Source organism: Mustela putorius, unplaced genomic scaffold (genome assembly GCF_011764305.1).
Source record: "Mustela putorius furo isolate JIRA1106 unplaced genomic scaffold, ASM1176430v1.1 tig00000592_pilon_pilon_pilon, whole genome shotgun sequence".
Lineage (NCBI taxonomy): Eukaryota > Metazoa > Chordata > Mammalia > Carnivora > Mustelidae > Mustela > Mustela putorius.
The window spans coordinates 582355-724479 of record NW_025421426.1 but is presented as its reverse complement, the minus strand read 5'-3'; the positions used below and the strand labels follow the sequence as shown (position 1 = coordinate 724479).

Below are 142125 nucleotides of genomic sequence, written 5' to 3'. Positions count from 1 at the left end.
CAGCTAAATAAATAAAAATCATGTGTTCAAATAAAAAGGCCTAAAAGGACACCCACTAAAGAGTTGAGAGTCATCACATCTGCAGAGTAAAAAAGAGGAGATAAGAAAATCTGCACTTTCTGCTTTACATATTTGGGGTTTTTTTTAAGATTTTATTTATTTGAGATAGAGAAGAAGCAGGGAAGAGGATCAGAGGGAAAGGGAGAAGTAGACTCCCCATGGAGCAGGGAGCCCAACACAGGACTCAAACCCGGGACCCTGAGATCATGATCTGAGCTGAAGGCAGACACCCAACTGAGCCACCCAGGTGCCCCTGCTTTATTTATGTGGAGAGTATTTGAATATTTTGACAGGCATGTATATGGTATTGCTTCTTAATACAAAAAAAAAAAAAAAAGAAAGAAAGAAATATAAAGGAAATAGAATCAGCATCTCTGTCACTGGGGCTTCAGTGACTAAGGGCATTTGCAGCAAGTAATGTCCTGGACTGTCCTGCCTCCCTTAACTGGATTCTCTGAAAGGCTTCAATGTTGCTTGAGCATTTTTCTTTCTGAAGTGCTCAGCTTTAATAAAATTCTGAGTAGAAGAAGAACCATGAGTCACAATTACAGGAAGGTTTCAGAAGTATTATGTAAAAATTACCCAAGGCAGCTTGGCTAAAACTTACGCAAGCAGGAATGATTCACCCCAAGCAGTAATTGGGTGAGGAGGGGAGAGGAGTGGAAACCCTCATGGGTCACTGTGTTTACTATCATCCCAGTCTGCCCACATCCAGAATGCTGGGATAAGTCACTTCCTAATTAAAAAGGTTTACATTTGTCACCACAGTCAGGTTTGCTTCCAATAGTCAGGCACATAAGTCCCTTCCTGGATTCTCAGACGTTGAGGCCGCCATTTTGGAGAACGGTGTTCTCCTGCATTCAAGTATAGGGAAAAAACTACATCAAGCACAATTTTCTAAGGATAGTAGAAAATCCCAGTGGGTATCTGTTTGATGGCATTTGCCAAGAGAGTCATATTTATATCTTCTCAGTATTTTCAGTAAAATCACATCACATTAGACATCACCTGAAGCTGCTACTCCTTCTTTACAACTTTAACCAGACTCAACCACTTTTCTCGCCTGTCATTGTTTTTACCAGCTTTCTGAAGCTGAAGACAATCCTGTCTGCCCTAAGTCAAGATCCCTTTGAGCATTTCTGCACTGGCTATTCTATTTTACATTAAACCTGCCTTTCCCAAATTTTAGTTGTAGTTGTAGCACCTTCATGGTGATGACCAAATCAGCTTACAACAACCTGTCTTAAAATAGACTTAACATTTTAAAAAATATATCTTTTTAAACTTAAAGGAGTATTTTTAATGGAAAATGGATATCCCTTCCTAAAAGTGCAGAAACAGTACCACAGTCAGGATCTGCTGAGTTTTGTGGTAGAAACAAACAATCCCAAATTCTCAGTGTCATTACACATTAGAAACTCATTTCACGACTGACCCAAGCCCACCATCATCAGGCCACCCTCTCCAGTACTGAAGTTCTCTGTAGACCCCAGAAGTCCGGACTGCATTCACCAGACACCTGCCAAATCAGTATGTGAATCTACAGTCACTGACTGGACAGCTAAGCACTGGCTACTGAATGCTTTTCTATCTAAGTGCCAACCATGCCCTCAGCTCACATTTCATTGGCCAAAGCAGGTCACATGAACATGCCTGATTTTGAGAGGAATGCAATCCTGCTGTGTGTCCAGAAGTAGAGGAGACCAGACAGTGGTGAGTCATGAAAATGCCTGCCCATGTACATCATGAGAGGCCAGTAAATTCAAAAATAAATATAATAAGAATGAGCAATGTTATTAAATTCTAGCTTGATGCTGTTGCCTGCCAAAGGGAGAGGAGCCAGAGACAGAAAAGTGTAAAAGAAATACAAGCAGAAGAATCCCTCTCACATGCCATGGAGGATAGTAATTCCAAAAATAAATGCAATGAAAATGAACCAATAGTATTTTAAAGATTGAGATGATATATTCAAAGTGACTAATTCATTGCTTATGACTAAGGATTAATTCCATCACTCTATTATTATTTTTTTAAGATTTTATTTATTTACTTGAGAGAGAGAGAGAGTGATGGAGAGAGAGGGAATGAGCCAGGGGGAGAGGCAAAGGGAGAGCGAGAAGCAGGCTCTCCACTGAGCAGGGAGCCTGACATGGGGCTCGATCTCAGGACCCTGAGATCATGACCCAAGCAGAAAGCAGACACTTAACCAACTGAGCCACCCAGATGCCCCTAATTATTATTATTAGCTCCATTCAGAAAAGCATGACTCAGATGTTCACTGCAACAGTTAGGAAAACTGTCCAGCAACACTGGAAAAACTCATATACTATACAAAAAAATACAAATTACAAAAATGCAACAGTGAGATAATTGTTTTATAAAAATGTGTGCTTGACAATGGAGTACCACCCAGCCTTAAAAAAGTAAATACTTACTACCATTTGCAACAACATGGATGGACTTGGAGGACATCATGCTGAGTGAACTAAAATGGATGCAGAAAGACAAACTCTGCACGATCTCACTTATACGTGGCATCAAAAACTCACAGAGGCTGAGGGCAGACGGCCGGAGTTGGGGAGAAATGAGATATTCCTACAAGGGCACAAAGCTTCACTCACGTAGAAGGAGTAAGTTCTACAGATCTAACATACAGCCTGGCAGCGACAGCTGATGATATTGTATACCGTACTCTATGCTTGAGATCAGCTGGGAGCACATCTTAAGTGTTTTCAACCAAAACAAAGGGTGACTGTGAGGTGATGGGTGTATATTCGCCTGACGGCAGTAATTCCTTCACCATGTGTATGTCCAGGAAAACATCACATACTCTTTAAACATGAACAATATTTATTTTTAAAAACATAGAAATATATATATGAATAAGGAGTAGGAGGAAACTAGTCCTGTTTATGGAGTGTCTGTGTGCTGTCATTGCGTTAAGTGCTTTCAGCTTCGTTGGGTCATTTAATCCTCAGAATCATCACAAGATGGGCACCAGGGGGGCACAGTCAGTTAGGCATCCAGCTCTTGATTTCAGTTCAGGTCATGAAAACAGGGTCACAAGACTGAGCCCCGTGCTGGGTTCCGTGCTGGGTACGAGCCCATCTGAGATTCTCTCCCTCTCTCTCGGCCCCTCCCCACCGCCAACCTCTCTCTCTCTCTCTCTCTTTAAAAAAGAGAAGGGAAGAAGAGGGAAGGGGAGAGGAGGGGAAGAAAGAAAAGAATGACCACAAGCTAGGTACTACAAGCTCCAGATTACCAGTGAGGAGACTGGTCACAGAAAGACGAAAAACTACCCTGTGCTATACAGCTTGTTCCTGAAAGAACTGAGATCTCAACAGAAGTCTGATGCTCAAGCCTGGGCCCCAGAGGGTTCATTTTAATGTCCATCATTTTAATTGCTTGCCCTCCAAAAACTCATATAAGCAGAATGCATCGTAGCTCTTTATTTGCCATCCACTGATTTCAAATCCAAGTCCTCATTCTGCTGGGCCAGTAAGAAATTCAGCCCTAAGTATTCTTAGTGTTTCACTGAAACTACAGCCATTAACCGCCATCACCTATTCCTTTAGGACCATGCACAGGGGCTAGAAAATTTCCAGCACCAACCAACTGGGAAGCTGCCCAGAGTCTGGTTGTCTGTCCACTGTAGCTACAGCCAGGAAGACCGTCTGTGCCTTCAGCTTCACCTACTCTGCCTCTTCCACACCAAGTGCAGCGCCAGGCATCACTGGGATGCCCACTGCCCCTGCCTAGAACACACTCCCCCTTCACCCCCTCCAAGTAAAGATGGCCACCTCCTCTAAGACCGTGGGTGGGGGAAGGGTGTTCCAAAGAACAAGGCTTGGGATTCTGCTCAGGATCTCATTGAGAACAAAGGCTTCCCTTCTCCTGCCCCAGTCTCCGGAATTTCCTCTTAAATCTGGGTAAATCCTTTCATCTCCCATCAGCATTTCTCCTCTCCTCCAGCCCATTCTTTGGTGGGCTTCTGCCGGGAGCCACAAGTCACATGGCTTCAGGGCCCAGGAGAACGTGCAAATGAGTGAAGTCAGCACAGTCCATGGAAAGAAGGGGACTGCCCAGAGCACCCATCCAGAGCTGTCTTAGGAGAATTTTAGGATCCGAGTTGCCAGTTTCCTAGACATCTCAGAAATCCAGCTGCTTGGGTGAAACTGTCTGATCTTTAAAATGCTATACTAGAAATGCCTTTCAGGCTACCACTGGCCCTTATGAAGGTCTTTGTGATCCTTGGCTCACGTAGGCCCTGAGAAAAAAGAAATTGGGAAAGCAAAGTGTTCTTACGATTCCTGCTTCCTGCAGTACCAGAGCCCTCCCTCAAAGAAAGAAAACCTAAAATCTTCTCCCTACCTGATTGGAAAAACAGAAGAAAAACATTACAAATTTAATGTCTTAAAAAAAATTATCCTGCTGCATTTCCATTATTGTCTTATTTGTACAAGCTATAGAAATTCAAAGATCACTTTGTCTCCATAATCTAACACATGTTATTTATCCAGATTCTGTTTTGGCTACAAGTGATAAGAAAACAACTAGCTAAGACACAAAGAGATTTTATTGCTTGTATAACTAAAAAGGGTAGATGTGGCTTTGGGCTCCATTTTATAAATAATTCAGACACTGTCACAAAACCATCCATGGTTTCCCTCCATCTCAGTAAACTGGCTTCTCAGGCTACACACGGCTGCAAGACCGGGGTGGCCTGGAACTTGTTTCCAGGTTCAGATACAAATGAGAGGTTCTGCCCCAGGACTCCCTCCTGAGGCTCCTTGCATTCCGCGGGCTCTGATTCGCACGCCTGAACCAATCCCTAAGGCCAAGAGAGAAGGAGCTGGGGACGGACCTCACCCCAGGTCCTGCTCCGCCCAAGAGCTGCAGGCCCCCTACCCAGGCACACGGTGGAAGCTGGAGGAAGGCTTGCCAAAAGAGACTTGAAAAATGAACAAATGGGTGCTGGGAAGGCAGAGGATATGCGCCATCAGAGACCTAGAAAAGCCCGCACGCAGCAACCTGATCTGCACAGCAGCTGAAGAGAAAAGCTCAACAGTTTGGAAGCAGAACGACAAGCCCCCAGTCAGACAGTCTCCAGCTAATAATCTGCAGGGGCAGGTGCAAAATAAAAACACAAGGTGTCTTGTTCAAAAGGTAGAGGGGGAAATGCTGTTAAAGGTACTGAAGTAGAAAACTTTCCCTTTATTCTGTAGCCTCTCAACTGATCACGGTCTCTTCTTTTTTTTTTTTTTTCATTTTTAAATTATTTTTATTGACATATAATGTATTATTTGTCCCAGGGGTACAGGTCTGTGAATCGTCAGGCTTACACACTTCACAGCACTCCCCATAGCACATGCCCTCCCCAGTGTCCATATATGATCACAGTATCTTCTACTCGCTATGTAACATCCTAAGGAAAACCTAAATCTTACATGAAGAGCATGAATTTCACTGCTCCTCTTTCCTTTATGCAAATGTCAGTTTAAATGCAAATAGAAGCGTGTTGCACTTCTCTGCAGAACCATCAAAATTACACAATCTGTACTTGGCAGCTCACATGTACGCATGCATCTCATTCCGACCAGAACAGTCAAAGCATGGCACAAAGCTAGCTCACCTGTGTGTATCTCACTTTTTGAGACCTGTGCCTTCTACCAACACTGCCTACCTTCCACTGCCTGGAAGACTGGAAGGAAGAGGACCTCTGGACCGCCCCTGCCCTTCTCGTTCCTTCCGATGCACCACCCTCAGCAAAACGGCTGGCTGACACGGGGAAGCGAGAAAATAAACGATGGGGCCCTTGGTCGTGTTCTTCCAACAACACTGCCTTCTTCCTGCCTTTAAAGCAGGCTCTGGTTCAAACAAGACAATCAGCCTCCCGAGGCTACCCGTGTCCCTGTTTACTCTGTCGTGGATGTAAGGTGCTTACCTTGAACTCCCTTGGAGTTTTACTGACTCCTGGGCAGGGCGGGTCCACTGGAATTCTGTGCAAATGAGACAGACACAAGCTGCAGCACATACACACATCACACGTGTGTGTATGTACTCATGCCAAAACGTCCTTGACCCGTTGGACTTCATCTGCAAAACACAAGTTCAAAGACAAAATTGTGAAGAGTTTCAAGGTGGTGAGAGCAGGGCATTGAGCCAAGCGCAGGGCCCCCCTGAGAACACGACCTCAGGGGGACAACGGTCCATGAAGCTGGCCCTGACTTCAGGAGGCACGACAGCCCTCATGTTGACACAGACGTCCTCTGTGTCCCTGTGGATATTTCAACCCTCTCATCACCACCCAAAACAACAGACCCAAAGTCTAGTAGTTTAAAATAGGTTGGCCAACAGACAGGAAAATAAAAGCTCTATAAAAGCCAACGCTAAGCCCACAACATCACCTATTTGGGTAATTACATGTTGTTCTTCTCCCTAAGGCTGCTCTCACATTCACCTGCACTGAGACGGTACAGACCGAGCTGTGCCGCATGTTGTTTCTCGTGGGTAAATGTCCAGAAACAAATCAAGTGACTCTGTGTACCTTTGCTAAAGAAGTTTGGAAGGGAGACTGAGCCCATGAATCAAGGCCCCAGGAATCTATCACTGACAAGTCCTTCACAGAAGAAATGACTCATGCTGAGTGCCTTCGGAACAAATAAGCTTTTATTTATAAAGCACCTCTTGCTCAATGCCAGCAGCTGCTCTCAACATTTCACAAATTTATTAATCCCCAGCAAAATTCTAAAAGGTAAGAAACCATCATTATGCCCATCATATAGGCGGCCAAGCTAAAGCACCGAGAGATTTATTAGCACCCAGCAACACGGCTGGACCATCGTCAGGAGGCAGTTGTGGTGGTCGGAAAGTCCAAATTCTGAGACAATCGATTAGTCCTATACTTCCCGCCCAAAAGGAGTAAACCTTTCCTTAGCTGGTCTGAAACTGACAGACAGTACGTCTGCCCAACCGGCTGCCAGGGCTGACCACATCTCCAGGAAGCTGGGACCCAATCACCAGTGTACTGGAAAGCTGCCCACGTGGTTCCAGCGTGCTGCCACGGTTGAGACCCAGAGGGTTCTCTGTCCCACACTTCCTGGTATGGTGGTGAATGACTGGCCACCGTCAAGAGAAAGAGCCACCATTAGGGACCAACTTGCATTTTAATAGAACCTGCTCACCTCCACTTCTTTAAGAAAATATTTATTGCATCAAAATAGTTGGCCAGGGGGCACCTGGGTGGCTCAGTGGGTTAAGCCTCTGCCTTTAGCTCAGGTCATGATCTCAGAGTCCTGGGATCAAGCCCCACATCAGGCTCTCTGCTCAGTGGGGAACCTGCTTCCCCCCTCTCTCTGCCTGCCTCTCTGCCTACTTGTGATCTCTCTGTCAAATAAATAAATAAAATCTAAAAAAAAAAAAAAATAGCTGGACAAATCTGAGGGAAAATTCCAAACTCACATACACATTTTCAGAAGTGTCGATATTTCAGTTGTAAACTAGAATAATAGGTTATTCATTCTCAGTGGGGAAAAACTGAAAGCTTTTCCCCTAAGGTCGGGAGCATGACAGGAATGTCCACTCTCACCACTGTTGTTCAACACAGTACCTAGAAGTCCTGGCCTCAACAGTCAGACAACAAAAGTAAGAAGTAAGAGGCATCTGAAATGGCAAAGAAGTAGTCAAACACTCACTCTTCACAGATGAAATGATAGTCTATCTGGAAAACCTAAGAGACTGTACCCTAAAGTTGCTAGAACCCATACAGGAATTCAGCAAAGTGGCAGGATATCAAGTTAATGCACAGAAATCAGCTGCATTTCTATACACCAACAATGAGAAAGAAGAAAGAGAAATTAAGGAGTCCATCCCATTACAACTTCACCCAAAGCCATAAGATACCTAGGAATGAACTTAAACAAAGAAGCAAAGAATGTGTACAGAGAAAACTAGAGAACACTCATAAAATAAACTAGGAAGACACAAAAAAATGGAAAACATTCCATGCACATGGATTAGAAGAACAAATATTGTGAAAATGTCTATGCCGCCGAGAGCAATCTACACATTCAAAGCAATCCCTATCAAAATACCATCAACTTTTTCACAGAGCTGGAACAAATAATCCTAAAATTTGTATGGAACCAGAAAAGACCCTGAATGGCCAAAGGAATATTGAAAAAGAAAACCAGAACTGGTGGCATCACAATTCCAGACATCAAGCTCTATTACAAAGCTGTAATCATCAAGACAGTATGGCACTGGCACAAAAAAAGACACATAGATCAGTGGAACAGAATAAAGACCCCAGAAATGGACCCTCAATTCTATGGTCAACTGATCTTCAATAAAGCAGGAAAGAATGTCCAATGGAAAAAAGACAGTCTCTTCAACAAATGGTGTTGGGAAAATTGGAGAGCCACATGCAGAAGAATGAAACTGGACTAATTCCTTGCACCATACACAAAAATACTCAAAATCAATGAAAAACCTAAATGTGAGACACTAATCCAACAAAATCCTTTAGGAGAACACAGACAGCAACCTCTCTGACCTCAGCCGCAGCAACTTCTTGCTAGACACATCTCCAAAAGCAAGGAAAACAAAGGTAAAATGAACTATTGGGACTTCATCAGGATGAATAGCATTTGCACAGCAAAGGAAACAGTCAACAAAACCAAAAGACAACTGACAGAATGGGAGAAGATATTTGTAAATGTCTTATCAGATAAAGGGCTAATATCTAAAATCTATAAAGAACTTATCAAACTCAATGCCCAAAGAACAAAGAATCCATTCCAAAAATGGGCAGAAGACATAAACAGACATTTCTCCAAAGAAGGCATGAAAAAAGGTTCAGCATCACTCAGCATCAGAGAAATACACAAAACCACAACAAGATCCCACCTCACACCAACCAGAATAGCTAAAACTAACAAACCAGCAAACGACAGATGTTGGCCAGGATGAGGAGAAAGGGGAACCCTCCTACACTGTTGGTGGGAATGCAAGCTGGTGTAACCACTCTGGAAAACAGTATGAAGATTCCTCAAAGAGTTGAAAATACAGCTACCCTATGACCCAGAATTTGCACTACTGGTATCTACCCCAAAGACACAAATGTAGTGATGCAAAGAGACACCTGCATCCTGGCGTTCATAGCAACAATGCCCACTATAGCCTAACTATGGAAAGAGCCCAGATGTCCATCGACAGATGAATGGATAAAGAAAAAGCGGTGTATAGATATATAATGGAATACCACTCGGCCATCAGAAAAATGAAATCTTGCCATTTGCAATGATGTAGATGGAACCAGAGGGTGTTATGCTAAGCAAAGTAAGTCAATCAGAGAAAGACAGTTATCATATGATCTCACTCATAGGTGAAATTTAAGAAACAAAACAAAAAACGATAGGGGAAGGGAGAGAAAAATAAGACAAAATCAGAGAGGAAAACAAATCATAATAGACTCTTAATCATAGGAAACAAACTGAGGGTTACTGAAGGGGAAGTGGGGAAGGGAGTAGAAAGAGGGGGTAACTGGGTGATGGACATTGAGGAGGGCATTAGGTGTTACGTAAGACTGATGAATCACTGAACGCTACCTCTGAAACTATGTTAACTAACTGAATTTAATTTTTTTAAAAAAGGGGAAAAAAGACCCCCTAGTAATTAAACCTCAGAACCAGAATTCAAATGTGTATTTGTAAACTCCAAATAAATAAATAAATAATGAAGAAACAAGTTGTTAAATATGTTCTATCCTTTTAGCTTGATAAATAAGGCCACCCAACAACCAAACAGAAAGAAAACAGAACAGCCGTAATGCAACGGCTTGTCCACACAATTGCCGATGGAACAAATTTGAAATAAGTTTCCTTTTTCTGCCAAAGACCACAGTTTGCTCTGGAGCAGGAGTGGGGACAGAAAGACAGACTGCAGAGGACTTCCCCCTCCCTCCTGGCTTCCTCAGCTAATCACACTAGGGAGCCACAGACACTTCCTCTTTTCAGAGAGGACTTGCCAGGAGCCAAGGCTGGACATGTGGTTACTATCCCCAATTTGCACATGAGAAACAGAGGTTGATGAGCGTGAGGAACTCCCGGGATTCTGCGCCCATGGCACAGGGCCAGGATGTGAAATGAGCACTAACTCCAAAACCCATGTTTTTAACCTATTCATTACACGTTCAACCCTCCCATTGTCTAAATTACACCTCGCTTACGGGATCTCTGCAAAGCCAGACTACCTCGGCCAAGCTGCCCCAATCCCCCCACTGACAGTGCTCTCTCTCCCCAGCCCCAAACCCATGCTGTCTCTGATAACAGCCACACCAGGGTGTGAGCACCTCAGACACTCTGGGATCAGCCTCAACGAATGGTAAGGAAATCCAAGAAATCGATTTCCAGATTCTCAAAACTCATCTGTACCCTTTCTAAATCCAGTGTGAGCACATTCCTGGAGCCCAGAGGGGCTCCAAGCTCCCTGCTCACTCTCTCCCCGGTTCCATAATCGCCCTGTCCCACTCTACAGAAGCCCGCCTCTCCTTACCCCGAATCTCGCCACAGCACACTGACCCCAAGTCCAAACCCTCCCAGGGCCCCACACAAACGACCATCAGAAAAGGAAGTTAAGTGTTCATTCAGAAAACAAAGGATCCTAACATCGGGGACAGAGCCCTCCACCAGTTCAGTGGATTCTGAGTCTTTGCTTGCAACAATATTTCACGCAGGACTTAATTGAGTTGTCCACTCACAGATCATTAAAAATAAATTTTCTGACAAATCACCATGTGATTTTTGGCACATAACTCGAGTTTAAATAACTGAGCGACACTGCTGTAACAAAACTCCTATTTCCATCAATTTATTCATGTGTGAACAAGGTTTCTCCAAACTTACATCTATAAAAAAAAATGAAAAATGAGAACATAATTAATGTCGAATTCTGCGTCATTATGGTAGTGATTTCTTCCTTTTGAACAATCTTTTTAAAGAGCTCTGTTCATCTTATTAAGAGATGCAGTCCAATAAAATGTTACATTTTATCCTCAATAATTACTTCTCCCATTTTATAAGAATTTCTGTTATGTGGACCAATTATATTAACAATAACTAAATTGCAAATTCAATCCGGAAGAATTTTTTTAAGCGCAAAAGGCCTTATGGTTCAAGGAAGCCATGTTTTGGCTTCGAGGTATCTATATTTGTTTACAGAGAACCATGATTAAATGGTCAGTAAAAAAATTTTTTTTTAAGATTTTATTTATTTATTTGACAGACAGAAATCACAAGTAGGCAGAGAGGCAGGAAGTGGGGGGCAGAGCAGGCTCCCCGCGGAGCAGAGAGCCTGACACAGGGCTCGATCCCAGGACCCTGAGATCATGACCTGAGTTGAAGGCAGAGGCTTTAACCCACTGAGCCACCCAGGCGACCCATCAATAAAAGTTTTTAAAGCCCAAAAATATATGCCATTATGGGAATAATGGCATAGGTTAGAATAAAATTTTCTGTGGAAATTTTAAAAAAAGAAAGAAATTGTAAACTTGAGGAGAAAAATGGGACAATGTAAACCTATAGAAGAATTTTTTTTCATCAATAAAAGTTTTTAAAGCCCAAAAATATATGCCATTATGGGAATAATGGCATAGGTTAGAATAAAATTCTCTGTGAAAATTTTAAAAAAAGAAAGAAATTGTAAACTTGAGGAGAAAAAGGGGACAATGTAAACCTATAGAAGAATTTGTTTTCATCCATTCTTAAATGAACAATGGTGGTATCAACTTATTATGGTCTTTAGAGTCTACTGGATATAATTTCTTTAAATATGTAAACTTTCGGGGCGCCTGGGTGGCTCAGTGGTTTGGGCTGCTGCCTTCAGCTCAGGTCATGATCTCAGGGTCCTGGGATTGAGCCCCGCATCGGGCTCTCTGCTCCGCAGGAAGCCTGCTTCTCTCTCTCTCTCTCTCTCTCTCTCTCTCTCTGCCTGCCTCTCTGCCTACTTGTGATCTCTGTCTGTCAAATAAATAAATAAAATCTTTAATTAATAAATAAATAAATATGTAAACTTTCTTAATTCATATTATGCCAAAGGTAATATTCTTTGCCATTAAACTTACAAAGAAAAATCCGAATGTCAACCTCAAAATGTATAAAGAGAATTCATAGTGCTTCAGAATACTTTTAGCAGGGTATGCACATAAGAAAACTATCCAAGCCATTAGCCTGTGTCATTTGCCAATTCCCATCACTGTGAGACCTTGATTTCAACACTATTCTGCTGCTGTCCTGCTTGAATTCCCTCATGGCAGCCTTGTCTCCCCAACTCGACCTGAAGCAAAGAGCCACACACTTGTCTGTGTCTTCGGCCCCAGCATAGAATAAAGCTGAGCCCAGACTCCAACGGCTCCCCATCCAGCACCTTGTAACTCAAGAATGAAGACCGGAATCGAAATCTGCCTGCCAGCTATGGCGAATGCACTCCAGTCTCTCAAACAGGGTCAAGGCCATACACCTACTGGATCTATGTTACAGGATTTTTATGAGGCTCAGATAGAATAATCTTCCCTCCCAGTTTTGACTCCACAGTTTTTCTTTTCTTTCTTTTTTTTCTTTTAAAGATATTATTTATTTATTTAATAGAGACAGCAAGAGGGAACACAAGCAGGGGGAGTGGGAGAGGGAGAAGCAGGCTTCGCGCTGAGCAGGGAGCCCCATGCGGGGTTTGATCCCCGGACCCTGGGACCACAACCCGAGCTGAAGTTAGATGCTCAACAACTGAACCACCCAGGTGCCCCATTAACTCCATAACTTTTCAAGTATTGCCTTGCAGCCTGTTTGCATGCTCTGAACTCACAAACATCCACCCTAAATAAATAAAAATGCTCCCTACAAAACATAATCAATGTCCCTCACCACCACCACCCCAAACAAGTGAATTTATTCCATCTTTCTTGTCCAATGAGCCAAATGTGGCCTAAAATCCCTTCACAAAACCCGCAGCACTCTAAGTCACCACCAACTGATCCTCAAGGCCACTTCCTCTCATGTGTTTGATTACCGATTATCGGTTATTGTTGGCTGTACGGATCACTGAGCTTTTGAGGGCACCCCCTCCCGGGACCTCAGAGGCCCCACAGTGGAGCCCCGGGTGAGACTCACACTCACCGCTGCATGTGTCTGGAGAGCGGGGCAGGCACGTGGGGTGGAAGAACTACAGCTCAATGCCCACCTCCGAAAGACAGGCCAGGAAATGTCGCCTGGCTGCAGACACTCTGCCGTGGCTCTTCTCCATAAGGCAGACAAGAGAAGCAGAGGGACCCCATCAATAAAGCAGGGAAAGGATCTTGGCAATTGTTCTCATTCACCCAGAGAATGAAGAAGACACAACCAACTTGAGTCCCAGGAAGGCAAAGCCCCTATGGTTCTGAAACAGAGCCGCAAGGTCTTGGGCCTAAAAACCAAATCTGACCCATCTCAGTAGAATTCCATTTCTCTGTCCTGATGGTGAAGAACAAGGCCAAACTGTCTCTTCCCACGTGGTCTCACTATCTGCAAACATGCCCATCCACAGAGTCCAGAAGGACTTGCACACCAGGCTCTACTGGTGTGAGCTTGATGTGTTCGTTCTCATCAATACAGACGCCACAGGATGGAGGCACCTGGGTGGCTCAGTCGGTTAAGCAGCTGCCTTCAGCCTGGGTCGTGGTCCCAGGGTCTCCTGGGATCGAGTCCCATATCAGGCTCCCTGCTCAGCAGGTGCCTGCTCCTTCCTCTGCCTGCTGCTCCCCCTGCTTGTGCATGTGTGCACTCTTTCCCTCCCTCTCTCACAAATAAATAAATAAATAAATTTTTAATAAATGTAAAAAAAGAAGAAGCCACAGGATAAAGGGCAGTCAAGAGCCCTCCAGGATCACCCGGGAAGCTACCTGTCACTGTCAAGCAGAAGCAACATTGTTGGTGACACTGCAGCAAGTTTTCTCAGATGCTCAGACCACAAGCCTCCCAAGGCCACTGCCTTGGGGCATGGAAGACACCCAAGGGTTCCTCTGCTGGAGGGAACTGCTTCTCCAGGGCGGGCACTAACGTCAGTGCCCAACACAAAGCAGTGAGCTACCAACGAAACCCTAGTGGGGGACAGACAATAAACAAAAAAATAGAATAAAATATATTTTACATCCAATAGTAAGAAGAGACGAGAGGAGAAAGGTCTGAGTAGGGCCCATGTGCACTGCATTCCGAAACAGTGAGGTCGAGTCACCTCACCAAGAAGGTGACCCACGAGCTCAGGCCGGAAGGAAACAAGAAAAGCAGTCGTGCAGGGAGTGACCCAAGGAAGGGCAACCCAGGCAGGAGCGAGCAAGTGTGAAGGCCCCAGACTAAAACCTTTCCCGCGTACCCCGGTCACAAAACTTCACACGGCGTCCTCAGATGAGGCCAGCCTCCTTTCCAGGCCTCTAACGTGCTCGTTCATCGTTCCGCAGGAAGCTGTGGTGTCACCACTCCAACGGGAGGCGCCGGCTCGGCCTCAGAGAAACATACCTGCTGCTCCCTGCCCAAGCCTCTCCGCGGGCCTCCCAGCTGCTCACTCTGATGCCAAATTACGGTGTGGTGTTCTGAAGACATTACTAAATGGCAGCTAGACCTGCGGTAACAGCAACGCTCATCACTCAGCGGACAACCACATTAGCAGCGAAGACCCCATGCACACACGGTCTGACCACAACCACCACAGCACACCAGTGCCCTGGCTGAAAGCAGTCTTAAAACACCCGTTCAAGACTGTAAGACTCACTCTTCCAACGATTATGAAACAGGATATGAGTAGTTAACAAGGTGACAAATAAAAGATTAATATACAAAAGCCAGATCTGTTCTCAGAAGCAAAAACCTGCAAGTCAACCCAAATAACTGGCCACCAGGACAGTGAATGAGTCAACTAGGGTGTACTCGTGCAACGAGACAGCAGGTGATAGTAAGGTATGGGGGCGCCTGGGTGGCTCAGTGGGTTAAGCTTCTGTCTTTGGCTCAGGTCATGATCTCAAGGTCCTGGGATCGAGCCCCGCATCGGGCTCTCTGCTCAGCGGGGAGCCTGCTTCCCTCCCTCTCTCTTTCTCCCTCTCTCTGCCTGCCTCTCTGCATATCTGTGATCTCAGTCTGTCAAATAAATAAATAAAATCTTTAAAAAAAAAAAAAGTAAGGTATGTGTCCATTGCAGCAATAGGAAGTAATACACACAAAGCATGGCTCAGTGTCAACAAATGCATATCTAAAGTATGAGAGCTAGTACCACCTTGTTAATCTTCACAGACACCACAGTGCCTGTGTATCCGGAGCATAGTGGCAGCAAAAAAGAAGAAGGCAAAAGCCAAGTTCTCTATTTAGGACCAAGAATAGAGGGGGATAAATCAAGATAGACAAGAGGAAACTGAACACCTTCTCCATAGGAGACATTCTAAGCAGCGACTTACAGTGGAGAGACTCCTACCTCTTTGGAAAGACACTGGGGACTATCAGGATGACCAGAAGACAAATTCAGGCTTGGGATCTTTCTGCCTTGTTGGTACAGAAGGTATCCTCTCTGAAAGGGAAGCTCGTCAAAAAGATCACTAAGGGGCGCCTGGGTGGCTCAGTGGATTAAGGCCTCTGCTTTCGGCTCAGGTCATGGTCCCAAGGTCCTGGGATCAAAACCCCGCATCAGGCTCTCTGCTCAGCAGGGATCCTGCTTCCCTCTCTCTCTGCCTGCCTCTCTGCCTACTTGTGATCTCTGTCTGTCAAATAGATAAAATCTTTTAAAAAAATCATCTAGATTATTACTAATAACATTAGATACCTATAAAATGGGGAAAATAATGTCAATGACTTCACAAACTCACTGCGTAGATCAACTGAGATAAATGTTTGTGACTGGCTTAGCACAGCATCTGGCAGCCAGGACATCAATCAAAACAACTGCTTTACTTGGGTGGGTGTGACTCCCCAGTCCCAGCCGAGTACAACCTCCCACAGTCATAGAAAGGGGCAACATTCTCTTCCCCAAGGAGTTCTGCTAATTCTTTCATACAAATACAAAGACAGGAAAACGTATTTCCACTGGCGCTGGCTCACTATGAAAAAAAAAAAAAAAAAAAGATTCTTTTCTAATTAAGTGGCTGCAAGAGAGATGCTTCCTCTGAAACCTATTGCTTGCTCAGCCAATACTATATTCCAATGAGTGCAGCTGCACAGGAAAAGAAAAAATTAAAACACTGAAATGTCACAAAAGAAAGTTATGCCATTTATAAAGCAACAAGGCTTTGGGGGGAGAATTTTCATTAAAACTAAAGATAAGGAGCGTGCCTGGTTGGCTCAGTGGGTTGAGCCTCTGCCTTCAGCTCAGGTCATGATCTCAGGGTTCTGGGATTGAGTCCCACATCTGGCTCTCTGCCCAGCAGGGAACCTGTTTCCCTCTCTCTCTGCCTGCCTCTCTGCCTACCTGTCATCTCTCTGTCTCTGTCAAATAAATAAATGAAATCTTAAAAAAAAAAAAAACTAAACTAAAGATAAGGAATCATATCCATCAGGATCCAGGCATACTCAGGTTGGGTGATTTCAAGAAGTATTAATAAAAGGCCCACATGCAAAGGTTAGGAAAGTCACAAATGTTAGGAAATGCCCCAGCTCTACAGGGAATACACAGATACCCCTTGAAACCTCAAGGAACATGAGGAAAGAACAGTTACCACAACCTGAGGGAGAGCTCCATGTGGAGACAGCTGCCCAATGCCCACCTGGAACCATATTCTTTTTTTTTTTAATATTTTATTTATTTATTTGACAGAGAGAGATCACAAGTAGGCAGAGAGGCAGGCAGAGAGAGAGAGGGAGAAGCAGGCTCCCCACAAAGCAGAGAGCCCGATGTGGGACTGAGATCATGACCTGAGCCAAAGACAGAGGCTTAACCCACTGAGCCACCCAGGTGCCCCTGGAGCCACATTTTTGAGCCAAGGAATGCAGCCATCCCAAGTCAAACTTGCATGGAAGAGCCAGGGGAACAGGCATTCTGACCTCATTCCTCACTCTCATCCCTCCCTCCAGTTCTCTGCTGTGGATCCTCACTGGTTACACCCAACCTGAAACCAGAGGGGAAAGGAGCCATTGATGATAGAAAGCAAGGTGGAGATGGATGGAGGGGCATCTGGAAGGGCAAATAAAAAATACTGAACACAGACGCCGGTGTTCCTCGGTGCCTGCTCATCTCAATCCCAGCTGGCTCATCTTTCTATTTAACGGACTTCCTATTTGCTCATTTTCTCTGGCTGTTAACTCTGCCACTTGATGGGTAGAATCAAAACCCCAGGAGTTTAAGAGAAAATGCACAAGATTATATTCCCAAGGGTTGTTTTATTTGAGGGGGAAAACAGTGGACAACTGACCAAGGAAAGGAATAATAAGGTCAATTCTCATACATGCACTGGGTGAATACTATCTCCCTCTAAAACTAATGGTCCTAAAGTATGACAGGTCAGAAATATTTATAACCTAATTTAAGTGAAAAATGAGGACACCAAATAAGCCATATATGTAATGGTTCTGCCTGTGTAAAATTAAGCAGTCAATGTTTAGAAGAAAATATACCAAAATGTTAGCATTTTAGTGTTTCAGTGGTGGAACTTGGATATTTTTTCTGCTTCACTTTATTTCTGAAATGTCTCTTAAAAACATCTAGTACTTGCAAGAGAACAACAAGAAATACTAATGGAAAAAAGCAGCCATGGTGTGTTTGGGGGTGGTGAGGGGGTGCTGATGATTCATTCCGGCCCCTGAATTTTCCGATGAGTCTAGTCTAACCACGTAACTCGGAGAACGTCAGCTCCTGATGGCATGCTGTGAAAACACAAGCATAGCGGCCTTCCCTTTCCCCACCATCACTCTGGGCATTACTCCACCATCCACGACACAGCAGCCAGAGAAGCAGCAAGGGACGATTGTCTCCAGGCTTCCGTCCCTGTCTCCCTGTGCTTCCTCCTCCCCTATGTGAAAGCCACTACCAGCACAATGGATCCTCTCTCCTAGCATGAGCCCCAAACCCCCTCATAAAACATCCTTCCCCACTCAAGACATCTTCCCCTTCCACCCAACTAGATAAAATCTCATTTGTGTCCAAATGCCTAGCGCCCTCGTTCTGGCAGATGGTGAATGATAATTTCCTTCTCTTCTCTGCTTTTCTAAAATCAACAAACACTTGATTAAACAAACAAAATAATTTTCTTTGCAAATGCCAGCCTGCAAATGTTTCTTGGGTTATCTTTTTTTGTAATTCTTCCCTAGCTTGCCCCTGTAACATCCGCAGCACATTCTACTCCCACCCCCGCCCCTCCTTTTCTTGGTCATAATCCAGAGGTCAGCACCGGATTGAATTTGTTCAACAGTCATTAAGCAAAATGCACATGTGAAACCAAAGCGCTATTGGGAAACACAGCTGTTTCTATCGCTGAACGGAGGGCAGCTTTTATTAAAGTATGCAGCCAGAATGTGGTTCATAAATCGTTACGTGGATTACTTTAATCAGCTAATTTCAACAACCTAGAAGCTTGAGGTAATTTCACTGCATTGTGTAGAGTGGATTGAGCATTTAAGCTTTTGAAAGGACGGTGACTTGTTTTTTGAGCCCCAGACATTCCGTGGGTCAGAGGACATGTTGTTTGGGGACATTTCTACCTGTTCAGCCCTTTGGAGACCTTCTCTTACTCATGCTGGATTACTCCCTTGGGATGCAGCTTCACGATGGCCCTCTCTGCTGAGTTCCAACTGTGTCTCCTAATCACAAGAGCTTCACGTGTTCCAGAAAAGATAAAATAAAATAGCTTCCTGGTTAGACTCACCAGAATAATGGGACACAAGTTTGAGGAGGGGATGCTGATGCTGGAGCTTTTGGTGACAGGCCCGTTTCCAAAAAGGCTTTATTTCAAACATCAGATACAAGTAAGGGGGCCAGGCAATCTGACCAGTGAGAACTCCTCCGAGGCCAGTAGTAAGGAGTGCCCACCTGTGAGTCTGTCAAACACTTCTTTGGGCCGACGATGTGCTGCGTGCTACAGCAGGTATGAGGATGAGTAAGACCTGACACCAGACGCCTTCCAAGGGCTCAGTCTCCAAGGCACAGTGCTTGGCACTAAGTAGGCTCCCACTCACGTCTGGGTACTGAAACCCAAACAAGCCAGTGTGATAATACCGTGAAACAAACTAAAAAGATTTCAGGGGAAGCAGGCATTCCAGCTCTGTGACCCTGGGAAAGTTTCTTAGCCTCTCTGTTTCTATTTCACCTCCTGTAAAACAGGGATAATAATGGTGCCCACCTCACGGGGAATTAATGAGTTAAGGTTTTCACACTGCTTAAACCAGGGTCTGGCTCAGGTTTAATTTTTGTGCTCTATTTAATGAATGGCCTCCAAGTTATTCCCAAGTCTGGAAGCTGGTGGGGGGGGAGGGTGAACTGTAGATGTCCCAGGAGAAAACTGCAGAGGAACTGGCAAATGAAAAACAAAATCAAAAGCAAAATCCTTGTGTTCTCTGGCATTTGCAAAGAAATTTTTGCTTACTTAATCTTGACTTTTCTATTTACCTAATATTAACATTTGAAGCACAATTTGAAAATAAAGATTTATCACAGAATCTATAGATCAATTTAAAAAATAAGATACAAATATTAGGGGTACCTGGGTGGCTCAGTCGGTTAAGCTACTGCCTTTGGCTCAGGACATGATCCCAGGGTCCTGGGATGGGGTCCCACATCAGGCTCCTTGCTCAGCAGGGAGCCTGCTTCTCTCCCCGCCTCTGCCTGCCACTCTGTCCATTTGTGTGTGTGCGCGTGCACGCTCTCTCTCTCTCTCTCACAAATAAATAAATAAATAAAATCTTTTTTAAAAAAAGATACAAATATTAAACACCACTAATTTCCAGTTTCCAAGAGAATTATCTTCATTATTAAGGTAGCTCCCAGGAATTCTGATCACAATTAATATCAAATCATTAAATTTAATATCTATCTATATATATCTATATATCTATCTATATAGATATATATAGATATATGCGCACACTGGGGAGAAGCAGTTATTAGAGAGAAAGTCCACTGCTGTCTCTTTTCCTCATGCCGTACTGTTTTCCTTAATAACTGCCACAACTGTTATCACATAACCACTTGTGATATTTTTAGTGTTATCTTCCTGTGCCTCAATAGGCTACAAGTTCCATGAGGACAGGAGCAATGTCTGTCTTTATAACTTTCACATCTCTTTTATCTAACATGTTATGCTTGCCACATTATAGACATCCAGTGGATATTTCTTGGCTGGCTGGCTGGCTGGCCAGAGCTGGCTGGATAGATGGATGGATGGATGGATGGATGGATGGATGAATAAGTAGGTAAATGGATGGATGGATAGGTTGATGGATGGATGGATGGATGGATGGATGGATGAATAAGTAGGTAAATGGATGGATGGATAGGTTGATGGATGGATGGATGGATGGATGGACAGATGGACAGATGGATAGGTAGGTGGGTGGATGGATGGATGGATGAATGGACAGATGGATAGGTTGGTGGATGGGTGGATGGATGGGTACACGGATGGACAAAAGATGAACACTTCTCAGAATCAACATTTGTAGGTTTTACCCTTCAAATGGTTCGTGCACACAGCATGGTACAACAGTTTAACAGTTCTCAATGCATAAGGCAGATGCGCAAATGTGTCTTGATCAGCTGTGAGGTGGACCATAAGTAACAGCTCCAAAGTTTGTGACTGATTTCCAAGTTTTCCCAAGGTACAGCAGATGCAAGATTTTTCTTTCAAGAACATGTCCTCTCCTCACTTATATTCAAAAATGCTACCTCAAAAGGGGACAGGATGAATGATGTTATAGCCAGAGCCCCTAAAATAAAGCACAAATCCAGGCTCCCTTGTTTTTGTGATGTGGCAGAGGCCTTCATTCCCCACCAAATATCCCTGTGTTTTTTTTACATTTCCTACCCCCTTCAGTAGGTTGGAGCAATGTGACTAGTTCTGCCCAGTGATTGAAGATCAGAAGCGCCATGTGTCCCTTTGAAGCCGAAGCATGTAAGAGCTCCAGGGAGTGGAGCTCCACCACTGGGAAGACTCCCAGCGTGACTCATCGGCAGCTGTAAGAAGCCACCATCCACTCGTGTTGGACACACGCAGCCAGATAGAAGTCAACTTGGATGGTGTTAAGCCACTGAAATTTTGTAATTGCTTATTACCTCAACACAGCTTTGCCAATCCTGACCAGAATACGCCACCATCTGGTGACAGCCCTGGGAGAGGCTCGCGCAAGCGGCTGGCATCCCTCACATACCATAAGACGCAGAGAACGCTGAGTACCACTGGTCTGCTGTCAACTGTTCTGCCAAAAGTCTTGTGAGGTAGGAAAGGTTTCTTTCTGAACATTTTGTAGTTATGAAATCTGTTCTATGTGCCAAAAGTCACACAACAGATAGTGTACCGACCCTACAAATTTGACAAAATTTAACATTTTGCCGTATTAGCTTCAACTCTTTTCATTAGTGAAACTTCTATAAAATATTACAGTTACAGCTAATGCCCCATCCCATTCCCGTCCTGCCCCCTCCCCACCCCTGGAGATAACCGCAGACCTGTGTGTCACCTCTGAAGACGGCAGTTCTACACACAGCAATCTGATACTTGAGCTTTCCGTTTCACAAAGAAATGAGAAAACACTGTGTTTTTATGGTTTTCTTTTACAGGAATAGCTACTCTCCCTGTCTCCCCACCTTTTTTTCTTCTTTCTCATGGTTTGCAAAACTATTCTAAGATAAGGAATATGTGACCACTTTAAACACTGGCCTCTTACAGATATTTTATTAAGTCAGTTTCAAAATTCTTTGAGGAAAAGAATTCTAGTTTCTGCATTTGTTTCAGTTTCAGGTTTTAGTGAAACCTCTATTTAACTCTTAAATCCAACTGCTTGTGTTCTTATCCCCCCTCGACCTTCCACTGGGCTGGGTAACCATGACCAATTCTCCTAACCCTTCTGTGCTAATGCTCCCTTGTGTGGCACTCGAGGTCCAGATACGAAATAAAGGGCACACTCAAAAGACACCATTAAAGAGAAACCAACAAGTGTTGGGGAAAAAGCCATCATCAGCCTGGGCCATAAAGGGTGAGGGAAAGGAGTGGGGCCAGAATCTGGTGAGAACTGAATCGAGAGGACTGGACTACTTGCCAGGAGCTGGGGCTTCAGACAGGAAGCCCGGCCGGCCGCCCCCCGTAATATTATGCCTGACTTTCAATCTCCTGATGGCTCCCACTGGATAAACCTAACTGGAATCCAGAGGACAAAAGAGCACAGCTGAAGCAGCCCTACAGATCATCCTACCAAGGTAGTGCGGTATGGAGGATCCGGAGGGGCACGTACAGGAAATCGGCACGCCCCAACTGTCGAATTCGGATAATAACAGTACCTGGGTCCTAAAGCTATTCTACTACATAAAGAAATATATCAACAGTCGTTGGCTCAACATATTTGTATATGTCCCCGAAATACTAGTTTACTGCAGGAGTATTAATCCGTCCATAGAACGAGTTTGCCTCTGCAGCACTGAACAGGCACACTGAGGTTTTCAAAAACACTACAGAAGTAAATTCTTTCCGAAAGGCATCTTATCGTGGCCTAAGGGACGTGCATTTGTTTGTAAATCTATTGATTCATTTAGGTATCTGTAGCAAGGATTTTGCCAAAGAAGTCCTTTCAAAGCTGAATGTTTTCACCACATACACTCAAAAAGAAAATCTTCATTTTTTTATGAGATCTGTGCCTTGATGTAATATTCACTGCCTTGCTGGGGGGGAAAAAAAACTCTTACGGAATGGAAATGAAAATTTTCTTCAAAGAACCTGCTGTTCCAAATCTGCTGAAACTGATTTAATATTTGGTTCAATATTTGTCCCGATGCCTATTTAAAATCTGGTGAGAATTTTCAGGCTCGACCATGTGGCCTGAGGAAGACATTATGGGAGCTGTTCCAGGACAAAGATTCCTGTAGGCAGTTTCTCTAGATCCTCTCCCCTTGAAAGCAAAAGATGAGCTTTTGAAAGCCGAAACACCAACCAAAAGCTGGTACCTAGGTGGCTCAGTGGGTTAAGCCACTGCCTTCAGCTTCAGGTCATGGTCTCAGGGTCCATGGGCTCAGCGAGGAGCCTGCTTCTCCCTCTCTCTCTGCCTCTGCCCCTCTGCATACTTGTGAGCTCTCTGTCAAATAAATAAATAAAATCTTTTTTTTAAATGCAAAATATAAAATTGCTATCAACATAGTTGTAATTGGAAGGTTTCATTTCTTGTGATCAGTGATTTTGTACCAGGTACATCCAGGGATTTGTGTAGTTACAGAGCGTGAGCAAATTCATAACCATAAAGCCTGAAGCGCACAGCTTTACGAACCCTCTACTCGCCCCTGGGCAAGCCATCTCCATTCTCTGCACCTCAACTGGATTGGCAGCCAGACTGCCTACTTCCAATTGTAGTTCTGCCACTTTTTTTTAAAGATTTTATTTGTTTGCTTGTTTTTGAGAGAGAGAGGGAAAGAGTGCTAAGTGAGGGAGGGGCAGAGGGAGAGGGAGATTCCCAAACAGACTCCGCACTGAGGGGAGAGCCTGACAAAGGACTCGATCTCACAACCCTGGGATTACAACCTGAAACCAAGAGTCAAATGCTTAATGACAGAGCCACCCAGGCGCCCCTCTGCCACTTTTTAAATATATGATCTTTTTTTTAAAAAAAGATTTTATTTACTTATTTGACAGACAGAGATCATAAGTAGGCAGAGAGGCAGGTGAAGAGAGAGGAAGAAGCAGGGTCCCTGCTGAGCAGAGAGCCCGATGCAGGGCTCGATCCCACGACCCTGGGATCATGACCTGAGCCACCCAGGCGCCCCTAAAGAAATGATCTTAAGCCAATGATTTAAGCTTTCTAGACCTGTTTCCTCACGTATAAAATAGAAATAGTAACAGCACATCCTTCACAGTTGTGATGATTAAATAAGTTAATGAACACAAAACACTTAGCTCAGCACCTGGCATTCGTGTACTGAATAAGCGTTTGTTGGGCTCCTCAGTGTCCTGTGTCCTAGGTGTTATTTCAGGCACACAAATCTCTGCCTTCATCGCCCTTACATTCTACTTGGGGAAGACAGCCTATAAAAATAATAAACAGGCAACCTACAGAGCATGTCAGACAGTAATGGATGCTATAGAGGAAAAAAAACAAAAATAGCGCAAGATAGGAGGAACCCAAGCTTCCAGTAAGTGATGGGATTACGACTTTAACAAGATAACCAGATCTAACAAGATCACACGGAGGTAACATTTTAGCAAGGGGCTAAAGTTTTCATGGAGTGAGCTACAGGAATGCCTGGAGTGTTCCAGGAAAGGCAAACAGCCAGTGCAAAGGTCCTGAGGCAGGAGAATCCCCCAAACATTCAAGGAATAGCCAAAGGGTCCAAAGTAGTCAATAATCAATATATTTTCAAAGTAAAATCAGCAAGATTTGGTAATGTGGGATAAGAGAGAAAAAGGAGTTGGAACTGATTCTGAGATCTTTGTCTTGAGCAAGTAGAAGGATGGTGTTGCCCCTTCCTGGGTCAATAAGTCAACCAGCCTGTTCCTTTTTTATTGTTCATAATGAAAAATTCCAGGCATTGATCTGGACTCCCATATAATGCCAAAGCTGGTGTGTGCTGGTCCTCTTAAGAGGTTGGCAGTTAAACCGCACCCTGGATCCAGGACGGCCTTGAACACAAGGCCTGAGCTAAGAAGTCAGTCAACAGCAAGTACTGAGGACACTTCCAACTCAGCATTAATTTCTGGACAAAGCTGGCTATAACTAGGCTCAGCAAGATTGAACTGATCTGCCAAGTGTCCCAGAGCAAGCCAGAAGTGGGGCTGTCAGCTTGTCCAAACTCACCCTGCTTGCCGTGGATGAAGCTTTTCTCTCTCTCTAAAGCAGCAGTTCTTAACCTCCAGCAAACCCCGGACCACCCTGAGACCTGACAAAAGTGATGGATCCCCTCTCCTGAAAATGCACCTAGACATTCACAGCTGTGTAGACAGTTCTGGAAGCCCTCCCCTTAAAGCTCATCTGTAAACCAACTCAGGAGCCCTGGGCTATGAATTTTTGTGCCAGAAGCAAAATCTAAAACAACCAGGGTTGTAATAAGTAAATTACCCAGATACAAATTTTTTTCAATAGGTGATAGGTACATATGGAAAAAAAATACTAAAACGCATGAGTACAAAAGGGTATTGGGTGGTCTTCCTCCCACACCTGCATGGGAGCAGGTCAGTGCCCCATCCACTCACTCCTCCTTCTATAGACATGCAGAGATGGGGTGTGCCGGCATGTGGGGGTGCGAACCTCTTTCTTTTCATACAGAAAGAGCAGAGTATACACATCATTCTGTTTTCTTAGTTCTTCTCACTTCTCACTCAAGGTCATTCCTTCACAGAGTCTAGAAATACTGCACATTCTTTAACGTTCCCCTAATGCTCTCGCACTTCATAAGCTGGCTCTTACTGATGAATACTTAGGGTTTGTGTTTTTTTTTTTTTTTAATATCTACCAAAAAGAAAACACTGCATTGAACTTTCAACATCCCTATCTGTGCTCATTTGGAATATATCTATAGCAAAAGCTCCCAGAAGTGGAACTGCGCCTCCACAGAGTGTCCATGTGCTCTTAATAGATTTTTCCAAATTGCCCCCCAAAGGGATTCTACCAACTTACGCTCACCAACAAAATCACCAAGCATTCTAATAATGTTGCCATGTTTTTCATAGAACTGAAACTATTGATTTTTTTACTTTAAAAAAAAGAAATACATTGCATAAATGCTTCTTGGCTTCTCTTGACTAGCCCAAGTTCATTCTGCAAATTATACTCCCAAATAAAAACAGATACAGTCATCTAACCCAGAGACTCACATTCAGCTCAGGCTGAGAAGCAAAGACAGGTGCACAGCCAGCCTTCGGTTTGCTTGTTTGTTGATAACGGACTCTTTCTTAATTATTAATGAACAGACGTCCCATTATTAATAAGTAGAACTGACGCCTTATCGGAACTGCAATTCCAAAGGAACCTCCTATGAATGGTCCAGGACAGAGAGAGAAGTTTACAAAATCAAAATGGAATAAAAAGGGGGAAAAAAGAAAGGGAAGGGAAGGGGAAAATGTCAGGGCCAGAATCCATTCTCATTTCAATCAGTTCCAGCAAAGAACTACTGAATCATACTTCAACGCTGCTCCAACAATTGCTCATTAAGGCAAAGGGAAACAAGCCCGAGTCCTGCCGTTGTCCCTTCACGGGAGCAGAACATCCCGGGCTTTCATATTTGGACGCATGGCACCAAGTACATTTAAAAATGAACAAGAAATGTCATTAAAATAGATGGGGGAGTAAAGTAAATTTGAAACTGGACGTCTCATCCAAGGTTCTGCTGATGATTACGGGAGACTGAAGCTCACACTGGCTCCAGGAGGAAAAGAAAGAGTCCAGAGAGAGAGGGTTCCCATCCCTTCCTCTAAAGACCTCTGAAATGGCATCATTTCCGAAGGGGCCTTGTGATTCCCTGGCCCACTGCTATGATGCTCTCCTAACTCTCACCCTAGAGTGACTCCCCTAGGACCCCCTGCCCCGGCTGACCTCCCAGTGGGACACACACACAACTACCTTATTCAGTACCAGCTTAATCCTGGGGAAGTGTGTATCGCAGTCCCCAGCTGAGCAAATGCGGGCAGCTTCCTCTGCACCCTCTCCTCTCAACCTCCTGCCATTCGGGCTGCTCAGGCACTCACCTGTCTTCAGGACCCTCCAGGCCAGAGGCAGACAACCATTCCACACGTCCAAGTGCCCATGTGACCAACTCTCCCGTGCCCTCGCTCACCTTCTCCTCCCGCAGCATTTGAGGGCTGGGGAGGTGGGGGAGGTGAAGGCGGGCTACACGTGTAAAAGCCAGGCAAGCCCCAGCCAGAGAGGAGGGGCCGGTCACCCTCCAGGCAGCACATGGACCAGATGTTGTCCTTGCTCTGCCCCGTTCCCCTCGGGTACCCCCTTTCCTCTCTCTGGCCTGACATCTAAAGGCCCGACATGTGACTCTTTTCTCTGGCCCCTACAGCCTGCTTGGCCTGTGCAGGGCAGTTGGAAATGTTACAAGATTAACAGCCCCAGCGAACAGCCTTCCATCAACAACCAGTAGAAGCTGGTGGGTAAATCATATACCAGCCCCCTTAGCCGTTGAGTGGATAACTCTCAGGTACACTGTCTACACTGTTTCCCAGCGTGGCCCGCAGTGGCTTGATGCGTGGTATTCTCTTCCCTGGCCCCGCCTTCCCACTCCCCTACCAGTGTTTGCTGACATCACCTCTCAGATAAAACCACCTGCATTAGAACCTGCCTCGAGGTCACCTTCAGTATAAACTACGTCAGGAAGTCAAAACTTGCCCAGAAGTCCCAGCAGGACTCTGTTTCTATCCTGCTGGCCAAGCCTGTGTCCCATGGTCACCAGCTGCAAGGGAGTCTAAGAAGACTTCATGTTTTTTAGCTGGGCATATTGCATTGCAAACAAAACCAGCATTGTTCCTCTGTGTCTGGCTTATCTCCTTTAGCATAATGTCCTGGTTGATCTACGTTGTTAACAAAGGCAGAATTTCATTCTTTTTATGGCTGAATAATTTTCCATCATGTGTCATATTTTCTTTATTCATTCGTCCATCAATAGACATCTAGGTTGTTTCCATATCTTGGTTACTGTGGATAATGCTTCAGTGAACAAGGAAGCAGAGAGATCTCCTCAAGACACCAATTTCATTTCCTTTCCGTAAATACCAAGAAGTTGAATGGCTGGATCGTCTGGGAGTCCTAGTTTTAATTCTCTGAAGAACCTCCATGCTGTTTTCCATAACGACTGTGTCAATTTACATTCCCATCAACAATGCACCCAGGTTCCTTTTTTCCACAACTTTGTCAATATCTTCTTGGTATTGGTAACACCCGTCCCTAACAGGTGCATGTGATCTCTCATTGTGGTTTTGATTTGCACTTACTTGATGATGATGTGGTAATTTGCTACCCAGTAACAGAAAACTAATATATGCCTTTGAGAAGCAGGAGGGGTTTCCGGTTAGCTCTGTGAATCTCTGAGTTCCCATTTTGCTGAGGAGGATGGATTGCCTATTGATTAGGATGAGCCTGGGAGAAAGACAGTCTCCCTTGAGTTACTGAGCTCAACATGTAATGAACATGAGCTTCAAGGCAGCCCCCACAAACAGGATGAAAACTGACACTGGGGTCACACAGCTGGCAAGATGGCTCAAGAAAATTGTAAATTCACATATACTGCAAGGGCTAGACCATCCATATCCTGTACTGTCTTTTTTTTTTTTTAAGATTTTATTTATTTATTTGATAGAGAGAGAGATCACAAATAGGCAGAGAGAGAGATGAGGAGAAGCAGGCTCCCTGCTGAGCAGAGAGCCCTATTCGGGACTCAATCCCAGGCCCCTGGGATCATGACCTGAGCCGAAGGTAGAGGCTTAACCCACTAAGCCACGCAGGTGCCCCTCCTGTACTGTCTTTGGTTTGCTTTTAATTTACCCTAAGGCAAAATTCCTTACCATGCCCACTAACCCCAGCAAGACTTACTCCTGTCAACAGCCCTGGCTTGTTCCCCTCCAGTCCCCTCCTTATCAAAAACATTCTGGTCTCATCAGCCTTCTTTCAGTACCTGGAACATGTCTATCTCTTCCCAACCTCTGGGCCTTCCCGCCTTCTGTTCCCTCTACCAGAAATGTTCTTCTCTTGTCTCTTGCGTTGGGTGGTTCCTCCTTCAGATCCAGCAGAAAAGTCATTTCTTCCTGCATTGGAAGGCTTCCAAGAAGCAATCTCTAAATGCTCAACCCAAAGTTGGTACCTCCATACCTTATCCCTGCACACATTTTCTTCCATCTTAGCCAAGAACTTGGGCTTAGATCGTGTATTTGGTTGTTCACTTATTCACCCTCTATCTTCAGTACTAGAATGTATGCACCATGGGTGACTGGGAGCACGTCTGCCTGTTTGATCTCCACTTCCCCAGCATCTAGCAGAGTGCCAGCCCCAAGAAGGCACTCGATAAGCATAAAGGCAAGAAAGACTACTTCTCACCCAAGAGAGTGCTTCTCTGCCACGCCCCCCGCATAAGACCAGCAAAGTGTAGAGACTGCAGGACTGTCCTTTCTGAACCCCGGACACACTCCACCCAAGTCTTGGTGGTCACTTATCAAGATAGGACTATCTATTAGCCCCACTTTAGAGAGGAAAAAAGTGAAACACAAAGAGATTCAAGGGCACACAGCTTCTTAACAAGCAGAGCCAAGATTTGAGCCAGCTTCTGTCTGGCTCAAAAATCCACATCCCTCCTGCCGGTGTCCACGGCCTCCAGTCCTCGAGAGAAGGCTTCTGAACAATTCTTCACGTTCCGCATACACACAGCCTCCAGTCCGTGCCCAACCCAGGAAGAGAAGACAACAGTCAGAGAAATCTGGCTAAAATGAATGTGCAGAGGTAACAAAGCAACAGGCAGAGAATGTGCCCCCACTGGAGAAAGGGGTTCCCTGCAGACTGAGGACTCCATGCAGGCAGGGGTCTGGTCCTGTTCACTGCTGTGTCCTCAGAGCTAAGAACAGTGCCCAGAATATGAGGGACATTCAATCAGTATTGGTGCAAGAATTCAAATGTGAATATAAAAAATCAGGAGTTCACAGGTATATCATAGCAAGGGTCTCAACTTGGGTAGAATCCCAAACGTGGGTTTGCTAACCAAACTGGTTCGGGCTCATACTGGGGCTTCTCAACCTGGGCACCCCTGATCTGGGACTGGCTCATTCTTTGTTGGGGGGCCAGCTGTGTGCCCTGTGGGATGTTGGCAACATCCCTAGCCTTAACTCTTTTGATGCCAACACACCCTGCACGTTGTACCAACCACAAATGTGTCCAGGCAGTCTCCAAATGTTCCCTCTGAACTCAAAATCACTTTCCTAACTCTGTGAGAACCACTGAATTATATCTAACAGCCTAATCCTTATTGAAATGTGATTTAGCACAAAGCTGAAAAGCATGAAAAGTCTCAGGGACTTTCGCAGGAACAAGGACATAATTTGCCAGGACATTCTGCTTGCCTTCCTTTCCTGTACAAAATTGATCAACTCAGCTTCAGGAGAAATGTGGGGAGGAGTCAGGAAAATTCTGCAGGTCACCTTGAGACAATGCAAGGGCCGATGGGAGCCTGGGAGCCCAGGCCGTGCCCATTCCTGAAGCACTTGCCAAATTCAAGTTCCCGGCTATGTGGCTACAGTCCCATCTGGATTTCATCTGGAATGGGGCTTCACTGTCTTCTCTCAGCCTCGACTGGAGTATTTAACACTCAAAATGAGAGATTCTGGGACTGAAGGGGTCAGCCATACCATAAACCACAACAAAGACAATGGGGAAGGATACTTCCTTCATTAGAAATGCTGCTGAATTAAAGTAAAATAAAGGGGCACCTGGGTGGCTCAGTCGTTAAGTATCTGCCTTCAGCTTAGGTCATGATCCCAGGATCCTGGGATCCAGCCCCACAGTCCCCGCACTCTCAGAGCCTCTCCCATTCCCCTTCTTTTTTTTTTTTTTAATTTTATTTATTTATTTGACAGACAGAGATTACAAGTAGGCAGAGAGGCAGTCAGAGAGAGGAGGAAGCAGGCTCCCTGCTGAGCAGAGAGCCCGATGCACGGGGCTCGATCCCAGGACCCTGGATCATGACCTGAGCCGAAGGCAGAGGCTTTAACCCACTGAACCACCCAGGCGCCCCACCACTCCCCTTCTTGTATTCCCTCTCTCGCTGTCTTTCCCTTTCAAATAAATAAATAAATTCTTTAAAAATAAATAAAGTAAAATAAAAATGAAGGTTTCTCTTTTTTATCTTATTAACATATATTATTTGCTTCAGGGGTACAGAGAAGATCAAGGTTTCTCTTTTCGAGGCCTGTGATATTCTCCACGAACAAGTAATACAGAAGCCATGCATACATCAAAGAATTTTCTAAGTGCCACTGTGAAACCTCTTATACTTAGCATCTCATTCTCCCAAGCAGTTTCTTATCTGAACTGTTAAACAACACACGTGTCTGGCAGCTCTGATAGCAACTTCCTAATGAACGATAAAGAACAGGATCTGGTGAGGACACGGAGTCCAAAATAGAATTCCTCGCGTACCCTTTCTCCCCTCTTTCAAAGGTAAAGAGGAACAAACATGTGTTCATCCTAAATGTCAGGCCTTCTCCATCGGGGATGCTGACTCCACTTCCCAGCAAGACACCCGAAGAAAAAGCACTCACAGGAGAAAGAGGGTTCAAAGTGGAAGTCGTGGGGCCCTTTGCTTAAATGTGACTTAGACCTTACAGACCAGGGAGGCTGCAGGGGTCAGAGCGATCTAGAGGCTGACTTTTAAAGTAGGTCTCTAATGCATGGAGCATTTTCTTCTGAAGAAATTGTCAGGAGAATCTTGACCTCAATAAATTAAAAAAATAAAAGATTCAAGAGTAGAATTTTTCAGAGAAATGGAAGGTGTGGACATCTACCCCAGCCAACACTCAGCTGAGCAGTTACCACAAAACCTCAATACATCCTCTCAGTCTGTAGTTGTGGGGGCAGGGGTTAGGTTTTCTCCTTGACCTTTGGTTGTTCTGTGGACTCCAGCTGACTATGTTTGCATCTGGAGTTACTGAGTCCACTCCCCATCTCCCCCATTACTCTGGCTCAGGGCCCTGAAGCTGATCCTGGGGACCAGCTGGCCCAAGTGCCCCTTGGCTTGGCCAGTGGGAGGCAACAGCTAGAGATCAAAGGGCGGAGCAGGAGGAACAGAGCTGTCAGAGCACTTCTTCTCTGAGCTCACTCAGCCTGGGCTGTTTTGGAACTGTAGCTATATAATCACAATGTGCTGAGTCTATCTACATTTCTATCAGCCTGGTTGGGATCTGGGGTTGAGAAATGTGATCCCTGATATACATGTGCATTAAGTTCAAAACATCGCTAAAGAACACTCATATTTATTTTAACCTGGAAGTGGAAATTTACCTTGTTGGTTGCCTGAGAGACAAAATGCACAGCTTTATGCCATTTAAATGTTATTTTATCCCCAATGAGTTCCCTGGGCCTCACAGTTTCACAGGTTAGAAAGTCCCTTTCATTAGTAAATTCTTTACAAAATGAAAGGGATGGATTTCATTTATATCAATTCTTTGCTGTGCTTTCTATCCAATGCCAAATTAATTCCAGTCCCAGGTTTAATGGACCAGGTCCACGAGGTCACCACGACTTAATGTTTCATACCAAGCCTGAATACAATTGGGTACCAGCTTTGTGCTACACATGCTACGTTCACAGCCTCCAGTCCAGCCCAAACTCTTAAGGGAGGTTGCATTATCCTCAGTGAAGAAACTGAGGCTTAGAAAGAAGTGAAGTCACTTAGGAGAGCTAGAACTTGAGCCTGCGTCTTCACGGTCCCAAAACCTGAACTCTTTCCACTCTGGCGTGCGGCCTCTTACATTTTACCCGAGTTATCTGAGGTTTCAGTTTGGTAATGTCCTCATTTCGAGGCTGCCATCATTTTCCTGCCTCAAACTGCTCGGAGTTGCAGTGGACCATGAGCGAGCTTCCTGTCACCCCGCCTTGGGGTCTGCATGAAAAATGCTGTTCGTCATTTGGTTAGCTAAGGAACCTCAGGTAAAATTTGGGGGCAATGGGAACAAAGTGACCTGTGTCCTTCATCTGAGACAATGCCAGGCACATCTCCTGCAGCTAGGCACAACACATCTCTGTGTGTTAGTGCTCAGCGGTGCTGAGAGGAAGGCCATTCTTTGCAGAAAGGAGCTAAGAGATCAGGGTATCCAGAGTTACCTCTGGAGTGCCCACTCCAACATCTGCTCCTTTGGGCAACTCATGAACAGGGGACCTTGACAATTCACAAAAATAAAGCACACTGACAAACACAAGGATCAAAAAAGAAAAGGCGAGAAAGATTACTTCTTTCTTTAAATGGATATAATTTACATACTATAAAAGCCATCCTTTTATAAAGTGTACAATTCAGTAGGTTTGAGAATATTCACCAAGTTGTGCAAAGACATCAGTGCTACCTAATTCCAGAACATTCTCACTGCCCCAAAAGGAAACCCCATGCCCATTAGCAGTCACTCCTCACTGTCACCGTCCCCCACTCCTGGCAACGAGTAGTCTACTTTCTATTTCTGTACATTTCATAAAAATCGAATCATATGATATTTGGTCTTTTGTGTCTGGCTACTTTCACCTGCCAGAGTGCTTTCAAGAACCATCTAAGTTGTAACATGTGTCAGCAGTTAATTCCTTTTTCTGGCTGAATAGTTGTATGTATAGCACTTTTTTTTTTTATCCAGACATTAACTGATAAACATTCGGGTCAGTTCCATTTCTTACTATTATGAATAATGCCACCCAGAGCATTCACGTACAAGTTACCATGTGGACATATTTTCTTCAGTTCTCTTGGGTGCATAGCTAGGTGTGGAATTACTGGATCATAGGACAATGCCATGTTTAACTCTCTGAGGAACTGCCAAACTCTTTTCCACAGGGACTGCAGGATTTTACATTCCCTCCCAGTGTGCGTGGGGGTTCCAATTTCTCTACATCCTTGCCAACTCTGGTTGCTGCTCATCTTTCTTACTGTAGCCATCCTAGTAGATGTGACATGGTAACTACCTGTCATTTTGATTTTAATTCCCCCAAAGACCAATGGTGTTAAGCACCTTTTTATGTGCTTACTAGAGATTAGTACGTATTTCTTTGGAGATCTAGCTACTCAAATCTTTTCCTGTTTTCAAAATTAGGTTGTTTTCTTATGGTTAAGAGTACTTCACAGGGATGCCTGGCTGGCTGAGTAGGTTAAGCATCTGGCTTCAGCTCAGGTCATGATCGTAGAGTCCTGCAATCATGGGATTGAGCCTCGCATGGGGCTCCCCGCTCAGGGGAAAGTCTGCTTCTTCCTCTGCCCCTCAGACCATTCGTGCTCTCTCTAATAAATAAATAAAATCTTTTTTTTTTTAAAAAAAAGGGTACATTTGGATACAATCCCTTATTAGATATGTAATTTGTAAATATTTTCTCTCATTTTGTGTATTACCTTATTTTCTTGATGGTGTCCTGTGGAACACAGACGTTTTTAATTTTGATAAAATCGACTGAAGAACTGTATAGAATATGCCTCAAAATTTTCTTCCTAAAAGAGTATGACGATGGGTCCCAGAGGCATTAAGTCTCCAGCACCCGTAGACCACACTGGCACCCCTACTAGGACTGTGGACAATGATCTGAAGCTTCCGGGCCCATGCAGGGAACTGTCCACCACCGGGGTGCTGAAATCACCCTGACCCAGATGTGCATCGCACACCACAGCCTCTGCCAAAAAGCATGTCTGGAGGAAGACCTCAGAGGAGACTTGAAAGTAAGGGAAGGACTTACCACATGAACAAAAGAAAAAGAGCATTCCAGATGCAAACAGCATTTGCAAAAAATATAGAAGCAGAAGACAGAGTGGTACATTTAATTAGCCGGACCAAGAAGAAAGGTGGTGGTGGCTTGTATTGAAGTAGCAGCAGCACTAATGGGAAAAACTGAGCACCGAGAAGATGGTTGGAGACAAAGTCCATGACACCTGAGAAAGGACTGGATTGAGGAACCAGGTAATTGGCATTTACAGAGATGGAGAAAAGTAGAGGAAGACTAGTTTAAAACGGTAACATAAAACAGATTGGCACTGAGAAGTGGGGTAGCAAAACATCTTAAATTTTAACAAATAAAATTTAAGCAATTTAAATTCCAGAAGCTCATTTGTTTTCTTGTTTGTGGACTAGTGTTGTTTTAGGCCATTTGACTCTGCTCCCCGTAATGAGTAAAAACGCCTTCATTTGTTATCAATAGGTTAATTCTCTTTTTAAGATTTTATTTATTACTTTGAACCAGAGAGCATAAACAGGTGGAGGGGCAGGAGGAAGGGGAAAAGCAGACTCCCCACTGAGCCGGGGGCCTGACTCGGGGCTCGATACCAGGACCTGGGATCATGACCAGAGCCGAAGACAGATGCTTAACCGACTGACCCAACCAGGTGCCCCATATTTACTTGTTCATAGTCCCTCTTCCTGCTAAATGTTAGTGTCCTCAGAGCAGTATTTTGCCTTTCTTATTCACTGTGGTGTTGCCAGCACTGAACACGGTGTCTGACACCCAGTAAATATTCAGCGGATGGAAGAATGAATGAGCAAATTAATGGGTGACACCAAGGAGCCAACATTCCACACGTATTCCAGGCAAGAGGTAATCTTTTACACAGACAGTATCACTATCCAATCGGTAGTATCTGGGTTCATTTCTATCATTTCCCTGGGTACCATGGAGACCTCTAAGAAGCCACTGTTCTGAAGTAAAATTACAGCGGAAGATCAGCCAATTCAAAAGTATTCACTCTTCTATATAATAATTTGATGTGAACAGAAAAAGCAGGGAGATATCAGTCCTACCATCAGCACCTTTTTATTTTTCTAAGTTTATTTTTTTTTAAGATTTTATTTCTCTATTTGACAGAGAGATACAGTGAGAGAGGGAGCACAAGCAGGAGGATTGGGAGAGGGAGAAGCAGGCTTCCCATAGAGCAGGAAGCCCCATGGAAGCCCCATGCAGGTCTCAATCCCAGGACCCCAGGATCATGACCTGAGCCGAAGGCAGAGGCTTAATGACTAAGCCACCCAGGCACCCCTATTCTTTTCAGTTTTAAAAACTGAAGCATCTTGCCACCTTCTGCATCAGGTGGAGAGCTCCCCAGAGGAAGAGGCTCAGGAGGTAGGGGGCTACAAGACATGGCTGAGTGTCAGGAAGACAGTATTGTGTTTCCCGAAGTTCTGTGAGAGGTTCGAGCAAATTACTGAACTCAAGGCAGGGGGCTCATGGGAACCCCACTTTACGGCCACTTTGTCCGAAGGACCAGTGACAACCTGATACTTGTAACCAGCATCTGAAGAGGATGAGTCCTGTGGGACTGAGCCCTTAACCTGTGGCATCTGACACTCACTCCGGGTTGACAGTGTCCAAACTTAAATGAATTGTATGACATCCAGCTGGTATCTGGAGAACTGTTTCATGTGACAAAAAACCTACACATCTGATCACAGAAGCATTCTGTGTGAATGGCAAAGGGAAAAGGATTTTTTTTTCTCTTACAAAACCAACCCCAGGACAGCTGAGGCAGAAGCTCTGGGCATGGGGCCCAACTGTCTGTATTCTAACAAGCCCAAGAGGCAACATAGGTGCAAGTTCAAGCTTGAGACCATTGCTCACTTCCCCTGGAAGATCCCTGAAGTGTCCAACTCTCCTCCACAGCTCCCCCCTTGGCAGAATCATTCCACCTGAGCCCACAGCACCAATTTCCAACTAACAAACCCCAGTGCCCACCTCTATAGCTCTAAATAGTATGTTTATACCATTGTTTCCAGATTTAGACCATATATATTCCCTCCCCACCAAGAGAAGTTAGCTCAAAATTTCCCTCTCCTCCTAACATCTGGTATTTATAGCTTGAGTTTTTGGTCCCTCCATGACTCTAGAAATTCAGATGATATGCTCAACCCTCTATTCCTTATTCTACCAACTTTCCGCAGGATCTCCTGACCCCCTGCCTTGATAAGATGTTCATTAGATCCCATTCCCCTCTCCCCACTCCTCGTCCCTCCAACACATTTCACAGTGTCTTGTCAAAACACCTTCGCATTTATGTTTCTAAACAGTTCTGAGTTTCAGTTCCCCCTGTCCTCTAAACACAAAAGCGAAGTTTTTCATGCTTGGCTTGGGAATCAAGTCTAAATACTGAAAACCAAGAGATAGCACTTATATTATTATGGGATGAAGTGTGTAAAGAACGTGGCACAGTGTTCAGCATGTAGTAAGCCCTCCATCAAAAGTAGCTATTATTGTTATGACGAGGCAAATGCTGTTCAAGTGGTAGCCAGCCTCCAAGTGGTGTCCAGTGGTCCTCATCTCCCAGTATTCACACTTTCGTGTAATCCCAAAACGTATCACAATGAATAGCGTTGACCTATTTGACCAATAGGATATTGCAGATGTTAGTCTGCATGATTACCAAAGCTAGGTTATAAAGAGCACTGCAACTTCTGCCTTGTTCTCTTGGGATTATTTGGCCTGGGGAAAGCCAGCTGCTCCATGGAGAGGCCCAGGTGGAAAGGAACTGCCAACACTCAGTACCGACTGGCCTGCCATATCGGGGAGCCACTCTGGAAGTGAATCCTCCAGCCCCAATCAAACCTTCAGATGACAGTGGCCGTGGCTCCATGTTGACAGCAACCTCATGAAAAGTCTTGAGCCAGAACTACCCAGTCAAGTTGGCTCCAAATTTGTGACCTATGCAAACTGTAAACAGTATAAATGTTTACTATTGTTGTAAGCCCCTCCGTGTTGGGGTAAAGTGTCGTGCAGCAGTACATAACTACGGCAATTCACCAGCGCCAGCCATCCTGCTGGAGAGCTGTATTTCACAGGACATGGCTAGTTCCAAATGTCAGTATCCCAAGTCAGGTAAAGAGATGGGGCTCTCTCAACCAGAGGTAGTCCTGTTAGTCTGAGTAAACACCTGGTTTTAAGTATCTGCAAAATCTTCTCCTGATCCTAGTGGCAGAACCAAAGCCAAAGCCCTGTACATTCTAGGCTATCGGTCAGCATCTCAGTGAGACCTTTAAACTTGGACCTTTTAACAAAAGGAAAGGTTTTCAGAGCTCACTTTGCACCACATTGCCTGTTCCCTCCTTACCTCTTAACACACTGCAAAAAATCAACTAAGTGGCTTTTTAAAAGATTTATTTATTCGGCAGAGAGAGAGAGATCACAAGTAGGCAGAGAGGCACGCAGAGAGAAAGGGAGAAGCAGGTTCCCCTCTGAGCAGAGAGCCCAATGTGGAGCTCGATCTCAGGACCCTGAGATCATGACCTGCGCCGAAGGCAGAGGCTTAACCCACTGAGCCACCCAGGCACTCCTGAGTGGCTTTTTAAAACTACAGGTTTCAAGTTGCCATCTGCAGGGATTCTGAATCAGTGATTTTAGTCTGGACTCAAGAATCTGTTTTTTCAAGAAGCCATCCCCCAGGAGATCTCAAATGTGGTGAAGATGTGGAGAAAAGAGAACCCTTCTACACCACTGGTGAGAATGTAAATTGGTACAGCCATTATGGAAAAGACTATGGCACTTTCCCCCCAAAATTAAAAACTGAGCTACCATATGATCCAGCAATCCAACTCCTGGGTATACAGGCAAAGGAACTGAGATCGGTATCCCAAAGGGATACCTGCACTCCTACGTTCCCTGCAGCACTATTCACCACAGCCAAGATGTGGAAACAACCTAGTGTCCATAAACAGGTGAATGGATAAAGAAGATGTGGCGTTAGACAATGGAATACCATTCAGCCATAAGAAAGAAGGAAATCGGGGCTCCTTGGTGGCTCAGTGGCTTAAGCCTCTGCCATCGGGTCAGGTACTGATCTCAGGGTCCTGGGATTGAACTCCACATCTGGCTATCTGCTCAGCGGGACCCTGCTTCCCCCGCTCTGTCTGCCTGCCTCTCTGCCTACTTGTGATCTCTCTTTCCGCCAAATAAATAAATAAAATCTTTAAAAAAGAAAAGAAAGAAGGAAATCTGCCATTTGTAACATGAATGGACCTCCAAGGTCTTATGCTAAGTGAGATAAGTCAGACAGAGAAAGACAAATGCTGTATGACCTCATTTACATGTGGAATCTAAAAAAAAAAAAAAAAACTGACCTTGCAAAAATAGGAGTCGAATAGTGATCACTAGGGGTCAGGGAGTAGGCGAACTGGGCAGATGCTTAAAGGGACAAATTTACAACTAGCAGACACGTAAGTTCAGGAGACCTAATATACAACACAGGGATTACAGTCAACAACACTGCATTATAAACTTCTATGTTGCTGACAGACCAAATTTTAACCATTCTACACATACACACACACGCACACACACTGATAAATCTGGAACATGATAAAGATGTTACCTAATGCTACTATAGTGATCATATTGCATTATTTCAGCCTAACCAATATACTGTACACTTCAAACTGACCCAAGGTTATATGTCAATTACATCACAATTAAAAGAAAAAAAGCCGTCCTCCGACCCCCACCCAGGTGATCCTCATGTTGGCAGGCCCCAACCACACACAGAGAAAAGCTGCTCCACACAGTGTCTCCGCTCCCCCCACCGATTAGCTGAAGTGATTACAGCTTGTGAAATGGGAGTAACATTGAAAGTATTCAAGCATAAATGAGCCAGGCCTTCTCCAAGTCTGAAGCAGAGGACGGCAAGCTGAGCTCCATTATGTAAAACAGGTACAATCACAATCCTTTCTCGGCCTCATAAAAGATCCACCAGTGAATAACTCGGGGACGAACTCCCTGAAAGACTCAGGGGCTACTACTGCCTCCCAGAGACTTCTTCTCTTCCCCAGTTTTGCAAATCTGAGCAAATGACATCTGGTTCATTCTATCAGGTGTTCAGGACCAAGACTGTTTTTAATGGCTCTTTAAAGTCTCACAGACAATGCAGAGAAAACAACTTGGAAACCTTGAAAACCTTAAGGGTAAAACACGAGTCTGGTTCCTTCCCGCTGCCTCGCTTGGCTCCACTCAGGGACGCTGATTCAAAATACTCATTTCCTCTGCCTTGTCAATACCCTTGATTATTCGCCCCTGAAGTTATTAAAGCAGACTGATGAGCAGAAGCTGAAACTCTGCCGGTACCCAGACACACTGCAGTGGGTAACAAGATTAGGACTGTGAGCCTTACTGAGGCATAAAGATTCCATTTTTAAACAGAACCAAGAGATGATCTTGAACAAAGAAACCCGCAGACAGAAAAGTTGAAACTCCATACCCCAGAGGACAGCCCACAGAGAGGAGCGCCCTTTGGGAGCCGGCACTGTAATTGCTTTCCACACTAACATTCAATTAATATTTATGAACAGACCACGATTTACATGTGCGAGATGACCGCAAACAGCAAACCAAGGTTTGCTGGGCTTTATGGCAGGGTTTGCCAACGCGTGATTCCGGGGGCCCCACCTGGATCTCGGAAATATCTGGCTCAACCTCTGGACACCCACCTCTGGACGTGTGGGCTGATTCGTCTGCCTGCTTCCTTTTAATTCACTGACAACATTTTAAAATCAGGAGATTTGGGGGCACCTGGGTGGCTCAGTCAATGAAGCACCCGGCTCTTGATTTAGGCTCAGGTCAGGATCTCGGGGCACTGAGATGGAGCCTCACACGTCGGCCTCCACACTCAGCTAAGAGTCTGCTTGATTGTCTCTCTCTCCCTCTCCCCCGCACCTTCCCCTGCACACACTCACATGCTTTCTCTCAAATAATGTTTCAAGAATTAAAAAACAAAAAAAAAATCAGGAGATTTTACATTCTTTAGATGCAGATAGCGGGCCTGGGTCATTGGCATTTTCTGTGTAGCAATCATTTGTTGTCTCACGATTCTGTGGTTCAGCAATTTGGACTGGACTCAGCCAGATGGCTATGTGGGTCTGGGCTTGTTCCTGCATTTATAGTCCACTGGAGCTCAGGTGGGGGCTGGCTGGTCTAGGATAGCCCCGGCTGGGATGACTCACTCCATTCTACTTGGTCTCCTCCTCCAGGAGGCTAGCCCGGGTTTGCACACAAGGTGATCACGGGTTTTAGAAGCAACAGCAGAGTGTGCAAGGCCCCTTGAGGCTTGGACTCCAAATTCACACACCATCACTTCTGCTGCATTCTACTGGCCAAAGCATGTCACAGGCCAGCCAGATTCAAGGGGTGGAAATCCCCCTTCACCTCTGAATGGGAGGGGAAGAATCTGCGGTCACCTTTGCCATTGACTACACATCTTATCTTTCTGGTTTTTTCTTTAAGATTTCATTTATTTGAGAGAGAGAGAGACAGAGAGAGCACAAGCAGGGGAAGCGACAGGCAGAGGGAGAAGCAGGCGCCCCACTGAGTAGAAAGCCCGATGTGGGACTCAATCCCAGGACCCCGGGATCATGACCTGAGCTGAAGGCAAATGCTCACCCAAGTGAGCCACCCAGGCACCCCGAGAATGATCTGTTTTCATCTCAAAGACGCCCCAGCGGGGATTCTTCAGTGTGTCTCAACAGCCCCATCCTCCAACTCCAAAAGCTACCACTTTCCTCAGCGCAGAGTTTAAAAGCCGAGTCTCTCCCTGAGCAGCTTCACTGGACTGGACATTCAGGTCCCACGCCCAGTGTCCTTGAGCTGAAGGCAGATGCTTAACCAACTGAACCACCGAGGCTCCCCAGCCGCACCGCTCATCGTAAGATTCAGTACATGTGACCACCTTGGGCACACGATGTGCTGAAGCCACAGCTGGCCCCTTGGAGGGGTCTGGCAGGGCCCCTCCGCCCAAGCCTTGCCCCTGCTCACTCATTTACACACGGTTTGGCTGTGCCGATGTGGCAGGCTCCGCCATTCCTGATCCCAGAACGACACCACATTCCACAGATCCCAAAGACCCTCCCCAGCCATGAACACCGCTGCTGTGATCACTTTTCACGTCTCAGAAAACATCCCCTTGCGGTTCGTTGGGAACTGGGCTAGGCCTCTGGCAGTTTGAACAGTTTAACTCCAGCATGGATATCAGACCAAATCATACAATTTACATCAACAATATGAACGACAAAATTAAAAAAGAAGAGTTGAAGAGATCCCTGTATGCCCTGTTTTCTCAGTTTGGCCACGTTGTAGATATTGTAGCTTTGAAGACGATGAAGATGAGGGGGCAAGCCTTTGTTATTTTTAAGGAACTGGGCTCATCCACAAATGCCTTGAGACAGTTACAAGGATTTCCATTTTATGGTAAACCAATGCGAATCCAATATGCAAAAACAGATTCTGATATAATATCTAAAATGCGTGGCACTTTTGCTGACAAAGAAAAGAAGAAGGAAAAGAAAAAAGCAAAAACTGTGGAACAGACTGCAACCACTGCAAACAAAAAGCCTGGTCAGGGAGCACCAAATGCAGCAAATACCCAAGGAAATTCAACACCAAATCCTCAGGTCCCTGATTACCCTCCAAACTATATTTTATTCCTCAATAATTTACCAGAAGAGACTAATGAGATGATGTTATCCATGCTGTTTAATCAGTTTCCTGGCTTCAAGGAAGTACGTTTGGTACCTGGGAGGCATGACATTGCTTTTGTTGAATTTGAAAACGATGGACAGGCGGGAGCTGCCAGGGATGCTTTACAGGGATTTAAAATCACACCGTCCCACGCCATGAAGATCACCTATGCCAAGAAATAACATATTGGATAGTTGTCTTTAAAGGACTTGGTGTTATTTATAGTGTTTGTTTTGATAACATTTGGTCAGGCCATTTTTTAATAGTTGGAGTGAGGGGGGTGTGAAAGTGAAATTTTTGTGAATGATTTTAAAAAATACCTAGTCTTTGTTTAGCCTTAGTGAACTATGAAATATGAAGACCTCAATTTTGTATAATAAACTTCTATTTGTATTCTTTAAAAAAAAAAAAATAGAAAACATCCCCTCTCTCTTTATCCTGTTTCCTCCCCGCCCACCCCTGCGCCAATAAAGAACCCACCTGCTGCTGGGAGATCAATGAGGGGAAGGGGAACTAAAAAGGGGGAAAGACTTAGAGGGGGAAATGGCCTTGGAGCCAGAGCACCTGAATCCCCTCCAAGCTCTACCACTCCACGAATTCTTCTGTCCAAGCCTCAGGCTCTCTGCTGGAAAACTGTACCTGCTGTGTTCACATACTTCTCCATAAAGATATTATGTTAGTCCCTCTATTCATGTTGCATAAGTGTGGACCTATGGTGGTGTAACAAAAAATTTAGACACAAATCAAAAGTACAACAACCCAAAAAAGCACTCAGAGTGAGTGGTAAGGCTATTTCCATGTTCGGCTCTGAATTTAAGGCAGGCTTCCTACAAAAGGGAATTGAAGACTCAGCCTCGGAAGCGATTCTCTGAACGGGTTGTGGGACCCCGACTGCGAAGGGGGCGGACTTCAGCAGCTTTTCTTGCAAACCTGCCTTCTGGCAGGCGCCTAACCCCTGGGTGCTCGGAGCCTCGGGAGGACCTGCAGCGCCACCTGCTGGGCGAGGAGGCCTAGAACAGGGTTACCGGTGAGCACTATTGAAGGGAAATCCGCGACGACACCCCAGCCGCAAGCCCGCGGCCCCGGGGCCCCTGACGCACGTTCTGGAGGCCCAGCCCTGCAATTCCAACCACCTCAGGGCTCAGACCACCTTTCGTGCGCGAGCGCTCAGTCCTCAGCCCCCCAGCGCACCCTGGATGCGGCGGGGAAAGGGCTTCAATGAGCTCACGTCCTGCAGGAAGAAAGGAAGCCCTCCCCCCAACACCGACCCAGGTCAGGGAGGGCTTGGCAGCCCCAAATATCCCTTCCCTAACCTCCCTGAGCCTCAACTGCCTCATCTGCAAAATGGAAATGATAATACCAACCCCAGAGGTTGTTGATAGGTGCAAATGTGACCATCCCTAAGTACCCAGAGGCCGGCAGCAGAGTGTGCAGAAGTAGCAGCTATTAATGGGAGGCCTGAACCTCCTCATAACAACAATGATGAGTAGTAATCCCCTCCTCAAGCAGGAGCAAAATAGCCCGTACCGTGCATTTATTACCTACCAAGCTCTATTCCAAGAGCCTTACCTGCGTTGAAACAAGCATTTCCACGATGTTTACTATGTTCCATAATGTTTATTATCTTATTTTTTTTTAAGATTTTATTATTTGACAGAGCACAAATAGGGGGATCAGCAAACAGAGGAAGAGAGAGAAACAGGCTCCTCGACAAGCAGAGAGCCCGATGTGGGCTTGATCCCAAGACCCTGGGATCATGACCTAAGCTGAAGGCAGACACTTAATCAACTGAGCCACCCAGGTGCCCCCTATTATCTTTTCTTTTTTTTTTTTTTTTTAAGATTTTATTTATTTATTGGAGAGAGCATGACAGAGCACGAGCAGAGGGAAGGGGCTTAGGGAGAGGGAGAAGCAGACCCTCCACTGAACAGGGAGCCCCAATGCTCCATCCCAAGACCCTGGGATCATGACCTGAGCTGAAGGCAGAGGCTTAACTGACTGAGCCATCCAGGCGCCCCAACATTTATTACCTTAACTCAGAGATTAAGCAACTAACAGAGCTAAAATTCAAGTGCCAGCAGCCTTTGTCTGGAAGTATTAAAAATTTTCTTCCTACATAACTATTGGCAGGTCAAATTCCTCCCCACCGCCTACCCTTTTTCTTTTAATGTGTTAAAAAGTTGAAACTGGGGCACCTGGGTGGCTCAGTGGGTTAAGGCCTCTGCCTTCGGCTCAAGTCATGGTCCCAGGGGTCCCGGGATTGAGCCCCACATTGGGCTCTGTGCTCAGCGGGGAGCCTGCTTCCTCCTCTCTCTGTCTGCCTCTCTGCCTACTTGTGATCCCTGTCAAATAAATAAATAAAAATCTTAAAAAAAAAAAAAAGGAAACTAGGGGTGCCTGGTGGCTCTGTTAAGCATTAGCCTTTGGCTCAGGTCATGATCCCAGGGTCTGGGATTAGCCCCACACTGGGATCCCTGCTTGGTGGGGACCCTGCTTCTCCCTCTCACTCTTGCCTGCTGCTCTCGCTGCTTATGTTCCATCAAATAACTAAAATATTTTTTTTAAGGGGTAGGGGACTAAGCAAAGCAAACGACTTTAACCCCCACACCCCTCTAGGATGCTTTTGCTGCCTGCTGAGTTCCTCACTGGCATGGTGTGGCCCTAGGTATTTGTCCCCCATCTTACAGGAGAAAATGCTGAGGATGTATTAAGCTAATGACTTCACATCACTTGCTTGTCGTTCCCAGAAGCCAGCCTAGAACCCAGTGTTCCAGGCCACAATGACCAGGGTCAAAACCCAAGTAATGGTGCAGAAGCTTGAGGCCAACAGAGGAAGGCTAATGAGCAACACTTTCATAGTCCTGGGAGACAAATGAGAGAGAGGTGCGCGTGCACACGCATTCCCTGCTCATAGTACCCACATCACTTTATTTTTCATCTTTAAGACTGTTTTATTTATTTGAGAGACACAGAGAGAGAGAGCATGAGAGAGCACCAGCAGGGGGAGGGACAGAGGGAGAAGCAGACTCCCCACGGAGCAGGGTGCCCAGTGGGAGCCTCGAACCCAGGACTCAGGGATCATGACCTGAGCCTAACACGGGTAACGGACCCAGTCACCCAGGCATCCCCCAACATCACTTTAAAAGTTCCCTGCATGTCCACGTCTGAGAACCAGCCCAGCGCGGTTGCCCAGCCGAGCGCAAGTCTTGCCTCTGATGCCTCGCAGACCCTAGAACAGAACCTTTAGAGAGAGAGAATGTCGACTCACCCGCCAGGCCGGCTCTTCTCGACTCTTCCCCTCCAGCCAGCCGCCAGCCGCCCCTCCGGAGCTCGGGGTGAAGGGCGTGAAGTCCTGAAGCCATCCACGCTGGCTCCAACGCCGGGGTCCCCGCGGCACCCGAAACTGGCCTTGCACGGAGCGCAGAGACGGGAGCCAGGCAGGTCGCCGCGGGGGCAGGTGACAGTTTCGCAGCAGGGGAACCTGCGGGTGGGAGGCCTTGCCCTCCGTCCCCACCGCCAGAAGCTTAAAGTTTACCGAAAGGCCCCAGCCCAGCTGGGTCAGCGCCCGGGTGGGCTCAACCCCACCTCACTCCCTGAGGCCGCGACCTCGGACGGGGTTCCTGGCCCAGATCGGTGGGCGGGGCCACCTGGCAGCCCAGCCCCCAGAATCACGTGCTCTCCCCAGAATCACGTGCTCTCCGGTGACCTCGCAGCCAATCCCAGAGCCGCCTCTCCTTGCTCCACCCCCACGCTTCCCACGTGGCTCTCACGTCCTGCCACGTGGCCCTCACGTCCACCGGAGCCCAAGGCGCGTTCTCTGTCCTCCTCTTCCTCCCTCCCTCGAAAGTCTGCAGAATCTGCCCGCGGCTCGGCGCGTCTCCTCCGGGTTGTCTTGCCTCCTCCGGGTTGTCTCACTCCTGGGATGAAAGCCTGCAATGTTTAACCCCTTCATCTAGAATAAAACCCACTGCTCTGGCCAAATTCCCCACCCCCACCCCGGCAACCTTTTCCTGCCCGGCCATGCCCCCTCACTCCTTGTGCCCCCGGCCACTCGGGCCTCTGAATTGCCTGCCGCCAACACGCCAAGCTGACCTCTTCGGAAATGCGCCCCCGCCACCCCTCTGCTCCGCAGCCTCTTCCCACTGAAAGCTGAGGGGTGAGAGGAGCCGAGGGAGGCAGAGAGAGAGGAGTGGAATGGGAAGACTGATAGAACCCTATAGAGAACTACCAGTAATTATTGATATGATTTGTAGTAATAGCCATCACCAGGGCAAGCCTGCTCCAGGCCTGACTGTATTCTAAACGCTTTACACGCGTTAATACATTTACTCCTCACAGTAACCCCATCATGTGTCTGCTCTCACTCTCCCATCTCCTGGACGCAGAAACTGAGGCACAGGTGAAATCATTTCCCAGGGTCATATAGGAAGAGCTTGAACCTGGGCTTCACGCCAGACTTAACTCTCAGCCTCCACTCCAAGACCGTAAATGTCTGCCATGTGGGGAAAGGGGTATACCACTCCTCCAGGGCCACCGCAGGGAAGACAGTGCAGCCCTTTCAAGAAAGATGAAGCTGCTCTGGGTTTACTCACACGAATAGACGTCCTTGGTAGGACAGTCACTGAAAAAGCAGAAGGACACATTAGGGTCCCATTCGAGTCAAATAAGAGAACAGCTAGATACCATCATTCATGCATAGGAACCTGCCTGGAAGGACACAAAAGCACTAAGACTGGCTGAGGTTAGCAGAGCCTTCCCTGGTCTTCTTGCTGCCAGTTCAGGGCACATGGAACTCTTCAGTGACATCTGCCCAACGAGCCTATTTGAAGCCACCTTCCCCACCCCCCAATACTCCCCATTCTTCACCTGATTCCCACAAGGCATTTCCTGTTGCTGGACCCCATGGAGTATACTTACTGGTTTACTTGCCTGTCTGTATAAGGGTGAAAACAAACTGAAAAAAGTTAATTTTCCATGGTGCGAAAAGAGAAGAGACCCCCTTCCTTCTTAGATATTTCCTTTAGAAAACTTAAAAATCTCTTTTCTGCCCCTATGAGATGCATGCAAACCTTTTTAAAGGTGAAATAAGCTCTTGCCGGTTGTACAACCCAGAAATGGGTTTCTTAAGCACCTGAGAGCCATATCTTGGAAATGTAAACATGAAGAAAGATAGTATCCTGAACTCCTAGTCTAGCTGAGGGTCTCACTTAGGTGTAGCTCCCTGTTATAATTGCAAGCTTGTCGTAGAGACATGAGAAGTTTATTATTCCTTCAGATAAAAACAATTAGCAATCACAAATGGCCATCCCAATTACCAGTGGATTTAAGATGAAATACGTGTGACAAGTAGTGCTGTCCAGTCCCCTTACATGAGACCTAGTTATCATTTATCTTAAGATGTGGGTATAATGTGTTGCATCTGCTGAGCGACATAAAAGGGTGAGATTTCTTTCTGTCTTTGCACTCTATTTAGTGAATTGCCTGTGACATGCATCACATTCTGCCTTAATGTTTATTCAACAATAAAACTGCTCTCTCTTTTTGTGGAAAGGTTTTCTGGATTGGCAGGCGATTTTTTTTTTTTTTAAATTCTATTTCCCCAACATCTCTTCCCTACTAGAGCATAAGCTCCATGGGATTTTTTTGTCTTCCTAGTTCAGGTGTCCACAGCACCTTGAAAGGTCCAGCACTGAGCAGGTGTTCAAAATGTGTTTATTGAATGAATAAACAAATTAACCTGCCACCTTGTTTGAATTTGATTTCTTGAAATGAGCAAGTATTGTTATAATAAAAAAAATCCATTGAGCTTTTAAAATCACCACAATTGCCAAGAGAACAGGTGAGTTGCTGGTCTGCTTTATGGATATTGATTTTATGTCCTATGAGTCTTAGGCTTCTCAGATGTGAGTTGTAGTCTTTAAAGCAGGACTAGGAACTCCTCCAGACATTCTCATTAGCAATTGTTTCAGACATTATACAAGAAAAGAAACAAAAAACCTCAGACATCACAGTCCCAGTTAATCCAGAGCCTTCCTATGCACAGAGAATGATCTGTTTGTGGGGTTTTTAAAATTTATTTGTCAGAGGAAGAGAGAGAAAGAGGAGCAGCAGGCAAAGAGAGAAGCAGGCTCCCTGCTGAGCAATGAGCCAGATGTGGGACTCGATCCCAGGACCCTGGGATGATGACCTGAGTCAAAGGCAGACACTCAACCAACTGAGCCATCCAGGTATCCCAAGAATAATCTGTTTTTATCTCAAAGACGGAGGAGATTCTTCAATGCGTCTCAACAGCTCCATCCTCCAACTCCAAAAACTACCACTTATCTCAGGGTGGGGTTTAAAAGCAGCCTGTCTCCCTGAGCAGCTTCACCGAACTGGACATTCAGGTCCCATGCCTTGGGCCCTCCACCACCAGACCTTTATTGACATCAAGCTCACACCATTCACTGTCCTCTCTGAATGAATATGAGTGAATGAATGAACAGAAACACTAACGGTCCCCATGTGGACTATGATTGTCTTTCCAGAGGGCACAGTATGCTCCGGGCCCTGTGCCAAGCACCATATGTGCATCATTTCCCTGAATCTTCACAGCAACCCTGTGAGGTGGGCAGGTCCCTACCTGTATAACTATTCCCGGTTCGCAGAGAATAACTGATGTTCACAGATGTTGGGTGACTTGCTTAGTCTCATGGTTAGGACACAGGAAGGTGGTGGGACACCCCAGGCCATCTGACCCCAAAGCCCCAGGCCTTGGCTCCAAACCACAAAATGTCATTAGTTCCAAAGCACTGGGTCCATCTTCTACCTTATTTGTGGAAAAAAAGAAGAGAAAACCCAACCAGGCAGACACCCTGGGGAGGAGGATTCAGAATCCCCTTAACAGCTCACATTGTCGAGCTCCTGTCCCTGGCCAGGCTCTGGGGTGAGCCCTGGAAAGACCGATTCCATTCCAGCCTCACACCAGCACCAAGGGGAGTACTTTTCTGTCCCCGTTTCAAAGATGAGGACCGAATACACTGAGATATGAAGCGACTTCGCAAGGTGCCACAGTTAGTAACTGGCTGCCTCAGAATCAAATCCAGACCCATCTGCCCCCAGAGACCATGTTCTTAGCCATGATTCTTCCTCAAAGAGATGGAGAAAAGCAGAGAAGGGGACCCAAAGTCGGTCCAAGTGCAAACAGGGAGGGAGTTACCACGGGATGGGAGCCAGAAGGAGAAAGTGAGAGGCCACCACTACCATTGGTGACCTTTCTCCACACCAGTTTAAGGGTGGGAGGTGGGGGGGGAGGGGCATTTCCTAGGAATGGAGGAGCTTGAGGGCTTCTTCTGTGTTTGTCTTCTCAATGACTAGAGCCCTGACCTGTACTTTTTCTCTAGTCCCCTTCCTGCCTAACACAGCACCAAACACCAGTTTGCTGTTTGCTGAACAAATGAGTAAATGCTCAACTCCTTTTACAAGAAACTACATAGCTCAAGTTTTCATGGTTTCCAACTCAAAAGTTGTCTATAAGTGGGACCTGGGTGGCTTGGTCTGTTAAGCACCTGACCCTTGATCTCAGCTCAGTTCTTGAGCTCAGGGTCATGAGTTAAAGCCCCACTGTGGCCTCGACACCGGGCATGAAGCCTACTTTAAAAAAAACAAAAACAACAAAAAAAAAAAACTGGTCTGCAGAGTCATGTTTTCCCCTCCACCTTCCTCCTTCTTCCATTATCCCCCGCAAAGCCACTTGTGTTGAGATGAAGGGAAGGGGGCTGAGGAGTGAAGCCTCTGGGGCACTTACACCGCCAGCCCCCCCCCCCCCCGCCATGCACCCACGGGGTGAATTTTTATCCTCCTGGGAAGCCGCAGAAGCACTGTTGTTATTTCCGCATTACAGAAAAAAAACCTGAGCCTCAAGGAGGTTGCATACCTTCCTCCAGAACACATGGCTAATGGTCCAGGACCCACCTCTGACCTATTTGCCTCCAAAGACCCTGCCTCACAGGACAGGACAGGACAGGAATCCGCAGGCACGGCGTGATGGCCGCAAACCCCGCACACGTCATCAGTACCCAGTAAGTGCACAGTGAGTGAGCCGGTAAGTGAATGGATGAGATTGTTTCAAGGAGAGGGTTGCTAACAGGATCTGTTGCTGCAAGATCTTACAAATAATGGGTATTTTAAAAAGGGCTAGGAGACTTGGCCATTAAGTCTGAGTTATTTAAAAAAAAAAAAAAGAAATTCACCTATATATGTCCATTATAATCTATATTAGTCTATTTGGGCTCCCATAACAAAACACTACAGACTGGGAGACTGGAGACTTAAACCCCAGAAGTCTATGTCTCACAGTTCTGGAGGCTAGAAGGGTGTCAGCTCAGACAGGGTCTAGTGAAAGCCCCCCTCCCGGCTTGCTGATGGCCTTCTTGCTGTGGCCTCACACGGTAGACAGTGAGTGAGCTCGGGGTCTCTTCCACTTCTTATAAGGGCACTAATACTATCATGAGAGCCCATGCTGTAACCTAACCTAACCTAACCTAACCCTATTTACCTCCCAAAGTCCTCCTTTCCGAATACTATCATAGCAAAGTTTAATGCTCAAAACAGGAATCTGAAGAGGTGGGTTGGAGGGGGGACACAAGCATTCAGCCCATAACATCCGTTACTAGGAGTTTGGATTACATAAATCATGACACATCAACACTATAGGATACTCTGCAGCTTTTAAATAATATTCCACTATTGTGGTTTCAATAAGAAAGAAAACAGTGACATAAGAAGTAAAAAGAGTCATGTTATAATACAATTATACAGCATGACCTCATTCTTTTTTTTTTTTTTTTCAAACATATAATGTATTATTTGCCCCAGGGGTATAGGTCTGTGATTCATCAGTCTTACACAATTCACAGCACTCACCATAGCACAAACCCTCCCCAATGTGCATAATCCAGTCACCCCATCCGCCCTCCCCCACCCCCAGCAACCCTCAGTTTGTTTTGTGAGATAAGAGTCTCTTATGGCTTGTCTCCCTCCCAATACCATCTTATTTCATTTTCTCCCTCCATTCCTCCCACAACCTCCCCCTCTGGCCCCGAGCCCTGCCTCTCAAATTCCTCATATCAGAGAGATCAGATGATAATTGTCTTTCTCTGGTTGACTTATTTTGCTTAGCATAATACCCTCTAGTTCCATCCACATCATTGCAAATGATAAGATTTCGGGGTTTTATGGTTGCATAGTATTCCTGTGTGTGTGTGTGTGTATACATCTTCTTTATCCATTCACCTGTTGATGGACTTCTAGGTTCTTTCCATAGTTTGGCTATTGTGGACGTTGCTGCTATAAACATTCAGGGGCACATGCCCCCTTCAGATCATTACCTCTGTATCTTTAGGGTAAACACCCAGTAGTGCGATTGCTGGATCATAGGGTAGCTCTATTTTCAACTTTTTGAGGAACCTCCGTGCTGTTTTCCAGAGTGGTTGCACCAGCTTGCATTCCCACCAACAGTGTAGGAGGGCCCCTTCTCCGCATCCTCTCCAGCATCTGCAGCACGACCCCATTCTTTTCAATACCAGGGACAATGCATATTTAGCAACACCTGGATCCTGTGGTCCAGCCTGACCAGAGGGCAGGTGGAGCACTCAGATTTTGACAGCTGCTCCCAAGCTATGACAGGGAAAGAGGTGCACTCCTCAATACAAAGAGGGAGCTGAGTAGACAAAAAAAAGGAAGAACTACCAGCCATGTTTTCATCTCTTCAGTCCTTACTCCATTCCAGGCCCAGTTCTACAAGCCCTGAAGTGTGTCATCCCATTTAACCTTCACAGTGTCCTTTGAGATGGGTGTTCTTACTCCCACTTCCTACAAGGAAAGAAGCAGAGACTTCTTTGGAGTCACTTAGCAAAGGTTCATGGCAGAGCCAGGTTCTCAGCCAGGCCTGGACTGCACCAAAGCCATGAGGCTAACCACCAAATCCTAAAAAACAAGACCTTCCCTTCACTGTGTCACTCGCTGCCAGCACAGCAGCAGGCACACAGAGTCATCAGAATAATAAGTGCTGATTGGAAATGAACAGAGAGGGACACAAGAAATGATGGATGGGCTGGGGTGGTTGGTTTTGCCTTGGGAAAAAGGAGAGAAACAGATGGGAGGACTCCAGACAGGCCAAAAACATTTGGAACAGTCATTGCGTCATCTAAAAGAGAAAGAGAATGGGAATAAAAATGCTCTGGTCCACAGGAAGACTTGGGTATGATCGGAGAATATGCCTTGGGAGAAAACTCAGCAGTTGCTCCCAAACGCTGCCCACTCTGCATTTTAACACAGTTCCTCTGCCTGGGCTCAGGAATCTATCCCCCACATTACTATAGAAACAAGCCACATGAGTAATCACAGGCCCCAGACCCCAGAGTAGATTAATAACATGTTCCCTTAGAAACCAGGAAAAAGGGGTTCCTCTGATGGAAGGGAGGAAACTTTTTCCTTCAGCACCTCACCCCCTTCCTCCTCAACAGTGGACACACACACTCAAGTGATCCGCTTCCCACTTGTAAACATGCCCTCCCGTGTTACTCACTCTCCACCATACGTGCACACACAGCCCCCCTGTGGCACCATCTGTGAGTTACCACCTCACGTCCCAGCAGCCATTCCCTCTAGGTCTCTGCCAACAGAACCTCAACTGTGTTAGGAAGACAATGTGAGTACTGCTTTGCCAACTCAGCTTCCTTTTGCCAGATTCCCTTGCAACTAAGAGTGATCGTGTGACAGACAGAGTTCTAGCCAATGAGACAGAAGGGGCTTCTCATGGTAAGAGGTGGGGTGGGGGGTTCTAGAAAGGGTTTTTATTTGCTGTCCTACTGAATTTGGGCAAATTGACCCCATCCCTTTCCAGAACCTTCCTGGGAGAAAAGCCAAAGTTTCCTGGGAAGTCTGGGAAGTTGGGCTTCTGGATATGAATTCATTTCTGCGGATTGGATGCGCTTGCACAATATTTTGAAGGCAGAAACGGAGCAGAGGCATATTCCTGTGGTTTGAGCTCTTTGCTGCTGCTAAACAAGTTTGCAGAGATTGGGGGTTTTCTGCAACAGAATTCAGGTGCAGGTCGCCAGGCCATGGATGTGGACAAGCAGTTGTGGCAGAGACAGTAGCCTGACTGCCTTTACAGGGTCCAGTGACGTGTTTTGTGGGAGCTGGAAAGCAGTTCTGAACCCTGGATCAGAGCTGTGGCAGTGAGTTCTAGAGCACATTCATTCCACTGGCCAACTCCTGATGCCCACCTTCCGGTTGTGGCTGGCCAGTGTTGCTGTGTCCAGGCAGTCTTTCCTGGGGAAGAGCCTAGTGCCCACTCCTCTAGCTTTTCCAGTTATTTTCCAAGCACTAATTCCCTGTGTTAAATTATTTTCTGCCTAAAATAGCAAAGATCTAGAAACATTTAGAATCCTCTAGTTCCAACCAAAAAATGCTAAAGATGTTGGGCATGAAAAGTGTATGAAGATGCCTCAGGGAAGTCACCATTCCTTTGAAACTCAGTTCTTCTGTAGAATGGAGACCAAAGATTATTATTATCATTATCATCAGTTAATAGTTATTGAGTACTGTGGCCCATTGCATCTCTCAAAGATGGTCACAGCAGTATTTCCCATCCCAGAAGCCTTCCGCAGGTGACCTCGCCACTTGCCATCACGTCGGAGGAATCTAACCCCTCGCTCTTGAATCTCGGCTGTCCTCTGACTCTCTTGTAACCAAAAGAATGAAGCCGAGTCGACACCGCCAAAACTCCAAGGATATGGAAACGGCACGAATCTCCCGCCCGGCGAACTCTGCCTGGCGCTCGGGGTCCGGTCCCGCCCACTCTGCTCAAGGCTGGAGCTCCGGTGGGGCGGGGCGGGGAGGGGCCTGGGAGGAATCTCGGGGCTCGGCCCCGCCCACCCCGCGTGTGCCTGGGGCCCCGGAGGGGCGGGGTCTGGAGGGCTCGCTCCGTTCCGGCCCCGCCCACCCCGCGTGCCGTTCCGGAGGGGCGGGGCCGGTGGGCAGGGCCAGAGAGGGATCGCGCGGCTCCGGCCCCGCCCACGCCGCTCTGGGCTCCGGCTCCGGCGGGCCCCGCCCACCGGCGCTCGTTTCCCCTCCGGTTCGCTGCGGCCGCGGCAGCGCTTCGCCGCGCGCCATGGCGGGGCTGCTGGTGCTCCTGGGCCCCGCCGGCAGGGTGGGCGCCCGGGTTCGGCCTCGCGCTTCCTGGCTCCTGGGAGCCGCAGCCCCCTGCGCGCCGCGCCCCCTGTTGCTGCCGCTGCTCCGGCCCGGGCCCGATGCCCGGCTGCTGCGCGCGGTCGGCGGGGACTGCCGCGGCCGCCAGGTAAGCCTCCCCACCCCCATCCCAGCCCCCGGGCGCCCGGATCCTGCTCCATCTCCGCCAAAATAGAGCTTTAGTCGTCCAGCTCTCCGAGACCTAGACACCCCCACCCACTCCAGGGCTCCCGAGGCCCCAATCCCTACAAGCCAAGAAAACGATCTCCCAGTTGACAGCTGGAGAAACTGAGGCTCAGGGAGGTCTGGTTATCTGCCCAAGGTCACACAGTCTCTGGCAGAGCCCCAGGTTCCCAAAGCGTGGGCCGGCACCGTGGCAGTAGCCGAGAGAATTATACCTGGGGCCTGGACTTGCTCTCAGCGTGCTCACATGGCTGTTAGAGTTGTTTCCCCTTCGATCCTCCTCCACACGGAGCCGAGGAGACCGGCTCCGGGGGTGCTGCTGTCTTGAACACCCCCATCACTTGCTGCTACTCCCTCGTTATCTAAGCAAAAGAGCAGGCCTCCCTGCAGGGCTTCAGGCGAGACTCTGGCAAGAAACACAGTGTTCTGTCCTGTTTCATCGTGGTTACCTTCTTTATATGATACGTGAAACTGGTTTCCCTTCAGAAGGTAATCCGGACTTTCTTTAAAAAAAAAAAAAAAAAAAGATGTTTTTAAGTTTGTTTGCTTTTTTTTCTCTTGAAGTTTGTCTCCTTAAAGAAAAACAGTAAGTAGCGCAGTCTGGAGACACAGGACTGACCTGACGAGTTGGAACACGCAGAACCTGGCCTCCTGCAGTCCCTTTCTTTGCTTAAGAATGGGATCCCTGCGCCTGCACTCACTAGCCTGTGACCTCACCCCGCTGCAGGCTCTGAGCCTGTTTGCTGACCTTTCAGAGGGCTACAGATGTGGGCTTCCCAACTAGAGTTGGGGGACGATTCCATGAGCTGAAGCAGGCCTGAGCCCAGTGCCGGTGGAGCTTCCTGAATGAATGTTGCAGGGGGATTTGACTCACACCCTTAACATGCCTCCTGCCATCTGCTCCCCCTTCCAACGGCAGCAGATCTTGTCTCTAAACCCTGAGCCCTCCACACACATCTGGCTGCCTCCTGGCCATTCTTTATGGATCAGCCCCTCTGTCTCTTCCTCCAGAAAGCCTTTCCTGACCACCAGAGAGGCCCTGGGAGCCTCCACTGGCCTCCCTCAGCCCCCTGGGTGTGGATTCTCTCTGCAGTCTTCATCTGGAATGGTCTCCTAACTTGATTGTCTGTCCCACGAGCCACATCAGTTTTGCCCCCAGCACAGGCCCTGGCACTGGCAGGGGTGTGTGTGTGTGTGTGTGTGTGTGTGTGCGCGTGCGTGAACATGCGTATGTGCGGGCATGATATGTGCATATAGTAGTAACGAGTGTGGTCTCAGGCTCCCCATATTCCTGTCTATTCAATCATTCTGTGGCCTTGATCAGATTCCCCCACTTCTCTGTTTCTCAGTGTCCTCGTCTGTAAAATGGGATGTTAATAATTCACATTTCTTAGAGCATGAGTTGAAACCTGCCATCGGGGACATTCTAAATTAATGTTAGCTATTGATGTTACTGTGGCAATAAATGTATAAATCACAGGGCCCCACGAGCTGTGCTTGTTTCTCCTGCTATCTGGTAGATGGGAAGCATCCAAGTGGGGTCAGAACCTAACAGGATGTTAGGGCAAAAGATGCTCATTACTCAAAGTGTCATCTTCTTGAGAAAATACATCGCCCTTGGGGCCTGGGAGCAGGTGCAGGGATCTCCCCTGTCAGCTGCTCCCGGCTACCCACAGGCACCTTGTTTTTGGCCATTGGGAGGAGGGAGTGCAGCTAGGGTCTCCGAACATGCCAGGATTTTAATCAAGTACCTGAGAGACCTTCTCACGTCTGCCTTCAGTGGGGTCCCCACTCTAATCGGGAGGAAGGAGGTAAAGCCACTGGAGAATCCTGCCCCTTTCACTTAACCTGATTCGTGTCATGTCACCTCGCAGAGCAGCCCAGCCCGCCTACACCTACAGTACGGGAGGGAAATCTTGGGCAAACGATTGGCTCTCGTCGAGCCCCCGTGCCTTTTGTCAGTTCTTGCTCCTGTGCTGCCTTTTCAGGGATCCCCTCCTTGATGACCTTAAACTGGCCGCATCCCTCCCGACAGTCCGGCCAGTCTGCCTCCCCTCCGTTGTGTTTCTCCATTGCACTTGTCCTATCTAGCAGCCCTGATACTTTCCTTTTCTGTTTATTGTCGCTACCCTCCCCCACTAGCCTTAAGCCCCTTGAGGGTAGAGTTCTTTTTCATTCACTGTTCTCTCCCCCCAATTAGAGCAGCACCCCTCATAGAGCAATTATCCCTGACTAAGTGAGAAGCACAGCATAGTTGTTAAGAGCAAAAGCCTTGGACCCGGTAGGCTTCCATCCCACCCCTGACAGGTAATTCCTGTGTGACCCTCTGGAAGTTACTCAACCTCTCTGGGCTTCCAGGCTCCTCTTCTGCTCAGGGAGGATGATATAGTACCTATCTCACAAGGTTGTTGTGAGGATTATCTGAATTAATATTTTCAAAGTACTCAGAAGAGTGCTTGGTACAAAATAAATACAATGTAGTGTTGTGTTTAGTATTATTATAATTATAATTATTATTATTATTACTGAAAGAATGAAAACAGGTGGTACTCCAACCAATGTGAGCAACTCGTGAGCAACATCTTTGCTTTATTCTTCGAACGTTCCTGCCCCTTCTGATAGAGCCTTTTATACCTTAATAATAATTTGGCTTGGGGTTGGGGGGTGGCAATCGCACAGGCACACACAAGGATTTGTAAAGGCACTTTGGCTGAGTCCAGACACCAGGGGCATGTGTCATGTTACAGGCACCAGGGACAGTGCCTGACGACATAGCACAGGGACTTAGGGGGAGTATTTCACAAAGACGTGAATGTCTGAAAAGTTTCCATTCCTCGCAAGCCACCCCCTCAGAAATTCCCTTATTTTAGTTTCTTCAGCCTCCTCCAGGCTTAGGAAGAAAACGGACTGGTTCACAGTGCTTGAAGATACTTCCTTTTACCACAATAAAAGGAAGAAAATTGTCCCAAGATTTTTTTTTCAAGATTTTATTTATTTGACAGATGGAGATCACAAGTAGGCAGAGAGGCAGGCAGGGAGAGAGGGGGAAGCAGGCTCCCTGCTGAGCAGAGAGCCCCATGGGGGGCTCCATCCCAGGACTCTGGGATCATCACCTGAGCCGAAGGCAGAGGCTTTAACCCACTGAGCCACCCAGGCGCCCCTGTCCCAAGATTCTAACTCTAGGTTCACAAAGAACCCGCTACCAGGAAGTGGTCCATTGTGTCTGAATATTTCACCCCTCCCATTGTTTTGCAGCAGATGCGGGTCATTCTGTGGCTGGAAGTCTGGCTGCCTCTTTATTTTTCTTTTGTGGCCAAAAGGCCTTTTGCCAAAATAGAAGTTGTAAAGAAAAGAGCCCTCCACAGAGACAGCTCCACTGGGCTCTGGTGAATGGACAGATGGGGCATAATTAAGTTTGGTCGGGCCAAGTGTCAAGGGTGGGAAGTGAAAGGGGCTTTCTGGGGACTGGAGATTATTGTCCTATCAGGGCCCGACGTCTGGCAGCTCTCCCATCGGCACGGCTTGCTCGGCAGCCAAAGGCGGGTGGGGCTGTGTTTATCAGAAAGAACCTGAGCTCTGAGCTGCCATTCTGGCGGGTGGAGGAAGAGGCAGGCGAAAGCTTTGAAGAAAAGGGGAAGTCACGCGTGCTGGCCAACCTTCAGGAGACTGACTGGTTTTCCTTCTCTCCGCCAAAGCCTTGAAGTCCTGGACAAGTGTTTCAGAACTTTCAGAGTGTCCAGCTCTTACAGGACATGAAGCCCTGTGGCCGGCCAGCTCGCCACTCTCCCCCACCCCCAAGCCTCATTCTCCCTCCTGTCAAAGTGGGAGCCACAGACATGCCCACATCATGGGGCTTACCGTGAGGGTTTTTATGAAATGACACCTTTAAAGCGCTAAGCCCAGCACCTGGCTCAGTAGAGGGGGACCTAACCTGAGGACACAGGTAGTTTCCCCGGAAACTTTCGAAGGAAGTTATGCGCTACTGCCTAGTAGAATGCACTCTCTAAGGGGCAGCAGCCTGGCTCCGTCGGTGGAGTCCGCGACTCGTGATCTTGAGGTTGTGAGTTCGAGCCCCACATTGGGTCAAGGCCCCCCTGGAGAACATGCTGAGCAGGGGAAAGCCTGGCAAGGTGAGGCAGGATTGGTAAGCAGGGGTTTACCTGGCAACCCTGGACACCTGATAACAAATCCCAGTGCCCAGTGCTCTCCCCAGAACACGAAAGCAGACGCTGGGCACCTGGACACAGATACAAGTGGACCAGCAGCACCTGAGCCCACTGGGAGCTCATGAGCAAAGCTCCCCCACCCCGGCCCACCCCACAGGCAGGGCAGGGGCTCCTGAAGCAGGACAGGGCTGGGAGGTCCCCTGCAGCCCTGGGGAGCCTTGTGAGGTCTGGAGGGGCTGCTCTGAGCCCTTATGTTGTTTCATTTTCATTTGGGGAGTCCTGAGCCTCCCTCCCAGGGACTCTGGGCGTCGTACTCCTCCCTCTTGCCTTTGAAATGCTGCTCGGGTGCAGCCTGCTCTAAAAATACAAAGAAAAAGCCATCGTGCTGTGCGGCAGAACTGGAGCTCATTGACCCAGATACTTCCTCCCAGGAAGAGCTCGGAGACAGGTCATTAGGATTCTAGAGATCTTTTCAGAAAAAAAGGCACTCTCCATATTGAGGAGACTTTTTTAAAAGAAATCCAGCATTCTTGGGTTTTCTGTTTCTCCCAAACATTCCAGGCCATGTAGGTGCTTGTTAAGAGAAGCCAAGTCCAGTGGCTTGTTTCTGTGCCAATTCAGGCCAGTGCATTTATGGCCCAGGACTTGGCCCTCCCTGTATCTGCTCAGATCTCCAGGGAAAACCTTGATTCTGGTAGTAAATATACTGTAGCTTCTGCTCCATTTTTTTTTCTTTTCTTTTTTTTTTTTTTGCACCCACTATCCTTGTTTTGTGGCGTCTAGGATGGGTGGCATGTGCTCAGGCTGTGGACCCCGGTGACCTGGGTTCTATTTTGGTGACTTTGGGCCAATTCTTTGGCCTTTGATGCCTGTGTTCCTCTTCTGGAAAGTGGGGAAAAAAAAAAAAACCAGTATCTACCTAGAGGGTGGTCATGAGGATAGAAGCTGACAGCAGGTGGAGAGAAGCATCTGAGCCATGCCCGGCTGGGAGAGTACTCAGTAAAGCACCATCAGTGTCCCCAAATATGTGTGCCCCAAGGTTTTAGTTCCTGTTGATGCTCTAACAGCTTACCAGGAATCCAGTGGCTTCAAACAGCACACATTTATTGTCTTACAGACCTGGAGGCCCGAAGTCCAGAACAGGTCTCAAGGGGCCAAAGGCATGGGCAGGGCTTGTTCCTTCTGGAATTTCTAAGAAAGAATCTATTTCACGACTTTTCCAGCATCTAGAGGCCACATGCACTCATGGGCCTGTGGCCCCTTCCTCAGATCTCTGACCCTGCTACTGTAGTCATATTGTCCCTGACCCCTGCCTCCCTCTTTTCACTGATTAAGGACCCTTGTGATGACATTGGTCCTACTCAGAAAATCCATGATGCCCTGCCCATCTCAAGATACTTAACTTAGGGGCGCCTGGGTGGCTCAGTGGGTTGAAGCCTCTGCCTTCGGCTCGGGTCATGATCTCTGGGTCCTAAGATCGGGCCCCGCATCGGGCTCTCTGCTCAGCAGAGAGCCTGCTTCCCCCCTCTCTCTGCCTGCCTCTCTGCCTACTTGTCATCTCTGTCAAATAAATAAATAAAATCTTTAAAAAAAAAAGATACTTAACTTAGTCACATCTCCAAAATGCCTTTGCCATGTAAGGTAACACAGTCACAGGCTCTGGGGATTAGGACCCGGAGATCTTGGGGGCCATCATTCTGCCGATCATACCCAGTACCTAGTCTTTCAGCGTGCTCAGTGACGAAGTGGGCACCAGCTGACCGAGGAGGTAGGGAGTAACTGGTCCATCGCTGGGCAGGAGGGAGGGTGGAACACTGCGCGATATGAAAGCTCCTGACGGGGCACCTGGGTGGCTCAGTGGGTTAAAGCCACTGCCTTCGGCTCAGGTCATGATCTCAGGGTCCTGGGATCGAGTCCCGCATGGGGCTCTCTGCTTAGCAGGGAGCCTGCTTCCCTTCCTCTCTCTCTGCCTGCCTCTCTGCCTACTTGTGATCTCTGTCTGTCAAATAAATAAATAAAATCTTAAAAAAAAAAAAGAAAAAGAAAAAAGAAAGCTCCTGACGGCCGCCAACTGCCTTGCTGCTGCCCCAGAACTTCTCCCCTTCTGTTGGTGTGCAGGACCCCAGCAAGAGCACTGGGACGCCAGCCCCTCCTGTCAGCAGCTCGGAGGAGGAAAAGCAAAGCAAGTCACAGCAGCTGAGAAAGATTTTCCAAGAGTATGGTGCTGTCGGAGTGTCGCTGCACATCGGAATCTCTCTGATCTCCTTGGGGATATTTTACATGGTGGTTTCAAGGTGAGAGCTCTGGCAGGAACATCCCTTTGTTCTTTAGGGTCATGTAGGATTCTTTGCAAATGAGAACATTTTTCCTATGAATGTGTATTCGTGTAGCTGCTTCCAGCATGTTTTTTAAATACTTTAAATCTGGGCACCTGGGTGGCTCAGTGGGTTAAGCTTCTGCCTTCGACTTAGGTCATGATCTCGGGGTCCTGGGATCAAGCCCCGCGGGCCCTCTGCTCTGCGGGGAGCCTGCTTCCCCTTCTCTCTCTGCCTGCCTCTCTGCCTACTCGTGATCTCTCTCTCTCTGTGTCAAATAGTAAAGTCTGAAAAAAAAAATAAATACTTTAAATCTTAGAGCCACACCGATCGCCTAATTTAATCCCTTGTGATAATCCTTTTTGTTGTCGATGGTCTCCTTCCGCAGTGGTGTGGACATGTCTGCAATCCTGCTCAAACTCGGATTTAAAGAGTCACTAGTGCAGTCGAAGATGGCAGCAGGCACAAGCACCTTCGTCGTGGCCTACGCCATCCACAAGCTGTTTGCCCCCGTGCGAATCAGCATCACCTTAGTGTCCGTGCCCTTCATCGTCAGATATTTTCGCAAAGTGGGATTTTTTAAACCTCCAGCTGCAAAGCCTTGATGAACGCTTCAAACCTGTTTCTTTTAAATAGAAATTTTGGGTTAGTTTTAGGATAGAGCTTTTCGGGGGTGGGGGGGGTTGGTTAGGAGTAGGGTGGGGACAGGAAGCTAATTGCTATGTTCTCATGAATAAGTTTTCCCTTTGGCAACAAAATTCAGGTTTTTTAATAATTCTAATTATTTTGCTTTACAAATGTTGTTAATGCTGTTCCTCATAGGATTTGTACGCGTAATCTAAAATGTCAGTGAAACGTCACAAATTGAGTTGTCATCACAAATTGAGTTGTCATCTCAAACAAAACTGTTTGCCTACAAATGGTCCTTCTGGAAGAAGGTTGAGGTTCTAGTCTGCGAAAACCCTCAGGGGTTAATCTTCGCTCAAATTCTTAAAGGGCAACGATTCATTAAGCCGGTTTTTAAAATTCCCCTTCCTCCAATATCTGTTGCCAGGCTGCCTGCAGTTTCATACGCAGTAGGCTGCAGAACAGCTCCCGGTGTTCCCGTTAATGAAGCCGAATTTAAGACTTAACAATATGTAATCAGGATCTAAATTAGCATCAATGCTTCGACGTTCATTACCCTTCTTTTAGGGAGGAAGAATAACCAAGTATCTCTGGTGTTTCATTGATGCTAAAACACCTTCCAGTCTGGACATTCTCAAATTTCACTGAAGTAGGTCAGGGTCATTTGTCTCTGTTGGGGTGAAAAATGGAAATTCTGTTCAGTAGTAATGGCATCACGTGGCTCCTGACGGCCTAATCCACAGGTGAGCTTGGACACTGCACTCATGGAAAGCTAAGACAATCTTTGCTTAACGTCAGACATTCCAGAACTATCATCACCATGTTTACATTGTGTTGCTACTTACATTTTTTTGAGTTGAAATTGTTATGTAGAAAAAGATTTTATATCACTCTCTAAAAAGGAAACTGAGCGGCACTTGCTGTAAATGGGAGGCAGCTGGGAAATACTACAACATAATACAAGCCAGGGAGGGAGGGGGCGGGCAGGTGTAATCACCTTCTGTTGAGCCAGTTTTACCTGATAAAGGAGGTTTGATCTGAGCTTCCCATCCCCCCCACACCCCCCACACCCCCCCCCGCCTTGCTGTGAGGGACATTATTTGTTAAAAACAGAAATAAGCACACAGATTCAAATGGACATTTTTGTCCCTGGAACGCTTAGAAGCAGGCGGACTGGAGGGAATGCCTTTCTGTGGGATTCCTATAGTGCTCCCTTCAGGGCTGTATCCACCCACAGCACCGTCCACACTGGGACCCCCAATTCAACCAGTTCTGCCCTGCCACCCTGGTTGAGGGAGATCCACTTTGTAGGAGGAGGGTTAATTACAGAAAGGACAATCAGAAGACTAAAGGAACTATAAATTGACCATTGTGGTTTTACCACCCGGCTGCTGACCGTTCCCTGATTAAGCCTTAGTAACCTATGTCCGTTACTTGAGTCAACTTTTACAAGAAGCTTTATGGAACAAATTCTCCACTTGCAAGATCGTTAAAAGTGGATTCTGGGCCCCCCCCTCACCGCCACCCTTTTAAAGCAATTAGCCCATTGCCAAAAGGCTTTATCGATTTCAAGATGGAACTGCCTTTCTGGGATGTAATTCCAAGGACAGTTGGCTTCATGCTCCTAACCACCTTCCCGACAGACTACCACCTACCACCTACCACTCAGACCCCTAGTTTGCCTATGCAAAAAAAAAAGCTGACAGTGAGTCCTACAGGTTCAAGGGCTGAAATCTTAAACTTTGACTCCATGTTTGGAGGAATGGAAGTGGACTGACAAGAAAGCAATAAAACCAGTCACCAAACCAAACAGCCATGGCCTTTTCTTCAAAGCCCCACCTCCACTCCACTCCTGCGGCCAGTGGCCCCAGCAGAACAAAGAACTTGGAGAAGATCAGGGAATATGTGACTTCACCAGCAAGATGTACAGAATGCTTGTATTTACACTGTTTTTATGGAACTAGGGAATAAAACACGATCTATTTTAAAAATGTAAGCCATCGTTCACCCCTGATTTTGTATTTGACCAAATGAGCCACTTAAATTCCCTGAAACAAATAAACATCTTTGTAGTGTAGTGAAGAACTTTGGATTCCTCGTCTGGTTAAGCCATAACTGTTGCTGACTAGGAAGCGGCTCTGTGACTGGTTTGTTAATGGTGCGCTACTACAATGAGCTACTTTCTTTGCTCGTGTGGGATTCTGGGGAAATGACAGAAGTTTAGCTGGTGTCACTGGTAAAGTTGGTCATGTCATATTAACTATCACTTGGGTGGATGGCGCATGAAAGACTACTTTGGGAATGTAAAAGTTGGTTAACTCAAGACTGGAAAGCTCCTTTATCCTGAGGGGGCTAACCGGATGGACACTTGCAGCTTTACTCAGTTGTGTTCTGAAGCTTCTGTCAGGTGTCACCAAAGCTGACATGGAAGTAGTCATTTCTAATATCTAGTTCCTTGTGTTGAACAAAGGTCAGCCATGAAAGCATAGCTCTGTATTAGTTTTCAGGAACTTCAACATTTCCAAGGTCAAGTTCATCCGTCTTTGGTCAAGATGATGGCAGCTAGAAACAGATATGTAGCTTTATGCATTAGGAGCACATAGTACATGAGATCGGAAAGGGATACACCAGCTCCTTCCATGGCACCTGCTCATTTCCAGGTCAACAATGAACCGATAGTGAACAGAATTACCCGTGCAGCCTAGACATATTTGCGTCCTTATTTTTAAAGTTTATTTAAAAAAAAAAAAAGTTTATATACGTGCCATAACTCCAAAGTAATAAATTTTAATAACTTGCCAGGTGTCCCTTGGGAGCCAGATAACAAGGGGAGCAAAGGAATCCTCTACCAGGGGTACTGCAGGGGCAGCAGGCTTGATCCCCCATGGCTGGAAATGAGGGGTTCTATTAAGCAAACATTCCTTCAGAGAATTAAGACCCATGTTTGTAAAATCAGTTTGCAAAGAACTAGTTTACCCCACGTGTAAAGCTCTTTGCATCTTAATGAAAACATGGTCAGAAGCAGGTATGGACATAGAAGTTGAAGACTTCCTCTGTCCTGACCACCTGCAGCTCTAGTGAACCCTGAAAGTTCCCAGGCCAGGCCAGCTGTACCCACGTCTGCAAACTACTGTGCACGCAACTGATTCCCCAGGGTGAGGAACCACCCAAGATTCCAGCTCCATGCACTGGACTGTGCTCCGGCACTGGAGGTCCAGAGCCTACAACAAAACTCACACTTCTGGCACACAGGACAGTTTCCAGGACAGAGAGAGGGTGCTGGCTTCATGCTCCTAACCACCCCCACAGCCTGACTCCTGGTTCCCCCTCCACCACCTAGTCTCACAGCCCCGTGCCTGCCCCCTGTGCTGCCATGTTGCCTACTGCTCCCTCCCTGGGCTGCGGGGACCTCTTGCCTTCCCTGCTTCCACCCTTTCAATCCTCCCTGTCCCTCAAGTCTGGCTCAGATGCCACTCCCTCCGGCTGCCTCTCCTACCTGATTACCCATCAGAATTCGTGGGTAATTATGATGGGTAATCAGGTAGGCTACCCTACTAAGTCATGTCCCCAGTTGTCAGAGGGGATATGCTCACAGGCCGGCCCAGCTCCAGAACTGCAGCCCTGGCAGCTCCACGGAGGGGCCTTCCCACCCTCCCAGTGGGCCCATGCTCAGCCTGGCATTTTTCAAAGGGTAGGAGCTGCCAAATGCATGATCATTTCAAAGTTAGACACAGGAGAACATGAAGTGTAATCATTTTATAGGTGACTTAATGTGCTTTACAAAAATTAAAACCTCAAAACCATGAAATAAGCCCTTTAACATTTAGAAACAGCTGAGACAGGCCTGCTCTAGCCAGCCCCAAGATGAGGGCAGAGCACACGTTTCTGTATCACAGTCTCAGGGGCGAGGAGAACTCCGCTAACCAGTCTTCACCGCTCGTGTCTGGCAGACGTGTTGGAACGGAGCACAGTCCTCAAGGGATGCCACGGAAATGAAGATAGAAGTCGACACAAAAATCTTTATTTTAACATTAAAAGAAAGAATCACATGTTCATCCTGACGGCTTTCCCAGGCTTGGCCACCCAATAAGTTACACGCACACGAAGGGACTCAGAAGGTTATTGCACGCCTGTGTCACTGACGGAGTCACGGTGATGTGGCCACTCTCCCCGCAGTCAGGCCCCGAGCCGGTCCCCTCTGCACAAGGAGGCCTTGCTCCAGCCAGGCTGTGGGGAGGGGCTCCAGGTGAACCTCGCTTCCGGGTTGTGAAACTAGTGACATTGTCACAATTCCTGTGGCTCCTTTCACTCCAGAACAGTGTTCACTGGAGTGGACTCTTGGGTGGGGAGACTGAGGCAGCGCCTGCTCAGTAGGCCCTTGTCAGCAGTGCCCTTGGGCACAGGGAGGCCTTGCTGACACCAGGTGGCAGCCCTGCCTCTCAGATTCCTCCCCGTGCACCATTCTTAAGATTGTTTGCTAGTTGATTCTTTGCTTTTTTGGCTACTTGATGGTTTTGATGAATTCGCTATGATCCAGGGATGTTCTAGTACTTCTTTGAGAGTCGGCCTTTGGCTGGGATTATGTTTCAACAGTCTTGAAATGAGGTCCCTGGCTCCTTCCGGCACAAAGTCAGGGAATGTGAATTCAACCTGGAGTACAACAAGTTGACAATCACAAAACGCGGCTTTAGACCAGTGCGGCTCGCCGGCTCACAGGCACAGTTAAGGCGGATAAGAATTCTACCACAAGCAATGGATCATTTCTCATTAGGTCTTACCCGTGATATTCTTTTGTAGGTCTCTTGGTACGTGCTTGCCTCAAAAGGCGGCTTCCCAACGAGAAATTCATAGCAAAGAACCCCAAGGCTCCAGAGATCTACCTTCTCGTCATGCATTCGGCCTTCAATCATCTCTGGGGGCAAGTAATCCAGGGTGCCACAGAGGGTGGTTCTCCTAAAAACAGAGGCAGGCTCAGCTTGGTATGCTCCTGTTCCTATCAGCACAAGAGGGGCTAAACGCCATTCACAACGACACAAACATTGAGTGTGCGCTCCTCCTAGGCCACATCTTGCGCTACGAGGCACGTAAATCCCCGGTTTGAGGGGTGCCTGGGTGGCTCAGTTAGCTGAGTGTCCAACTCTTGATTGCAACGACTCAGATCACGATCTCAGGGTCGTGAGATCAAGCCCCACATCGGGCTCCGCGCTTAGTGGGAGTTTGCTTGAGATTCTTTCTTTCCCTCTCCCTCTGCTCCTCCCTGCCCTGCTGGCTCGCATGTGTGCACACACTCTAAAATAAATGAGTCTTTAAAAAAAATAAATCCCCTATTTTAGATAGAAAACAGATGGAGAGATATGCAACATCACACAGCTAGCAACCAAGTCACACCCCAAAGGTGTCCAACTCCAGAACCTTCTTAAATGATCTAAAAAATGAGAAACTTCAAGAATCCCTACTATATAAAAGCAACCGTCAGAATTCTCTGTGAATACAGTTTAGAGTTCCAGATTTGTTTTTACATTACAGATAGGCTAGGCAGCTCAACAGCCAGGAGGCATGAGTGACAAGAAACTACAAACTGTGCCACTGAGGAAGCACCAGCTTTTGGCCTCTGATACATGCTGCCTCTACCAAAGAGACACTTCAGTTTGGGGGTGACCTATGAGGTATTCTTGCCAAAAACACTGTGTAGGCCTTTTGACCGACTTCCAATTCTCAGCAATTACAGAGGATGAAGGACCAAGTAACACCATTTTAGGTGAGAAAAGTCCATTTTAAATTGTGGGGCAACTGGTGCAAACTTAGACCAAAGAAACATAATCAAATATAACACCCGGATGGACCTTGGCTGATGCCAACTTAAAAGAACAGCTCTAAAATTTTGCGGCCAACGAGGGAAACTGAATCATGGGCTGAACAGATACTAACAAGGCAGTTAATTTTCTTGGGAGTCACAATGGTTGTGGTTAGAAGGACAACGTCCTGATTTCTAGGAGATACATACTCAAGTGCTCAGAGAAGGAAGCATGAGGTGTGCAACTTATTTTTGAAGGTTCACCAGAAAAACAGACCCTGCCAAATATAGCAAGTGGGCTGTGCGGCCATACGTATGGCAAAATGTGGCCACCTGCGGAGGGCAGGCACGGGATGGACAGTGAGCAGCCGACCACCAGCTCAGCGTTTCTGTATGTTTGAGTTTTTAACAACGAAGCCTGGAAGTAAGCGGAGGGTGGCACACATTGAACTAGGCGCAAACACCATGTAGGTTTCATTGTTTCCTAGCAGTTATTCTTTGCCGTTGCCTCTTCTAGGGGGTCATGCTGAGGCTGGTCACCAAGCCTGTCACCCCAAGAGCACACAAGAGCGCACTGAGCTCAGTGGTGACCCGCGGCCTGGGATGAAGGCGCTGCGTCTCCAGACCTCTATCCCCGCAGCACCACGGAGATGGCGGAAATGGCCCGAGTCGGAGGGTCTCAAGCACCACCACACCCGGGAGCTCTCATGGTTGCTCACGTCGGGGGAGGTGGGGTGAGGTGAGCATCTACATGCATGTTGTGTTTCTAATGTTCTACCTCACAAGGCCTCAAAAGCTTAATCAAACCCAAATTAAACTAAAACAGTGTTTTAGCTCTTGTTTGCAAAGGTAAGATTTAAATTGTTTCATTAGATTTCTCACTCTGTTAAGAGGGGACACGAAAGGACTCTGCTGTTGACAAAGGCAAACCACAGAGAATCCTCACCACCACCCTGAAAGTTCTATCCAAACTAATTTGGTTTTGGAAATTCCCCCAGAGAACTGTGCTCTCAGTTCTAGCTGTGTGTGTGCTGCTGCCCCCAGAACTGGTCTGTCCAGGAAGTAGCAGAGTCTCCCCTTCCCACCGCTACAGTCATCACCCCCTACACACATCCTGCACTTCCGTGGTCATGTACTCCTCACACAGGCCCCCTTCATTAGCTTCTAAAGACATTCAACATCTTTAACCCAGGCCTAGGACACATTAAACAGCCTCAAAATAGTTGCAGAATTCTCAAAGACACTTCTATTGGGCCCAAGTTACTTCAAAGCATGTGCAGTCAGTTACCTGCCCCGAATGCACATATCTATGCTCAAGTGTTTTTCTATTTAGCTCCTGAAAGTCCCCAGGGCTTTTGCTAACTAAAGTAAGTAAGTTCCACCTGTAAAGGTACGTACCTGGAGGATGGGGCGTGTACCGACCACCCGAAGTCTGCGATCTTAAGCTCTCCAGCCGATCCAAGGAGTAGGTTCTCTGGCTTAATGTCTCTATGAATGACTCTCTTTGAGTGACAGTAAGACAGGGCATCTGCCAACTCTGTGATATACTATTTTAAAAATAAAAAAGTATGGAAAGTCTGTATCTTACATTTTATGTGACACAATTTTAGACATCTCTTCTGAAAGGAAGCCCAACATAGATTTAACAGGTTTTGTAAATTCTGAGGCAAAAGCTAGAAACAATTGATGACTTTTTTTTTTTAAAGATTTTTATTTATTTGACAGACAGATCACAAGTAGTCAGAGAGGCAGGCAGAGAGAGAGGAGGAAGCAGGCTCCCCGATAAGCAGAGAGCCCGACGTGGGGCTTGATCCCAGGTCCCTGAGATCCTGACCTGAGCTGAAGACAGAGATTTTAATCCACTGAGCCACCCAGGCGCCCCAACAATTGATGACTCTTAAATAAAAAAAATTTTTTTGAATCAAATTATTGTTTAGCATAAAACACTATTTATCCTATACTAAGTTATTTATTTGCTAATACAGCAGACAGGATACTGAAGGAAGAGGGAAAAACTGATAAGCTAGAATTCATCACCACATGGCAATTTATGGCCTAATAACAATGAATTATGATAATACTGAGAAACTGGCACAAACCAGGGAGTCGGACATATAAACAATTAAAAAAAAATTTTTTTTTTTTAAACTTGACAAGTAGTCAATTCCCATTTTAAAACCAAGATCAGGGGCAGACTGGGTGGCTCAGTTGGTTAAGCATCGGCCTTCAGCTCGGGTTGTGATCTTGGGGTCCTGGGATGGAGTCCCTTATGGTATCCCTGCTAAGAGGGAAGCCTGCTTCTGCTTCTCCCTCTGCCACTCCCCCTGCTTGTGCTCTCTTACCTTTTTTTTTTTTTTTTTAATTTATCTCGTCAGAGAGAGAGAGAGAGAGCGAGCACAGGCAGACAGAGTGGCAGGCAGAGTCAGAGGGAGAAGCAGGCTCCTCCAGGAGCAAGGAGCCCGATGTGGGACTCGATCCCAGGACGCCGGGATCATGACCTGATCCGAAGGCAGCTGCTTAACCAACTGAGCCACCCAGGTGTCCCTGTGATCTCTTACTTTTATGCTCTCTCTCAAATAAGTAAATAAAATCTTAAAAAAAAAAAAAAAAAAAAAAAAAGCTGGTGTTAGAGCTCTCCAGCATCTACCTCCCTTATCAGACTGTGACTATGTGTAAAAGTCCCTAATATTTCTCTACAGTTAGTTCTATTTGAATTAATCAGAAAAGGGAAACAGGAGTATATAAATAAATATTCATTCTAACTACTAGGCAATCTAGAAAGAACCAAACTGGGCACCTGGGTGGCTCAGTCATTAAGTGTCTGCCTTTGGCTCAGGTCATGATCTTAGGGTTCTGGGAAAGAGCCCCACATCAGGCTCCCTGCTTAGCAGAGAGCCTGCTTCTCCCTCTCCCACTCTCTCAGCATGTATTCCCTCTCTCAAGGTCTCTGTCAAATAAATCATCTTAAGAAAGAATGAATGAACCAACCAACCAAGTTTCCTTTCCAATAACTATGTGCTTATATCAACATAAACTCCATCTGGATTAAACAAAAGGTAGTAGTAGTGTAAGTATTAACTGCCAATTAAATAAGACAAGTAATTAGGTTAGCTAATATTTGAAAAGTAAAATGAATCTATTTCTACTTAGCTAAAAAGCAAATGCTTAAGTTTAAAAGGACTTTTTTTAAGATTTTATTTATTTATTTGTCAGAGAGGGAGAGAAAGAGCACTAGCAGGGGGCACAGCAGGCAGAGGGAGAAGCAGGCTCCCCGCTGAGCAAGGAGCCTGACATGGGACTCGAACCCAGTACCCTGGGATCATGACCGAAGCAGAAGGCAGACGCTTAACCAACTCAGCCACCCAGATGTCCCTTGAGTTTAAAATGTCTTATTGCTGAGACAAGACCAAAGGGTCATTCACCAATAAAGCTATGATTTCAAAAGTATAACCACCTGAAAGTAATGCCATTTAAACCAATGCCAAAAAAGCAACTGAGTGTCCATACTACCCAGAACAATCAGCTATCAGTTCAACTAAGAACTGCCCAGACTCTCTATTTCTTCAAACAAGTAATTTCACTCAAATAAAGCAGTGCAATCCACAGGGGAAAAAATAAAATCCCAAAACAAAAACCTGCTTATGTTGGACTTTAAGATTAGATCCAGGTAAGAGAATGAAAAGACAAGCCATAGGCAGGGAGAGAAGCTTTAAACACATGTGATAAAGGACTTGTCTCCAAAATATACAAGAACTCTTAAAACTCAAGACGACCAAAAACCCAATTGAAAATGGACAAAAAATCGGACAGAGACCTCAAAGATGATATACAGATGGCACATAAGCACATGAAAAGATGTTCATCTTTGGTCAGTAGAGAACTGCAAATTAAAATGAGGTCCCATGCACACCGATGAGAATGACTGCGATCCAGAACACTGACAACACCGGTCACTAGTGGAGGAGGAGGAACAGGAAAACATGCATGGGGGGGACGCAAAGATGGTCTGCCTTCAGTTTAACAGGTTTTTTGGTTTTTTGTTTTTACAAAGCTACACATCATCTTACTCACAAGCCAGTTTTCCAATCTGTTGAAAACTTACGTCCCACAAAAACACGCATGCAGATGCTCAGTGCGGCTTTATTCATGATCACCAGTGACTGGAAGTGACCAAGATAACCTTCAACGTGAACCAAACTACATCGTGCTGCAGAGTTCTTCGGCAATAACAAGTGAGCTCCCGTGACCGCGCCCTATGCCCACTGAAGGACACAGGTGACCCTTCAAGGCTTAGAGTTGTCCCCCCTGCCCCGCCCCGGGCTAACTAGCTCATCATTCTGATACCACCACCCATATACATAGGAACTGAATAATTAAATGGTTGGTGGCTGGTAGGATCTAGATTTTTCAAGGTTGGAATGGGAGGCTACAGATAAATAAGGGGAAGAGGGTAGAATGAGCCACATGGCACCGGACTCATGTTTTGCTTAATGTAGATACAAATGGATAAAAATACAGATATGTGAATATATACAGATTCGTATACACATATATGTCCCTGTTCTGTCTGCTGAGGGCCTAGACAGAAGGACACTCCAGCAGCAATGAGCAGATCTAGCTCCCAGATCTTGGTTTCTAATAACACTTTTCGATAAAAGGAACAATGTTGGGGGTAAGACAAAAAAACCTAAAACAGGGACCATGTGAAAGGGATGCCAAAGGCCAAAACTCGAACAATTTGACCAGCAAAATCAAAGAGTATGAGATTATAACTCGAAGTTTAGAATAGCCATGAGTCCACATTAACAAATGACGGAGTAAATGAGAACAGACCAATCTAAGGCACAAGAACCCTACATGATGTACGCGACAGACGTGGGGGTGGGATCAAGCCACGTTCCTTCTTCAGTGTCGGCGGGACAGAGCACGGCACAGCATGGAAAGACAGAAAGAATAACTTGCCAGCAGAGAAATCTAACGAGTGTGACACCTCAGCCAGGTCACCAAAGCCAAGAGCCCCAGCCATAAGCCAGGTTTCTAGTAGGGACCACACTAATGGACAATGAACAAGAGAAAAGAAGTCTGCACTATCTCCACATTCTTGAAATCCAAAACTATTCTAAAATAAATTGTTTTTTAAAAAGAGGGCAACTATTCATATATACGTTTCCACAAAAAGCAGCTGTAGACACAAACCAGCCCCAGTATTTCACCTGGTACCCGAGTTTACCCATACTTAGGGTACAACTACGGTACTCTCATTCCTTCACTCAAATACCTGACCCCATTAGGCTCCCTTAAGCCGCTGGACACACTGTTACGTAGCACAGGAACAGAGTAAACAGAATTAGTCGGGACAATAAATGAAAACTTACAGTAGCAGTTCTCTGCTCATCAAACTTCGACAGTTTCTGAAGTTCTCTGTAGACCGCTCCGAGAGGTGCATATTCTAGAATTAGGTAAACTCTGGTGGCATCATGGAAATAGCCATACAGTCTGAGGATGTTTGGATGCCTGCAACAAAGGATGCATGCTTTAACGCCTGGTTCTGGAAAAGATCCAAAAATCTGTACTAACTACTAACCAACCCTCTCATGTAAAACTAATGAAAATTGGTCCTGGACACAGATTCCTCCCCTGACACATACCCCCCACCTGATTTGAGAATCAGGGAAAAAAAACAAGTACATCTGCAGTCAGTGACAAACATTACAAGGTATTAATGGACCTTGGGTTTAGTTAAGACGATTTCCTTCCTTCAGACCATCTTTATTCTTTGGAGGAAAAACTCAGCTAAATGTTAATTCTTTGCACATTAGAGAAAGAGAGACATGGTATTCCCACAGCATTTTGATCCCCAAACACTAGAAGACACAACTTCAAAGCCATGTTCAGCTGAGGACTTGGGCAGCTGAGAACACGGCCCAGGACCACAGCCTTCAGCTCCTGCCAGCGGCTGCCAGGGAAAGATACAGGCATGATGCGGGCAGATTTGTCAGTATTAACGACTGATTCAAGTCTGCAAAAAATAGTGAAAGCAAAAAAAAAGAGAGAAAAAAAAGACCCACTGGCCAAAGTCCGCCTGCAGAGGCTGCCAGTCTGCAACCTCTGCTTAGAGCTCAGAAGTTCTCACTCCCCTTCATTACGCATATGCGCGCACACACACACAAACTTGGCTACACATGTACATAATTCATTAACAAAGCATAAATGTAAATAAAACGTAAATAAAAGGGATTTTTAAGGACCACACTTGTCTAGATAAATTCTTAAAAAATGACCAATTAAATCACACTCTGCAGTCCTACGGAGCAGGCTGCCATCACTAACTCTCAGTGCCTAAATTCTGCACCACACGCTTTGGAACATCAATCTGGAAACTCACCTGAGGTGGGACTGTATTTCTACTTCTCTTCTCAGCTGATGCTCAACTCCTGCTTTCTCCAGTTGAGCCTTAAATAATACTTTAAGAGCCAGGATAAACTTGCTTTGTTTTTCCCTCGCCAAGTAAACATTGCCAAACTTTCCTTTCCCCAGGGGACGGCCGATTTCAAAATCTTCCAAAGCCCATTGCCTTCTAGGAAAAAATGTGAACATTTTAAAATATGAAGAAAAAAAATCTTTTCTAACAATTTATTAAGGAGTTCTAGATATACCTATCAATAATTTTATATTTGAAGTCATACTTAATATGTACCTTGGCAAGAACCAATCCAAGAACCACTCTGTGTGAGTCTCCACCAACTTGAAACCCCCACTCCCTCACTTGCCAATGATTGTAGGAGTCTGTGACAAGGAACAATCTGGACTTTTAGAGCTAAAGCACTAATGCAAAGTGTCCCAAGGCACTACTACACTCTGAATTACAGACCCATTACCACCAGCACTGAAGATCACAGAAAAGGTTTGGTAATAACTGGAGGAAGTCTTCAGATCTGTCTGTGGGTCTCTCAAAGACTAAACACAGCCTCCTCTTCTATTCCAGAGAAGCTAAGCTCTCTGGGGTGGAGAATCTGGGGTGGATGAATCAAGGGGGTTGGATCCTACAGGGCGGTGAGGTGAGAACCCCTGGATTTAGATTCTCAGAAAGCTGCTATCATAGGCAGCTAAAGTACAAAAGCCTGTGGGTTCATTCTTGGCTCCTCCTCCTCCTCCATTCTAGAAATTACATTCTACATTCTAGAGTCTAAACAGTTCAGATCGGGCTCTCTGCTCGACAGGGAGCCTGCTTCCTCCTCTCTCTCTGCCTACTTGTGATCTCTCTCTGTCAAATAAATAAATAAAATCTTTAAAAAAAAAAAAAGAAACAGTTCAGAAATTGAGAGCAGACTTTTGTAAAATATCTGGGGAAGATATTATAAAGAATAATTCAATTGATACTGTCACAATTATTCAGAGTCACATATACATGTGTCATAGTTTTGCAACATGAAGAAAAAAAATGCCTTTTGTTTAACAAACTTGCTCTTTTGTATAAGAATAGAAATATAAAAACATACCTAAACTATCTGTAGTGGTTACTTCTGAGGGTAGAGAAACTTATTTTACACATTTCTGTAACAAATTCATACAGGTTCTTTTCTAAATTTGGAAAGCAATAAGAAAAGCTAAGCTTGAGTCCCTAGTAAACATCATTAAAATTCCTTTTTTTTTTTTTTGCAAGTTTAGAATTTAGAAACATTTTTATTTTCTGAGTGAAAATATAAAGACCTTTTTAAACATGTTCCCATAATTAAACTTGCAATGGTGTATTCTACTAAAATGATAGCACAGAACTTTGTAAGTAAGATAAAGCTTACTTTTTTGATTCTTCACTTTTCTGTTTTGTTGCCAGTTCCTTTTCAGAATTACTTCCTATGTAGAATAAATTAAAAATCCATTTTTAGAATAACTACAATTATTTTAGAATAACTGTAAGAATTAAAATCCCATGAACAGAAATGAAGAATGGTCACCAAAATATTAATGGTATGCCCAGAACGGTCAGTCTGGGCTATTTTTAGTTTTCTTTATAGAAAAAAGATTATCACTCCATAACCTGACTCATACCAGGTAAAGTCTTTATAGATTTCTGAAGTAAAGATGAGCAGATACATATACAGCTAGGCCCTCTGATAATTTCAAGATTTAAGACTATGCAGATTCGGGGGCGCCTGGGTGGCTCAGCAGGTTAAGCCTCTGCCTTCGGCTTGGGTCATGATCTCAGGGTCCTGGGATCAAGCCCTGCATCTCGCTCGGCGGGGAGCCTGCTTCCCCCTCTCTCTCTCTGCCTGCCTCTCTGCCTACTTGTGACCTCTCTCTCTCTCTCTGTGTCAAATAAATAAATAAATAAATAATCTTTTTAAAAAAAAGAAAACAAAAAAAGCCATGCAGCCTGAAATTTCCTGCTAAGCCTTTAATGCTTTGGACATTCTTCACCTGGTGTCCAGCTGCACTTTAAAAACTCAGGCACTGAGTGCCCAGCATCCAAAGTCTGCCCCTCAAGGAGCACGCTCGCCAGAAGTCCACGTGCGAACAGTATGATGCCGACCCAAAACACGGCCCCATCTACAAAGCTGGTAAATGATCCCCGGGACTACCCTCCCTGCTGAACCCGGCTGAGGCCGCTGCAGGCTTTGACCGAACCCCCACCAGCCCGCCTCCTGTCAGCCACCCTGCAGTGCAGTGCTAGGACCTTCCCCGTCATTCCAGGCGTCCAGAGGAAGCCTCTTTCTGAAAGGCCAGCCCCTCCTCTGCTCAAAAACCTTTCAGCAATTTCCCCATTCGCAGGGGCTGACGCCCCACTCCGCGACACAGCCACAGAGCCTACCGTGACCTCACCCGGCTGGGTAAGTCCGTCCAAGTCCATCCACTTCCCTGACCGCCCTCCCCATGCCCAACCTCGGAACTCTTCAGTTCCTCAAGCACACAGGAGGGTAGGAAGCCGCTCTCTATCCTGGGCGTGGGGCTGGCGCACAGGAGACACTGCTCTCCAACCCGACATCAGATTCTCTTCCCGTCCGCGATAACGATGAAGTACATGGGAGGGCTCCAGACAGAAAATGCAACCTGCCCACTCACACCCCCTTTATTTAAGCAACTAAGATGAAGAGTAACTATCCAATAGAAGTCTTGAAAGCTGATTTACCAGGGGCTGATGATGATGGCTGCTCCTTCTTTTGAGTATTATTCTGTGGCCTAGAGACAGGACGAGGGACACTGGTTGCCTGCAATTGCTTCTGCTTCAGATTCTGAACCGGTTTATGGCTGGAGACGAGCTTTTGTGCTTGTGGAGGAATCCGCTGGGAGGAGTTTGAAGGACACAAGACCCGCTGGGCTTGGCCAGTATTTGCAGATAACGGATTTGGAGGAGGAATTTGCTGAGTCACCGGAACACGTTTTGGACCATCACCGAGTGCAATCGTGGCCTAGGTTAGGAGGGAAAAATTTCATGTCTTCATGAACAAAAGCTGAGTATTTTGACAATTTTGCAAAGTCTGTCTTCTAGTATAACAAAATATTGAAGGTCACTGATAATCCATGGAAGGGGAAAGCTACTTGCATCAGCACTCCCAGAGGATTTGGTTAATATACAGCTGAAAGGAGTATTAAGGGTGCCGCCCACCCACCCCAACACCCCACCCCTAAAACCACGCTCCTATAAATAACTCTTCATTTACTCAACTTCCATCTGAAGAGTGAGACATCAAACACTTATCAAGAATTCTCAATGACTCAGAAATTATTACTTACCAAAAAGCTACAACACAGAAACTTTATACCAAAAATCCCAATTCCATAAAATTTCTTTGGCGATACCATACAGATATTTAGAAAAAAAGACAAAGAAATATGTCAAAATATTCATCAGTGGTTAGGTTTCAGAAGACAGTCTGAAAGGCGCCTGGGTGGTTAAGCATCTGCCTTCTGCTCAGGTTACGATCTCAGGGTCCTGGGTTCGAGCCCCACCTCGGGCTCCCCACTCAGCAAGGCGCCTGCTTCTCCCTCTGCCTGCTGCTCCCCCACTACTTGTACGCTCTCTCTCTGTCAAATAAAATCTTTAAAAAAATAAAAATCTGAGTTTTTGCATTTACCTGATTTTACACAAAATACTTAACTACTATTAATTATTTCCTAATGTTTCATCGTCCAAGTACTTACAAAATAGGTCTGAGCCAAAAGAGTTATGGCAAAGAGGAAATAAATGGGTTCTTCGAAAAGTTATGCCAAAATATCCTATTTACATGCCTGTAAGTAGGGGATCACGAGCTTAAAATATCGTTAGATTCTAAGACCTTCAACTAATCAAAGTAAACTTCAATGGAGGAAATTTCCTCACAAACGGGGGAACAATGCTGGCAAGGAAAGCCTCAGAGCGCCTCATAAGAGATGGTTTCCAACTTCCAAGTAAAAAGTCAGTTACTCCTGGAATTAGCAACCTCCAAAACACAGCAGACATTCAGGCAGTGACAAACACTTCACACAGAGCAGTTTTTTTTAAATGATCTTTATCAGGGGCGCCTGGGTGGCTCAGGTCATGATCCCAGAGTCCTGGGATCAGCCAGCATGGAGGGGGGCTGTCCCTGCTCAGCGGGGAGCCTGCTTCTCCTTTTCCCTCTGCCCCTCCCCCTATTGGTGTACATGTGCTCACTCACAGGCTCTCATATATATCTATATAAAACCTTTTAAAAAATAAAAAATAAAATGAGCTTTATCATAGGAATTGAGAATCAAGTATAAGGACTCAAGTTAGCCTTTTTCTGATTGGTTATTTTAGACTTCCAGCCAGTAAAAAAAAAAAAAAAAGGTTACGTATCCATTTATTTGAAAATGAAAACTTCTCATACCTGTCAGAATGGCTAAAATCAAAAACACAAGAAACAAGTGCTGGCGAAGATGTGGCAGAAAAGGAACATTCGTGCACTGTTGGTGGGAATGCAAACTCGGGCAGCCACTGTGGAAAACAGTATGGAGGTTCCTCCAAAAGTGAAAAATAGGGCATGTGGGTCGCTCAGTAGGTTGGACATCCAACTCCTGGCTCCCGCTCCAGTAATCTCAGGAGGTCCAGATACGGAGCCCCAGGTCAGGCTCGGCACTGAGTGTGGAACCTGCCGAAGATTCTCTCTCTCCCTCTTCTCCCACCACCTCCCACACCCTGCTCATGCATGCTCACTCAAAAAAAGAAAACCACCACCACCAACAAAAAAAAAACCACACACAAACATGCGCGCGCGCACACACACACACACACACACACAAACAAAAAAATTAAAGAAGAGAAAAACTTCTACAAACAAGAAACCACCCACACGGGCGCCTGGGTGGCTCAGTTGGTTGGACGACTGCCTTCGGCTCAGGTCATGATCCTGGAGTCCCGGGATCGAGTCCCACATCGGGCTCCCAGCTCCATGGGGAGTCTGCTTCTCCCTCTGACCTTCTCCTCGCTCATGTTCTCTCTCACTGTCTCTCTCTCAAATAAATAAATAAAATCTTTAAAAAAAAAAAAAAAAAGAAAAAAAAAAAAAGAAACCACCCCCCACCAACACACAAATCAAGAAGATTTATGTTTTTATGCTGACTTCCTAGAAGGAATAAAATCTGGGGATTGTTTACATTAAAGATGTTTCTATAAAGACTCATTTACCCAGCTGCTCCACAAATACTCACTAAAGCCCGGGGTCTTTCCTAGGTGAAGCCTTCCTGGGTTCCAACATAGCCCAATGTGTACTGAGCACCCCTTGGCAGAACTACTCAGGTCTGTTCATTTACACATATTTTGGGAAGGCGTGTACTGGCTCACATAACTCCCCAAAAGGGCTAAGTTCCTCAGTGTGAAAGACCATGTGCTTTTCACCATGTAATCATCTCTGCATCTGACACAGCATCTGGCTTAAAGTGGGCACCCAGGAAATGTTCACTACAACGCAGCCTGACGGCCTCTGAGCTTACCATTCCCCGAATGCTGCCCAGAACAAACTAGGGCAAAGCAATTTCATTTCTGGCAAGCAAGGAAGCACAGGCAGGTATTGTGCACCTGTTGTGTACAGTGTTATCCTCCACATAATGCAGGGATACAGATACTTAAACAGCTAGCTAGAAGACAAAGCAGAACAAAATAAAAGCTACAGTGACAATCCACAAAAAAGTATTGAATGCCAAGAAAAGGGACTGACATCCAGTAATGGAGTAGAGAGTTCTAAAGTTACAATCCAAAGTAAAAGTAAAAGGAATTCCAGATATAAAACCAACCTCTTGGGTTTTATAAATTGATCGAGATTACAGATTATTCAATTTACCTTCAGAGGCCCCGCAATGCAATTCTCTTTAGATCTGTCCATGATGCCTGAAAAGAAAAAGAACCACCTTTAATTTATACAAATCCTCATGCTTCCAAATGCTGTTATGCTAGATCACGGTTATAGTTCCTGATGAAAAAAGCTTCCACAATACAGAATTTCATACTTTTTCTTTGTCCAAATGAAGCTAGCAAGGGAGCCTTGTTTTCTTGAGTGACATAAGGGACAGGTGTGAGGCCTCCAGCCTACACCGCCTCCCCTCCCTGGGTCCTCCCGCTCCACCAGCTCGTCTCTAAAGGACTACATCCGTCAGTGGGGAGCCTCCTTCCAACCCTGCTGCCTTTTAAAAGCAGGTCCTTGGGGCACCTGGGTGGCACAATGGATTAGGCCTCTGCCTTCGGCTCAGGTCATGATCTCAGAGTCCTGGGATCAAGCCCCACATCGGGCTCTCTGCTCAGCAGGGAGCCTGCTTCCTCCTCTCTCTCTCTCTCTCTCTGCCTGCCTCTCTGCCTACTTGTGATCTCTGTCGGTCAAATAAATAAATAAAATCTTTTAAAAAGATAAAATAATAAAATAAAAACAAGTCCTCACAGAGCGCCTGGGTGGCTCAGTGGGTTAAGGCTCTGCCTTCGGCTCAGGTCATGATCTCAGGGTCTTGGAACTGAGCCCCGCATCAGGCTCTCTGCTCAGTGGGAAGACTGCTTCCCTCTCTCTCTCTGCCTGCTTGTGATCTCTCTGTCAAATAAATAAATATTTTTTAAAAAGGCAGATCCTCTCTTCCCCGTAACAGATTCCGGCGAGGACAGCATCTTCGCCCTCACCCTTCAACACTAAAGCTCCAGAACAGTCATCCACACTCACCACATCCACCATTCCTCTCAGCCACTGGCCCTCCCCCATGATTCTGTCTGGCTCATGACTGACCTCTAGCGTCACCAAACTGGTGTCCCCCAGCAGCGTTTGACTGGGTGGCTCTTTTCCCACTCCCAACCTCTGCTAGCTTGCAGGGAGGTCCCCCACACCACCAGCTGCCCTACTGCAACCTCCTTCGCTCCATCAGCCTCTCTTCTGCCAACCTGAAAGTCTGGGGGTGACTCAGAATGAGTCCTTTGACCCCACTTCTCCATCCCCACCCTTCCTAGGGTCCCTCATCCAGCACCAGGGCTCTAAACAATCTTTAAGATGATATGAATTTACATCTTCTACTCTAACCTCTCCTACGACCGCCAGACTCCTACCTACCTGCTCAGCATTCCCCAAAAAGGCCTGTCAAACACCTCAATCCCAGCACATCAGGAAAGAACCTCCTCCTCCTTCTGGCTTTTCTTCCCCTCTGCTCTCAGGAGCAGCCTGAGCTCGGGCCCAGAGACACTTTCTTTTGCAGCTGTCCTCACTCCCTACAGGATCTCATCCAGTCTCCTGGCCCTCAAAAACATTCAGAGGCTCAGGACCTCCAGACTTCCACCTCTAGCCCAGAACTCTCCCCTGAACTCCTACCACCTAGGAAACACCTTCACCTTTAATCGGAGATCCCTCAATTTTAAAATGTCTCAACTGAACTCCTGCTCCCTCCCTACCCCATCTCTCCCACCCTGTTCTTGCGGACGTCCCCATCTCAGTTCCCCATCTCAGTTCCTGGCAAGCCCAGCCTGCCGGTTGCTCAGTTCACAGTCTTTTACACGGTTCTCTCTCAAACCCCACATCTAATCCATCAGCATATCTTGTCGGCTCTACATTGAAAAAAATCACTGCTCAGCACCTTTAATACTACCATCTGATCAAACCAATGCTCTCTCCCTTCAATTCTTTGCAACAAGCTCCCCGTGGTCACTCCGCTTCCACCCTTGCCCATTATAGTCCATGCACAACACTACTAAGTCAGCTATGTTGGTCAGTTCCTTGGTTTGGATGCCCCTCATGGACCCTCAATGCAAATTCAAAATCCTACTTGCATAGACAGGCGTAGAGTCTCATAGAGTATGGACCCAGACCACCATTTTTGCCTTATCTCCTCTTGTCTATTGCACACCAGCCATACAGGCCTTCTTTCTTTCCTCAAAGCAGTCCCCTGCCACAGGGCCTTTGTATTTCCTGTTCTCTCTACCCATTTGGCTCTTCCCTCAAATAGAAGTGTGGCTTGCTCCTTCATTACAGTCAAGTCTATGCTGAAATGTTGCCTTTCTGACCATCTTGCTTTTATTTTCTTCATAGCCCTTACTTAACATCTAACATAACATTGCTTGTACTTGTAAGCTCCATCATGAGAGTGAGAGCTTAGTCCCATTTTGTTTATGTTGCCTCCTCAGAACATGTCTGCACAGTTCCTATACCAGTGTTTGGGAAATGAGTTAATCCATTAAGAAAGCACATCAATAATGCAAATAGTTTATAGCACTTACTAAGCCCATACTGTGAATCAGACACAGCAACCTATCAAGTAGGTAGAACATAAACTCCAAGAAAACAGAAACCTCTCTGTATTTTTCCTACCCAGGTGTTCTCTAATTCTATAATCCAATCAGAAAATGTACCCCCCCACACACACACTTTCACATCCATTTCACAAATAAGCAAATAACTCTGCCCTGAAGATGGACCGACAGCTACAGAGCAAGGAGTCTTTATATCAAACGGGTTAGGAGAAATGACAGAAAGGAAAAAGGAGTTACAAGCTTGTGTTACGCAAACATTAATTTCACATACGCACTTATGCTTTCTTCACTCTCCCGAACGATCACAAGCAGCAGACTAATGAGATCACACAGGCTTAAAGACATTCATTCAATAGTCTTCCACAAAAGCTAGATATTTGCCCCAACTGAATATCGTTTACCCTCTCAGGGAGATGAATAATAAAAAAAGAGAATGGAGTAAGATTCTGATCCACAGATTCTGGAGAGCCCCAGGAAAACTGTTTCTCAAATGATTCCAGTGCACAGCCAGGGTCACATGACCCAATGACCTTCACAAGATCCCTGCAACTCAAACCACATATCCTACTATTCTGAACAGGAAACTGTTAAAGATTGTACAGCACTGTGCATTTCGACTTTTTCTTCACCAAACCTGCTAGTGTCTGCACAGACTCAGAGGAGAATGGGAATGAGTATGTGGCTGAGAAGCATTTAATTCAAAGAACAAGAAAGGGTAAGGAGAGAGGACGAACCCTTGAAAGTTTAGGGCAGTAGCTCCATCTACTCCTGGAGGGCATTTGTTAGAAATGGAGACTTTGAGGCCCAACCACAGACCTAATTAATCAGATTCTGCATTTTAACATCCCCAGACGTCTAGTACGCCTTGGCCTTGATCACTGGTTGTCCACGAAACATCAGAATCACCTGGGAAACCTGACAAACTACAGACACCTGAGTCCTCTATGCCCAAGCTCTTGTGATTCATTAGCTGGGTCTACATTTTTCACAAGGACCCTTAGGAATCCCGTTAAACGCGGTCCAAGATCTGCAGTTTGAGAAGCACCGCCCCAAAGAAAGCCTCTTGGAGGAAGTTTTCATTTATTCACCCCTCCTCCATCCATTCATCCCCTTGAGGGTCCCGCCTGGCTATTCTACCCAACCGAGCCCCCGGTAAGCCACACTACGGTTTTCTTTTGCAAGTTCTCGGGTCAGTTCGTCGTCTGGCGCCCCACCCCCGCTAGAACACAAACTACCGCAGAGCAAAAGCCCTCCTATTTTTTTCTTACCCAGGTGCTCACCGAATACGAGAAGCCCATCAGAAAGCACCCCACCCCCAAGGCCCCCAACAACCCCATGCACCGCGGGTGTTTAGTAAACACCAAGCGGCATCTAACCGGGTGCCCCAGGACCCGGAAGGAGAGGGGACAGAGCTGGGAAAGCACGGGGTGGGGGGGGGCAGGGAGAGGGGCAGGGAGAGGAACAGGAGGGCTGAGGAGGACAGAGGAGCACCAAAGTGGCGACGGAGTCACCAAGGGAGGCCTCGCCTCCACTCTTCCCCGCGGGCCCCGCAGCCCCACCGCCTTCTTCCTTCCCACCCGTTCCGCCGCCCGCTGAACATCCACCCAGGCCCGCCGCCCTCGCCCACCCGTCTCACAGAGCTGTCCCGGGGTCTACGAACTCGTCGGCTCCTGCCTCCGACCCGAGGCAGCCGAGTGCTCCTTGGAGCTCAGCCGTTAAGATTCAAAGTCTTCATTTTAAATAAGAGTTAAACCCTCTGATCTGAAAGCTGATTGGCCTGGGCCAGAGAGGCGCTGCCTTTCGATTGGTTCACAGCCAACCCGACGGCTTGAGTCACATCCAAGGCGGTGACAGCGCGCAGGCGCACTTGCCCGGTAAGGCCCCGGAAGTGGTGGAGCCAACCGCCCGCCAGGCTTTGGCCGTTCTAGCGCCCGCGGTGCTCTCCGGGATCCGACATTTGTCCACGAAACAGCATCTCCCTGGTGTCAATCAACGTTGTCGCGCAAGAGGGAAAGTCCGAGGAGGTTAACGAACCACTCGAACGCGCCAGTAAGTAAGATGGCGAGAGGGGCAGGAGAGAGTGAGGCCGATCGATAGCGCAGCGCTCGGCGTTTCGCCCTTTGCGCGTGCGCAGGGAACGTGCGCTCAGAGCGATCGATTGGGCAGAATTCGCGCCTCCATTTTTCTGGGAGAGAGCGGGAGATCAAGAGAGCCGGACTAGAGGGTACTGGGGCCCTGGGATGCATGGAGAGCGGCTGGTGCGGTTCGCCGGGGTCTTTGTGGGACCACAGGAAAGATGAGCGGGGCGGGAAGGCCGGATAGTGAGAGGGTTGGCATGCGCCCTGAGTTGCCCGGCCGGGCCTGCACACCCCCTTCTGTTCCTCGAAGGCCTCGCTGCGTCCCTCACTCCGTCCTTAGTTCGCTTCTACCGCGGGATGGTAGGAGCCTCGTGAGGGGCCATGTGTGTCCCCGCCCTGGTCCCTCTTCCAGTTCCGGGTGTAGACAGTTCTTGCGGCTTGTGCTTCCCGTCCTCGGGCCTCGGCGTCCTCATCTGCAAATTGGGGGCGGTAATTGGGCACTCAGTAGCCCAGCGAGCGAACGTTCTGGGAGACTTGAGAAGCGGGCCTCGTCCTTTTCTTTCTTAATCTTTGTGTGCCCCGTGATGCTCCTGGCGTGAGGGCAGAGGCGGGAGAGATTTGTGGTTAAGTTCTGGGCGCTGCTGTGGGCTGTCCTGGCGGCCCCTTGACGCGTTACCCAGCCACATTTTATTTTCAGTTTCCTAACTTCTTTGTGCCGGTTTCATCATCTCTTTTGTGTCCAAGTGTTGTCTACACAAGCATAGATTTGTATACAGTTGTTTCTACGTGTGCTTAAATACTTCGATTTCATTCAGTGAGCTAACGCTTGTAAAGTGCCTAACACTGTGCCTGGCAAGTACTTAATAAATGTTAGCAGCTGTTATTAACACAGGTCAGTGCAGCCCAGTAAGGCCTGGAGCTCTGAGGTCAGATAGCCTGGGTGAGTTAACCTCTTTGCACCTCAGGTTGCCTATCTCTAAAACAGGATTAGGTGAGTATTAAGTGAGATAATGCATACAGGTTGCTTGCACGCTGTGTGTTATATACTACACTTATGTCTAATAGATTTTAAAGTTTTAAAATTATTAGATTTTTTAAAGATTTTTATTTATTTGAGAGCAAGAGAGGGAGCAGGAGGGGCAGAGAGAGGGGCAGAGGGAGAAGCAGGCTCCTCCACGAGCAGGGAGCCGGATTCCGGATTCGGGAATGGATCCCAGGACCCTGGGGATCATGACCTGAGCCAAGGCAGAAGCTTAATGGGCTAAGTCACTCAGGCGCCTCTGTCATTAAATTTTCAAGGAGCGCTACAAGTAGTCATCAGCAACAGAGTCTAGAGTTAAACCATCTGTATTTCAGTCCCGCTTTCTCCATGCACTCCAAGGTCGTGGGACCTTGGACAAGTTATTTTCCCTTCTGATCTGTATATAAGATTACAGGATCTCCTTTACAGAGTGGTGTTGAGGACTAAGTAAGAAAAAACATGCTAAATACTCAGTACCTGTTATTTATTCTTAGGATCAATAGCTTCAGTTATTCTCCAGAGGGAGTTAGAAAACATGGTTCCCCACCCCATTACTATAAGACACCCCCGTTCCAGAATCTTTCCCGGTAAAGTCCAGGCAGGGCTAGTGTTACTGCTCACTCCTTTCTGGTATTCCTCTCTCTCCCCTGTGCTCTTGCAGTTTCTTGTCTGCCTGCAACTTCTCTTCTTTATTAACAGCCCCAAATTCTTGTGGCCCTCTGATAGCTGTCCAGACATACATATACATACAGACATTGATTTTTGGAAGTCAAATTATGCACTCATGTTCACCATTTGTACTGACTTTTTTTGCATAGATCAGAAACCATCATCTGCAGTTTTCATTTTACTTTCTAAGGAAGACCTTAACCACTTCTGAACCAATCTTAGGGCACAATCCTTCAGATTTTTGCCCTTTTTATTCATGTTTTTTATTGTTGTTTTAGCCATATCCTTTTTGCCAGTATTTTATTAAGCAATTCATCTTTGAATCTTTCCAAAGCATTCAATTTGATTTAGTTTTCATAGCATCGTGGCTTTTGTGCCCTTGTGTTTCTCTTTACTATGTAATTATATTATGTAATATAACAGATTTAGTTACCTTAAAATGTGTGGGGTTTTTTTTTTTAAGATTTTATTTATTTATTTGACAGAAAGAGATCACAAGCAGGCAGAGAGGCAGGCAGAGAGAGAGGAGGAAGCAGGCTCCCTGCGGAGCAGAGAGCCCGATGTGGGGCTTGATCCCAGGACCCTGGGATCATGGCCTGAGCCAAAGGCAGAGGCTTTAACCCACTGAGCCAACAAGGCATTGGCCTCCTACCTTAAAATGTGTTTTAATGAACATAACTGGGGGGTGTCTGGGTGGCTCAGTCAGTTAAGCATCTGCCTTCGGCTCGGATCATGATCTCGGGGTCCTGGGATCAAGTCCTACATTGGCTCCCCACTCATCAGGGAGCCTGCTTCTCAGTCACACACTCTTTCTCTCTCTCTCTCTCTCTCTCTCTCTCTCTGTAAAATAAATAAATAAATAAATGGTGTTTTTTTTTTTTTTTTTTTTTTTTTTAAGGAATGAACATAACTGGGGCTCCTGGGTAGCTCCTGGGTAGTCGTTAAGTGCCTACCTTCAGCTCAGGCCATGGTCCCAGCATCCTGGGATCCAGTTCCGCCTGGCGCTCCCTGCTCAGTGGAAAGCCTGCTTCTCCCTCTCCTACTCCCCCTGCTTGTGTTCCCTCTCTCGCTGTGTCTCTGTAAAATAAATAAATAAACCCTATTTTTATATATATTTTTTTAAAGATTTTATTTATTTATTTGACAGAGAGAGATCACAGTAGGCAGAGAGGCAGGCAGAGAGAGAGAGAGAGGAGGAAGCAGGCTCCCTGCTGAGCAGAGAGCCCGATGCGGGACTCGATCCCAGGACCCTGAGATCATGACCCGAGCCGAAGGCAGCGGCTCAACCCACTGAGCCACCCAGGCGCCCAATAAACCCTATTTTTAAAAAATGAACATAACTGACATGAGTAAACATGTAGCTCAGCTGGTGGAAACAGTAGTGTCTAGACATTCAGCAATAGCAGCTGTCTTACCTATTGCAAAAACCAGTGTCTTTTTTTTTTTTAAGATTTTATTTATTTATTTGACAGAGATCACAAGGAAGCAGAGAGGCGGGGGGGGGGTGGCGGGGAAGAAGGGTTCCCCTCTCCCAGGACCCTGGGATCATGACCTAAGCCGAAGGCAGAGGCTTTAACCCACTGAGCCACTCAGGTGGCCCAGTTAGTGTCTTTTAACAGAAGAAATAGAAGATTCTAGGATAGCAATATAGAATTAAAATGGCAAGCAGGTAGTTTGACAGAAAAAAAATTGACAAAAAGTTCTGTAATATTCTGTAAATATTAGCTAACATGAATTTGAATAACATGATTTCTGCTGCTCTGCACACACCATTCTTATTTAACCTTCACTAACTTACTTAACAGCTGAGGAACATGATCTCAGAGGAAGGAGGTTGATGACCAAAGATGACACGACTAGTAGAGCTGGGATGTGCTCCCCACACGTCTGACCAGATTGCTGTGTTGCCTCTGTGACTTAGTAGTGCCTCTGCCCTTCACCACCCCTCTTTTCTCATCTTGCAGCCGGCAAGGAGATTGGCTTCCTCTTCTCCAAGATGTACAGAACCAAAGTGGGCTTGAAGGACCGCCAGCAGCTCTACAAGCTGATCATTAGCCAGCTGCTCTATGATGGCTACATCAGCATTGCTAATGGCCTCATTAATGAAATCAAGCCTCAGTCTGTTTGTGCGCCCTCGGAGCAGCTGTTGCATCTCATCAAACTAGGTAGCTTTGAATGCAGATTCATTGATTCCGTGACAAGGTTCCCGATGTTTTCACAATCAGAATTGTTCAAGATTATTTTTGTTTCGTTTTAGTGCCTAGTATGTGTCAAGTTCAGTGCTAGATACTGAAAGAGTAAGCAGACTCCAAGTTATGACGATTTCGTGCTGGTTCTAGCCTCAAGCTCTGTGTAAGAATTATCTGAAGCGTTCTTTCATTGTAATATGGTTTCAGATTTCAGCTCGAATGGTGTTTCAGAGAGTCGTCTTCTCCTCTTCTAAAATAACCTGCTATCTTCCCCATACCTCCCCAGGTGCTCTAAAACAACACTTCCATTTCTTTCATAATAGAATCACTGTCTGAAATTTTCTTCACTGTTTCAGGTTGTTTCCCACGCAGTCTGTACTCCCCAGAAAAGACAGTAAGCTCAATAAAGACCAGGATCTTGTCTTGTTCAACAGGATGATATCCTGATGCTTGCCTGGGTTGTAGAAAGCACTCAGTAAAATATAGAATGACCATAATGTTTATACCCTTTGACTTAGCAATGCTAATTTTGATAATTTTTATACGAATTTGAGGAAATAAAATGAATACAACTGAAATACCCAAAAATAAGAAGTTAGTTGTGAGTATTCTTGTATCCATCACATTGGGTCCGGCAACATGATATAGATAAACATTACACTGGCCAGATGTTTATTCTGTTTGAGTAAATGAACAACTTACAAAATACCATATAGTGTGGTTCTATTTTTAAGAATTGTAACAAAGGTCCAGAAGAATTTCATTCCACCATGTTAATAGTAACTATCTCCGGGTGATCTAATAGAAGATAATTTTTATTTTTGTGTTCATCTGTATTCCTAATTTTTCTTATACTTAATAAACATAATCTTTATGTGATATGTGAAGTTATTTTTAAATTTAAAATGCATTTTCTTGAGAAACTTCTATTTATTTAAATATCAACATTCTTTCAGATATGTTTCACTAGTGTTACTGCTAACAATGTATCTGACTTAATGAGCCTCAAAGCTGCTACTAACAGATCTCAGCACTAAAATACTAAAATACAGAATGGGAAAAAATGGACAGCATAACTACAGAATTGCTTTTTTTTTACATTTCTGTAGTTGTAATTAAAGTAGGAAATTTTGGAGGCAGAAATTGGGGGAGCTGATGGAACCTCTTGGAATCTAAGCTTCCCTGATCCTTACTGCCTATAGGGTTGTCACTGCGCATGCACCTCGGTCGGCAGACATATTTTGTGAAGGGCTAGATGTCCTGCAGCTCCAAGAAAGAGTAAAGTGACACTGGATCCAGAATTTCGTCTTGGCTTTTTAAAGTAACATTTTTTCATGCACTTAATTTTTTTTTAAAGATTTTATTTGTTTATTGAGGGGAGAGACCGCATGAGCAAGGGGAAGGGCAGATGGAGAGGGAGAAGCAGGCTCACCGTTGAGCACAGAGCCCAATGCAGGGCTTGATCCCAAGAGCCTAGGACCATGACCCAAGCTGAAAGCAGACACTTAACCCACTGAGCCACCCAGGCACCCCTCATGCACTTAATTTTTATTCCTTTCAGGAATGGAAAATGATGATACCGCAGTTCAGTATGCAATTGGTCGTTCAGATACAGTTGCCCCGGGCACAGGAATTGACCTGGAATTTGATGCAGATGTCCAGACCATGTCCCCAGAGGCTTCAGAGTACGAAACGTGCTATGTCACTTCTCATAAAGGACCGTGCCGCGTAGCTACGTACAGTAGAGATGGGCAGTTAATAGCTACTGGATCTGCTGACGCTTCCATAAAGATACTTGACACAGAGAGAATGTTGGCCAAAAGTGCCATGCCGATAGAGGTAACAATGCCAGTGACGCGTGTGCTGTGTGCCTGTTGTTCACTGGGAGAATGAGAGACCAGTAGATCAGACTTAACTTAGCACAGTTGGGTACTTTGAATCAGACAGATTTTAGAGTTTGAGCACCTATTTTCTCATTGGTCTAGGTCATGATGAACGAGACTGCACAGCAGAACATGGAAAACCACCCAGTGATTCGAACGCTTTACGACCACGTGGATGAAGTCACATGTCTCGCTTTCCACCCAACAGAACAGATCCTTGCCTCTGGCTCAAGGGATTATACTCTTAAATTATTTGATTATTCCAAGCCATCTGCAAAAAGAGCCTTCAAATACATTCAGGTTAGGAATGTTTGGAAAGGAGCTTTACATTTTTTTCTTAAAAACTAAGAGTTATTATTGTATGACTATTCCCTTTTTTAAAGTAGGCTCAGTGATCATCCTATAAAACAGGAGCAACAAAGACGCATGCCTCAGGTTGCTCGGGAATCCGATTTGCATGGACTTGTGGTCCGCATGCTTCCTGTGCCCACCTTCCTGTGGCTGGTCAGGACTGCTGGCCACAGTGTATGCAACAAGGGTTCACAATCTATGTCACTTCTTAAGGGTTGCAGAACCCTGTTTAAAGATAAAACAGACCAACTTGGCTGAAGTGTAACTTAATGGCAATCAAAAAATCATTCCATTGAAACTCAGATGTTTCCCGGAAAAGTGACATTTGGTACTGTATTTTGAGTTTGAAGCTCAGAAATACTAATGTTTTGGTAGTGGCTTCTACCTTTTTATAATTTAACTTAGTTTTTTTACTCAATATTTGGAGACCCAGGACAAACTGAAGAAGCTCTTCCCGTGTACAAGTTGTATTTATCCTTGTTCGTTCATATGTGAATGTATTCTAGCCCGATAGTGTTCCATTCTGAGTTCACCCGATGTTAATTTGGAAATAATGAAGCTCGCTCCTGCGGTTTTTGGAATAAGTAATCTCACCAGGAAATAGTTTTTAAAATCTCTGTTCAAATGATACTCTAGAAAGTTCATTGTTCCTTCTTATACCTGTGTAACATCTGACCATTGTCTTAAGTATTCTTTCCATCAATGAAATACTTTCCGCATTTCCTCCGGATTTAATTGTTCACCAGTTGGTTACTTAATGTCTCTGTCCTAACAGGAAGCCGAAATGTTACGCTCCATCTCTTTTCATCCTTCCGGAGACTTTATACTTGTTGGGACTCAGCACCCTACTCTTCGGCTTTATGATATCAATACATTTCAGTGTTTTGTCTCATGCAATCCTCAAGATCAACACACCGATGCTATATGCTCCGTGAATTACAATCCTAGCGCCAATATGTATGTAACTGGTAGCAAGGACGGCTGCATCAAGCTATGGGATGGTGTTTCAAATCGATGCATCACAACTTTTGAGAAAGCCCATGATGGTGCTGAAGTTTGTTCTGCCATTTTCTCCAAAAATTCGAAATACATTCTCTCCAGTGGAAAAGACTCTGTAGCTAAACTTTGGGAGATATCCACAGGACGAACGCTGGTCAGATACACAGGTATGTGAAAAATTGCTATTACTTAATGTTTCTGAAGCATTTTATGGTTTCCAGAACCCTTAAATCCTCACGAGAGCCACAGAGTAAATGTATGCATTGAGCAAGGCAGGTGTGATTCCTCTTTTAAATAAGAAATCGAGGCTTAGACATTAGGTCATTCAGCCAAGGCTGCAGGTCATAAGAAGCAGAGCTGGAAATAGAACGATAGTTTCATAACCTTATTCTTCTCCATACTTTATGGCTTAAATGAGATCTGATTCCATGCAATTAACATTTGAGATTCTGGTGGTCCATTTGTAAACCAGTGGTCCGCCTTCTTTCCTCAGACATAGAGCAGTCCAGAGAAAAGCCTGAGTTAGTGCGTCACAGTAAATATATGCATTAGGGAAAGAAGGCTGAGAGGGAAGATCTTGGCCTATTCCTAAGACAGCCGGTAACCCTAATAGTTACTCGGGCAGTGAATGTTGGTAAAATACTGTGTCTCATTCCCTGTTCCTCAGAGCTGCCAAGGCTATTGTTTGGTAGAAAACCTCCAGGAAACTTCAGCTAGTTTCCTGTGTTGTGAGATGTTTGTGTCATACACTAAAATCACCAGGACCGGAACTTAATAAGAAAACAATTTATAAGGGCCTGGCTGTGGTGGTTATTAGTTAGCCTTTTAGAAAAGTGAAGAGGTGGAGACTGAGACATCTGAACCACTAGGGTGCAGCATGACCCCCTCTGATCTGTCTCCTGGCCGCCAAGTTCACTTCCTGCCATCTGTCTGGCTTCTGACACAGGCGGTACAACTGACAAGTCTTGTGGAAAGTCATTTTTATCATAATTCTTGGTGACTTTGTTGAAACACTATTGTATGGAGCTATTTTGAAGAATTTCTTTAATTCTTATTGTTCAAGGACTGTATGCTTGTTGCAAAAAGAAGATACAAAAGTGATCAGAGTGAAAGTGGGAAAACCTCCATCTTCAGAAGTAACTGAGTGCAGTGTATCAGGAAGGGTGCATGCTAGAGTCTCGAGATTTATTGTGTTTGTTTTGTCTTGTGACTATTGGGATGTTTCTTTTTTTTTTTTTTTTTTTTAAGATTTTATTTATTTGTCAGAGAGAGCGAGCGAGAGCGAGCACAGGCAGACAGAGTGGAAGGCAGAGTCAGATGGAGAAGCAGGCTCCCTGCGGAGCAAGGAGCCCAATATGGGACTCGATCCCAGGACGCTGGGATCATGACCTGAGCCGAAGGCAGCTGCTTAACCAACTGAGCCACCCAGGCGTCCCACTATTGGGATGTTTCATGCTTACATGTGGCTGATGAGTTTGTTTTGGTGGAGAATTGGGATTTGATGTCAAAATGAGATTCTACGGAATTTGTATGCAAATTCCCTCATTTTCTAATTCACAGGCTAAGATTCCATGGCAGCATGCTTAGATCTGTGTTTCCAGCTCGAGTGTCTAGTTAGAATTCAAAGGGTTCTTGAAATATTGAAAGACAAGGAAAGACTATCAAGTGTTAGAAATTTCAATGTTAAAAATCAATTCAGAACACTAAAAATGCTGAACCAGGGAAGCAGTGCGCAGAGCTTGTGAAGTGGACACATGCGCAGTCAGTGAGCTCCAGGAGAGGGCAAGGTGACTGGCAGTTCTGTAAACCTAAGAAATGGAAATGGAAGTATCTTTCTGTATGCGTCAGGTGGCGGGAATTTATAAGATTGCTGTTACAATGTATTGATCAACATTTTAGGAAATTACATATCCTATTGTTAGGAGTGTCAGCTGGTAAAGTATTTCCACTGGGCAGGTTGGTGTCCTGTATCAAAATTTTCAGCATCAGGCCTACGAGGTGCACTCTTAGAAATTTAGTCTAAAAAGACTCTGAGCAAGCATGCACGTGCGCACACAGCAAGGTTCCATGCCAACGAAATCTAGAGTAGGTGAAAGGGAGAGAATGAAGTGAATTGTTGTTCGGCATCCTTTTCACAGTATGCAGCCTTGAAAAATAAACACCCTGCAAAGCTCTATGTGTGTTGTACCCTATGCAGATCCTGGCAGCCACCGTGTGAGTGGGTGCTGTCATTACCCTCCACAGAACAGAAGCGAAATTGAAGGCATAACAGGGCGGTGTGATCTGTCCATGTTCGCATCACTTATAAGTGTTGAGTCCAGATCTGTCACCAACACTTGTATTTTTATCCATGAAACCATAGTCCCTCCTCACAGAGCTCTGCTCCAGCCTGTCGAATGAAAGCAGTGGTGTGTGCCCTGCTTTACAGATGACGGACAACGTAGAGATTTGGAGAAAGGGTGTTCATCAGAATACTGACTCTGGGTGCAAAACTATCAGGCAGTTCTTTTTTATGCTTCATACAGTATTTTAAACATAAAATCTGTATTTTCCTGGTCCTAAAAAAGCCTAAAGTTTCCTTTTGGAGAGAAGATGTCCATACATCCCAGTAATTCTGTTTTAGGAATTTAATCAAGGAAATCATGTGTTCAGTACAAAGAATTTGTTGCAGTGTTATTTGCGATCAGATACAAACTAAATGCCTAGCAGGAGAAGAAGTAACTAGTAATAGTGCTTCCTAACAATGATGCATTTTGCAGCCAGTAAAAAACATGGAAGAACGAATGTACCCAACAAAAAGTTGATTTAAACTGTGACAGAAAAGACATGTAGCACCAATTTTGTATCTTTTCTTAAGATGTTTTTATGCCTAGAGGTATATCAGAGCATTCACAGTTAGTTGCCCGAGGTAGCAAGCTGGGGTGATTTTGGTCTGCATGCTTTCCTGGAGCATCCCAAATTGCACAACAAATGTGTATTCCTTCCATTTTAAAATGCTGTTTTGCCAGGGACAGGATAGTTAGCCAACGTGCGAGAGTCCGAGGATGGAAAACATCAACGTGGACAGCTAGCCTTGGCGCTCAGACCCGTAACCTCTCATCTCTGTGCAGGTGCCGGCTTGAGCGGGCGGCAGGTGCACCGAACACAGGCCGTGTTCAACCACACTGAGGACTACGTGCTGCTCCCCGACGAGAGGACCATCAGCCTGTGCTGCTGGGACTCTCGCACGGCCGAGCGCCGCAACCTGCTCTCCCTGGGCCACAACAACATCGTGCGCTGCATCGTGCATTCGCCCACCAACCCCGGCTTCATGACGTGCAGCGACGACTTCCGAGCACGGTTTTGGTACCGGAGATCCACCACGGACTAACCCGCCTCCAGGATCTAGGGTTCTTGTCTCGAGGACTGTGCCCCTTCTGCCCCCGCGCCCCATCAGCAGCTCCGGTCGTAAGTCACTGCACCACCTGGCAGGTGTGCCGCCATCTCTCCGTCCTTCTTGGATTTGTACAAAAGAATCTTTTTTTACCTTGATGTAGAATCATGGTGGGAAAAGTTGGAAACGCAGATCTGTGCGGTGGTTCTGCATTCACTGATTATTACAGTGTGATTTTCATCGGTTTTGTAAATACAGGACTTGCCATTTCTCTTGAATCTCTTGATCATTTGAAGAAGGATAGAGTATTAAAGTGCTTTCTAGATCTCAACTGAACCTGTCCCGAGGAATTTTCATTTGGCATTTTTGTCACCTTTTGTACCTGTTCTCCACCCTCCTTGTCCGTGTGTCTCCATGCAGAATACATATCGACCGACAAGTGGGCACACAGCTCTGAGAATCGAGTGTTGTGCTGTATTAAAACCATTTTAGAGCATCCATCAGTTCTATCCTAAAATGACATCATTCTGATAATAAAGCTCAGATCTCTGACTTTAGTGTTACACTTTTTCACTTCAATAAAATAGCGGCCAGTTTTTCCTGAAGATGTGTAGGAGACCAGATGTTTCATTGTACCTCCCACATTGTCCTTTCCGTGCCTGCTGTGCTTATCTTCAGTGAATACTTCTAATAAGATTATTGCTGGTCTATAGAAAACCTAATTGAAGATCCATCCAATCTAATCAAAATTAGGTGACCCCACGGCTGCTCAGCTGCTCACTTGTTTCACAGGTGATTAATACCGATTGACTTTGTTCTTGTGTAATTTTAATCTCGTTTTTCAGTTCTCTTCAGCATGAATCATCACTACTCATCGTGGATGCACACAGCAACTCTGTTCTTGGAAGATTTTTGCAGTTAACCAACCGATGGGGGTTTTCTTCTTCTCAAAACTTTTTAGGATGTGACACTATTTCTCTGGATTCAGCTCAAGCTAGATCAGGGAACCCTAACCTCTCCTCTGAAAGATAGACTTTGGTTTATATTTATCCCCAAATACAAATACCTCATGATCTGGGTAGGAATATCTAGAATTAGAATTTAGGGTCATTTGATAAAAATATCAAATTGATTAAAGTTAAAGTGTTTTATGTTTTAGAAACTTTAAAATCTTCTGAGGTTTACTGCATAAAAATTCTTCGTTAGTCATCCGCCTTAAGGATCATTTCAAGTCTTTGGACTAGGAAACCATCTTAGGCATTCTTAATATGTTAAATCAGAGTTTTAGTTCAGATTTCCAAAGAGCGATATTTTTTAGTCTATAGGGAGTTTGGATTTATTTTTATTCTGTGTCTTGATTCTCCAGCATTTGAACTTGGCCATCTGCAGGTGCTGCTTTTGTAAGATTGGAAGAAACCTACTGAATAGGAAAAAGAATAACCAGTTCCATAGAAAATTACCAGCCAAAGCTCCTGGCTTCTTTTTTTGCTGCTGCTTTTGCTTTCAGCCCTATGAAACTACAACAGAGGTTGACCACCTTCTACTCCAGCACATGCACTAGAGTGACCCCGAAGCATTCCTGATTTAAGCTCCACTGGGTCTTTTTAACTATTGATGAATTTAAATAAGGATGCCTGCTTTTTCCAGTTTCTGGAATGGTCTCAGCAGTGGATCTATAGTTTCAGGACTCCCGCTTACAAGATCAAGATACTTCGTGTGTTTCCAAAACAGACCTTTTTTTTTTTCTTTTCTTTTTTCTTTTAAAAATCACATTTTGGGACACCTGGGTGGCTCAGCCAGTTAAGCCTCTGCCTTCAGCTCAGGTCATGGTCCCGGAGTCCTGGGATCCAGCCCCTCGTCAGGCTCCCTGCTCAGCCGGAAGTCTGCTTCTACCCTCTCCTCGCTACTCCTGCTCTCTTGCTATCTCTGTTGATATCTGTGTCTCAAATAAATAAAATCTTTTAAAAAATAAAATCACATTAATATTTTGAACTGGTATAAAGGCCAGGAATATTACATGGACATGACATCAGCATGTCATTAACTGTACCACATAACACCCTGCTTTCAAACAGTGAATAATAAGTCAGGGTCAGAACTTACAACTTCTGTGTTATTTTTTTAAAGATATGTGATTTCTAAAAAATAAACTTTTTGTATGTAATAATTTAAAGCTAGTTCTTTTTTTTTTTTTTTGGACCTTACTTTGAATGTTTCCATATTTAAACATGTATTCTCATATAGCAATTATGACTTTGGTACTTTTCATACTTTCTTTAGTGTTTTGTTCTAGAAGTCAGATTTTTTTTTCAGCGTTCCAAAATTCATTGTTTTTGCGCCACACCCAGTGCCCCATGCAATCTGTGCCCTCCATAATACCCACCATCAGGCTCACCCAACCCCCCAGTCCCTCCCCTCCAAAACCCTTGGTTTGATTCTCAGAGTCCACAGTCTCATGGTTTGTATCTGCCTCCAATTTCCCCCATCTCACTTCTCCTCTCCATCTCCCCATGTTCTCATGTTATTCCTTGTGCTCCACAAGTAAGTGAAACCATATGATAATTGACTGTCTCTGCTTAGAAGTCAGATTTCTATAGCCAAACCTCCTTTAGCTATGTGCCTTACCTAAAACTAAATATAATTCCATATCTTTTGATGACTCAGAGAAACCAACCTTTCGCCTTAGACTTCAGTTGAGCCGAGGAAAGGTGATGTTGTGGGGTGGGGGAGGTGTCTCAGCAACAGATTTGGGGTGGGAGGGAGACTTCTGTTTCTGAAAATATGGTGAACCGGATACTCTCAGAACCTTTTCAGCACACACCTGTACAGAATTTATTTTTATTTTTAATCTCTAAAAGGCTGAGCTAGCAATAAGTTCTCAGGGAATTTTTGAGAGGCAAAAGCAACCAGAAAGTTCAAATCTAGATAATCAAGAGCTATGGGGTGGCCATTTGCACTGAGGACATTTGTCAAGCCCCTGAAGCCGAATGATTTCTGAGCTGTGACCTCACGTGGGAGCTTTGGTCCAGACTTGGTAGGAAAGCCTAGAACCCAGAAGGAGCCCTATTCCCTGAAAGGGTGAACTTTACAAAAACTCCACCTCCTGGGAAGAGGAAAGCTGCCTGACTGGGTGCTGGCTCAGGTGTGTGGGGCGGGTCTTCTCTGACAGTCCCATCTCACTTAAGGTGGGAACAAACAACTCATACTACCTTTGTGGCTGGAGACAAGCAACCCAAGAGTCTAAAGCCAACACCAATGAAGGAAGAACACAACTTTCCCCCAGGCTCCAGTGTCCCAGATCCAGCTCTGAGAATCACGGGGTCATAATCAAGTATTTAAGGAAACTGCCCCCATGAGGAGAAGCAGTAGAAACTAGACCCGAGAGTCAGACTTGAAGACTTGGAATTAATCAGATGCATGGTATGTGAGTACATCGACCATGAAGAGATGAAACGGACCGAGGACCAAGAGACTTTAAAAAGTGATCAAGAGGATCTGGACAACAAAAACCTTGTAGAAAATAATCAACTTTTTTTTTTTTTTAAGATCTTTTAAATTTATTTGTTGGAGAGAGGAAGAAGCAGACTCCCTGCTGAGCAGACTCCCCACTCACATGGGGCTCTATCCCAGGACTCTGAGATCATGACCTGAGCCAAAGGCAGACATTAACCCACGGAGCTATACCCAGGCACCCCAATAGTTGACGTTTCTATAACTTTAATTCCTCGGGCTTTTGGCCTTTTTCTGGAGCTTTTCTACTTCACCTTCTGACTCCCTGGGTGGGTGTTCTAATCCAGTGAACCTCTTTCTCACTCACTGTTCAGCTGGCCACTCACCTGACAGTAACCCCTTGCCTGCGGCCCCGTGTGGTGCCCTGGGATTTTCTTGTGTTCCTGCTAACACTCCGCCCCTCTCCTCCAGCTTTTGGCCCCCTTGATGCCTTCAGCGTTTCTTTTGCATCCTGTTTCTCAAGTCGTGCTTGCTTTAACCCCCTCCACCATGACATCAAAATTCAAACTATTAAACAGAGTCATCACTGACCTTTAAAATCCCAGTCCTCCCTGTTTCATCTGTGCATTGGAGAATTTAGCTGAATTTGTTGACAATTTATGAAATTCTGCTTTCCCCAAAAGAGCTGAATTTGAGTTACCTTCTTGAGGTTAAAAGCCGCCAGATTACTAGATGCTTTGAAAGCCGTGCAGTCTAGGGACAACTGGGTGGCTCAGTGGTTTAAGCCTCTGCCTTCAGCTCAGGTCATGATCTCAGGGTCCTGGATCGAGCCCTGCATCGGGCTCTCCATTCGGCGGGGAGCCTGCTTCCCCCTCTCTCTCTGCCTGCCTCTCTGCCTGCTTGTGACCTCTCTCTCTCTCTCTTTCTCTCTCTCTGTCAAATAAATAAATAATTTTTTTTTTTTTTTTTTTAAACCATGCAGTCTGAAGTTTCCTGCTAAGCCTTTAATGCTTTGGACATTCTTCACCTGGTGTCCAGCTGCACTTGAAAAACTCGGGCACTGAGTGCCCAGCGTCCGAAAACTACCCCTCAAGGAGCATGCTAGCCAGAAGTGCACGTGAAAACAGTATAAAGCATACCCAAAACACAGTCCCATCTACAAAAGCAGTCAACCTTCCTGCGCATTTATTAGGAGCTCTAGAAGTGAAGTGGTCAGATGCCCCAGGCTTTGAAGACAAAATTCATCCAAAATACCATTCTCAGTAGCATTTGTCGAGAGAAGGGGGAAAATTATCTCATTAGAGTCTCGGACTCGGTTCCCTTGAACTGCAGCTGTTTCAACCCTCAGTCAGCGGAATGATACGAAAGCCACCTACCTTCCTGGAATAGCAAACTCTTGGAATATTTGTGCACAGGAGGATACTTTCGCCTAAAGAAGTAAATACGAATGGATTGCAGCAAAATGTCTAAGGGCTTTCATTCAGTAAAATGACAGGGCCAGATAGGAGACTGAGAAGCCAAGCCCCTCATTCACAAAATTCAAAACTAGGAGTCTGTGTAAGCGTGAGTCTGTTTCCTTTTGGGACCAAATCTGTGGCTTTTGTGACTTCATTCTGTTTCTTAATTTAGGTTGTTTCTCCTAAATAAGTAAATAAGACATGCAAATTACAGCATTCTAACCTGTATTAGGAACTCAAGGGTCAGTTCTTCAGTTGTGGGAAAGATCACTGTTGGGAGTTTGAGGAGATGGCGGGAACCGTCCAGACTGGACCTTGTGCAAAGTCTAGCTTTCTTCTGAGAGGCTTGGGTCTGGTTTCTGCCTCAGTCCCATCACCGTGTGACCTTGAGCAAGTTTGTCCATCCTTTTTACTTCTTTTCAAATATATGTGAAGGTGCATGATACAATTAAAAAACAAACAAACAAACAAAAACAATGGTTGCCGGGAGCTGGAGTCCATCAGAGGGATGAGGAGTGACTGCTATGGGTTTCTTTCCAAGGTGATCATATTTTCTCAAATTAGATAGTGCTGATGGTTGCACAACCCTGCATATACCAAAAAACAAAGAAAAAACCACTGAATTGTGCTCTTTAAAAGGATGAATTTTGCGGTATGTGAATTCTGTCTTAATAAAGCTGTTGTTTTTGTAATTCGATGTCAAGATTACAATATAATGAATTTCCATGTAGCCATCACTCGACCCCCCAGCCAGCTACTCATAGCTCATCTTCTTCTACCTATACCTCTAGCCACTTTCCCCTCTGCTGAATTATTCTGAAGCAAATCTCGGATCTTTATCTGTCAATATTCCAGTATGTGTGCCTGAGAGATAAGGACTTTTCAAAACAAAATCAGGACATAATGGACACATTCTGTGTCCATTTAGTGTGTCCACTAAACGGACACAGAAGCCTCAAATTAAGGTTAATGGATTCCCACCCTGGAAGCCTGAAGCTCAACCTGAGCCCAGCAGTGCCCGCATCTTCCTCATCTGAGAGGAAGCATCCACGCCCACCAACACAGACATGCAGTTTAGGGCCAGAAGAAAGGAGCAAAGAGGCACACCCCGGCAAAATGTCCAGATTCACATTCAACAACATGGACATCACCTGCCATTTTGTCCAGGCCTTTGCCTGCCAAGCATTGCCCGCTGTACGCCTGGCAGGGGTACCGCTCGCATGAGTCGTCCTATCTGCAAAAGACCAACGGGATAAAATCCGTCGGCTAGTCCAGGCTGTCACTCAAAACCTCAGCCCTTCTGACTCATTGCTCTTCCATCCGACCCTGCTTCGAGGTCTTCAATGGAACTTGCTAACCTCATCTCTTTTTTTGCATATTCATGGCGTTGCAGCTGGGAGCGATTTCGGCCTCTCACCGATCTGCCCCGCCTCTCCTGTCATACCTTCCTCGCGAAACCTGCCCTCCGTGACTCCCCATTCTCCCATCTCTGACGTCCTCCCTGTGAATCTCCGCTTTGAACTTGCTGCTAAGCCAGCTCGTGTCCTCACCCTGTGGGGTCGTCGTTCCCTCCCTGTTGATCGGCTCCCATCTGGTGTCCTCACCCTGTGGGGTCGTCGTTCCCTCCCTGTTGATCGGCTCCCATCTGTGACACGTCCGTCACTTGGCCCCAGGAGTTAACTTCCAACAATGATAACAATTTAAAATATGAATTGTCTCAGCCAGAAATCAGCTGGCTATTTCCAGTAAATCCTTCCTGGTGCTCAGACGTGGGAGCGCTGACGACACGGGGGTGGGTACTCAGCAGACCAGACAGGGAGGGCCCTAACGGCACGAAGGTAGCAACGGGGAGAGACAAACTGTTGGAGGTGTAACCTGAGCCACGCTCAGGAGAATGGGTACCAGTTCGTGGTGCTGTGACTGTGGCTAGCACCGTCCTCTCTGAACGTTTACTCTGAATTCAGGGAAAGTAAAAATACTTAGCAGGTAATGCTGAACTGCACTGAGCCCGTGCTGTGGTTTCAAGTTCAGATGATGGATGGGTGCGATTTAAGAGACAATTTAAGAGATAAGAGAAAAGTGCTCAGCAGAGAGCCCTGGTAAAGAGTCAGCACTCGCAAAATGTTCGTCATGAAGTTTTGTGAGCCGAGACCAGGAGGTGGGCCTGGGTGGGCCGGTGAACAAGGAGCGGTATGTACCAGAGGAGAGATGAGTCGGGACGGGGTCCTTGAGGGCACCCCCCTTGACTTGTTTTCTCCCAGCTGTTTGTGGGGCAAGTTTAGGAAGCAGGAAGGAAGAGAGGCTGACCACGATCGCAAATTTGGCCTAGCGGCCTCTAATCAAAAAAATGAACTTGCTCTGTCTGGTGGAAGTTGTTCATAGTGTTTGTGGGGACGAGAATGCAACGCGCTCATACGCTGAGCTTTCAAAGTAGGAACTTCACCCTATAAAGCAGAAGAGCGTTTTTTTTTTTTTTCATCTTTTGTGGTTTCACATAGCTTAAGTGTGACAATCCCTACTTCTAGACCAAGTGAGAGGCCAGGCATTGAGGAGTGAGTGTGGCCTGGATTTCTGTCCCCTCTCCATCATCCCTTTTATTTTACTCTTATCGTGCTTTCCAGAAAGTCTGCCTGCTGGGAGAATCGTTTTGACAGTTTCCCGTGTTGTCAGATAGCTCCACAGAATTCAGTTTCTGAGAACAGGCCAGAGGCATGCAGTGACATTGCATAATCCTCTTCTGAAGCCGGAGATATCAGCCGGAGAGCTCACGGGAGCTGTTTCACACCACGATGAAAGGAGCAGGCGTCATGGATGGTATGCCCAAGGTGAGTGACGGGGACTGCTTGGAGGGGCGGGCGGTGGGACACCCTGGTATGGCTAAGGACAGGGACCGATTTGCACTCCAAGTTTCTAATGAAGTTGAAAGGTGAATAGTAGTGAGTGTGAGTTTGAGGTCGTACTAATAGTAGTCCATGTGAGTTTGAGATGGAGAAGTTTAACCAAGTTTAACTAAGTCTAAGTGTGGAAAAGATATGTGTTCTAAAGCCTCTGCCAGTTTGATTGAGAGACGGATGAAATGACTTCCTAGCAGAAGCCAGGTTATGGGGTTGATGATACAACTCACCCATCCCTTGGCGACCATTCACCTTCTAACAAACTTCTTGAGCAAGACGTGAGTCTCGGCCTCCGCCCACGCTGGCCTCCCCTCTCTGGGCCCTGCAGACAGTTAGTGTCTCTCCCAGGTGTCCTGGTTGATCCCGTGCTCCTTCCCCAGAGCGGAGTCTACCTCCGGCTTCAGCCCCCGAGGGGCTGGGTCCACAGGGAACATTCTGCGCACTAATTCCGGAGAACTTTTGTACTGATACGTATGAGTGGGGCTCAAGTCTGTGTCATGAATCAAAAAAGATTCACTATTTAGAAAGTTGTGTTGGCTGCTTTAAAGGAAAAACAGCTGGGACACAAGGAAAATGAAGCTCAAGGATGATCTTGCTGCACCTTTTTAAAATGTGAAGTAGAACAGGAAGAAGTGAAACAGTTACTAAAGGGGAAGCTTGTTTATATGAATTACGAATATGTTACTTAGTATTAAAATAATAACAATGGATGTCACCAGTGAAATTTACCGCTGAGTAACCTATGCCGGCCTCACTCATATGGATTGTGTGTAAATATTTAAGGAACCTTGGAATTTTATACCCAACTATTTTCTTTGAAAAAATTTTAAACCATTAGAAACCTGGGGGGGGGCAGTAATTCAGTAAATCCCTGCGTAGCCTTTACCTAGATTCACTGATTCCTGGCACTTTGCTACATTTGTCTGCCTCTCCTTGTGTGTATTTACAGAGGTGTGTGCACACTTTGTTGTTACTGTTACACCATTTGAAAATCGATTGTGGGCATAATGACATTTCACCCCTAAAGGACGCTTCACATCAATATGTATCTCTTAAAAACAAGGACATTCTTCTGTACAACTCCAATCTGATCACAGGCAAGAAAATTTAACGTTGAATTAATAATGTCCTTCTAACACTAAGTCCATACCAGCAGCAGTAGGGCAAGAACCCACATCTTCAACTCCTAGTCCAGAGGCAACCTCGGCTCTGGGATGCCTACAAAACATATCAATGCACGTGTGATATAATATACTTATTTAAAGGCTTTCTACAAGTAAGAGCACTAATGGAACAACTGTTGAGCTTCTCACCTTTTACAATGAGCAATACCTATTAGAGTTCCATTTATTTTAGCACAGTTGATCTCCTTTGTTAATTAATTGCTTTTTATTAGAGGGACACCATGCAGTCAGGGGTCATACCATGTAAGTGGTTCTCAGCTTTCAGCGCATTTGGCTTTGAAGCACCGTCAGGTTCTTCGGGGGCATCCCGGAATGCCTCTCATACCCTGCAGGTGGCCTGCGGACAGTGGGGGGTGACCGTGACTGCCTATCATGCTGTCCCCTGGTTCTGCTGCTTGTCACCCAACTGTTCTGTGTCAGTAGAGTCTCCGCCTTTGTGACCAGCAGCCTCCGTGTAGTTGTCTGACTTTGATTAGGTTTTCCCTAATTCTCACATAAAACCAAAAGAAAAATGGAAAGTAAATAAGATGGTATTAGTGTCGGGAAACTTGGGGAGTGGTACATTCGCAACAGAGGTAGTAGCTCGTCACAGGTGGCAAAGTGCTGCATCTAACACGTCATTCGTTGGCTTACTGGACAGTAGCTGGTTGCCTCCATGTTCAACTCCATTCAAGAAATGCTGGAAATTTAGGTCTAAAAGGGTGAATAAGTGATTTTATTATAAGTAAAGCCTTGTTTGGGATTTTGGGTAGTTTTACAAGTGCCTTATTTATGAAAACAGAGTTTGCGTGTACTTAAGTGACAGGGTCCCGTGTGTTACAAATTGTATTCACTTCTGAGTGTGTGTGTACCCGTGCACACCATTAGAGCTCATGTTGAAACTGGCAACTTTGGGCACAGACATCTTTGTCTGGCTGGAATTGAAGGAGAGTCAGATAAGCATGGTATTAGTTTTCCTTCGCTTTCTGAGAATTTCTGAAATTTGATTCTATTTTATACCTACTTTCTCACAGTATTTTCTCTACCTGCCCCAGCCCTGCACTTTTCTCTACCCCAGACCTGCACTTTCTCTCTTCTGTCAATATGGCTGTAGGCTCACTTGGTTTTCTGAAAGGAATTTTCAGACACGTGTCTTTCCCCTGTTTCTGAAGGGTGGTTGTCCAGAGAACTGATCAAAATAATACTTATGTTTCACGCACGTTTCAGTGTTCTGAGATGTCCTTAACATTTCAGGTTCCACCTCCAGTGAAGAGCAAATATCCTTTAGCTCTCTTCCATCCCAATTCTGGGTGGAGCGGTCCTCCAGCCCCTCAGGGAGGGGCTCGGTAAAGATTGCCAACGTACCCAGGGCTTGTCTAGACACCGGCAGGCCCAACAGCTAGGCGGTGCCTGCCTCGGCGCATCCAGGCAAGCGCACTGCGGATGTCACTTGCGGGCGGGGAGAATTGCAGGCTCCCCTTGTGCCTTTAGGACCTCTGAGGTGGGAAGCAAGACGTTTTCACTCAGTCTTTGTTGAGGAATGGCAGCGGGAATGTGTGCAGAGAACTTATGACGGCCGCAAGGCCAACCTGACCTCCTCCCGCCAAATCCCCCACCTCACTGCCTCCCCTTCCCCCACCTTGAGACGCTCCATCTGGGGGCTGGATGCCATGGGGCTTCCCCGAAAGCATCTTCCACCCTCGCTCACTCACTAGCTTGACCCCTCTCTGGACCTCCCCACCCAAGGCACGTCCCCAGCCACACCCTCCCTGGTCATTCTCAGCTTCCTCCTCCTCTTCATTTATCAACGTCTGAAATCATCTTTCCCAATTGTTTCTCCCTTTATTCATCATCTGTCGTCCCCTCTGGAGCGTCAGCTCCACAAGGGACAGACCTGGGCTTTCTTTATTCATTTTTTATTTTATTTTATTTTATTTTATTTTTTCAGTGTTCCAAGATTCATTGTTTATGCAGCACACCCAGTGCTCCAGGCAATATGTGCCCTCCTTAATGCCTACCACCAGGCTCACCTAAACCCCCTTCCTGCTCTCCTCCAAAACCCTCAGTTTGTTTCTCAGAGTCCATAGTCTCTCATGGTTCATCTCCCCCTCTGATTTCCCCCAATTCACTTCTCCTCTCCATCTCCCTGTGTCTTCAGTGTTACTTTTCAAATAAGTGAAACCATATGATAATTGACTCTCTCTGCGTGACTTATTTCACTCAACATAATCTCCTCCAGTCCCGTCCATGTTGATACCAAAGTTGGGTATTCATCCTTTCTGATGGAGGCATCATACTTCATTTTATATATGGACCACATCTTCCTTATCCATTCCGTCCGTTGAAGGGCATCTTGGTTCTTTCCACAGTTTGGTGACCGTGGCCATTACTGCTATGAACATTGGGGTACGGATGGCCCTTCTTTTCACTACATCTGGATCTTTGGGATAAATATCCAGTAGTGCAATTACAGGGTCATAGGGAAGCTCTGTTTTTAATTTCTTAAGGAATCTCCACACTGTTTTCCAAAGTGGCTGTACCAACTTGCATTCCCACCAACAGTGTAAGAGGGTTCCTCTTTCTCCACATCCTCTCCAACACATGTTGTTTACTGTCTTGTTGATTCGGGCCATTCTAACTGGTGTAAGGTGGTATCTCAATGTGGTTTTGATTTGAATCTCCCTGATGGCTAATGATGATGAACACATTTTCATGTGTCTGATAGCCATTTGTATGTCTTCTGGGCTTTCTTACTCAGGGCTGGGTCTCCAGTGCCTACAGCAGTACCTGTCCATAGGTGCCCAATAAACAATTTGAGTTGTGTGTGAATAAGTGGGAGGTCACAGAGAGTGCAGATGGAACACTTGCGACATAGCCCTGCCCTGCCACAAGGTCAGAGACAGTACTTCCTAGTTGTCAGACACCTGGGAACTGAGGCCACCACGACTCTAAGCTCCCTAACCGCTACCTGGCCCCAGCCTGATCCACTCAGCCTAGACTTTCGAGAACTGGCCCCCTTCTCACTCCCATGGTCGGAAGTTGCCTTAGATCTGAGCCTTTGCAGCTGAAGTCAAGGTCACAAGGACCTGCGGCCTCCCCGTGACCTTGTCCAGCAGTTCCATCCCTTTACCTGCCTCACAAGGCAAAACATCCCAGATATGACAGCCAGCCAGAGAACACAGTTCACTGTCCACAGTTTAGCCATCTACCCAGCAACGGGATCCAATGTAGTTACTGGATCCTGGGGTTTGGATGATCAACACAGAGCTGATGTCCTAGTAGGGCCAGAAAGTCAGTAGATGAGTAACTGGACACAATGACTTCAGCGTTGAGAACTGCCCTGAAGAAAATAAAACAAGGTGATCTGATCAAGGTGATGGATAGAGAGGGCCTCCCCGGAGACCTGCACGATGGCAGAAGCATTCCAGACAGAGGAGACAGCAAAGGCAAAGGCCCTACAGCAGGAAGAGATTCAGCCTGTTGGAAGATCCGCAAAAAGGCCGACGTTGTTGGGGCAGAGGGACAAGGAGAGAGAGTGGGCAGAAACGAGACTGCAGGGAGAAGCAGGGTCCTGTTCATGTGGGACCTTGTTGGTCCTGTAAGATCTTTAAGGTGCATTCTAAGTGCTAAGGAAGCCACTGGCCTATTTAAAGAAGGAGATGACATGATCTGATGTCTTATGGTCTTATGTTTCTAAGACATCACTCAGGCTGCTATGCAACAAATGGATGTTGGCCAAGAAGAGCAGAAGCGGAGGATGAGTCAGGAGACAAGGGCGGGGGTCTCTCCTTCCATTTTGCAGGCCGCCGTGCTGTTCCCAGTGCACACGAACAAAAACCCCTTCCCTGTCCTTTGAAAAAACTTTTGACATTTTGAAACTGTCAGGGGAAATGAACAGAAAGAAGACCAAAGAAAGATGTAAACAGTTTTTATTGAACGACACATGCTACGCATCCTTTTAAACTGATGTTTGTTTTCTACCAACCTTATTTCCAGGCAATATACCTTTCATTCATTCAACAAATTAATGGGTGCCTGCCCTGTGCCGTGCACTGTTCTAAACACCACCCGTTTCCCAATATAATAAACTGTCATTTTAGTGAATAAAATACCCATCATATTGTATGATCACTCCTGTTTAATAACTTTTATTCTCGTAACAGTTTATTTGCTAGAGAGCTCACTATTAAAAAAAACAAACAAAAAAAAACTCAACAGAACACCCTCACAACCCCCAAAGTTACCAGACTATTCAAAGAAAAGTCGTCTGCATGATCATCGAATGGGGAAGCAGCCCTAAAAACAGAACATGGTCATTTTGGAACTAGGATGACTAAGGGAGGAAATGACAAGTGCCTGGAGGGGAAATAACTTCAAAGGACGGAGGTGGGAGGCGGGGAGAAGTGATATTTGGATACTCCAACATGAGTTGCAAAAAGGGGAAATAAATACTTTAGGAACCGTGTCCGTCTGTATTGCTCATAAGTCATTTTGGGCTGGAGTGGAAGAGAAGGCTTGGGTCCACACCATGGGGACAGAAGTAATGGCAAGAAGGCAGTGTGTCCCGCACCTGGGCCGGCATCCGGGCTTCTGGGCAAAGGCTTGCAGTCTCTGCAGACTCCTCTAGGAAAAACACGGAAACCACTGAAAAGTCATCCACGGGCACGTCTGGGCTACCCATGTGGCCACGCACTCCCGAGAGAATGTCTCCGTGAGCTTAGAAGTTACTGGATAGACAGTATTGTTCTTTTTCCTGCAAGTCTTGTTTCTCCGTAGAACCAAAAGCAGCTTTTGCTCTGCATCTGTTACAGGCAATCTGTCATCCAGGGAGAAGAAAACAGAAGGAATGAGACAAGAAAGCAGTAGGGTCTTTCTCCCTTGGCAATTTTTGCCCTCCAGTTAACAGAAAGTAAAAAGGGCTTTGGGGGATGTTCACTTCAGGTTCAGAATGTAAACTTGCCCCGAGGTTGAAAGGGCATAAGAGTTGATGATAGACAGCGAGTACTTCCAGCTGGTTCTTTCCTGCATGGATGTTGCCCAAAGTGAGGAGATTAATGAATATCGTGAGGTCAGCGCGGCCAGTTACACACACCAGTGTCTCACTGTCCGTGTGGTCTCCCAAGTAAGACCTGCGACGGGCTTATCCATAACTCATTACTGACAACAAAGTGGGTAAGTCCAGGCACTGGGATAAATTCACATCCACAGAGGGGAGACCACGAGCTCAAGTAACAGGGTGGCTCCTTGCTTTCCTAACACACCTAAAAATGACCCGGGCATAGAGAGTTCAGTGAACTGGCATGAACCTTCCCTTATCTTTCTGTGATCTGTTAAACAGCTTGGGCCAGCTTTGAATTCTTCCTGATCAATCAGATGGAAAAAAATCACACCCTGAAGGGCCCTTGACTGCTAGCCTCCCAGACGATCTTAGATGCGGGACACGGATACAACATTTTTCTAACGTCTGTTATGTATTCTCATATGCATTAAAAAAAAAAGAATACTAGCTCATCAAACAATTTTACAGGCAAGGTAGCTTAGGAAGAGTTGTTAGTAATTGGTCTCTTTTAACATTTTACTCTAAGTAAAACAATGTACCAAGAACGATGACACATGGCTATGACGGGAAGCAGTTAATAGACACACGGAGTTGACAAGTGCCATCCTAGACAAAGTGTCCTCCTCATCGGACAGGGCACGATGGCACAGAAACACCTTCTTGTAGCCCCTGTCTTTCCTCTTCTTTTTCCTTCAAAAAAAAAAAAAAAAAGAAAGAAAGAAAACAGGAAGAGAGGAAAGGAAGCTTAAAAGGGAAAGAACCCAGCTGTGGAGGCCCCAAGAAGTTCCCAGTCACTCGCCCTCCTCCCTCCCTGCGCTTCTCACGAGCAAGGGCTCAACCTCAACCACTTCCAGAAGTTGCTTCCAACTTCTCTTTTTTTTCCAAACAAGGTATCTTAATCGATAACCCAGGGATGTGACTGGCTAAGAGTTAACGTGGAGGTGGTGGAGGAGGGAGCGGTGAGGAACAGTGGACTGAAGGACACAGTTTGGTATAACAGACACCCATCTTGGGCCACAACCAATTAAATATCAGTTACTGGAAGGCCTGGTTTCTCATTGCGTCATTTCTATCCTGAGGCTACATCAAGGGGACCTGTACTGCTTTGCTCACTGCCCCCAGCATACGGTGTCAAACCTACAGTAGGGATTTAATATATGATTGCCAAATCAATGAAGCACGAAAAGTGCATTCTAGCAAGGTTCCCATCAATAGGGGAAGTAGATTCAAACGAGTGGATCTGGTCAAGACCCAAACCTACTGGAAAACCACAGCGTTCAGGCCTCAGGGAAGAAAATACTTCACTTCCATTGGTCGGCTTCGGAATTTTTTTCTGGTCAGTCACTTCCTCAAAGTCTTATCCGTGGGCAGGACCTTCCACAGCTACGGAAGTCCTGGGATAAGGGGCTTTCTCATCTGAACCTTCAAGAAGATTTCAAAGCTGGAGGGTTCAGAGGTCAACGTTACGGTGGAGAAATCACTTCACGTTTCTGCTTTTTCATAGAGGATGCCATCAACCAGGGCCATTTTTACAGGTGTTAGGAGAACAAGGAATCAGTCTTTGACTTAAGGTGTTCTTTTTCTCTCATGTAGCGTCTCATTTCCATGTTCGCCAGGATTGTTCCCACCACAATGGCTATTGGCACCCGATGGATGGGGGCGGGGAGCAGGGCACAGGCGGAGGGAAGGCCTGCTGTGGCCGGCCCCATCCTTTGGTAGGGCTGTTGCGGTCCGCTCAGATCTGCTGGCGAGAACAGTTGCAGAAGGAGCACACGGTTCACGCACAACTGTTTTAGACCCACACCCCTCAGCATTCCGGCTTAAACTGCCACCGAAGGGCTTCCCCTCCCGAGAGGTTTCTGCCGGTGTTTTTCAGGATATGGAATAATCACTCTGAAAAATAATTTCTTTAAAGGATCAAGATGAAGGTGAATGTGAGTATCAGCGTTTCTCTTGGTGGGCATCCATTTCTTGCAACTATTCAAACTGCCTGGGACTCTACATTAACCGTGTGAAGGGGTCTATTACTTGTCATTTCAAATTTTTCCCCTAAGTTAAGAGTGCCAGTAATGATCGTCCTCAAAGGGCTGTCACACCAGTCCAAGCAATTGAAAGCTGCTCTATGGCCCATTTTTGGCTTCGGAACCAAAAAGAGAGGATTTATATTTTGTTTAAAAAACTATATGCTACTCGGTTAATTTTTTTTTTTTTTTTTAAGCCTGAGTGTTACTCTAAACATAAAGGTTATTGGGAGAAAAGGGTATTTCGGTGTCTCAGTGAAAGTGACTTTGGGTCACTTTGTCCGCATTCTGGAGCCTGTCACTGGAGAACGCGTCCACTTTTTCAGAGCAGCGGCTGGAGCCCAAACTCGCTGATTTTGCCAGCCTCAGCCTCTCTTGACAGGCGACAGCAGCTTTCCTTCCGTGTCTCTCCTTTTGCTACGCCTTTAAAACCAGCTCCAAGAGAAACAACTCTTCTTTATGCCGTAGAATGATGCAAGAAATTACTTAGCTGTCACCTCATTAAAAAAAAAAAAAAAGCCCAAGTATTTCTGAGACTAAAATGCAGATTCTTTTTTTTATTTTCCATTAACATATAATGTATTATTGGCCCCAGGGGTACAGGTCTGTGAATCGCCAGGTTTACACACTTCACAGCATAGCACATACCTTCCCCAATGTCCATAACCCCAACCATCCTCTCTCTAAACCACCCCCACAACCCTCAGTTTGTTTTGTGAGATTAAGAGTCTCCTATGGTTTGTCTCCCTCCCGGTCCCATCTTGCTTCATTTATTCTTCTCCTACCCTTAACCCCCCACCAAAATGCAGATTCTTTTTTTTAAAAAAAGATTTTATTTATTTATTTGACAGAGAGAGATCACAAGTAGGCAGAGAGGTGGGGGGGGGGGAAGGCTCCCCACTGAACAGAGAGCCCAATGTGGGTCTCGATCCCAGGATCTGGGATCATGATCTGAGCCGAAGGCAGAGAAACTTTAACCCAGGCGCCCCTAAAATGCAGATTCTTGCCGCAGAGTTGTCTCGAGCCCCACAATAGCACCAACGAGCTCTCTCAGCACATTAGGCATGACCCATGAAAGGTGAGTAGCTGAATACCGTTGCAAGTCCCAGGGCGCGTTCTGATTATGAAATGTACCGTTTTGCTATCTTCCGTGACACCTAGTTCCCTATACCTTGTGGAATTGCACTTGTCAATGTCAGCGTTGCTCTGGAAAGTTATTGAAACCATGAGGGAAAACAGAAGTTAAGGCAACAACTTCTTTCTTGAACAATTGTTTCAAGGGGAGCTTCTTCAAGAGGAGGGAAGAAGGAAGGAGGGACAAATGGAAAACGGGAAACGGGGTGGTGGGGGGTGGAGAAAAGGAAGAGAAGGTGGTCCCAGCTCATCGACAGACTTCAGAATACAGCTGGGGGTGGGGAAGGAAGCAGCAGCAGGTCGCCCACACGTTACAGGCACGTTACAGGCACACAACACCTGCTCTTGTATCTTGCAACATCGTCCTAATTTCTCTGTTGGTGGTATGACTTGGGCGGAAAACTGCTTTCAGCTGAGATGAAGTTGACTTGGAGGCAAGGTTTCTTCTCTCTAATGGACAGGAATGATTAATGACAGTCACTCAAGTTTACCAACGTAAAGCCATTTTCTTCCAATAGAACCCTTTTTTAAAACTAAAACACATACCCAGGGTTTACAAAATTCTAACTACCAGTGAGCATGGGCTAAAAGCATGTTTTCCTTTAATCCCAAATATCTGTGGTTTCCTGGGCTCTGGTCCCCCAGCCAGAGAGAGGGAAAGTGCCAACCAAAAACTTATGTCACCTTGCACAAAGATGTTATACTCACTATAGCATAAATGGGGACACACCATACCCACACTTAGTCATCCTGACTTTTTAAAAATTAATACTATATTTTAGAGATGGTTCCTTTTCAACTCATATAAATTCTACCTCGTTCTTTTTAATGGCTTTATGGTATTCCATTATGAAAGTGTATCATTCTTTACCAATAATAACCTGTGAGCTGTGTTCTGAATTCTTAGGGCAGGATCTAATTCTGATAAATGACCATGCAACGTACATACCTAATTAAAATGTACTTATCGGGGACGCCTGGGTGACTCAGTTGGTTAGGCGGCTGCCTTCGGCTCAGGTCGTGATCCCAGCGTCCTGGGATCGAGTCCCACATCGGGCTCCTTGCTCGGCAGGGAGCCTGCTTCTCCCTCTGCCTCTAACCTGCCACTCTGTCTGCCTGTGCTTGCGCTCTGTATCTCTCTCTCTCTCTCTCTAACAAATAAATAAAATCTTTAAAATGTACTTATCAGGGCGCCTGGGTGGCTCAGTGGGTTAAGCCTCTGCCTTCAGCTCAGGTCATGATCTCAGGGTCCTGGGATCGAGTCCCACATTGGGCTCTCTGCTCAGCAGGGAGATTGCTTCCCCCTCTCTCTCTCTGCCTGCATCTGCCTACTTGGGATCTCTCTCTCCGTTAAATAGATAAAATCTTTAAAAAGTAAACTAAAATAAAATGAAATGTATTTATCCGCTTACCATCCCTCTCTTGGAGGCACACTTTGTCCTTTGCTCGTCTGTCAAGACGCACGTGCCATCTGGCTGGCTGAGCCAAGCACTGTGATCTGTGGGCCAAAAGGGCAGACTGCAGAGTCCAAACTGCTTGTGTTCCATTCCCGTTCTGCGTCTTGTTTTCTGAGCCCCTTACGATACTTTATCACCCTCTCTGTGCCTTGGTTTTCTCATCTCTCGAACAGAACATTAGTCACAGTAACTGCTCCGTGGGGTGGTAAATACCAGGAGAAATAATGTAGGCGAATTATTGCAGTGTCTGGCCCAGAAGTCGGAAGACTGTGACCTCTCCTCATCCACGGGCAAGTGGCTAAGTAGTAAAAACCGAAATTAACGTGATGCGACTCAACATGCAGCCCAGAGTCAAGGGGATTCTTCTCTCTTTGATTAACTGCAAGAGACCAGTAGCAGCTAACACACAGCGTGTGTGCGGAGTAGGCTGCACTGGTATGGGGGGTTGCGCACTGGGAATCCTCTCCAGACCATCTCTGCCATGACTCCTTAAAAACACACCTGTCCTGTCCTCTTACCTCACAGAATGCTGCTCCCCGCCAAAACCTCTCACAAAGTGAGTCACCTGTCCCTCTGTCTCTTCCCCAGGGTTGTCCGTCTTCTTCTGTCTTTCTGAAGACAGAAAGAATACGGAGAATACGGATGAGAAAATGGAGGCGGTGAGGGGATTTTGCTTATACTCTTGGAAACTTCTTTTTTTCTAAACATAATGTGCTTTTAAAAACGATGGAAAGTAAGCGTGCAAACAAGCCAACAGCACCGTTCTCCCTGCTTTGATCCTTCTAAGCCTGTGTATTTCCCCAGCATGAGATACTTCCAGTGAATTCTTCCAGGGCTTTCGAGGGAGACTATTGTCCCTATGAGGATCAAAGGGCTTTCTTGGCTCCGTGTCTACTCCTGGTGTCCCGAGTCTGGGTTCAGCCGCCCCATAGAGGTCTATGAGGGAAGCTCTCACTGATCTCAGAGTCAAAGTTCCTCCACCCAGGGGAAGCCTGTATGAACTTCAGAGAGCCATACTTGCCATCTGTCAAAGTCTTCGAATATTTACAGTGTGTGCTTTGAAAAAAAATGTGGTTTATATGTTACTATTTTCTCATGATCCTCAGAGGGGAAGTATGAACAATTCTGCTACCTTCTCCTAAAACAAAGAATTCTTGGAAACAAGTCATGGAATCCCTGAGGAAGAGGCTAAAATGCTAAACACAGACATTTTTCAGAGAAGGAGTTCAGTAGAAGTCAGATGCTCATTTTGTCAGCGAGGAGATTCTATGACAGTGTAAGAGCAGGGGGGCAGCCATCACTTGGGGCTCACGGTTCTTGCCACATGTACAGTCTCTTATCTCTTGCTCGAACGCTTAGTATGTTTACTGTTTCCGGCCATGCACTGGAGACCTTGTGGTACGATTTATGTTCCCAAGGAAATGACGATCTTCTGCCTACTTTGCAGGAAATCATCTCAGGGTCTCTCCTACCCCCGGCTACTAACTTTTTAATCTTAGGAATCCTGGAGTATAGGGGTGGGGATAGCACTTGTGTCCGCGGGGAAGGGGAGAGAGGAGCAACGGGAAAGGGTAGAGGAGTCTCGTGTTGTGAGGAGTCAGCGCGCGGTCTTGGCCATAACGTAAGGGGCGGGGTAGGGGGCACATCAAACAGATCATCTGCTCACTCGGGAGCCCTGCACTGAGCAGAAATGCTCCAGCCTCCTGCGCATGAGCTCCGGGTTTGCAAAGGAGGGCAGCACGGGGCCTCCAAGACCCCGGCGGTGGCTGGACTCAGGAGCAGCACACTTCGCTTGGCCCAAGAAGTTATATTTTAAAATCTGTGTGCACTCGCTGCACTTTCCAGCGCTCCCAAATGTCCCACCCCTGGCCTCAGTACGCTTGCTGCCCAGCTCCTATCATCATGTGAGTTCGCTGCTTCTTCTGTAAGTAGCAAGAGGTTGACTTCGATTTGGAGAGGCCGTGCGTCGAGCTGGCAAAGCAGGCGTTGGTGTCAGACACGCTGCTGCCCGCCGCTGTGTGGCCTCAGGCAGGTGGCATAACCTCTCCTGGTCTGAGGCATGCAACATTCTCAAATGAGGCGAACCCTGAAGACAGCGTCCTGGGTCCCCGCCCGGCTCTCAGGCTCTGAGTGTCTGCAGCTTTGTTCTTTCCAGGAAGGAAAGCACAATGGAAGGCATAGAGGCTGCACACACCCTGCTGGTCCAGAACGTGATGACTAAGAGAGGCACAGAGCCGAAGCTTCCGCGGCGGCCCCTCCACGGGCTCGTTCCCTGTGGTTCTGCTTCGAGCTGCAGCCGCGGCGGCTGGCTCTCTGTGCCACTGCAGGAGACAGAAAGCGCGAGAACCGGCTACTCTCCCTGGTCCATACTGGGTTCCTCCTCCCCTCTCTCGAGACTTGCCGTAGAGATCGCAGGCGATCCTTCACCACCGCCTTCCCCGGGCTGTCCTAAACCCAGCCTGTGCCCTCATCTGCTGGGCCGCTGGCCCTGATGAGCCTCTCTGGTCTCGCGGCCGCTCCCTCCGACTCCGATCCCTCTCACCGGGCAACCAGACACAAGCCTCAGCGGCTGGGACTCGAGCTCTGGATCCTCTGTTTACTTCTCTCCCTTCCGGCCCCGCCACCTTTCGGTTCCTCTGCTCGCCGCCGGCTCCACACACACCCTCTCCGTCCATCGCGCCCCCGCAGCCCTCAGACCTTTCTCTTCCTTCGCCTGGATGACTCCTGAGCTGACTAACTCCTACCCCCTCACCCCCAGAGCACAATTTCCACAATTTCCACGGCTCTGTTCTCACTACACCCGCATTCCTCATAACTTCTGTATTTCCCTCCTTGTCCGGAAGAAGGGCAGAAACCCTCTGTTGCTTTCTGGGAAAATCTGATTAGGTTTGTCTCCCCCACTGGAACGTAGACTGACACGAGATCAGGAACTTTGTTCACTGCTGTATCCCTAGCAGGGCCCTGGGTATATAGTAGATGCTCCGTACGATCTTGGTGAATGAATGAATCAATGAATGAACAAACATCCCAGATTTCTCCAGCTGTAGCTAGTTACTCCCATAGCTCGTTCAACACAGACGAATGCCTTGCATCTGACGGTTGTGTAAAGGTCTCTCCAGAGAATCTTTTTTCTTTTTTTTAAAGATTTTATTTATTTATTTGACAGTCAGAGATCACAAGTAGGCAGAGAGGCAGGCAGAGAGAGAGGAGGAAGCAGGTTCCCCACCGAGCAGAGAGTCCCTGTGGGGCTCGATCCCAGGACCCTGGGATCATGACCTGAGCTGAAGGCAGAGGCTTTAACCCACTGACACACCCAGGCACCCCCTCTCCAGAGAATCTTATACTTCGTCTTTGTTTCTTTCTTCCAAATTCATCTTCATTTTCTTTTCCTCCCCAGCTGTTGCATGAGGTGGGGCACGTGAGGGAAATGCTCTTTCTGGAAATTAGTCAGGAATATTTCTTTCACTGCTCACAGACTCTGTCAGTGTGGCCACAGAGGACAAAAGTATAAACATACGTCTTCCTTCATCTTCTCAGTATCTACACAGACGTTTCCACATTAACACCCTATTAAAATAACACCTGGTGAGTGGCCTCAGAGAGTATCGCAATGGCGGTGAGGTTCCCTCGTGGCGGGCTGGCGGTTGCTTCCAAGTGTTATCCATGAAGAGCTTAGCACAGTGCCAGGGACATAGGTGAATGCTGAGTGTTTGCTGCTGCTGCTGCTGCTTCCTCCCTTCCCCACCCCGACCGTAGGCCCAAAAACGTCTGGCTTGTCCTGACTGCATTCTTTCCTCAGTGAGCCTAAAGGCTCAGCATCTCAGTCCCATCAGGACGCCGACAAGGAGATTGGCCTTACTTGGGTGGGTGGTCAGGGACATTTCAGCAAGAAGTGACTTTCATGCAAGGACAGCTTCTTCGGGAGGTGACCTTCGAGCTGAGATCAGTAAGAGGAGCCAGTCAGGCAAGGTCTGGCGGGAGAGTGCTCTGGGCAGGAGGAGTAGCAAGAGCAAAGGTCCTGCGGTGGAAGCGAGCCCAGTGCGTCTGGGAAAAGGGAGAAAACAATGTGGCTGAAGGAAAGTCAACAGGCGGAGTGGTGGGCCAGGAGGGCGGCCAGACAGGGAATGTAGATTTTGTTCTAAGTGTATTTCTAAGCTACTGGAGGTTTTTAAATAAGAAACCAGCATGATCTGATTTAAGGATTTAAATACTTATGTGCTTGAATGTCTGGAGAATGGATTGTAAGGGGAATGAACGGGGCAGTAATGGATGTGAGGAGAGCCGTTAGAGTCAGGGTGACCTTAGACAAGTCTTTTGATCTCTCTGACCCTCAGCCTCTTCCTCTGTAAGATGAGGATAAGAAAATGCATCCATAAGGGGTATAATGACCGCATCGCCCCGATGCAAAGTAGGGCCCCATTCAATACGGTCCTCTGTTTCCCAGGTGAAGAGCCCCCAAGATGCCTCACTTGTATTAGATTCCTCTTTCGGAACGGAAACTTTGATGGGCTTTGCTATTAAAACTTTGAGACTTTGGCTGATTGCACAAGGTGTCTGGAGACATCCCTGCCAATTAGAACGAAGACAGTTAAGTGATAGCAACATGCATAGGATTTTTCCTTTGCCTGGAGTTTACAGCCTGTTAGGGAGGCGTGTTTGCCCTGCAGATTGCAGGCGGGAGGCCCAGAGTCGTAAGATGGTGGCTCTCGTCGTGGACAGCTGTGGGTGCTGCGTGGAGTGGCTGACTGTACGAGCCAGCTGTTCTCCAGGAAGCAGTCCCTGCCTCTCGTAACAGGCAAATCCGCTGCCGAAGCTGATGCCAGTCTGGGTGCTTCCGAGCAGCGGCCATAATGTGGCAACTGCTCTGTCTGGACACACACGTGATCTTATTTCTAAACAAATGCCAGCGGCTCTCCAATGATCTGCTTTTTCTTTTACGGCTGTGCCAAGTGTATTTCGTGAAGTCGTGATGCTTGGTTGGAGACTGTGTTTTTGTTTTCCCACCAGTGTGAACGGTTGCAGTGTAATGTTCAGGAAGGTACCATGGATTTTGTTACACGGATCCGTTAAGGAGAGAACCAGGAAGATGTTCAAACTGGGTCAGAGAGCCTTTAAGACTCCAGGTAGCCGCAGGCAATTGAATAGCGATTATTAAATCTGGTTAAAGTCTGACAAGGTAATAGACCGTAACCTTTCAGGTTCTTTTCTTACTATGCAGAGATTACTATTAACTAGGAAAAAAATCTACAAAATAACAGAGAACTTCACTAAATCCTGGCCTTTAATTTGTACTCTTTTTTTTCCCTAAGATTTTATTTATGAGAGAGAGAGAGAATGAGAGAGAGAGAGAGAGCATGAGAGGGGGACGGTCAAAGGGAGAGGCAGACTCCCCGCTGAGCAAGGAGCCTGATGTGGGACTCGATCTGGGACTCAATCTGGGACTCTGGGATCATGACCTGAGCTGAAGGCAGATGCTTAACGACTGAGCCACCCAGGCGCCCTAATTGGTACTCTTTATAAGAACCGACAATTCTGTTCCCTCTAAATGCTTCGGCTCTGCTCGATTCCCCAGGCTGGAAACACGCCCGCACCACATCCGTGGGACAGTTGCCGAGTAAGCAGACTAGCCAGGTCCTGTGGCCCATCTTTTGGACATCGTGGTGGTCATTCCCATCAAAGGCCACCTAATGGGATGGGCAGAGAGTCTCGGAGACCCTCCTTTTTATCCTACTCTAGAAAGAAACAGGAGCTCTCAGCTCAGCTGTGTGTCCTTTTATGCACACAGGGGCCTTATCCACCGCCTCATCCACCCAATTCACTCAAAAAGCCACCAATAAGCACCTGCCATGTGCCGGAAGTTGGGGATGCGGTTAGAGTGAGGACGGTGTCCTCTTCCGGAGTCGGTGCTCTAGCCCGGACAGAGACACCGAATAGATGATCATCACCTACTTAATGAATTATATGCCAATGTCATCAGTCCTGACACGGAAAAGCATTGAGCAAAAAAAAAATGGCGAGAACTAGGGTAGTCTGAAGGAGTCTGGGTGTCAAGGAATCCTTCTGCCAAGGAGGGACATCTAAGAGGAGTCTGGAAAGATGAGTGGGTCCGATTCGGCACACAGCTGCTGACTCTCAGACAGAGGCAGCAGCCCGTGTGAGGGACTCAAGCCCACGCAAAGGGTGTGCTCCTGTGGGGCTGATGAGGAAGTGATACCACGAGCCCGGAGATGTGGGCGGGAGTGGGATCTCTCAGGGCCTGAAGGTTTGGGCAGAGCATGGGCTACGGGGGAGCCGTGGAAAGCGTACAGAGTGGACCACCACATGATCAAAATTGGTATCTCCGAACTCAAGCACACAGAACAGTGCTGTCGCTCATAAAATTTCAGCCAAGGTCGGCTGCTCTTAACAAAGAATTTGTAGGTGGCCGAGGGGACACTTCATGAAGTCCCTCACACCCCGGAGGCAATCCGTGTTTATTAGCCCTAACTGGGCTCTCTGCTTTTCCGTGTAACCCGGCACAGCCTCTCAGGGGAGATTTCAAGGATAGAAGGAGAGAGGCCCACAGGCAGGAAGGTCCTCCGCAACACACACACACACCTCTAATGCTTCGGGAGCGTGTTCCTTCTTTTTATTATTATTTTTTTATTAAAGATTTTTATTTATCTATTTATTTGACAGAGAGAGAGAGATCACAAGTAGGCAGAGAGGCAGGCAGAGAAAGAGGAGGAAGCAGGCTCCCCGCCGAGCAGAGAGCCTAATTCGGGGTTCGGTCCCAGGACCCTGAGATCATGACCTGAGCCGAAGGCAGAGGCTCAACCTCTGTGTTCCTTCTTTTTAAAAATGAGTTGATTGCCAAGAATGTGTTTTTTTAAAAAAAATCTCAAGTTTCCATGACAAAGATTTTTAAAACAAATGTACCATCCAACCAAGAGCTCCTGCCGAGGGTCATGGGATGTGAGGAAGTGGGCAGTCCCGTTCACAGTGGATGGAAGGGTCCGTGGGTCAGCCGTGTCTGAGGGCCATGAGGGCAGGGGGCGTCCTAAGGATTTCAGCCCCCTGGGCATTTCTCTGTGGAAATAAATAAGGAACGTGGCAAATATCTAGTGAGAAAGACGATCTTCTCAGCACTGTTTGTAATAACTAAAAACTGGAATTAGCTAAAATGTCCCTGAACCAGGAAGAGCAAGCTCTTCCATGCATGAGGCTTTTAAAACACGGCTGACTCTGCGCATAATATGAACGAAAAGGCACAAGACCCGAGAGGGGACGACCCCAAGGAGTGACAGTGGTCATCCGTGGCAGGCACTTCTGCGTTCTTCTATTTGCTCATCATTACTTTGTACTCTCTCTGTCCTGAACGTTTACTGCTTTTGTGGTAAGAAGAAAGTTCCAGGTACAGAACTTATTCCTGATCTCCTGGGACCTCAACTGTAGTAGATTTAATGTGGGATTATCAGTGTCTGTACACAGGACCTGACTCGACTTGTGCTTGGATTTACACGTGATAGTGTTTCTCTAAATGCACAGAGACCTCACTGTGTGCTTAAAACGATACTTTTCCGCAGCTGGACCTCCAATTCCGTTTTCGTAACAGAAAGACTTTACGCAAAAAAATAAATAAAAAGCAACGCTCCCTGACAAACATAATGGGGCAGCAGGTCAATTTGCTTTGTCTTATTTATAAACTGTATGTACTAGGAGTTAATGACTATCAAAGGTATAATTAACTAAATTTAGTCGAAGAAAGAAAAAAGCAACCAGAAGGCTAAATACCAAATGGTCTAAAAAGTTACCTCTGAGTGGTGGGATTATGCGTAGTTTTCACCTCTTTTTGCTCTTCTGCATTTCCTAATTTTTCTGTGAAAAGTGTGCATTGACGTAGTAACAGGTGGTTATGTTAAAACCCCGAGAAACAAACTGTCTTCATGTAATTATAGTAACAAAATCCAATAAGAAGGAGGCTTACCCATTGCTGTCCCTGAGGCAGGACAGTGTGTGTGGCTTACAGGAAGAGAATGAATCTGAGAATTAGGGAGACTGACTGGGTTTCTTTCTTTCTTTTTAGGATTTTACTTATTTATTAGAGAAAGAGAGAATGAACATGGTTGTGGCGGGGGGGGGGGGAGAGGGACAAATGGATTCCCTGCTGAGCGCAGAGCCCGACGCGGGGCTCAACCCCAGGACCCCGAGATCATGGCCTGAGCTGAAGGCAGATGCCTAACGCACTGAGCCACCCAGGCGCCCCTGACTGGGTTTTGATCCTGGTCGTGTGGCCACAAACTAGTCACTAACTCCCGTGTCTCTCCTTCCTCACTCCCCCGCTAAGGAAGGTCGACTGAGCAACTCCCAGGCATCTGAATCTGAGTTTGATGTTGGGGACCGAGCAGCATATAAGGGAGATAGGGTCGCAGCAGTCATGGAACTTAGGATCCAGTTCAGGAGAGAAATAACAACAACCAGACAAAGAGCACCGTGATCATGAGGACAGTAAACAGCCTTTACCGAGCTCTGTTCAGTGAGCTTTATGTACATAATAGTCCTTTTCATTCTTGCCACCACCACCACCACCACCACCACCCCGCCCTGGGAGATATTATCACTAGTCCCATTTAACAGACAAGGAAACTGAGGCCCAGAGAGAGTAGCTAATTTGCTCAAAGGCCCACAGCTAAGAAGTCGCAGAGCCAGGATTTCAATTCGACTACGTGCTCTGCTGCGCTGACCCACGCAGCTTGGGGTCGTCACAGTGGAAACAGAGCCCTGAGAGCACATTCAGGAGACTCGACAAGTTAGACTGCCCTGAGGACAGGACATTTCGCCAGAGTCCGCAAGGATGGGTCGGAAGGAATCAGGCAAAGAGTAGGGACAAGAGCCTGTGGGGTCAGGGAAACATTCGAATGTGTTTCCAAGCCAGTGGCCTTGACGGAGTGGATGTTGGCAGCAGGAATCACAATGAGCTCTTTCTCCTCCCGCCCCCAGACCCTCCTGGCCAGAGCGCTTTTTGACAACCACCCAGACTGCTCCTACGAGCTGGCTTTCTGCAGAGGAGACATCTTGACCATTCTGGAACAAAACGTGCCAGAAAGCGAGGGCTGGTGGAAGTGTTTGCTCCACGGGAGGCAAGGTCTGGCCCCTGCCAACCGCCTCCAAATCCTCCCTGAGGCTCCCGCAGACAGGCCATGTGCCCCTCTCCTGAGAGGCCTGGAAGAACCTCTTACCTGCTCCAAGGACACCTACCAGGTGCCCACCCTACTCAAGCCCCCGACTGCAGGCCCCGTGTACGAGGACATGAGGAGCTGGGTGGAGGGGCCTCCACGAACCGCCACCCAAGTCTACGAATTCCCTGACCCACCGGCGGGGGCCAGGATCGTCTGTGAAAAGACTCTAAGCTTTCCGAAACAGGTATGCATGTTTCCAGATAAAACAGATGCGTTGAGGGGTATGTAACACCCAGGGGCTGACCTCGCCCTTCAGTTCGTGGTGTCCAGCAGGAGGAACCGTGTGCAAAATGGGAACCTGGACACCTTTGATTGGGTGATGATGGGTGGGCTTGGTTGGCGCCCAGTTTGCTTCTTGCTGATATTCTCAGCACTCCAGTGATTTCCCCCCCCAACCCCGGCTCTCCAAGAAGCCCATGCTCGCTGGGAAATCGAATGCTTAGTGAGGGTATTTATGAAAGTATTAAGGACCTTTACCATGGCCCTTCGGACACTGGGACTTCTGATGGGTTCAAAGGCAAGAAATTACCCAACAGATTTAACATCTAGATTCCCTTCAGCCAAGAAACTTTACTTCCAGAATTACTACAGAAATACCCAAGGAGGCAAACATAGATTTGAGTGGAGAAGGCCATGGCCATAATAGCATTTTTTGTTACAGGGAAAAATCGAAGATGCCTATATGTTTGTTAATGGGGCGACTGGTTATATAAATGTTTGCAACATACTGGGCACTTGTTGAAAGAAAGATGAAGTCGTTCTAGGAGGCATGTAGAAGGGGGAAAATAACCGTTTAAACAAAACCAACCACACAAAAACTAAAAAAAAGAAAAAGAAACCAGATGATCTGTGTGTATATAAGTGTGTGTGCTCACTGACTAAGGTTCCCTTGAGAAGTAGAGTTGGTCACTCGTATGGTTCCTGTGCCTGCGACTGTGCCTGGCTTGGGGCGGGTACACAGTCAAGGAGCCGAGAGATCAGAAAGTTGGTTTGTGAGTTATATACAGTATGTATGACATCAGCAGTTTTCAAAAATAGCAATTAAAAAGAAACAGAGGAAAAGAAGCACTAGATAATTGCAAAATGAAAACTTTTTTTTTTTTTTTTTAATGGAAAGGAATTTAAAGAAGAAAGGAAGAAAACAATGGATTGCTGTCCCCAGGCCTAGGCCGTATGAGGGGTTAAGCAAGCAGAACAGATTTTTGTGGTCTGGGGTCACTGTGGGGATTTCCTGCAGTTTGGTCTTACCTGGCCTAAGCTTAGGGCAGGGATCCTGGCAAGGTCTGTGTCCAGGACGGCCGCCACCCCCACCCCATCCCACCCTGCCCCTGACGCACGAGCTGGGGACCCCGGGAAGGTCTTGTAGCCTTCCCCACAGCACCTCCAACCATGGAAAGGTGTTGATTTCTTTTCTTTCCTTTCTTTTTTTAAATTTGAAGGTATTTTGTTTTGGTTTGGTTTTAGATTTTATTTATTTGAGAGAGAGAGAGAGAGCACGAGAAGGGGGAGGGTCAGAGGGAGAAGCAGACTTCCTGCTGAGCAGGGAGCCGGATTCGGGACTCGATTCCAGGACTCCAGGATCATGACCTGAGCCAAAGGCAGTCGCTTGACCAACTGAGCCACCCAAGTGCCCTAAAAGGTGTTGGTTTCTTAAAATATTTTGAATGCTTCAGATTTTCTAACCCCCAGGGCTGCCAGGCAGAGAAGTAGACATTTGTGCACAAAACAGCTGCGGTTCAGAGGGGCTGACTACAAAGCCCCATCGGAAGCGGGTCAAGCCTTCTGCAGCAGCCCACGAGGCAGCCCTGGGACAGCTGGCCCACCCAGCTGCTGCTAGAGCAGCTGACTCAGAGCGGGGGCCTGGGTGGTGGGTCCTCCCTCGACAAGTGGCCTCTGCTGGAGTTAATCCAGGCTCCCCCTCTCCCTAAAAGGCCAACGAGGGCTGCGCCTGCTGTTCGCCAGCTGGCCCTGGCACCTGGGCCCCGGGCAGGCAGGCTCCTACCATTTGAATGTTTGCTAAATGAAGTGACCGTGGACCCCAGCTTCTAGACGGGCATCACGATAAAGAGAAGGATGCATTTACTCTCTCAACCTAACTCAGCACAGGGTCAGGGCATTGGCTGGGAGATGTCCTTGACACGAAGCGTGTCTGTGATGGGAGCCCTCCCCTGTGCATGGCTGCGGCCGTGGGCAGAAACCACAGCCCGATGGGGGAATTCAGAAACCAGGGACTCTCGAGGTGGGCCCAGTAAAACACCTGGGGAACTTTCCTGCCTTTTTCTCCTGTTTCCGTTTCCTCCGTGGCTGCTGCCCCATCAACATTTCTGCTCCCTCCTCCCCAACATTTTATTTGTATCGCCTTCTCTGTGCTTGGGATGGGGGTCTCTGAGAGCAAGCGATGCCACCTGTGGTTTGGGAAATCAGCAGTACCAGAGGTCACCTGGCTTGTGGGGCAGCCACCGCCACGCTGGGAGAGTGGACCCGTCCTAGCACCCCTCTGTACCTCTCTGTCTTGCCCATTTCTTTTTTTTTTTTTTAAGATTTTATTTATTTATTTGAGACAGAAATCACAAGTAGACAGAGAGGCAGGCAGAGAGAGAGGGGAAGCAGGCTCCCCGCTGAGCAGAGAGCCCGATGCGGGGCTCGATCCCATGACCCTGGGATCATGACCTGAGCTGAAGGCAGAGGCTTTAACCCACTGAGCCACCCAGGTGCCCCTGTCTTGCCCATTTCTAAGGGCTCCTCAAAGTTGTGCCTTCTAGTGATTCTAGTGATTCTAAATATCTCCTTCAACCCCAAGAAGAAAGGAGCTAGAAAGAGTGGATGAAACCCAGTTCGGAAGCTTCTGCTCCACAGTAGAGGCAGACTGTGCTGCCCCGTCCGTGCGGTCAGGGGGGTAACTCAGCAAATCTGGCCACTAGCTTTGAGCTGTTTTCCAACGGGCAGTTCACAGGCTGGAACTGGCCCAGGCGACCTGTTTCACAGACTGCCCTTAGCCCTGCATGGACGACCACTAGATTAAGGTGAGCCAAAAATCAAAAACCAAGGAGGTGAAAATACGTCCCTTTTCTCAAGTTCTCTAATCAAGGAATCCATGTGACAGGATCAGACACCTTTGTTGCTAAAAGAGACCGCGGTGGGTCCTGAGAATGACTCATCATGTTAGGAACGAGGGAACCAATTCCCAGGGAGGTGACGGGGCCCAACTAGGCCCCGGGAGGAGGAATTCCAGGGACCAAAGCTTCCCTGCGCCCGTGCGTGGCTGCCGACGCCCCTGGACTCGGCTTGCCCTTGCCCAGCCCTTTCCTAACTCTGTGGCTGACGCTCTCTCTTCTTCACAATTAGCTTTTTACTGAGACGTAACCTCCAGATCCTAAGGGGGTAGCTTAGTCACTAGGATCCAGAGGGAGAAACAGAACAAAAGAAGCCCCCAGAAGCCCCTCACGATTTCTCCTGGTCACTTCCTCTAGGGGAACCACTGGCTTGAGCTTTGTTTTACTTTTTATTCCAACTTCCTTAATATAATATGCTGGCTTGACTTTTTTTTTCTTTTTAATCACCATACAAAGAACCCATTTGATGTTGGTTTGCATTCAGAAAGGGGAATCGTTCATATTTCAAGTAAAAGGATCCAACTTCCTGGTGGAATTATTCTGAGACCCACTAGTTCCTGTCTGTGCCCCTAAACCTTTTGAAATTGTGGTTCTAAAACATGTTCCTTAATTGACTGCCACCTTGAACCTCCATGTTCCAAGAAACACTGGGCATTTCTGAACCCGCTTCCTCCACCTGAAATTCCACACCCAGGAAAACCCCTTTGTTCTCTGTGGGCCATCTCCCCACAAAGTCAGCTACAGAAAGACAAGGGGCTTGGGTCTTAGGGGGGAAGAGGCCATGGGGGTGCATTTGGAAAAGCTCTGTGGTAGGGGAGAGCTTGGGGTGTCAGAACAAGCCAGAGGTGGAGGTAACGGACCATGACCCTTTGTATACCGAGGGCTGTCTTGATGGGCTCTCTGCAAAACAGGGCAGTGTGTCAAGGATCAGCCTCAGCCCAGACTGCAAAGCAGACTGCTTTCTCCTTGGGATGGGGTACGTGGGGAGTGTCCCATCTGATACCCCATGTTACAAGTTCCACGGTGGGGACGGAAAGCGAGCCTGCTTCTCTCACGAGAGCGGGATGTTCTCTTCTCACTGACGTGACTTCAGTCTGCTGTGCTCCCGAGAGTCCAGGATTTTAGAGAACCAGCTTTCTCTGTGAGTACGGAAGCAGTCATCACTCGCGGGAAGGTTATCTGGACAGTTGACAGCTGTGTTGTGGGAAGGAATGTCGGCCCATTTGCTTTGCACCTGCTTTATCTGCATCCATGGTTCCAGCCTGACGGGTGGTGGGACCTGCGGGTCCCCCACCTCTGCCTCAAGCTGTGCACTTTCTTTCACCCAAAACAAGCAAATAAATAAGAAGATACTCGCATTTCCTTCATGCCATGCGGGGTCGCCCTGGTGAGCAAAGGGACTCTGACCCTGTCCTCATAAGCTGCTCCGCCCCCGGCCCTCCCCGTCTGCACAGACTCAGGTCCTCACCAGCCACACCATCCAATTCAGAAAGCCCTTTCCAGGGACCGGTTCCTGGGGACCTGGTGGGAAATGCAGGCTCCCTCTGCCAGCTTCTCCGGACTTGACCCTTTCCTCTCCTCAAGGCCCTGTCTTGCTTTCCAGCCTGTGTCCTGCCTGTGTCCACACATTATTCCTCCCCTGTTAGACCCTGACCCTGGCAGACAGCACCCATTTCCCTATAAAATCACCATTGCCAGGCCCCTCCTGGAGAGGTCCTTGTTTGAGAGAGGTCTGATGTGGAGCTGGGCAACTGTATCATTCTGAAGTTTGCCCCACCCTGGTTTCCCTGGCCAGGTCTGGAAGCTGCGGCCGGGAGCAGCCAGCGTGGTACCCGGTGTGGGGACATTCATGACTTCTAGAGGATTCACTGGAGTCCAGTGACAGACACAGCCACCATGGCTGAGGGCCACCCTTGGTCCCGTCTCCTCCTGCTGCCCCATCGACCCTCATCCCCAGCGACAAGTCCTGCGAGAGGTCCCCTGCCCCCTCCCCACCCCCGCAAGTCCCTCCACTTTACACCCTGGACCCCACCTGCCTGTCCGGCGCACCACGGCGGCCCCTGCATCATCAGATGAATAGTTAACACCCCCCAGACTCAAATCACAGCCTCGATCGCTCGAGAACATCAGAATCACCTGGGAAGTTCCCTGATACTGCAGATTCCCAGGCTCCCCGGCAGGACTCAGAGACCTCAGTACCCCGGACGCGGGGCCCGGGAATCTGCATTCTAGCCTGCTTCCCAGGTGGGGCTGATGCAGGCAGCTGTGGGCACCCCGCCACCACGGGGCCTCCCCTCCCTCCGTCCAGGCCCGCGGTTGGAGTGCAGGGCCGCCAGTCAGGAGTGGGCGCAGGGACAGGGCCTCTGCGCTGTTCTGGCTGCCTTTGTTGTGCGAGGCTAGCTTGGAGCTTGATCTGCGGACTCTGCGGTGACGTCTCCTTCCCTCTGCTCTTCTCTCTCCAAGGCCCTCTTCACGATGCCCAGACCTGCTCGGGCCTCATTGCCAACGCTGCCTTCTCAGGTGTATGATGTGCCGGCCCAGAGCCGGGGCCCCCCAGCCCTGAAGGTGAGTGTCGGCCTGGCCCAGCTGTGGGGTTTCCCTAGGCAGGCAGATTGCTTTTCTGCATTGGGGCAAGTTGCGCCCCGCCTCTCCTCTCCCCACACCTGCCTCCCCCGCCCCCCCCCGGGTGGCTGAGGTCTCTCACCCACAGGTGCCAGGTTCCCAGGGGGCTCCTCCCTGGGGTGGGGGGGGGCTGGTCATCCCTAAGCTCAGACTCCTGAGATGTCCCACACTCCTTGCTCCAGCTCAGTGTGATCTGCCTCTGGCCCGTGGATGAGCTCACTCCCTCCCTTCTCCTGGACACTCCCGGGGAACACAGCTGTGCCAGCAGAGCGAGGTGGCCTTGGGCACAAAAGTCTTAAATAAAGACACACGCTTGCAGGACTCACCTCACCTCACCCCCGCCCTCTTGACACTGCCTTTACTGAAAATGGTGACATTTTGTTCATCCTGAGTTTTGCACATTGTGATTTTTTTTTTAAATCTCGCATTCCATTATTATTTATCTTGATGACCAAGAATTTGGGGGGGGCCCCTCAACAGTTGTGGCCATGTTCTTCATCCTGATCCCTGCCCAGGAACAGGCCACCCCCAGCACAGCCATTGGATTCTCACCCTAACCTTTGCCCAAGCCGGAGGTAGTCCCTGTGCACATCGACCCCACACCCAGGTGGCACAATTCATCACTGAAGGTCCCATTGGTGCCCTTTCCACTCTGTTTGAGGGGAACGAAATGCATCGCACCCTTCCCCTGTGGGGAGGAATCAGTGGGAAACTTTCAGGTCAGCTCTCTCCAAAGAAAACCCCTCTCCAGAGTCCAGCTCGCTCTTTCTTTCTTTCTTCTTCTTTTTTTTTTTTTATGATTTTATTTATTTATTTGTCAGAGAGACAGAGAAAGAGCACAAGCAGGGGAAGCAGCAGGCAGAGGGAGAAGCAGGCTCCCTGCTGAGCAAGGAGACTGACATGGGACTTGATCCCAGGACCCTGAGATCATGGTCTGATCATGACCTGAGCCAAAGGCAGATGCTTAACCGACAGAGTCACCCAGGTGTCCCAAGAAGGCATCTTTTTAAAGCACAAAGTCCACATTGTTGAAAACAGAACTCCATAAACTTCCACCATGTGAACATCATGACCAAAAGCCCCAAATTCCTTGGTGGTTTCTGTTTTCATTTGGAAACAAAACAAAGCAAAAACAAAAACAAAAATGCTGGTGTGGGCAGAGTTTGTGATGTGCGTCCATTGGGAAGGAAAAATCCAAGTTATCCTTTTCTGTCTTTCCCCCAGGAGCCAGAGAAGAGGCAATTATATGATATACCCCCCAGCCCCCAGAAGGCAGGACTGGGTCCCTCGGCCAGCCAACTGAGTGTGAGTATGACGAGGCCCAGAGATTCGATGCTGGGAAAATGGGAGCATCCTCTGGGATGTTTTATTAGCCTGGTCAGATTGGGAAGGCAAATTGCTCACAGTAGAGCTGATCTCATTTGAAACCCCCGAGGGCAGCGGTGTTCAGGAACAAGGTGAGCAACGTGGTTTGGGCAAGTCCTCTACCTTCTCTGTGCCTCCGTTTCTCATGACGGACTAACTGCGAGCCTTGAGATAATCCCCGCAGACGACCCAGTACAGGTGCGGTGCTTGGCACGGAGCAGAAGCTCAGTAGATCTTAGGTAAATGCTTCCTCCTCTCCTCCTCCTGCCTCTCCTCCTCTTGACTTGGTTAGTCTCGGAAACTCCACTTCCTGCTGACTCTGTACGGGTTCGCATGTAGTTGTTATTGCTGAATTTTTTTAAAGTTTGGCTCTGGCTCCAAAATGTCCTAGTAATAGTATATTCATCCTGACCAATAATTATACCTTAACCAATCAAGGACTTCCTCCTCCTTCCCCTCCCCCTCCTTTTTCTTCTTCTTCGTCTCAGAGATATGTTGTGTTAAGGTAGATTTTTATTTGTTTATAGGGGACATGCCTTAATTTGAAAATCTGGAATCCACATTCATCGTTGAATTGTCACACATTTACAGTACATATACCTACTCCCAAGTGTTCTGGGGGAGGCCTTACAAAAGAGATGTCATCTCCGCAGTATCGTGAGGAACGTAGAAGAGGTTGTTAGAGGGAAAGGAAAGGGTCGGGCGGCCATGTAGAACAGAAGAACTAGTTCGAGCAAAATGAACCATTGCGGGCTAAGAGAGCACTCTGAGTTCAGGGGAAGTGAACCGCGGGGGTGACGGGACCCCTAAGGAGGCCGGTGCCTGCCATGCTGGGGAGGCTTCAAGGTGGGTACAACCAGATAATGAAGGGCCTTGAGTGATCATGACAATGGGGACCCACTGAAGGTGCTTGAGGAGGGGAATGACAATCAGATTTCCAAGAAGCACAGTACCCGGCACTTAGTAGGCCCCCAGTGTGATATACATTTGTCACATGGGTTGCTCGAATCCTCTTTGTATTTATTGCTTCTGACCTGGGCATTTTTGTGTGGTTCTTCACAGGGACAGTGTGTGCCCCCGACATCAGCGATCGCCCCGAGGCGAGGTGGCTACAGCACGTTACCCAGTCCCCAGAAATCAGAATGGATTTATGACTGGCCAGTGTCTCCAGAAAAAGCCGAAGGCACAAATGCATCTCTGAGCAGCTTTGTGGAAGAGTCAGAGCCCCACCGTCCCCCAGGGCCCATGTCCAGCTTCCAGAATCCTCTGAACAGCAGAACATGGTCCCACTATCCGCACCTGCATAAAAATGTGCCCATGCAGAAAAAACTCAGCCTCCCCGAAATCCCTTCTTATCAAGCCCTGGCACCCAGGGACACATTTCCCTTGGATGAGGATGCTGGCTACAAGGTGCCTTCAAGCTTTCTGATCCCCCGCGTGGAGCAGCAGAACACCAAGCCCAACATCTACGACATCCCTAAAGCGACACCGAGCGACCCTCAGGCGGTGAACGAGCCGGGGAGAGTCGGCGGGGCTCCGGAGATCGCCGCGGACGGTAGCTCCTCCTGGTTCTCGGGTCGGGCCCCGTCGCTGTCTCCGGACTCGGACCGGCTCTCCGTCTCCAGCTCGGACAGCAGAGCCAGCGTGGTCTCTTCGTGCTCCTCCACGTCCACGGACTCCTCGTCTGGCTCCTGCTTGGAGGAGTCAGGAAAGGAGCTCTCCTTGGACCCGGACTTGGCCAGAGAGACGGTCGTGGCTCTGCAGCACGAGGTGGCCAGCTCTGTCGCCAGCCTGATGCTCTTTGTCAGCAGGAAGTGGAGGTTCCGAGACTACCTGGAGGCCAACCTCAGCGCCATCCGCAGCGCGGCCGACCGCGTGGAAGAATCCTTGAGAGCGTTTCTGGATTTTGCGCGCGGCGTCCGTGGGACCGCCTGTAACCTCAGCGACACGAACCTTCAGGCCAGGATTAGGGACCAGCTACAGACCATCTCCAGCTCCTACCAGATCCTGCTTGGGACGAAGGAAAGCCTGGATAACTGCAAGTGGTCCTTGGAAGTCCTTGTGACGGACAAAGTCCAAAACAGCCCAGATGACCTCGAGCGATTTGTCATGGTGGCGCGGATGGTTCCAGAAGACATCAAGAGGTTTGCCTCCATTGTCATTGCCAATGGGAGGCTCCTTTTCAAACAGAACTGTGAAAAGGAAGATACCTTGCAGATGACCCCCCATGGACAACTGAAACCTGCAAAATGCATCCAGCTTCCCCAAAGGGAAATGGAACCATACGAAGGAAGTACTCCTTTTAATAAACAAAAGGAAAATGAACACTCCCCTGAGCTACTAAAGAAAAATGGGACAATTATGTGTGAACCGGTGAGTTCAGGGTGGTATAATGTAAGGAGGCTTTCAAATTTTATCTGGAGTGGTCGCCCATCAGTTAGATGCTAAGAAGCTTTCACTGTTAGATAGTTCAATAATTGGATATTGAAAGATACTCATCTTTCAATAATTTTTGAGAGACATTGGTTCCATTTTTTAAAAAAATAAAATTCATGAAAGTAATGTTCTAAATGAAATCTTAATAGGAAGTAAGATTAAGGGGTGGCCTGGGTGGCTCAGTGGGTTAAAGCCTCCGCCTTCCACTCAGGTCATGATTCCAGGGTTCTGGGTTTGAGCCCCACATCGGGCTCTCTGTTCAGTGGGGAGCCTGCTTCCCTTCCTCTCTCTCTCTACCTGCCTCTCTGCCTACTTGTGATCTCTGTCTGTCAAATAAATAAATAAAATCTTAAAAAAAAAAAAAGTAAGATTAAACACTTCATATTAAGGCATGTAGGATGTCTTCTGGAAAGTCCCATGGGGTTTATCATCCCTAATACTAGAGTTAGGAAGGACTTTGAAAACCTTTTGAAATCTGTTCCTTGAGCCCCTTTTTTTAATCTCACCACCCAGTTTCCTTGCATTTTTGAAAGCTGTTGATTTAGTCATTGTTTTTGTGTTTCTTAGAAACAGAAGAGGAAGTGTAAACACCCTTCCAACTGCCTATGGTCTTAGCAGTCTCCAGACTGCAGCTACTGTTAGAAATTCTTTGCTGCATGAGTTTGGACTCTGTAGAAAGAGAGCCTCTCATTCAAGGATTGCGAGAGCCAAGAGGCATGGCACGTAACCTGGGGATAACATGACTTGGCCCTTTCAGCCCTAGTCTTGCATAGTATTTTGTTAAAGTGCATGCTGGTTCATAGTACAGCTTTCACACATTCTAGAGAAGCTAGAAATCTGGGTATTTCTCATTCCCTAATTTAAAAATATAGACATAGATATAAAGAGGTATAATATATATAAGTATAAATACAAATATAAATGTATATATAATTTTTAAAAAACTCATATGTCCTTGTATTAAGCCGTGTTGGTAGGCAAAATTCAGTCCTTGGTCTTGCAAAGTTTCCTTTGTTGAAAAAAGGCATCAGCCCTCTGAAACTAATATAATAATATACTACATGCTAATTAATTGATTTTAATTTAAAAAAGGCATCTGGAGGCAGAACCACTGGCAAAAATATAAAGAGAAATGTTCAAGTTTTTTAAAATGGACTTAAATACTTCTGTACAGGGGTGCCTGGGTGGCTCAGTGGGTTAAAGACTCTGCCTTCAGCTCGAGTCATGATCCCAGGGTCCTGAAATCAAGTCCCACATGGGGCTCTCGGCTCAGCAGGGAGCCTGATTCCTCCTCTCTCTCTCTCTCTCTCTCTCTCTCTGTGTGTCTCTCTGCCTACTTGTGATCTCTGTCTGTCAAATAAATAAATAAAATCTTCGGGAAAAAAAAAACTTCTGTACAGTGTAAAAACCACTCACATTGGTAATTGGAAGGGATTTCATTTTTCAGAAGTCGTCTAACCTAGAAGAGACAGAAACACCCATCTCGGAAGGAAGGTCGGATGAAAACAAAAACTGGGAAGGACAGGTAAGTGATAGCACCGTGTCTCCCGGACTTCTGACTCACACACTTTTTATCCCTCGAGATGCCTCCTGCTATGAATGAGTTGGCGTGCTAGTCATTACCCCCTTGGGAGTAGCTGTTTTTGTGACAGTTTTTCCTGTCTGCAGTAGAAGAAGCCCTGAACAAGTCCAGTGAAGCCTAGGACATGGAGCACGAGTCTTGAACCATTAGTGACATAGTTCTCGGCTGTCTGCAGGTTTATCACGGGTGGGACTGACCTGACCTTTGGCAGCTCGGACTCCCACTCCCTTTGACAGCTTCTTTTAATGCTTCGGATTACAGGAGAAGAGATATTTTGGTTTGGAGTTTGTGTATCATCAACACCTTTTTGACACTTGATGTTTCTTTTTCTTTTTCTTTCTTTTTTTGGTCAAAGATGTTATCATTGTGCTTATTTTTATTGGTTACCTTCTACTGGTGGCAAATGACAATGATTTTCCAGTTACCAATTTGAAGCATTTCCGTTAAACGAATATAAGTAAAACCAGTAAATTCCTTTAAAGACAAAGATGGAGCAAGTCAGGTTAAAAGGGAGACAAAAAGGGCATCAGTTGTGAAAGTTGTCTGAGTACCTGAAACCCAGGATCACTGAGCCAGGTCAGCTCCCCGGCCGGGGGTGGGTGGGGGTGGAGGAGGGAGGGTGGATGCCTCATGATGTGGACAAGATCGTTCATTTTCTCGGGGGCAAGCTGGGACAAGAACCCCAGGCTGGAAGTCCTAGGTCAGGGAGCCAGCATGGTCAGATCCTGGGGAGGGCTCTCCTCTGTCTTCTCCTGTCCTCTCGTGCAGAGAGCAGAGAAGGAAAGTGACCTCTGACAAGGGCACTATTCCCATCACGAGGCCCCACCCAAATGGCCTCATCCTATCCCAGGGACCTTCCACGGGCTCGTATCCCACTACCTTCATGTTATGGGGTAGAGTTTCAACAAAGCGGGGGAGGCACAAAAAAATCAGACCCGCACACTGTCAGTGCTGCCAAGCTAGGAATTTTGAGATGGAAGGTAGATGAGAGAGAGCAGTTTAATGAAAAGACTTAGCAGGCTCAGCTTAGAGCTCTGGCTCTTCATTTTGCTAAATGAATGACCACGTGCAGGCCCCCCACTTCAGAGAGCTCCAGTCTCCCCACCTGTCCTAACGAAGGGTCTTTGGATGGTTACCTGGAGTGACTGCCCGTAAGCTAGATGCTGAGAACCTTTCAATAGTGCCTGGGCTTTGGGGGGATACTGGTTCCACATTTTGGAAAATACAACTCACAGAAGTAAAATTCTAGATGAAATCTTACTAGAAATTTGGAGAAATATCATAACATTAGGGAGCTAGGTCAACATACTTGGATTTCTTCTAGAAATTTTGGGGGCTCAGGTTTACTGCTGATAACAGAATTAAAGATTTTTCTTAAATCCTTTAAAATCTGTTCTTTGAGTAAATTTTTAAATCTCACCATCAAGTTTTCTTTTATTTTTTTTAAGTTATAGATTTAGACATTGTCTAATGTTTTGTCTGATGGAATAGGCAGCTAATGGTTTGTTGGGAGTACTGAAAAAGAGTTTATATACTTAACATATGAAATTATATAGACAACAAAATATGTAAGATTGTATATATAAATACTATAATTCATATGTTAACAGTGCTTTGAAAAGATTAATTTGTTAGGCAGATGGTGCACTGCGGAGCTTCCCAAACAAAACTGTGTTTTTTCTTATAAAAAGTCTAGAAAATTGAGCAAATGAGGAAACAGGAGACAACCATAGCCTGGTGATCAAATCTGTCTCTCACTAATGGTTTTCTTCCCTTTTCCAGAATCCTAGCTCCCTCATCCTGCAACCTTTGAGTCAGCAGAATCCTGAGAAGAGATTCCAACTTTCTGAACACTGTCGGCTCTATTTTGGGGCGCTCTTCAAAGCCATCAGCGTATTTAACCACAGCCTCAGCAACAGCCAGCCTCCCGAGGTCTTCATCACGCAGAGCAAGCTGGTCATCATGGTGGGACAGAAGCTGGTGGACACGCTGTGCAAGGAGACCCAGGAGAGGGACGTGCGCAACGAGATTCTTTGCGGCAGCAGTCACCTGTGCAGCCTGCTCAAGAACCTCGCGCTGGCCACCAAGCACGCCGTGCTCAAGTACCCCAGCCCTGCAGCCCTGGGGCACCTCCAGGCCGAGGCCCAGAAGCTGGAGCAACACACTCGGCAATTCAGAGGGACGTTAGAATGAGCCTCCTTCCCCCTCCGTCTCCTCGTTAACCTCTTAGCCTCAGCTTTCCCAGCCTGACATGTGCAACTCTGTCCTACAGGCAAAGCCAACCTGGGGATGCACCATTGAGTACACGCTGGTATTATCGAGTGGCTAAACAACCCCAGGACATTGACTTAGCCCGGAGAGGTCCAGGTATTAAGAAAGAGCTTTGCGGAGTTTTTAGCATAGCCTGTGGAGTCAGTGTATGCAGGGATGTTGTAGAAACCAATTTTATATTGGTCAAATGTATGCCTGCCTTAAAATCATTCATTCAGGACTTATTTATTGGGCATCTACTTATGTCAGATTCTAGGTGCTGGGCATATAGCCGTGAGCCAGAGACCTTGCCCTCAGGGAGCTGACAGTCTAGTGGCGAGATAGACGGTAAGTGATGAAGGATTACATGCACAAATTGTCAGGTGTTAGCAAGACGGTGAAGGAGGAGGGACTGATCCTCAAATGATGAATTTCTGTTGCATCCGTTAGCAGATGTGATAAGTTTTTCATTTTGAATTGAATTAAGATTTGGTACAAATCATGTACCTGCATCTTATACAACATATATATATATATGCTATTTTACCTTAACTGAGTTAAAGATACACCTTATATTTACAACATAACGTATTCTGTTGGGTTCCTTATTAATTTATTTTGTATGTAATAGTCTATGTTGATAAATTCAGTATGTTTACTCAGAAAAGGCTTGTATTACAACAGTCGCCAATCTGTGACCATTTGTAATGTTATGTAAATATAATCATGAACTGAAGCATTCTTTGTAGCAATCCTCTCTTCGGAAAAGTTGGTGATCCATCCATGTCACCCAGGTTCTGATATCAAAGCGAAGCCACCCATGTTTGCTTTTCTTATTCAAATGTCTCTCCCCAAAGTGTGCAAGGAGATACCATAGAGGCCAGGTGCTCATGCACGAGGCTAGTGCGGCAAAAACAAAGCCATCACTCGTGGTGAGGCAACGGGAGGTGTGGTGTGGACAGGATACCCATTGCTGGGCACAGATCTGAAAGCGGTGCAGAGCTCCCCTCAAGTCAAACCACCTGCTCTTCCTCTCCTTGCGGCTGGGTCTGCAGCTCACGTTGCTATGGTGACACCATCTCTACTTTGCTTCAAGTGAAGGTCCATGTCTCCTGTATACATCCCAGCCACCAAACACCTTTGTAACCTGGAACCAGCATCCTCAGGCTGGAAGTTATCTGAAATGTCACCAACCTGCCTGCTACTCTGCACTTAACAGGCACTTCTAAGTGGTTGACTGTTAGAAAGCTGCTTGTTTTCACCGAGTTGCTCCTAGGGTCTCTAAAGAAGGATCGCATCTTTGTGAAGCTCGCTGGGTTCTCTGCACTAGAACAGAGATGCCACATTCTTTGAACAGCTGTGATCTGTATTGGCAAGAACTCCTACTGCAGGTGATCAAAAACCATATCCAACTTTTCTTAAGCAATAAAGGAAAGTTATTGACTCAAGTGTCTTAAAATAACCCAGGGACAGACTGGCTTCAAGGACAGCTGGTGTGGGTGCCCAGTTTTTCAGTCCCACTTTCTCTGTGTTAACTCTCGTGATTGCAAGGTGGCTGCCCCAGGTTATGTCTTTTGTTTGTGGCTGGAAGAAAAGAAAGAGGCTTGATTCTACTTAGCCTAACTTAGAGCAGGTGCCGGCCCCTGAAATCCCCAGGACAAGGAGAGAATGTAGTACTCAGGTTGACCTAGACTTGGGATTCACCCCTCCCCATGTGTACATGCATGTGCGCGCATACACACACACACTCTCTCTCTCTCTCTCTCTCTCCCATGTGTCCTGAGAGAAGGAAAGAATAGCCCTGCCATAGCTATGACATGTCTGGGATCCCCCTGCTTTTAATTAGCAAGTTAGCCTGCCACTTACATGGATATTTCAAGAAGACATAAGATTCTGGGGTCAACAACTATGTCTGGGGTCCCCAAGACCATGGCTGGTCCAGTGATTCACAAGGAGGAATCCCAAGACTTAGCCTTGTGTTTCCTACTCATGACTCTGATCTAGTACAGTGAAAAGAGACAGCAGAGGGAAAAGCTCAAAGAGTTTGGTACAGAGGAAACCAGGCTGAAGTGGCCAAGAGTCACAAGGGGGCACTTTTAATTCCCTCAGCAACAAACTGTGACAACATCCATGAGATATTGCCAGCCAGGGAAGGTCATGAGAGCCTCACCTCCAGGACTCCATGGGGTTGATCGTGTTGGCAGTCTTTACATGGTACATTCCCGAATTCCAGTCTCTCCAAAGGCAAGCAGGTGTCCAGTATGAACCACATTGTGTGTACAAACAGTTTTGGCACGTGGACCCATTCTCAACTCCAGGGATGGTGGGAACCCTCCCCAGATCTAAGTTTTTACAAACAACCAAAGGTCATCCTGGCAAGCCAGCCTTTCTAAGAATATTATTTAGGCTTTCTATGTCAACTCTTCCACCCAGACACACGGGATTTTCCTTACAGCCTTGCAAGCAGCTTATGCTTATATCATTTCCACCTCACCCCATGTCCCAGGGCAGAGCAAAAGAAGGCACGGGTGATGCCACTCGCACACTGAGTTTGTGCCAAAGCCGAAGAGCTTAGCACAGGCAGACCCAGTCTTTCCTAGCAGCCTCTGCGCAAACCTAACCATGACTTGCCTTAGAGGCAGACAGGATCTTTATGATACTGGACAGCAAGCAAACCTGCCTTTGTGCTCTGGAGAGAGACATGATCTCTGTCTTCTAAGACTGTTTGCTAAAAATCACCTTGAAGGGGTAATTCAGAACAAAATTTCACCAATGCCTGTGCTGGAAGGACATGCAGGGACAGGGTCGGTACAGGGAGGCACTAGTACCTGTATTCCACCCAGCAAGATGATTTTTGCACCATAGTAATAACAGCACGTATTTATTAAGGGACTACTACATTCCACATCCTGTCTTAATGCTTTAGCTGTTTTAACTCTTTTGGTCCCTCATACGTGAGAGGCTCTAACAGGTAATCAACAGATCCCCATTGCTTTCAGAATACTATCGATGTATGTACGCAGATAGGCAGATCAATATATATGGAGATATATCTGTCTACGTAACATTTGGGGGGGGTTCTCTGCATGTATTTTGAGACGAGTTCAAACCAACCAATTCAAGCCCTTGTTGATAAAATACAAAACCATTGGGTTGAAAATAATGAAAGCTGCTGCTCTTAGCTAAATGTGTTTCCTTCCCTTTTTTTGTTTTTTTGTTTTTTTTAGGAAGGGCAGTTATGAGATGAGTTTCCTCTAATTCGATCGGATAATTGTTTCTGAAAAACACTGAAAAGTAATATCACAGTTTTTAACTTTTAACAATGTTTTGCTAAGTAGTTTTCTTTTATGCCCAGAATTCTGTGCCACTTCCTCTCAAAGTAGGAAGAGGAAATGGTGGGTGGTGTGGTGGTGATAGCAACTTGACCTCAATTAAGCTGAATTTCATCAGGAGGATGGAAGTGGTGAAGGCCCTCGTTGAGAGATCTTCTGTGTGACAAGCACCGGGGAGCTGTGTTTCTGGTCTGGTTTGGGGGCAACTAGCCTTCTTCTTTTTTTTTTTTTTTTAAATAAAACATCTCTTTAAAATTTCATATTCTCCCCAAGGATCCACCCAGGTCTCCAAAATCTGTCCATTTACAAAGATTGCCCATTTGTGTAGGTGGTTTGCTAATGCCCTTTTCCTTTCTTTTATTCCTTGAACAACTATTTATTGCACATCTCCTATCCACCAGGCCTCTACTGATCACTAGAGCTGCTACAGGGGACAAACCACAGGTTCTGCACCTTCCAGCCTTCATTCCAGCTGAGGGGGATGGGAATCCAGGGCCAGGGAGAGGTGGGATGAGTGAAGCACTCTTCTTGAATGCAAAACATAAGGGGGCACCCCAAACCTTTGTAATCAAGATACATTGAATTTTGAGGCAATGTTTTAAAAAATCACAACCAGTGCATAGAAGTCCATGTTAAACAAGATACCAACTTAGATTTATAACATGAGGTCAGTGGCGTAAGTGCAATGATGAAATTCAATCAAGGTGGTGGTAGTGGATGGAGGAATGGGGGGGGGTGCTCTTTTACTGGGAGACGTCAGGGAAGAAGCTCTACGGATACACCCCCCCACCCCTCCTGCCAGGAGCAGACACTGAGTCACTCAAGGGAGGCAATCTGGAAACCAGTGGGAAAAGAGAGTTCCTGGAGAAGGAACAGCAAGGTAAGTACCCAGAAGTGGAAATGAACCTGGAGCTCTCAAGGGAGAGAAGGGACCAATGTGGCTGGAACAAAGAGAGGAAAGGGAACATGGGTGATATCAGCTGGGATGGGTAGCTAAAGGCCAGTTCATGAAATACTTTTAATGTTTCCCTAAAACTGAAAATCAAAAGTAATTGTTTTTGGTCTTGAATTATGTCAGGATGAATTACTTCTAGCTTTCCACTTTATTTGACTTTAACCCTCTTTGGGACATCCTCAGAAGTGTAACCGTACATGATGGTTGTGATACTCTCGAAAAATCCTAACACACAGGCTTTTGTCATTTTTTCATGCTAACTCTTAAAATGAGTCACTCTGCATGCCTGCCTTGTCCAGACAGAATTGTAAACTCCAGCTATGGGAGAGCACTATGGGAGGGCAGCTCTCACCCGAAATCAAACCCTCAACGAAATCAAACTCTCAACGTTCAGGAGGCTGAAACATTTGGGAAAGATTGTAACAGGCAGTACAGATTGTTCTTAGCCTGAGCCTCAGCAGGGGAAGCATGAAATACATAGATGTGTAAACTGTAGCAAGATTTTCTATGTACTACTGGATATTTTTCTGGAGAGTAAGTCCAAAGTTTTCATCAAATTCTCTATCAGGTCCAATGACACCAAAGAGGTTAAGAAATACTGGTTTTGCCAGAGGATGATGGTTTTCTCTTTCCTGGTTTTATTCCTTTCCTGTCCTTTAAATCCACAGTTCGATTGGGGCAAAGTTGTCACCAAAGATCCTTGCAAGGGAATATCCTGCATCGGTTCATTCCGCAAAAACAGAGGAAAGTAACAGCAGCTAATGACATCAGTGTGTCACCGTGCCTGGAACAAAACAGCTCAAGTCACGGAGCTGACACTCAGCCAGCTCTCAACACAAATTAGTTGCTGTTGACGATATTAACTCCTTAAACCTTAAGCTGTGTACTGTCTGCAGCACAGAGTAGCCTAAAAACCAATACTCTAAATGAGGACACCAAGGAGGAAAAGAAAAAATATCCAGCGCCCGAGCTTCAGCATCCACCCAGCTGGCCCTGCGGGGCGCCACAGAAGCTTTTGGGGAGAGGCTAAGGAACATGGCATAATCACAAGAGCCTCATCTGAGAATGCCTCCTAACCTGCACTCCTTTTACTCAACTGCTGTGTGCCCCTGACCCAAGATTGTACACCTCAGTCTCAGGTTTGTCATTTGGGAAATGGAAGGCATTATATGCCCTATGTCCTAAATTACAAAGACAGAGGAAACAGTGCCTCCAAATCCCCCAGTGGAGTCATGGTTTAATAAAGAGTGGTTATTTTTATTTTAATTTCTCCAAATGAACTTGGTGAAGGGAAGATTAAGCCGCCAGAAAAGAGCACTGGTTTGAGAGTCTGTCTAAAGATCTTTGCATTTATGGTATTCTGTAACCTGATTTTCTGTCCTTCGGGGACAGAGGGGAGAAAACTAATCTTGTAACCTAGTCTCAGCTCTCCCTCTTACTAGCTGTGGGACCTTGGCTAAGTCCCTTAATCATTCCTGGCTTTTATTTCCTACCTTGTAAATGGATTCTCATAGCACTTACACCAGATTTAGGGACTGCCAAAACTGGACTTGTCACCTTCCCTGAATGTGTCTGTACTTCCTCTTGGTTTACTGAGGATATTGTGTCAAAGGTTCCACTCACCGAGGACACAACG

The 142125-nt window shown here is 46.5% G+C and overlaps 5 protein-coding genes across 11 annotated transcripts; 4 read left to right on the top strand and 1 right to left on the bottom strand.

Moving 5' to 3' along the window:
• Positions 1-41843: 41843 nt before the first annotated feature.
• LOC101681176 (U2 small nuclear ribonucleoprotein B'') lies at positions 41844-42791 on the top strand. The gene has a single exon (XM_013060129.2). The coding sequence runs from the start codon at positions 41897-41899 to the stop codon at positions 42572-42574; it is 678 nt and encodes a 225-aa protein (XP_012915583.1). The 5' UTR covers positions 41844-41896; the 3' UTR covers positions 42575-42791.
• An 11687-nt stretch (positions 42792-54478) lies between these two features.
• On the top strand, positions 54479-63999 carry FAM210B (family with sequence similarity 210 member B). The gene is made up of 3 exons (XM_004759886.3): positions 54479-54735; positions 61094-61269; positions 61679-63999. Exons 1-3 carry the CDS (start codon positions 54550-54552, stop codon positions 61893-61895), a joined length of 579 nt encoding a protein of 192 aa, XP_004759943.1. The 5' UTR covers positions 54479-54549; the 3' UTR covers positions 61896-63999.
• A 1659-nt stretch (positions 64000-65658) lies between these two features.
• Positions 65659-84276, bottom strand: AURKA (aurora kinase A). 2 transcript variants are annotated; one of them, XM_013060178.2, is made up of 9 exons: positions 84046-84276; positions 79987-80033; positions 76839-77118; positions 75511-75565; positions 74097-74288; positions 73087-73225; positions 69110-69258; positions 66696-66870; positions 65659-66567 (listed from the first exon to the last, which is right to left on the bottom strand). In XM_013060178.2, exons 2-9 carry the CDS (start codon positions 80026-80028, stop codon positions 66382-66384), a joined length of 1218 nt encoding a protein of 405 aa, XP_012915632.1. In that variant the 5' UTR covers positions 80029-80033; positions 84046-84276; the 3' UTR covers positions 65659-66381. The 2 variants fall into 2 exon arrangements, with proteins under 2 accessions (XP_012915632.1, XP_004759944.1); XM_004759887.3 differs by having other exon boundaries at positions 84055-84276.
• Positions 84277-84323: 47 nt separating this feature from the next.
• CSTF1 (cleavage stimulation factor subunit 1) lies at positions 84324-95533 on the top strand. Of its 3 annotated transcripts, none has more exons than XM_045082053.1 (6): positions 84324-84467; positions 88151-88351; positions 89937-90214; positions 90361-90558; positions 91385-91775; positions 94719-95533. In XM_045082053.1, exons 2-6 carry the CDS (start codon positions 88183-88185, stop codon positions 94976-94978), a joined length of 1296 nt encoding a protein of 431 aa, XP_044937988.1. In that variant the 5' UTR covers positions 84324-84467; positions 88151-88182; the 3' UTR covers positions 94979-95533. The 3 variants fall into 3 exon arrangements, with proteins under 3 accessions (XP_044937988.1, XP_044937987.1, XP_044937989.1); XM_045082052.1 differs by lacking the exon at positions 84324-84467 and adding an exon at positions 84539-84642; XM_045082054.1 differs by lacking the exon at positions 84324-84467 and adding an exon at positions 84559-84676.
• A 6186-nt stretch (positions 95534-101719) lies between these two features.
• Positions 101720-137645, top strand: CASS4 (Cas scaffold protein family member 4). 4 transcript variants are annotated; one of them, XM_004759890.3, is made up of 8 exons: positions 101720-101874; positions 102510-102713; positions 122596-123018; positions 128411-128512; positions 129794-129874; positions 130997-132307; positions 133818-133895; positions 135735-137645. In XM_004759890.3, the coding sequence occupies exons 2-8, from the start codon at positions 102678-102680 to the stop codon at positions 136143-136145; spliced, it is 2442 nt and encodes an 813-aa protein (XP_004759947.1). In that variant the 5' UTR covers positions 101720-101874; positions 102510-102677; the 3' UTR covers positions 136146-137645. The 4 variants fall into 4 exon arrangements, with proteins under 4 accessions (XP_004759947.1, XP_044937983.1, XP_004759951.1 ...); XM_045082047.1 differs by lacking the exon at positions 101720-101874 and having other exon boundaries at positions 102343-102713; XM_045082048.1 differs by lacking the exons at positions 101720-101874; positions 129794-129874 and having other exon boundaries at positions 102339-102713.
• The last annotated feature ends 4480 nt before the right edge of the window (positions 137646-142125 follow it).

Bases quoted from the DNA above. Each gene is read 5' to 3' on its own strand.
- LOC101681176 (XM_013060129.2), top strand. From the start codon at position 41,897: ATGGATATCAGACCAAATCATACAATTTACATCAACAATATGAACGAC.
- FAM210B (XM_004759886.3), top strand. From the start codon at position 54,550: ATGGCGGGGCTGCTGGTGCTCCTGGGCCCCGCCGGCAGGGTGGGCGCC. The intron at 54,736-61,093 runs GTAAGCCTCCCC...GTTGGTGTGCAG, and splicing joins GGGACTGCCGCGGCCGCCAG to GACCCCAGCAAGAGCACTGG. The intron at 61,270-61,678 runs GTGAGAGCTCTG...CTCCTTCCGCAG, and splicing joins TTTTACATGGTGGTTTCAAG to TGGTGTGGACATGTCTGCAA.
- AURKA (XM_013060178.2), bottom strand. From the start codon at position 80,028: ATGGACAGATCTAAAGAGAATTGCATTGCGGGGCCTCTGAAG. The intron at 77,119-79,986 runs GTAAATTGAATA...CTCCTAACCTAG, and splicing joins GCATTGCGGGGCCTCTGAAG to GCCACGATTGCACTCGGTGA. The intron at 73,226-74,096 runs GTGAGTTTCCAG...CCTTTGTTGCAG, and splicing joins GAAATACAGTCCCACCTCAG to GCATCCAAACATCCTCAGAC.
- CSTF1 (XM_045082053.1), top strand. From the start codon at position 88,183: ATGTACAGAACCAAAGTGGGCTTGAAGGACCGCCAGCAGCTCTACAAG. The intron at 88,352-89,936 runs GTAGCTTTGAAT...TATTCCTTTCAG, and splicing joins GTTGCATCTCATCAAACTAG to GAATGGAAAATGATGATACC. The intron at 90,559-91,384 runs GTTAGGAATGTT...CTGTCCTAACAG, and splicing joins GAGCCTTCAAATACATTCAG to GAAGCCGAAATGTTACGCTC.
- CASS4 (XM_004759890.3), top strand. From the start codon at position 102,678: ATGAAAGGAGCAGGCGTCATGGATGGTATGCCCAAG. The intron at 102,714-122,595 runs GTGAGTGACGGG...TCCCGCCCCCAG, and splicing joins TCATGGATGGTATGCCCAAG to ACCCTCCTGGCCAGAGCGCT. The intron at 132,308-133,817 runs GTGAGTTCAGGG...TTCATTTTTCAG, and splicing joins GGACAATTATGTGTGAACCG to AAGTCGTCTAACCTAGAAGA.